Below are 104,008 nucleotides of genomic sequence, written 5' to 3'. Positions count from 1 at the left end.
TAAGCCAGGATGTTCGCCTTTGATTTTTGGGCGGTACTCAGAACAGAACAAGAAGAAGGCCGAAGGAGGCCTCTTGGGTGCATTGGGGTCCTTGAACTTCTTTTTGGTCTGTTCTGAGTACCGCCCAAAAATCAAAGGCGAACATCCTGGCTTATCCATTGGTGATGTTGCAAAGAAGCTAGGAGAGATGTGGAACAACACTGCAGCGGATGACAAGCAGCCCTACGAGAAGAAGGCTGCCAAGCTGAAGGAGAAGTATGAGAAGGATATTGCTGCCTACAGAGCTAAAGGAAAACCTGATGCAGCAAAAAAGGGGGTAGTCAAGGCTGAAAAGAGCAAGAAAAAGAAGGAAGAGGAAGATGATGAGGAAGATGAAGAAGATGAGGAAGAGGAGGAAGAAGAGGAAGATGAAGATGAAGATGATGATGATGAATAAGTTGGTTCTAGCGCAGTTTTTTTCTTGTCTATAAAGCATTTAACCCCCCTGTACACAACTCACTCCTTTTAAAGAAAAAAATTGAAATGTAAGGCTGTGTAAGATTTGTTTTTAAACTGTACAGTGTCTTTTTTTGTATAGTTAACACACTACCGAATGTGTCTTTAGATAGCCCTGTCCTGGTGGTATTTTCAATAGCCACTAACCTTGCCTGGTACAGTCTGGGGGTTGTAAATTGGCATGGAAATTTAAAGCAGGTTCTTGTTGGTGCACAGCACAAATTAGTTATATATGGGGACAGTAGTTTGGTTTTTGTTTTTCTTTTCTTTTGGTTTTATTTTTGGGTTTTTTTTTTCCATCTTCAGTTGTCTCTGATGCAGCTTATACGAAGATAATTGTTGTTCTGTTAACTGAATACCACTCTGTAATTGCAAAAAAAAAATTGCGGCTGTTTTGTTGACATTCTGAATGCTTCTAAGTAAATACAATTTTTTTTATTAGAAAAAAAAAAGATGATGGAAATTGCATATAAGGGACATTGAATGTGGTTGCAATTTTAAAGACATTCCTGCCAGGCATGGTGGTGCACACATTTAATCCTAGCGTTCAGGAGACAGAGAAGCATGTGGATCTCTGAGTTCCAGGGTAGTCAGGGTACGTAATCAGATGCTGTATCTAAATAGACAGAGTAAATTTTAAAAAGACTTTCACCAAAGTAGGAGGTTGATATAGTTGTGCCTGGCTATGCTTGTCATATCTTCAGGAGAGCTAAATACGTACCATAAAAGCTCATTTCTGAAAATTATTTAACATATGTGGATATTTTAGCTGTTCTTATAATATGTATTTAGAAGTAAGTCAAGCAATTATTGTCTCTTTTATTCTCACTTCATAGAGGCAGTACGGCCCAAAACACCACCTGTCGTAATCAAATCTCAGCTTAAAAATCAAGAGGTAATACAGTTTTACATTATACCTAGTAGATGATGTCTGAAAATGAAGTTACTGGGTTAACTATCATTTAAAACTGCTTAAGGGTGTCGGTCTTATGTCTGCAAGATAAGAAGTCCAGTACTTGATTGAATAATAGCTGAGAGCCGAGCTGATTTCCTGGCATAAATAATTCTAGATGTGCTCATCAGAAATCAGAGAGAATGGTTGAGTGATCTAAACAGTGAGGGAGAATAATAGCCTCAGGTGGTAACTCACTCTGTTACCAAGCAACTGCCAGTTAGAAGGTTGAAGAGCAGTGAGCATTGTATTACAGCTAGCAGAGAAGAACAAAAAATGAGAATATGTTAAATTGTGAGACAACTATTAACCATAATTCTAGTACACAGGTGTCACTTTAGAAGCCATTCCAAGAGCTATTTGGCTGCATTTCAGGATGAAGAGGAAATCTCTACTAGCCCAGGAGTTTCTGAGTTTGTCAGTGATGCCTTCGATGCCTGCAACTTAAATCAAGAGGATTTAAGAAAGGAAATGGAACAACTTGTTCTTCATAAGAAGCAAGAGGAAGCAACTGCACTAGAAGGTAACACAAACACACACACACGTTGACTTTGTTCTTTTTCTTTCAGTTCCAAAGTTAGTTGAATAAAAATCTCATTTTAAAACCAGTGGAGCTAGAGACAAAAAGATCAGAAGTTTGAGGCCAGTCTTGGCCACGTAAGACCTTGAAAAATAATAAAGCCAATCAACAAACAATGTTTGGTAGTGTACACTCCTCTAATCCCAGGGCAAGGCAGAAAAACTAACATGAATTTGAAGCCATCTCAAGTTACATAATGAGTTCCAGGCCAGCCAGAGCTACACAGCAATATCCAGTCTTCAAAAACAAACATCAAACTAAAAATGAATTTCAGCTTTATTTTTTAAACAGTACTAGGGATTGAACCCATGATTTTGCAGGTTTGCTACACCTCACTCATACCTCCAGCCCTGTTTTTGTGTTGTTTGAGACAGGTTGTCATGTAGCTCAGATTTGTTTCAATCTTACTGTGTAGTCTGATGGCCTTGACCTCCTTCATCTCCATCTCCTGTGTGCTGAGATTTCAGATATTCCACCATGCTGCCTAACCTTCCTTTTTAAATAGCAGTGTTTTGTTTTCTCTTCTTTTTTAAACACCGCAGTTTCTACCTTATCTTTCACTTACTGGGTTTAAGGTGCTGGGTTCTATATCAGGCATGTGATATAGCTGGCTATGGTGGCCACAACTGTAGTAGAGGAACGTGGTGGTAGAAGCAGGAGGATCAGAAGTTCAGGGTTATCCACCAATAGTGAGTTGGAGGCCAGCCTGGAATATGTGAGACCCTGTCTCAAAGACAAGGGCTCAAGAGATGGCTCAGCAGGTAACTGTGCTCACTGTCAAGCTTGATGACCTGGGTTCAATTCCTAGGACCCACATGATAGAAAGAAAAGACCACATCCTGGAAATTATCCTCTGACCTTGACTAGCTATGTCTGAGGCTCTGGTTTCCATGCCTGGTACTACAAAAATGGCTAGGCCTTTTGTTAGGTATTACAAATTGAATGAGTTATAGTTCAATGAGCACCTTTTTCTTTTTGTCTCTCCCTTTGTTTCCTATAGAAGATTCTACTGATTGGGAAAAGGAGCTACAACAGGAGCTTCAGGAATATGAAGTGGTAGCAGAGTCTGAGAGACGAGATGAAAACTGGGATAAAGAAATTGAAAAGATGCTTCAGGAGAATTAATTGTCTCCGCAAACCAGTTCTTAACATTGTGCTGACATTAAATTCTGATGATCACTGAGTCAGAAGGCACAAAAGTGTGTAACTTTATGCAATTTGAAATTATTCTTTTTCTAGCTAAAATTTGCCTCTTAAATGAACAGCTATTGTAATAATCAAAAACAACAGGATATTGTACGTAACATTTCATATAAATAAAATTAGTGTTCTTATAGGCAGCAGAGCTATCTATGCCACAGAAACACAGGTAAAATACTAGAGTTTGTTTTCTACAAGGTTAGCAACATAATTTATTCTTTAGTTATGGTTTTCTATATATGCCTTTTTGTTGATACATGGTTAAAGTACTTACTTAATAACTTACTATCAGAATGACCAAATTATACCAAAGAACTCAAAAGAAAGCACTTTCAAAATATTTTCTTGCCAGATGTTTTCTAAAATTCTATCTGAAAGACAAAAGCTGAGATACTTATGTTCACTTAAATGACATAAATATCACCCAGTTTGACATTCCAAAACACTTTCTGTGCGGGGCTAGGGATGTGGTAGACACTTAACTGTTCACAGTACCCCAGGTTCCATCTCCCCTATCTCAGCTAAAAATGAAAGCTAGTAGTAAAAGAAAGTTTTACTACTCCCTAGAGCCTTCTCATTTTGGTTTGTTAAGTATACCACAAATTCAACATTGTGCTTTTTGTAGGAACTGAGGCCTTCAGTCCTTTTTGTATTAATAACTGTCAAGAAGCCTGTTTACTTTAAGGTTTGTTCTCTTGGTAATAGTCACTATGGATAAATGTCTTAAGTAATTAGCCTTTATAGAATGATCTTCCTTGATCTAGAACTAATTAATACTTCTTGTATTCTGCTATGCCATCAGGCATCTGTTCATAGAATGTGATCATTTATTTTAAAAGAGCAAGGTGATTTAATGTTAGAAAACTACCATTCACCTTTCATATTTTCACAGCGCCTTTATTTCATAAGGGGAAATAAAATCAAGACATTTCTTTATAAGAGAATGTACATGTTTATATTCTTGTACTCATAAAATGTAGTCTCTGGGTCCTCTGGCATAGGTGGTCAGTGAGGGAACTGGGCATGGATATAAACATTACTTTCATGTCCATTGTTTAAGATATGTACTGAGAAACTGAACCGGACTGCCTCACCTCATGTCAGTTCTTTTTAGCAGTATTCTCTGAGGCTGTTATGTGAAAGGACTCCTACTTACAGCATCAGAAGCCACCCTACTAAAGTAAAAAGTGCTAGTTTGGGTTTGGTTTGGAGACAGGGTCTCCTGTAGTCCTGGCTGGCCTCGTGGCCTCAAACTTAATCCTCCTACCTCTGTTTCTGCCTTGAGTGATATTTTGTTAATTTGATAAAGAAAGCTGCATATGTTAAAAATAATTTTAAGCAGGTAAGAATTCTTTTTTTGCCGGGCGGTGGTGGCGCACGCCTTTAATCCCAGCACTTGGGAGGCAGAGGCAGGTGGATTTCTGAGTTCAAGGCCAGCCTGGTCTACAGAGTGAGTTCCAGGACAGCCAGGGCTACACAGAGAAACCCTGTCTCAAAACAAACAAACAAACAGTTCTTTTTTTTTTTTTTGGATTTTTGAGAATTCTAAATGTAACCAGGCATAATGCCTGGTTCTTAATACATGTTTATACACATGCATGCACACACACACATTTTGAGACAGGGTCTCACTATGTAACTCTAGCTGGCCTTGAGACTGATGTGTAAAACAAGCTAGCATCAAACTCAAGAAATAGCTTGCCTTTGCCTCCTGAGTGTTGGGAGGAAAAGTACACCACTATACCCAGCTTACACTAATGCTCTTACTGATGAGCAAACACAAAAAGCCAAAGATTTCAGAAAGGAAAGAAAAATGAGCCTGGGCATGTATGTCCATGCACCACTTGGATGTGATGCACCACTTGGATGCAGTGCCTGAGGAAGCAGGAAGAAGGTGTTGGATCACCTAGAACTGGAGTTACAGACATTGTGAATTGCCGTGTGGTTGATTTTAATGGAACCTGGGTCCTCTGGAAGAGCAGCCAGTGCTCCTTAAGCACTGAGCCATCACTTCAGCCCCATATCCTCCCTTTCACTCCCATGGCATGGTTGTACTTGCCTATAATCTCAGTACTTAGAAGGTAGAAGCAGAGAAATTAGGTTCAGGATAACCATAACTTCATAGCGATTCAAGGCCAGCTTGGGCTACATGAAATTCTAACTCAGGAAATTCAAAACCATAACAAATGGAAATTCCCTTGTGAAGTAGAAAATCTCAGTTAAACTTTCAAGAAGTTGAACTTAAGCAGGTGAGTTGGCTCATTGGATAAAAAGCACTTGGCACACAAGCCCAAGGTCATCACCAAATCCCATGGTGGAAAGAGAGAACCAGTTCCCGAAAGTTGTTCTTTGACCTCCACCTTCTCACCATGGTGCATATGTCCATACACATACCGGCACACACACAATAATTGAAGTATATATATATATGCATATGTGTGTGGGTAACCACGGAGGGCACAAGAGGACATTGGATTGCTTGGAGCTAGAGTTATAAAAGGTGGTAAGTTGCCTGGCATGGGTGCTAGAAGTTCAACTTGAGTTCTCTGAAAAATCAGTATACATATTTCTCCTGCCCCAGTTTAAAAAAAGTTAAACTCGGAAAGCTCACCTTAAGAGTCAAAGCAACCAGCCGGGCGTCGGTGGCGCACGCCTTTAATCCCAGCACTTGGGAGGCAGAGGCAGGTGGATTTCTGAGTTCGAGGCCAGCCTGGTCTACAGAGTGAGTTCCAGGACAGCCAGAGCTACACAGAGAAACCCTGTCTCGAAAAACCAAAAAAAAAAAAAAAAAACAAAAAAAAGAGTCAAAGCAACCATTAAGTTTGTATGCACGATGTTTTAAGTAGATTAAGGTGATTTTCTGTGGTTAAAATATTGGACTGGAGGTATACCATGGTGGTAGAGTTCTTGCCTAGTATGTATGAGGCCCTGAGGGTTTTTCAGATTTTTACTGTTCCTGTACATATGTGAGCACCATGCTACAAGCACGGGGATCAAAGAATAACTTTCAGGACTTGGTTCTCTCCGTCTACCTCTATGTGGGTTCCAGGGAGCAATCTGTACAACAGGCACTTATCTAGTGAGCCATCTCACCAGACCCTGAGGGTTGGGTTTTCTTTTTTTTTTTTTTTTTTTTTTTTTTTGGTTTTTCGAGACAGGGTTTCTCTGTGTAGCCGTGGATGTCCTGGAACTCACTCTGTAGACCAGGCTAGCCTTGAACTCTCTGGGATTAAAGGCGTGCGCCACCACCGCCCAGCTGGGTTTTCTTTTAAACAAATTTTTTAAACAAGTTTTTAAAGACTTGGGTCTGGACATGATAGGGCACATCTTTAATTCTAGTAATTAGAAGCAGAGGCAGCAAAGTCTGAGGACAGCCTGCTCTACATAGTAACTTTCAGGCCAGCCAGGACAATGTAGTAAGACTTAAATGTAAGGCTAACCAGTTAAGAAGCACTGGCTGCTCCTCCAGAGGTCCCGAGTTCAATTCCCAGCAGCCACATGGTGGCTCACAACCATCTGTAATATGATCTGATGCTCTCTTCTGGCATGCGGGTGTATATGCAGATAGAGCATTCGTATACATAAATAAAAATAAAATAAATCAGAAATAAAAATAATAAACATAGGCCAGGTGTGGTGGTGCATACCTTTAATATCCCAGCACTTGGGAAGCAGAGGAAGGTAGATTTTTAGTCCAAGGCAAGCCTGGTCTACAGACCAAGTTCCGAGACAGTCGGGCTGTATAGAGAGACCATGTCTCAGGAAACATAAAAAGCAGTCAGTGAATCTAGATGCACAATAGAAACCACCCAGGCAGTCAAGCGTTATTAGCTTGCAGGGCCCTCTGCTGAAGTACCAAAGAAACTGCCCCCATGTGTAGTCATGGATGTCTACATTGTTAAAAGCTTCATAAGTCATTCTTGTGGGCAACCAGGATGGACCATGGACTAAAAAGAGACTTAAGTGATAAGTCAAGAGACCCCCTTGAACAGGATACCAATGTCCCCTATATCAATCAAATGAATTGGTTGAGTTACATGGTTTCTAAGATCCATTCGGCACATAAAAGGGCTTTTTTAAGAGGCCTCTGCAGACTAAGGATTTAAGCCAATAGTAGGGTACTTGCCTAGCAAGTACAAGGTGCTGGGTTCAATCCCCCACAGCCACCAAAACATTTCATACAGTAGATGGCATATCTATTTTCTTTTTTGTTTTAGAATATTTTCTCCTTTAATAATTTCATATGTATATACAATGTTTCTTTAAATCCATCCCCAGGCCTCCTCTCCCACACATACTTGGTTCCGTTTTTAAAGGAGTTTGATAGGGCTAAAGACATGATTCAGTGGGAAAGCAATGAAAAGAGCCAGGCAGTAGTACCACACACCTTTAATCCCAGCACTCCAGACACAGAGAGAAGGTGACTGTCTCTGAGTTCAAGGCCAGCCTGGTCTACAGAGCAAGTTCCAGGGCAGCCAGAGCTACACAAAGAAACCCTCTGTCTTGACAAAACAAAAAGCAGTTAAAGGACCTGAGTTCAAAATCTCAGAAACCATGTTTAAAGGGGGGAGGGGCTGGAGAGATGGCTCAGCCATTTAAGGCTAGCCTCATAACCCAAAGGGGTAGGGAGACTAGAGAGAAGGCTCAGCAGTTGAGAACATTTGCTGTTCTTCCAGAGAACGCAAGTTTGGTTCCTAGCACCCAAGTTGAGCAGCTCACAACCACCTGGAAGTCTAGTTCCAGGCAATCGAACACCCTCTTCTGGCTTCTTCAGTCACCCACACAGGAATGACTAATAGACATACACATATTCCATTTTATAAAGGAGAGGTTGATTTTGCAACACCATTATTAGGAAACCATACCCAGGGCCTTGTACATGCCAGGCAAGCTCTCTACTCCAAAACAAAAAGCTAAGTATGCATTTATCTCCACTTACAAACCCCCAATATATGGCAGTAAAGGGAGAAGAGAAGGTGTAAAACCCAATGATTAAAAACAGAAGTGGGGCTGGAGAGATGGCTCAGTGGTTAAGAGCACTGACTGCTCTTCCAAAGATACTGAGTTCAATTCCCAGCAACCACATGGTGGCTCACAACCATCTGTAAATTCTGTCTTCTGGTGTGTGAAGACAGCAACAGTGTATTCACATACATAAAATAAATAAATCTTAAAAAAAAAAAAAACAAGTGGAGGGATGGGGTCACCAACCAAAAAAAGAAAAATAAAGGGTTGTTTTTTTGTTTTTATTTAAAAAACAAACAAAAAATAGAAAAGAAAGAAAAAATAAAACAAACAAAAACAAAAAACCAGAGCCAGCTACAGCAGGCAAGATTTTCTATGTTTCTGAAGCCTACCTAGAAAGGCTCAGGAATTCTGGAGGCACACTGCTTCTGTCCCTGTACTTTTAGAGCTACATGATATTGGAGTAGGCTACTTGCTGACTCTGCTGCAATACAAAGAGGGTGCCAAGACACTAAGAGTTGAAATGGCTCCAGGGGACTGGGAATTCCAGAGAAGACAATGTTACAGGATCTCTGTTTTAAAAGCTTTATGTGATTTGACTTCTAAAACTAACTACGTGTATCATTTTAAATTTTTTTAAGAAATCAATTTTTTCCCTTTTAGACAGGATTTAACTCTTTAGCCCAGGCTACCCTAAAAAGGCAGTTTTATGTGTTTTGCCTGTATGTATATCTGTACCACATGTGTGCCTCGTATCTAAGAAAGCCAGAAGAGGGCATTGAGTTCTCTGGAACTGGAGTTACAGATAGTTATGAACTACCATGTGGGTACTGGGAACCAAACCTCTGTCCTCTAAAAGTCTTAACTACTGAGCTATCTCTACTTTTAACAAAGGTAGGAGGGGAGGGAAAAAAAGAGGTCCTGGTGAGGTAGCAAATGCTTACAAATAACCTCACACTTAGTATAGTAATTTGAATAAAAATGGCCCACGTAGGCTAATAGGGAGTGGCATTACTAGGAAATGTGGCCTTGTTAGAGGAAGTGTGTCACTAGGGGGTAAGCTTTGAAGTTTCAAATGCTTAATCCAGGCCTAGGGTCACTATTCCTGCTGCCTGCAGATCCAGAAGTAGAATTCTCAGCCACTTCTCCAGCACCATTTCTGCCTGCACACTGCCATGCTTCCCACCAGGATGATAATGGACTGAACCTCTGAACTGTAAGCCAACCTCAATTAAGTTATTTTCCTTCATAAGAGGTGCTGTGTTCATGGTGCCTCTTTATAGCAATAGAAACTTTAACTAAGGTAGCTCAGGTAGAAGGAAAGCCAGTTCCAAGGAAACTTGCCTTACACAGTGAAACACTTTAAAAAAAAAAAAAGGCTGGGGGAGAGGAGGCTGGAGATGTAGCTTAGTTGGTAGAGTGCTTGCCTAGCAAGTGTGAAGTCTAGGTTTGACACCCAGCATCACATAAACAGGGTGTTGTAGCATATGCCTGTAATCTCAGCAGGAAGATCAGAAGTTCAAGGTGAGTTTTGACTACATAGCAAATTCTATTCCAGTCTGGGCCACAGGAGAGCCTGTTCAAATGTATTTTTTTCAAATTAAATATACCCCAGCACTCAGAAGGCATAAGCAGGCAGATCTCTGTGAGTTCCAGGCCAGCGTGGTATACATAGTGAGTTTAAGGACAGCCACAGAAACTCTTACTCAAAACCATAGAAAAAAAGAAATCCAAATTAAAAACAAAACTATCCATTAAACAAATAAAAGAAGATCACGTCCAGGGAGATATAGTTCAGTTACAAATATGAGGACCTGGACTTAATCCCCAGAACCCACATAAAAAAAAAAACTGATCATGAACCAGGTATGGTGGAGCACACCTTTAATCCTAGCACTCAGAAGGCAGAGGCAAGTGGAGCTCTATGAGTTTGAGATTATCCTGGACTATTTAGTGAGTTCCTTACTAACCAGGGCTACATAATAAGGCCTGATCTCAAAAAAGCAGGCCCTCCCCCCAACAACAACCAAAACTAAAAAAGCTGGGCATAATGGCACACTCTTTAATGTTACTGCTGTGGAAACGGAGACAAGAGGATCCTTGGGGCCCACTAGCCAGCAGCCTAGCCTCCTTGCCAGCCAGCTTCAAGTCCATGAGAGAACCTGTCTCAGATAACAAAGTGAATGTTGCCTGGGGAGTGACACCTAAGGCTGAATTCCAGACTCAACATGAATGTGCACTTCCCCCTCCCTACATACAACACACACACACACACACAAATTAAAAAATACTTGGGAAAGTAAAACTATTCAATGTCTCCAAATGGCAGGAAGGTAATATAGATAGAAAAGTAAAATGTACAGAACATTTAATGCAGCACTTCCACTCTTAGAACACGCACCACTTCACTTATAAACTAAACTGGAAAGTAGCCATGAGTCCTATCCTAGAATGGTGATTTGAACAAGTGCTGGCTCAGCCATACCATTGTCTGCAAATATTTTAAGTAATGGTTTCTATAATCACCATGGTCAAAAATATAAGTGTAAAATTAGCAAAAGTTTCTAACTGGCCCAATAGAATGGCTCAGAAGATAAAGGCACCTGCCACCAAGCCTGACAGTTCAACTCTCAGGACCCACGTGGGAGAAGGAGAGAACCTCTGCCCTCCACAAGAACATCATAACACAATACACACAGGATGAATGCAATTTTTTTTTAAAAAAAAAAGTTAACTCAGTATGTGAAATGACAAGAATGTTCGATATTCTGCTGATGATAAGAGGGATTGGAGGATTTCTCTTTGGGAAATGTCAATACTGGATGACATGTGTAACCGTGCTTACAGTAGTGGTGTTCAAATGACCTCAGTCTGCACCCAAACCCAAAGTCTATCACCAGTAGAATGCAGTCTTAATTACACTATGATTCTACAGCGGAATGCCAAGAGCATGAGCAAACAGCTGCAAACAGTGAGAGGAACAAGCTCAAGTCTCACAAACATCATAATTTAGGTAGAACCAGGCATTGTGGAGCATGCCTGTAATCCTACGACCCAGTAGGCTGAGGTAGGCTGAGATAGGATTGCCTCAAATTGGAAGCCACCCTAGGATATATAATTCCTGGCCAACTTGAACTCCAAAAGACTGTCTAACCATACACACACACTATATTGTTTGGTTTGATTTTTTTAAAGATAAAATCTCATATAGCCCATTCTGACCTCAATAATTTTATGTAGCCCAGGCTGTCTTTGAACTTATGGTCCTCCTGCCTATGCCTCTAAGTGCTAGGATTACAGGCATATACCACCAAAGCGCTATTTTGAAAAGAAAAAAAAAAAAAAACCACTGGGCAGTAGTGGCGCATGCCTTTAATCCCAGCACTTGGGAGGCAGAGGGAGGCAGATTTCTGAGTTTGAGGCCAGCCTGGTCTACAGAGTGAGTTCCAGGACAGCCAGGGCTATACAGGGAAACCCTGTCAGGGGGTTGGGGGGGAAATCAAAATATGGTACCAGGAATTGTGTGGTACATTTCTGTGAGTTCAAGACCAACCTGCTCTGCAAGACAGTCAGAGCTACATGATGAGACCTTGCCTCAAAAACATACATACCAAAAAATGTTAAGCAGGACTTGAAAAGGCAGAGTGACATCCCATACACAAACTTCAAATGCAGGCAAAACCGAGCTGTGTGGTTAGTTTTAAACTGATATAGCTACTGTAAAAAAGTATCCCTTACACTGCCAAGAATACACACCTGCAATCCCAGAAATTTGGAGGGCATAGACTAGAAGATCACAAATTCAAAGGCAGTCTGGGCTACATAGGGAGTTCAAAACCAGCCAGGACAACTCAGCCAGACTATCTAAAACCAAAACTTAAGAGTGCTTGTTTAGCAGTACAAAAACTAAAGACTGAAACAGTACAGAGAACATGAGCATAGCTCCTGCACAAGAATACCACACAGTTCCTGAAGCAGTCCATATTTTGTAAGTAAGATTTTTATTTGTATGTGTGTCTATGTCAGTTTGTGCATGTGAGTGCAGTGCCCACAGAGAATAGAACTGAACTCCAATCCTCTGCAAGAGCAAAAAGTGTTCTTAACCACTGTACTATCTCTCCAGCCCCTAAAGATGAGGGGGTTTGGGGTTTTTTTTTTGGGGGGGGGGGTTCAAGACAGGGTTTCTCTGTATAGCCCTGGCTGTCCTGGAACTCACTCTGTAGACCAGGCTGGCCTCGAACTCAGAAATCCGCCTGCCTCTGCCTCCCAAGTGTTGGGATTAAAGGCGTGTGCCACCACCGCCTGGCAGATGAGGGTTTTTTTTTAAAGAATTATTTATTTTATGTATATGAATACATCGCCACCATCTTTACACACACCAGAAGAAGAAATTGGATCCCATTACAGATGGTTGTGAGCCATCATGTGGTTGCTGGGAATTGAACTCAGGACCTCTGGAAGAGCAGTCAGTGCTCTTAACCACTGAGCCATCTCTCCAGCCCAAAAGGGTACTTTTTATACTTTTTAAATATACATATTGTGTGTGCATGTGTGTGTGTGTGTGTGTGTGTGTGTGTGTGTGTTATGTGTGTGTATAGTCCATGTTTAGAAAAAAGGGAAGAGCTGTATCATATAGAATTAGGAAATTGAGATGAGAAGTTAATAGTTACCCAAAACAAGGAAAAAAATGCCTGTCACACTATTCATAACAGTTCCAGCTCAAACTTGTCTCCTGCCCCAGAAACCTTTGGCCAAACACAAATGATCTGTAGGACCCAAGGGGTTAGTAATACTCAAAGAACTCTGGAAACACAATTGCCAGGTAGAGCTGTTTCTCCAGGTCCTCTGAGGGTGAAGGGAAACGGACTGATGCTTGCAGCACACTTCCCAGCCAAATGTCTAAAGCTTCATCCTTCCAAAGCATACACTGAAAGAAGCCTACAGCTTTTAATGTAAAACTCAATTGCTTGCACTGTGTCATGATTATGTAAGCAGAGAGCTGAGTCATTGCCTTTCTCATTAAAGCTACTGCTCCATGTATGACTGAGGCCAGCCTACCAGAGGAAGGCCAAAGACAGAATCTTTCTGGAAGATAATTAAAGTTGGATTTAAAAAAAAAAAAAAAAAGACAAGGTCTCCATGTAGCCCTGGCTTTCCTGGAACTCACTAGAGCAAACTCACAGAGTCCTGCCTTGCCTCTGCCTCTTAAGTGCCATGATTAAAGGCCTGTGTCCCCCTGGCAGTGATTTGAGATAAACAAATATATTGAGTGCTTAAAATGGCAGGGCTGTAGATGTAGCTCAATGGCCTAGTTGGTGCTAAACCTGTAGAAAGCACTGGGTTTCATCTCCAGCATCAAAACAAACTCTAGGCCTTTAATCCTAGCACTCAGGAGGCTAAAGCAGGAGGCTTGCTTCACATGTGCATTTATTAATACCCATGGAACTGGTTAAGAGCACCCTCTGCTCTTGCAGAGGGACCCAGATTCTGTTCCCAGCGGATTCAGAAACCCTGACAATTCTCATATAACTGTTCATCACCAGAGGTGGTGGCACAGCCCTTTAGTCCTAGCACTCATGAATGAGGCAGAGGCAGGCGGATTTCTGAGTTCGAGGCCAGCCTGGTCTACAGAGTGAGTTCCAGGACAGCCAGGGCTACACAGAGAAACCCTGTCTCGAAAAACCAAAAAAAAAAAAAAATGGTTTCATTATGTGGCTTTGACTGTTCTGGAACTCTGTAGACCAGGCTGGGTTTGAACCCTGCCTCTGCTTCCCAAGTGCTAGAACTAAAGGTGTGTGCCACTACTGCCTGGCCAAAACATAAAGAACTTTAAAAGTCCCACAGTCGTTACAAAGTTACATTAAAAGTTCGGTCTCTTTAAAACATTCAATTTCTTTAAAAATCCAAATCTTTTTGAAAAGTTCAAGGTCTTTCAACCTTGAGCTCCTGTAGAAATGAAAGTTAAATACTTTCTTCAACAGGGAGGGATCTTCCAGGACAGCCAGGACTATACAGAGAAATCCTGTCTGGAAAAAACAAAACAAAACAAAACAAAACAAAAAAAAAAACAGGGAGAGATCAGGGAACAGTCACAATCTGAACAAAACCAAACCAAGCTCCAACAATATAAATAACTTAGTGTCCAATTGCCTGGGATTTACTCACAATCTTCTGGTCTCCTTTAAGGGGCTTGGGTCACTTCTCTACCTCTGCCTTTGGCTGCACACATAACTTTTCTTCTAGTTTCTAGCTGGCTGTACTTCACTGTTGCTGCTGTTCTTGGTGGTCATCCTATAGCACTAGCATTTCCCAAACTGTTGGAGTCTCCCTTGCTGCAACTGGCCTGTACTTTCTTTCTTTTTTTTTAAGATTTATTTATTTATTTATTATATGTAAGTACACTGTCGGCTGTCTGTATGAGGGCATCAGATCTCATTGCAGATGGTTGTGAGCCACCATGTGGTTGCTGGGATTTGAACTCATGACCTCCATCTCACCAGCCCCCTGGGCTGCACTTTCACTAATAGTTTCTCCTAGGTTCACTTCGTGGTGCCCAGCCTCAGCTGCTCTCCTCAACCTTCACACCTTCTAAGCCAGCACCACCTAGGTAACTCTTACATTACCAAGTTCAGCTGACAGCACAAGACACAACCTTGGCCATGTATGGAACACAGCCTCTGTGTGCTGACTCTTAGGAAACACTTTCCAGAAGATTTCACCTCAATGACACTGGTCTCTTCTCAAACACCATTAATACCTCAATCCAGCAAAGCAAAAGTTTCACTTTAGAAGTTCTGATATCTTGTCAGCCACAGCTGGTTCTTCAGCCCCAGTTAACCAGAGCCACAGATTTCTTCACACAAAAAGCCCAGTGGAGTCTTTGCATCCCTCTGAAATGTCACAAGCCAGGCCACCAACAGTCTGCACTTCTCTCAATATTCTCATCTTCTAAGCTCCCACAGAACAGCTTGCCGAGCTTTTAACACTCAATGACTTTTCTAGCCCAAAGTTCTAAAGTCCTTCCACAATACTCTCAAAAACACAGTCATGTTTTATCACAGCAATACCCCACTCTCCTGGTACCACTTGACATAAAGCTAGCTAGTGCAGTATTTACTACTGGCTTGCTTAGCTACATTTCTGATACAGCCCTGGCCTATCTGTCCAGGGATGACACCATCCACAAAGGGCTAGGTCCTCCTACATCAATTACCAGCACTTGGGAGGCAGAGGCAGGCAGATTTCTGAGTTCGAGGCCAGCCTGATCTACAGAGTAAGTTCCAGGTCACCCAGGGCTACACAGAGAAACCCTATCTTGAAAAAACCAAAAAAAGAAAAAAAAAAAAGAAAAAAAAGAAAAAGAAAAAAAGAAAAATGAAAGAAAATGCCTTACCAACATGCCCAGAGGCCAATCTAATGGAGGCTATTCTTGAATTGAGAGTTCTTCCTATTAGGTGTGTCAAGTTAACAACTAAAACTAAATACAATAGTGCCTTTAAAAAAATAAAAGGAGGGGCTGGGGAGATGATTCAGTGGTTAAGAGCATTGACAGTGTACTCACATGCATAAAATAAATAAATAAATCTTTAAAAAAAAAACTAAAATAAATCTCTGCAGAGCCCTGGCTGTACCAGAACCCAGTGACTACGAAGTCCCTACTCTGTCTTTGCTGCATTAAAGCATGTAAATAAAATAAAAGACACAAACACCGTGTCTACATCCTGCTCCACCCCAAACTTCAGATCCTGGATGTCCTCTTTTCACACAGCAGGGAGGTCCACAGCAACTCCAGGCAGGTTCTCCCCCTTTTTGCTGCCCAAGGAGCCACCATTCTCCACCTCTGTCACCAGGTAGTCAGCACCTTTCCACTTCACCTGCAGCGAAATGAGCCTGTCATCCGCCACCATGCAGATGTTCTTATCGTCCAGCTGAAGGATGCTCTCCTCACACTCTTCCATGTGGGCATTGTTGTCCAGGGTGATCTTCAGAGTGGCTCCCGTTATCAGCTCCACTTCTGCAGTGGCACTGCCCTTGAAGAGTCCAGTCTGGATCTCGAGTCCCTTTGTGTCCAGAGCCACTGCAACGGGATGGTAGAGAATAGGATCAGATGCAAAGCTTTCCGTGGCTGCATGGATTTTCTTCATGGTCTCTGCATGGTACTCATGGGTTCCATGAAAGAAAATCAGCCGAGCCACATTCATTCCAGACTTAATCATCTCCTTCAGCATCTCCACAGACCAGAAAGCAGGGCCAATGGCACAAATGATGCCAGTATTGCTGGCCATGTCCCAGGAAGGTGTCAGCCATGGCTGCATGCTCTGAACTTGGCCGTGAATGTTGGCAAGGCCCGAGGCTTCTACAAGAAGAAAGATGTGGTCATTGCGCTGACCAGGTGGCACCTTGGCTCTGGCTTCACAAACACCATGCATATAATGCCTGTGCCTTGCCAGCCCTCTGGCCTTCTAGCCCCAGTTCCATCCCCTCCCCTATCCTATCCATTAGGCCAGCAATGCTTGTAGTGCTCACTCTGGGTTCTAGTGTGGCACTGATGGGCTGGGACACCAGGGAAAATTGATGAGTCTGAAACATGCAATAGAGCCCAGCTATTTTTCATGGCCCTACCTGAGCCAGGGGTGGAGGAGGAATGCAGGATTAAAAACCCTCTGACTTTATCACAGAAGGGCAACAGCATCTCTGTGTACTTTCCTCCTATAGAAAGTTGCCCAAAGAATTCCCAGCCCTGGCCTGGAGTCAGGAGACAGCAAGAGTAGGGGCTGAGGGCGTGGGGCCCAGGGTCCCAGTGTAGATGACTTTTGGCCCTGGCTCTGACTCCACTGCTGTCACTATACTGCAAACAGTCACTCTCCACATTATCTTCTGCAGAGTCTCCAGGCCTGTTGCTATAGTGCCCACCTGAATGTCAGTAAATAGCAGCTGAAACATACATACATACATACATACATACATACATACATACATTCATTCATTCATACATACATACATACATACATTCATTCATACATACATACATACATACATACATACATGGAAAGAGGGTTGGGGAAATGCTTCAGTGGATAAGAAGAGCCTTTGCTGTTTGCTGTTAAAGCAAGTGGACCTGAGTTCAAATCACCAGCCAGGTATAGCCATAGCCACATACACATACATATATACATACATACACACACACACACACACACGTAACTAAGTTTTTCAAAGTCTACTTTTAATCATCATTAAACACTAAATTCTTAAACACTTTAACCTCCCTTATAGCCCACCACCCACCGAGGTAGTGGGAAAGCAAGGATACTGGAGTGGGGGTGGGGGACCTGTTTAGAAAGGTTCTTTGGAGCAACTCCCATCTGTGTTGTCTGGAAATCAGCAGTTCAGTTGACAGGTCAACAGCAGCACCTCAGTCTACTCACTTTACAGATACACAGTAATCCACAAATCAACAGCAGTAGCATGACCTAGCAGAGACAGCCAGGCCTCAGCCTCTGCACAAGTCAGCAGGAGGGATCAGGAGGGATGCCAGAAGTTCTCTGCTGTGTCTCTCTCAGGGAAGTGAAGATCGGCAAAGACCAACAAGTGTTGTACAGGCAGCCATATAAGCAAGCCAAGCTCAGTCTCCATCACTGTCCTTCAAATCCTTTTTATAGTCCCTCTAAACATCACAAGTCCTCCATGGGCCTTGTCTCAGCAGGTATCTTGCCTTAGCAAGTGAGTCTGTCTTAGCTGACATCACTCTGCCCATCAGCCAAGTCCATGGAAGCAGCAAGAAACTGCAGCACATCACCAGAAATTTTTTGGCCTGTTTCTCTCTATGGAGTCCTGACAATGGAGCTCAACTATGCAATGTAAGGTGAATCAATACATGTGTGTCCTTAGCAAAGAATCCTCCATCATGTGTCCTTTCACGTGTTTCCTTTAGCAGAACATCCTTTCTCCTGTGTCTGCTTCACTGAAACATTCCTTCATGTCTTTGCCCCAGCCAAACCCCATCAAACACAACTGACTTTCCAAAGAACCCTTAAGTCTTCACACACACATTTACACACACATATATATACATTTACACACACACACACATGTATATATATGAATGATTGATGGGACTGGCAAGATGGTAAACACACTTGCTAAACAAGCCTGATGACTTGAATCCAATCACTGAAACCCATGGTGCAGGGAGAACTAATTCCCATAAGCTGTCCTTTGACCTCCACGTATTTGCTGTGACACACACATGGCCACACATACACAACACATCATATAGACACATACTAATGTAAGGGTCCATGATCCTCTGAAGAATGACACCCTGGACTCAAATAGTATGTAAACGCAAAGAGTATTTTACTCTACAGAAGTCCAGCATGCTGGGGTGTCTCCATTATCAAGAATCAAGTGAGCTTGCAGGCCTTATTTAAAGCACATTAGGGAACCCCAGGGTAGGTGACCTCTATTTTAACCTGTTGGGTCCATCTTATGGACACTACCAGGACACCTATACCCATAAAAAATATTTTTTTAAAAAACAGGGCTGGGGCCGGGCGGTGGTGGCGCACGCCTTTAATCCCAGCACTTGGGAGGCAGAGACAGGCGGATTTCTGAGTTCGAGGCCAGCCTGGTCTACAGAGTGAGTTCCAGGACAGCCAGGACTATGCAGAGAAACCCTGTCTCGAAAAACCAAAAAAAAAAAAAAAAAAAAAAAAACAAAAAAACAGGGCTGGGTATTTCATTGGTTTACATAACATGATCTGGGTAGTCCAACACTAGTGGTTTTCACACTGAAGAGACAATCTACTGCTTTAGCGGTTCCAGACTGGTGCTAAGGAAAAGTTCATATTGCAAAGCCAAACAAACTGAGTTCCAATGACAAGAGAGAGTGGTAGCAACAGAGACAGAAGCAGGAACATGTACAGGGTAGTAAAAATGCCAACAGGAGCCAGGCAGTGGTGGCGCATGCCTTTAATCCCAGCACTTGGGAGGCAGAGGCAGGCGGATTTCTGAGTTCGAGAGTTCGAGGCTAGCCTGGTCTACAGAGTGAGTTCCAGGACAGCCAGGGCTACACAGAGAAACCCTGTCTCGAAAAAAACAAACAAACAAACAAAAAAATGCCAACAGGACAGATGAACTGGGAAGCAAGATGAAAAGGCAAGTAGGCAAAAAACAAAAAACAAAACAAACAAACAAACAAAACCCAAACATCCTCTGCCTCAGACCATATTCCGTGTGGGCTGCTGACAGAAAGCACTCTCCACAATTAGGATAGGTCTTCACATGTCAATTAAATCCCTTTCAGGTGTGCCTAGAAGCTCCCTCACGGATGATTCTAGATCTTGTCATATTGACAATCAATATTAACTGTCACAGCTACATTGTGAGCTTGAGGACAACCTGGGCTACATGATGCCTGGGATATAGGATTACCCTGTCTAAATAACAAGTCAAGATAACAACTGGGCTACATGAGACCCAGTCTCAACTTAAAAAAAAAATGAAAGAATTGTTTAGGAGAAAGGAGACTTATATATGGAAGAGATTAAAAATTGCAGCTTTCATGTAGATATTACTAGGTGTATATTCAAAATGCAGCTCAGTGAATAATTTTGCCCATACCATTTCCTGGAAACTGACAGAGTCCAAGGCTTGCTCCAGCTCAAAAATGTTGCCTTTAGGTTTTCCTTTATTTTTCTATTGGTATGTATTCATTATACATATATTCATTATACATACAGGTTTCATAAACACACACACACACACACACACACACACACACACACACACACACACATATATATATATATATATATATATATATATATATATATATATATATGCATAGCGGTTCATGACTGTAATCTGGGCACTTAGGAGGCTGAGGCAGAATGAGTGCCATAATTTTGAGGCTGGCCTGGGCTACATATCATTTCAAGTTTTTAAAGTTATGGTTTACAAAAAGAAAAGGAAAACAAGCTGGCCAAGATGGCCCAGCTAGTAAAGATGCTTGTGGCCAAGCCTGATGACCTGAGGCTAGTCCCTGGCACCCACATGGTGAGGGAGAGAAACAACTCCTGAAAGTTTTCTTCTGACTTCCACACGTGTGTTTCTCACCCACAAATAAACAGATAAATAAATAAATAAATAAATAAATGTAATTATAAAACTATGAATGATACATTTTCATAAATGTGTTCTGCATTTTGTTCATGTTCATCCCTCTTTTTCTTTCCTCTCCCATTACTTCTCTTCCCAGAGACTCTGCCTTTACTTTCCTGTAACAAATATATAAATGCACATAATGCATACAAGTATATATATATATACTTGTATACTGTATATATATATACAGTGTGTGTATATATGTGTAATATGCTGACTATGATGGCTCAAACCTGTAATCTAAGTGTTCAGGAGGCCAACCTAAACTACATAGTGAATTAAATACATAAGAAAGCCAGGCAGTGGTGGCTCACACCTTTAATCCCAGCACTTGGGAGGCAGAGGCAGGCAGATTTCTGAGTTCGAGGCCAGCCTGATCTACAGAGTGAGTTCCAGGACAGCCTGGACTACACAGAGAAACCTTGTCTCGAACTCCCCTCCCAAAAAAAATACATAAATAAAATATAGGATCAGCATATAAAAGAAAGCACAAGAGATCTGTTTAGGTCTAGTTTATTTCCATTAAGATGAGAATTTCCAGTTCAATACATTTTCCTGCAGACAACACATATTCATTCTTCTTTAAACGGCTGAGTGATTCTCCATTGTGTGCACATGATCGCTGGGACCTAAACACAGGTGGTGGCTGTTTCTCATCAGGACACAGAAAAAGCTTGGAAGTTTCCTCCCCACAGGAACTAGGGGGCTTTTGATGCTCATATGTATTCATTTATGGGAGGGAAGGGGGTGCATTGTGAGGTCCTTTTTCTAAATGGTTAGAATAGTAAATTCTGCAATAAAAAAGACATATTCATGCATGTGTGCTATTTGCTGGTGTGTATAAAGGACAAAGTAATGATGCAAAGTGTTAATAATGGCTATGTCTTTTGATAAGCTTATAGACGATCGCATCTTACTGTATCTGCAATTCTTTTACTTATTATAGTTTCATTATAGGGATGAGCAATAAATCAGTTTCATGATGGAGCAAAAAAAAGTAGAAAAGAGAAAATTAAAAAGATAATAGAAGCCGGGCGGTGGTGGCGCACGCCTTTAATCCCAGCACTCGGGAGGCAGAGGCAGGCAGATTTCTGAGTTCGAGGCCAGCCTGGTCTACAGAGTGAGTTCCAGGACAGCCCGGGCTATACAGAGAAACCCTGTCTCGAAAAAAAACCAAAAAAAAAAAAAAAAAAAAAAGATAATAGAAATGCATTAATAAAAATAAGCCAAAATTAGCCTCAATGGGTGAAGGACGGAAAGCTTTATCAGGAAAGCAAAGAGAGATGGCGCGAGCTGGGTTTAATAATATTAGAGATTAGAAAATGTCACTGTTGCTGCTGGCTGCTTTTCCAGTATCAGCAATGTTATATCTGTATATCTGAAAAACATTATGCTAAGTGAAAGAAACCAGACACAAAAGGTCACATATTGCATGATTCTATTTCTATGAAATATTCAGACTCTGTAAATCCATAGAGACAGAATGCAGATTGGTGGTTGCCAAGGACTGGGGGAGGGGGCAGAAATTGCTTAATGGATTTTTATTTTAGAATGATGGAAATGTTTTGGGACTAGTCAGAGGTGGTAGTGACATAAATTCTGGATATACTAGAGGCACTGAATTGTTCCCTAAAATGGCTAATTTTGTATTATGTAAATTTCCATCTCAATAAATTAAAAAAACAGTTATGAGTCTCCATATGTAAGTACATAAATATATATATTATATATAAAGTATATGCTTAATATATAAAGTGTGTATAGATATACTTTTTCTCTCTGTATATAAAACACTCTAGATATTCTAGAGACAACAGGTTTGAAAATGGACTGGTTAGTCAGTATTACCAAGGAATTATTATAGCAGTATTGATGATGACACTGTAACTATGTCCTTCTGTCATTTTGGCCACTCAGACCGCTTCTCTGAGATGCCTGCCCAGGCTACCACAAGATCCAATCATTAAGCTTTGATGGCTGGATGAGGGCCTGCCTCTAGGACACCTTGGTAAATAACCATGAATGGTGGCTGCTCCTGGTCCTTAATTAATTTTTTTTTTAATCCAAGACAGAGTTTTACTTTGCAGATGAGTCTGGCCTGGTCTGGAACTCACTCCACACAGTGCAAGCTGCCCTGGAACTTTTAATCCTCTTGCCTTAGCCTCTCAAGAACTGGAGTTATGGGAATTTGTCACCTTATCAGGATCCCAACAGCTTCCAAAGCTGCTGCGTCCCTGTGCTACTCTGTAAAGCCAGGCTGGGCTTCAGATCTAACTCTGTCTTACTTGCTGGCTTTTTCCCAGGGAAACTGTAACATCAGGAGACCCTAGAGAGAAATGAGAAGGCAGAAAGAGGGCAAGGAGTTCCTTTCTGGGTTTTTTGTGAGCATATGGGCAATGGTCTTCACCTGGCTTTTGTGGGGGTTAATTGCTATTTGCAGCTTTCCCCAGGACAAAGGTTCTGGTGCCTGTAGAGAGTCAGTATTAACAGCACTTCCTTCAGAGAGGTCTGAGTCTCCACTCCTCCTCCCTACCCAGTGCTAGAGTGAAGCAAAGATTCTCAGTATGCTAAGCAAAAACACTACCACAGAGCTACACTTCATTCCCTAAACTTAGCAGTTTTAATTAGTCCACCCTCTTCTTTCCTCCTACAGTTCCATTGATAACACTTGTTTCTAGAAATTCCTGCACAGGAGCTAATTATTCTTTTTGTTTCTTTGCTTTGAGTTTTGAGACAGAGTTATTACTATGTAGATCAGGTTGGCCTAAAGCTTGTGGCATTCTAGCTGGCTTTGCTTCCTGAGTGCTGGGATTAGAGGTGTGTGGTAACACACACTCAAAGCTGTATAATACTGATTTTCATTCAAACCTAAGTCCATTAGCAGTTCGTGGGGATATTTTCCCATTGTCTTTTTTTAATGCAGCCCAGGCTGGCCTTGGACTTCTTTTCTGATTCTCCTGACCCCACCTTCCAATTGCTGGGGTTACAGTATACTAGCCTTTTCCACTCTTTTCATTTCTTGCCTCTCCCCCATCTCTCTTTCAGGACAGGATCTCTTTATAGAACCCAGGCTCACGTTGAACTCAAGACAATCCTGCCTAAATCTCCCCAGTACTGGAATTACAGGCTTAGTGAGAGATTATTACATTTAGTGTGTGTGTGTGTGTGTGTGTGTGTGTGTAAGTACAGGTGGGCATGTGCCACTATGCAAATATGGAGGTTAGAGGGCAACGTTTAGAAGTCAGTTCAGTTATTCCATCCTGAGTTCCAGGAATAGATTTTAGGTCACCAAGCTGGCATGGCAGGACCTTTTACCAGCTGGGCTATCTCACTGTTCTTTTTTTTTTTTTTTTAAGGTGGAGCCCCACAAAGGTCGAGTGGGTCTTGAATTTGAGATACAGAAGAGTATAAACTTGAACTCCTGATCCTGCTCTCTCTTTCTTTCCCCAACCTCCAGTGCTGGGATTACAGGTAGGCCCCTTCACGCCTGGTTTGAGGACTCCTTATTCTAAAGAAGGCCTTACCCAGTGCCTACTCAGTCACTCAGATGTGAGAGGTGCTCAGTGGGTGTTCAGTTGATGAATGTAAACACAATGCTACTGAAGGAAAGGGGACCAATGGTGGAAGGGGATGTCTCAGCGGGCCATGCTGAGGCATCTCTTCCCCCTGAGCATAGAATAGAGTTTATTCAGAGCATGTGGAGGGGAGCCAGGAGGGTAGTAGAGGCAGGGGGGGGAGAGCAGAGAGGTAGAGGCAGCCATTACCACGTGAAGAGAGGGGGAAGGGAAGGAGGGAGGGGCAAGGAGGTGAGGGAGTAAGGGAGTAAGAGTGAGAGGAGGGGGGCAGGCATCCCTTTTTATAGTGGGCCAGGCCTACCCAGCTGTTGCCAGGTAACTGTGGAGGTGGAGTTTAGACAGAACACTAACAGCTACTACCAGCATCATCCTATGGTGAGCTTGGAACTCTGGCTGCCTGAGGTCTTCCTGGTGATACAGAGGAACATCACTGCCCAAAACAATCCAAGAAGTCCAGGGAAAGGAACTTGAGGAACTGATGTTCTGGCCCTCATCTGAACAGACTTAGAAAATATATTACCATTGAATCTTACTGATTTAGGGGATCTATCTCTCTTTCCCATATGTCTGAGAGGTGTGTACATGTGTACCAGAGGACACGAGTTGTAGACCAGAGGACAATTTTGGGGTGCCATTCCTCCTTAGGCACCCTCATCTTGTTGTTTGAGTCAGGATCTCTCACCAGAACCTGGGAGTCACTGATAAGGTTAGGCTGGCTGCTTAGCCAGCAAGCTCCAGGATTCACCAGTCTCTTCTTCTATCACGGTTTTACTGACATGTGTTGTAAAGCCTGGTTTGCTTTATTTAGATTTAGTTTATATATTCACGAGTGTTTTGCCTGTGTGTATGTATGTGTACCACATAAGTGGCTGGTGCCCTTGAAGGTCAGGAGAGAGCATCAGGTCCTCTGGAACTGGAGTTATGGATGACTGTGAGCTGGCAGCCCAACACAATTCCTCTATAACAACAGCAAATGTTTTTTAAAGATTTATTTATTTATTTATTTATTTATTTAATGTATATGAGTACACTGTAGCTGACTTCAGACACACCAGAAGAGGGCATCAGATCACATTGCAGATGGTTGTGAGCCACCATATGGTTGCTGGGAATTGAACTCAGGACCTTTGGAAGAACAGTCAGTGCTCTTAACCACTGAGTCATCTCTCCAGCCCCCCGCAAATGTTTTTAGTAGGTAAATCATCTCTCCAGCCCAAGCCTGGTTCTTCATGTGGATGCCGGGGATCAAACTCGGGTCCTTGTGTTTGTGTGTTTACATAGCAAGCACTTTATCAACTGAGCCATCTCCTCAGTTCCTCCTTCCCACCTGTTCCTCCTCCTCTTCTTTGTCTTTTTTGCTTTTTTCCATTCTTCCCCATCCACCTCTTATTCTTATTCTTCAAGACAGAGTCTTACTCTTCAAGACCAGACTGCCCTTGGGCAATGCTCTTGCTTCTGCCTCCAGAGTACAAGTAGTAAAGACATGAATCACCAAGCCTGAGTACCGGGGATCGTCTCCACTTCCTTTTTCTCAGCAAGCATATATTGAGAGCTTTCTCTATGCCTGACATTTTGTAGATATCGAGGATACATACATCCCATGCCCCATCGTTGCTCTCACTATCACAGAAGTCCAGAATTTGTAACACAAGCACCTAGGACACTCTGCCTAGGATTTGAGCTTCCTGGAGGGGGAAATCCAAGTTGCCCATTTTCTTTGGGCAGGTATCAACTACCCAAGCCCTCAGATCTGACATATAAAGTAAACAAAAAAAAATGGTTCCTTGTTACCAACGTGTCTCACAGAATAGAAACCCCCCCCCCCCCCGGTCAAACCCACTGAGCTAGCCTGATGCAAGTTTAAAACTAGCTGCATATAGAGGTGCATGCCTTTAAAACCAGTGCTTGGGAGGCAGAGGCAAGTTGATCTCTATGAGTCTGAGGCCAACCTGATTTGGATGTTGAGTTCCAGGCTAGCCAGCCAGGACTGTATAGGAAGATCCTGTGAAAGAAAGAAAGAAAGAAAGAAAGAAAGAAAGAAAGAAAGAAAGAAAGAAAGAAAGAAAGAAAGAAAGAGAGAGAGAAAGGGAGAGAGAAAGAGAGAGAGAGAGAGAGAAAGAAAGGGAGGGAGAGAGGGAGGGAGGGAGGGAGGGAGGGAGAGAGAGAGAGAGAGAGAGAGAGAGAGAGAGAGAGAGAACCAAAACAAATGGTAGGTGTGGAGGTGTGGTGTGGCTGACGGCTATAAACATAGCACTTGGGAGGGGGAGTTAAGAATATTGTTGCCAGTTCAAACTACCCTGGACTATAGAGCGAGATGCTATATATTCAAAAATATCCTCAAAAGCTAACAATTTAAACAAAATCAACCGAAGAAGAATATCATAGGCTAAATCTCTTAATAGTCTAGCCTCCAGCTATGAGTTCTGAGGGTTTCTACTTCCTAGATATTTGCTGCAATTTCCCTCTGCAGTAGTCGGGAATCTGTCTAGAACACTTCATGATTCACAAAAAAATGGTGGCTGGAACATCTGCAAGCTCAGAACTGGGCTTCTAGTCGCAGGAACAGTTTTGTGCTACATGGTCAAGACTGTAATGAATTTCTGAATGGGCCTGGAACTTGGCTCAGTGGTAAGAGCCCTTGCTGGCATGCAGAAGTCCTTTTGGGTTCCATCCTCACTGCTGGGGGAAAAAAAAGAATAAAGAAAAATTCCAGATTTATTTTTTTTATCATGATTAAGACTTTTTTTATGTGTACTTAAGTATGTTTGTATATATGCCTGCTATCATGTGCACATGCATGCAGATGCCCTTGGAGGCCAAAAGAGGATATGTGATGCCCTAGAAGTTTAGTTACAGGTAGTTGGGAGCGGAGTGAGGTAGGTGTGGGAACCTCCAGTCCTGTACAAGAGCCTCAAGCACTCTCAACTGTGGAGCCACATCTTCAGCTCCCTCCCCCAAAGAAAAACAATACAAATAATTAAGGTCCTTGGAATAAATGGACCACTTACCAAGGTCAGAGCTCAGCCCTCAGTGAGCCCTAAGTGAATTCCGGTAAGCTGGGGAGCTGAGGTTTGCACGGCCTTTACCCTATTGTCAAGCAAATTTACAGGCCCAGAGCTTTAAACAGATACTTCCTGGAACAAAGGTGAAAACAATCAACGAAGACAGTATGGAGCACCCCTTAAAGACTCAGAAACAAAGACCGGAATACGTTAGGCCTGGAATCTGAGCTCTCAATAGAATACATTAACATCTACTGCCAGCCTCTGCTATTTGAGTGGGGGGAAAAAACCTCAAGAATTTGAAGGAGAGCAACATGGGGTATATGGGACGGTTTGAAGGAAGGAAAGGGAAGGGAGACATTTTGTAATCAAATTATAATTTCAAAAAATAAAAAAGAGTCAAGAGGCAAATGCCTTCAATCTCAGCACTTAGGTGGCAGAGGAAGGCAGATCTTTGTGAGGTCTATGTCCCCCTGGTCTAGGGAGTTCTGAGATAGCCAGAGCTGCATAGAGAAACCCCTGTCTCAAACAAACAAACAAAAAACTCAAAACAAGTTGGTTGGATTCAGAAAAAGGTGTGTGTGTGTGTGTACACGTGTACCTGGCAAAAGCTATCTTTCTGTATTGTTTTATAAGTTACACTATCATTTCTTTCTGCTACAGTGTTCTTTTTTTTTTTTTTTTTGAGCCCAGGTCTCAAGAAGTTACTTTTTCATTTCTGCTACAGTGCATCCTCTCTCTTTTGAAGTCAGGACTCAAGTTACTTTATCATTTCTGCAACAGTGCATTCTTTTTTAGTGTGTGTGTGTGTCTCAGACAGGGTCTCACTGTTATAGCTCTGGAACTTGGTAGGTAGATATTAGACATAGCTAGTCTTGAACGCACTACCCTGCCTGACTTTGTTGTAACTTTGTATCAAGGATGAGCCTGAATCTCTGATTCCCCTTTCTAGTTGTAGGTTTCAATTCCCAAAAGCTGGGATTACAGGCATGCCTAGTTGGCATACTCAACAATCAGAAGTAACCGTACTCTCAAATCTTTTCCTGACTGGTGACTCAGGAAAAGAATTAACACACTGAGGAGTAATTTTCTTTTCTTTTTTTCCTTTTGTTTTTTGAAATAGGGTTTCTCTATGTAGTCCAGCTGTCCTGTTGCACACCAATGCCAGGCTTATTTTTTTTCTCTCTTTTTCTGTCTGTCTGTCTGTCTGTCTGTCTGTCTGTCTTTCTTTTTTAAGACAGGGTCTTACTATGCAATACTGGCTGGGCCTGGAACTCACTAAGTAGGCCAGACTAGCTTGAAACTCATAGAGATGCACCTGCCTCCTCAGTCTACTGAGTACTGGTCTTTAAAGCTTACACCACCACACCAGGTTAAGGAGTAATTTTCTGACATCTGTTATAAATATATAAACATGCTGTTCTATGTAAATGAGATCTTTTTCCTAAATAAAAAAAAAAGTTTGGGCTGGAGATGTGGCTCAGTGGTTAAGAGAACTGACTGCTCTTCCAGGGGTCCTGAGTTCAATTCCCAGCAACTACATGGTGGCTCCTGACCATCTGTAATGGGATCTGATGCCGTCTTCTAGTGTGTCTGAAGACAGCTACAGTGTACTTATATATATATGAAATAAATAAAATAAGTCTTTTAAAAATGCTTGTAAGTTTGGTAGCTACTTGTTATTTTATTTTTATTGCACTATAATTTAAGTGTGGTGCATTTTATCACTCAAAGCCATGGAGAATTGCACTACTAATGTATTTATTTTAAGTCTTACTGGGATAGTCTTCCTTTTAGAAGATGAGAGATGATTGTATACATAGTCTGGCTGTAGGTTCTTTGTCATGTACCATCTGTGTCTCGAACAATGCTTTTGTTTTGAAATCTCAAACCTGGACTGAGGTGTCTGAATAATGGTACTCTACCCAAATTAAAAGAAATAATAATAGTTAAAATTAAGAGTTTCTTTCTTTTTTTTTTTTGAGACAGGGTTTCTCTGTGTAGTTCTGGCTGTCCTGGACAACTGGCTGTCAGTGTTCAACTGTAGGAAAAGTATATTTGCACAGATTTTCATAGTGAATTATTTCAGTGTCTGGATTTTGTGATGATCTGTGACTTCCAGACAATAGGCTACTGAGGATCTGGTTTCATTAACTAGAAAACAGGATATTTCTATGAGTGATATTCTCCAACATAACAAGAAAAAATAACTGTTTTAGTAAACAGAGTTCATGATATTTTTAACTAGCAAAACATATGGTGGAAAAAGCAAGAAATTTTCAACATGAATTAATCTTGAACTAAGCGTGGAGAACTGTGTTTGAAGCCAGAGCAGTTGAGCAAAGGTGATTAGGCCTCCAGCCCAAAGGAACTCTGGACAGAAAAACCTTGGTGAGAACTCTGATAGAGAGGCTATACTCTGGGCAAGTGTCCAACGTCTCAAATTCTGAGATTGCATCTCCCACCTCGAAAACAGCAAAGTTAGAGTCTCTTATTCCCAAATCATACTTTCATAATTATGAAGAACAACAACAAAAGCAAAACCACAAAAAAGTGTCTCCGGTTCTATTCCTTCTCAAACTCTGGAGGATTTTAAAACTTTTCTTGTAGGTTAATAAAGACTACTTTCCGGTACCGCGACATTGCCCCTCAGAGACTACAAGCCCCAGAAGGCTGCACATTCAGCACAGCGGGTACTATTCCCCCCCCCCCCCCCCGCACAACCCCGCCCCCCGGACTCTCCTATACGGATCCATCACTGGAAGCCGTGGCCGCACATTCTGCTGGGACTTGTAGTCTACTCCTTTTCCCTCTCCGCGCAGACTCCAGCGGCCTCGGTCTGCCCTTCGGCCCTAACAGAAGCCCAGCCCAAAATTCTACGCTCCCCACCCCCATCAAACTGCCTTCCCTCAGGAGCCAACCTCCTCCGGTCACGTGGGAAGACACTCACGCTACGGTTGGTTGGGGTGTAAAGGGGGCGGGGCCGATGCCCCTGAGAGGTTCCGTGCCCCTGGTCCAGCCGCTTGTTTGGCTGCTGCCGTCACCTCATGGCGACTCCGCTTGAGGAGGCAACGCGGGGAAGAGGCGGCGGTACTGAGGAGGCTATTGAGGGCGGACGGGGCGGACGGCGACGCAGTCCCCGGCAGAAGGTCAGTGGAGGGGACGCCTTCGTTGTGGTTGGGTCGCAGGAATGATTGGGTTACCCTTTTTGGGGTTCACCTCTTCACTTATCCCCTTTACCTTTAGCTACCGGACGAACATCCGGCCCTTTCCCCCTTTTCCTTCAGAAGAGTGACGATAGTTGGGAGCAGGTGGGGGGTTTAAGTCTGAAATGGATCGGGTGAGAAGGGACGATGATTGAGACTTGGGAACGCTAGGCTGTAGGGGGCTGAGGAAGGACAGGGTGGACCCCAGGCTGAGAGGGTGAAGGGGTGCTAGGCAGGGGCGCTCCAGGTGTGACAGACACGTGCGGCAGGCGCTGCCCTGGGTCGTCAGGTGTTGTGTCTCAGCCTGCGTGGTCACTGTGCACTGGGACTCCGCTGCCCAAGGAGGTGGCAGTGTGGGGGTGGGGGCTTACCGGGGTACAGGATCGCCCTCTTGGCGTTGGGCAGGTGCGTAGGGCGCGCTCTGCGGGGTGCTCCCCGGCCTCTGAGCAGAGGCTGTTGCGCAGTAAGATAACAGCGCACAAGCCCGGACTGCCTTTCGCCCCTTCCCCCCTTCCCTTTGCCCCACCCCCCGCGGCCCCTCGCGACACTGTGCGGGTGACTACGCGGGGGACGCCGCAGGGCTTCCGACACCCACACCAGGGCTTGGTCTCGGGGCATCACCGACCTGCTTTGAGTGTGAGGCTGAGGATGAGGTGGTGATGCTGAGGATCTAGCATCCTCGGCTGATAGCTGTCTCTCCATTCCTGCAACCACCCTCTGTTTCTTTTCTTTCTTTTTTAATTTGGTAAGTGGAAACTTGAGTGCCTCCTGGGCTTTGGTTTTGGTCTTTCTTAACCTAGGAGAGGAGCTGGACCATTTGTTCCCCCTTGCCTTACTTGACTCATGTCAAGGAGTTTTCAGTGTCTCCCTGGATACAAGAAAATCGAGATCTCTTTCAGAATGGGAGAAATCCACTTGTTCTGGAGCTCAGTGGGTGGAGTTTTGACAACGATTGCACAACGAGTAGGGTACAGGGCTTTCAGGCCCAGGAACCAAGAACTGGGGTGTATGGTATTGAAAAGGTGTAAATTCCGTCCCTTTGCCTTGCAGGAGAACATACTGAAACAGCTTGACTTGTTGGACACCCTGCTTGACCACTGAGAGCTATTTAGTATTATTTAATTATGTATTTGACTAATCTTAAAAGCCACTCCTGTATGAAGTTACGAAATAATATTTTTCTAATGCGATTCATGAACTTCAAAAGGGAGAACAAAGGTCTGGTTTACATTTGAGCACTGTCAAGAATTGGTTTTTTTGGGGCCTGTTCCTTTTCTCCCTCACTTTTTTTTTTTTTTTTTTGAAATGGGTTATCCTGTAGCAGGCTGGCCTCATTTGACTGTGTACCCCAGGCTTGTCTTGAATTTATCATTTTCCTCTTGCCTTCGTTTCCTGAGTGCCGAGATTACAGCAATGAGCCACCACTCTGGCCTCTGATGCTTTTTTTCTAAGGTCAGGTATTTTCATGTTATATTCTGTTTCTCATAAAAGAAGGACCTACTGCTTAGAAGACTGGAAAAGAAGCGGTGGCCCAACAGTTCTTTAGGGATTCAACACTGTCACTTTGGACATTTATTCCCTGAGGGTGGGGAGCCAAACTCAGTGTTTGATTTCATAGGTTCCCCAGGGGAGGACTCTGATAAAAAGCCACTGCAATTGAGGACATAAGTTCCCTTTTATGCCACTGGAATAAGGACAAAAAGTCATTGAATTGGGAAGTAAGGTTTAATCAACTAGTATTTTAAACTACCGAGGGTAAGAGGTAATAGCACTTGGAGTTCAGGGCTTTGGTTAATGGCTGGATATGAATAGTCTTATATATCTGTTGTTTTATTTTTACTACCTTTGTATTTCTTTGCTCATGCTCTGCTCTTTTGGAAATCTTTTGGTTTCTATCTGACTGTAAAATGAAGTAGAAATTAACATTACTTTTTGAATCACCAGTTCAAAATTGGGTGAACATCTTGTATCTGTAAACATTAATTTTTAGTTGCTCATTCATGATCTTCAGTTTATTGATTCTAGGTGAGGAACCTAGGAAAATATTCCTTTTTCTAACTTAACCTCTATATTTTTGTTTTTCAGGAAGCAGAAATGATGTTAAACCATTTCAGTTGTTTTTAAAGTATTGGAGGAGTTAAGAAACATGATTTCTTGTTATTATTTATATCATAGGACTTGAAGAAAAGTGGAGATGGGCTCTGTTGGTTCCTGGTTCAAATCATCTGCCTAGTCATTTTTATTTTTCTGAAGCAGTGTCTGGTCTGGTCTCCCAAGTGCTGTGCAAGTGAGATTACTACACCCACTTTTTAAAAAATTGACAGAATCTTGCCTTGTTCATCTGGCTGGCCTTGAACTCCTGGCTTAAGTGCCTAGTTACTCTTGACCTGCTCAGTTAATTATAGCATGGTTTCATAACTATATTCACTTGAACAGGCTCTTGAGGTGACTTTTCTCTTCTAAAGGTAATATTGCAGTATATTTTTAGGTGTCATTTGAGAAATTGCCTTAAAACTGCTGGTATTATAGGCACTAACCACATGTAGTGATCTAATTTGCATATTTTTTTAATACTAGGGATTGGGTGGTGGGGATTACAGGTTTGTACCATTGGGCCCAGCTTCAATTTGTTAAAGTTAAAGTTTTAAACTTTCTTTTTCAATTTTACTATCCTAACTTCAAGAAGGCAGGCAGCTCTCTGTGAGTTCAAGGCCTGCCTAGTCTACAAAGTGAGTTCTAGGACAGCCAGGGCTCTTACACAAGAAAAACCCTGTCTTGAAAAACAAAACAAACAAAAAACTAGTTATAAGCATAAAGTACAGAGTTCTCATGTTCCTGCTCACAAATACCCCTTCCCTAAATGTTGTAGTAATGTGTTACAGTTTGTTACAGTTGTTCAGAAACCACAGATACATTATTACTGACTAACCCCATCGTTTACAGGGTTCAGTGATGTTATATAATGTATGAATTTTGGCAAGTATATAATAACATGTGCCTAGGGTAGCCTATGCTCCAACTAGTCATCCCTCCCAACTGCTGGCACCAACTAATTTTTTTTTTTTTACTTTGTTGATAATTATTTGTGTGTTTGTATGTCAGTGTCAGTCATGATACCTGTATGGTGGTCAGAAGACAACATTTACCATATGTGTCCCCATAGATCAAGCTCAGGTTGGCAGCAAGTGCCTTTACCCTCAGCCATTTTTGCCAGCCTGTGCTGTGTTGTTTTTTGAGATAGTATTTCACCATGTAGCCCAGGCTGGCCTCAATTTAGGCCAATTTCTGATCCTCCAATTTTAGCGTTCTGAATGTGGGGATTACAGGCATGTGACATCATATCATGTCAAGTTGCCACTGTATTTATGTGTTTATTAGCAGTCTCACTATGGTAGTCCAGAGTGTCTTCTAAACTGGTCATGTAATTGTCTTCATAGTTTAGTCTTTTCTAAAATGTCTCAGTGTTTTTGTATTTAACTAAAGTTCTGCTTGGGAATGTTAAAAGATGATTTATCATCATTGAATAAAATTCTTTGGACAGACCTTAGAGAGATGTCTCAGCCATTAAGAGGCTGATAACTGCTCTTATAGAGGACTAGAGTTCAATTCCTAGCACCCGTATCAGGTGGCCTACAACTCCAGCTTCAGGGAACTCTTAATGCCTCTGGCCTCCATGGGCACCTATACATACCCTTATACATACAGATAGTTAAAAATAAAAACCTTGACATACCCTTATACATACAGATAGTTAAAAATAAAAACCTTGACATATATTTAACTATTACTAAATTTGCTTTTAGGTCTACAAACCATTTTGAAGTCTAAAATATAATGCTTGGATTCACCTTAACAAAACTTTACATTTATATAGTGTCCTATCATTTTTATAGCATACTTGCAAATGCATTAATTCTTTTAGCATCACTCAGATGCTGTAGAGAAGGTTGGGCAGCTGACATTGTCCTCATTTACTGATGACACACTGCTAGGTAAGTGAGGTCAGGTGATTTGCCCAAGGGATGAAGCTAAGTCTGGAACCCAGTGCCCTTTCATCTATACTATGGTAATAAGTAGTGTAGCAGTGGGTAAATAGTATGGGTTTTAGAGTCAAGACTCTTGGCTCTCTGCCACTTAATAGCTCTGTAACCTTGGGCATATTTCTCAGGGTACAAGCTTCAATTGGATTGTCGGGAACGTGGGGTTGCTGCTCTCTACACCATATTAGCATTATTGTAAGGAATGAGTTGATGTGACATTTGGCATAGTGTGGAGTATATAAAATTTTATATACTTTGGAAGGGATAACATATGGTGGATCAGATTCTCTTGCTCTTATGGGTGCTATTAATTTTGTAATCTGTCTCCAGGCTTTGTATTTTTTCCCATTCCTAGAATCTCTGTAATAAAGCAGTCAGGATTAGGCAAGAGAATCATTTTTGTTCATTTTTTTCTCTTATTTGCCAAGTTGGTGAATTTCTGCTTTTCTGGCATAGATAGTAATAAGTAAAGTAATCTAGTTACATTATTTTAACTATTGCCAAGGTTTCATTTAAAATTTTTTTAAATTATGTATATGTGTAGGGGTATGTGAGTGTAGGTGCTTGTGGAGGCCAGAGAGGGCACTGAATTCCCTGGAGCTGGATATCACCACACCTGGCTTCCTGTAAATTCCTTAACTTAATTGTTATTTAGAGCTGGATAGCATTCCATTTTAAAAAATATAACCAAGATTTCATTATCCATTCATCTGTTAACTGACAACTAAGTTGATTCCAAGTCTTTACTATAGTGAATAAAGCAGCAATAAACATATACAAATAATCTTTAAACTGATTTCCACAATGGCTGTATTAATTTTTACCCCACAAAATTTAACATTTACTCATAGTTGATCTGGGTGTGATGGCAGAGACAGGCAGATCTCTGAATTGGAGGCCAGCCTGGTCTACATAGTGAGACATAGGACAGCCAGAGCTTCATAGTGAGACACTGTCTCAAAACAAAACAAACCTACTCATACTTGGACCATTTTTTTATGATTCCTAGTTGAAGTTCTGTTTCCACTTGCAACTAATTAAATTTTATTAGTTGTGAAAAAAGGTACATAAAATGATCAGTGTATCCTATGTTGTCAAAACACTTCTTATTAGAATTTATTGTTTTGAGTGCTGATTTCTATGTTGTATTTCTAAAGTGTCCACAGAATGGCCTTTATTAACCCTTCTATGAATAATAACGACTTGTAACACTCACACATTTTTTATCTATCTTCTTTATTCATAGAAAAGTCAAAGGAGAAAGGAGAGCAAGATAAAGTAGTAGTTTAGAAACACCTTTTCTTTTTCTGTCCCATACCATGCCAACCTCTCCATAGGGTCCCACACTAGTCTAGGCTATCTGAAAACTCAGGATGTATGTAACCTTCATTGGCCTTAATCTGCTGGCAGTCCTGCTTCAGCTTCCCAAGTCCTGGGATTATAGGGTTGAGTGACTATGTTCCATTACCAAGCACATTTCTCTAAGGATTGTTTGGACATAAGTGTAGGCCTTGTTAAAAGTGCTACAAAAACTTATTGTGTGTGCATGTGTACAAGTAATTTTTGTCATGACACAAGCATGGATGTCATAAGACAGCTGGTAGAATTGGTTCTTTCCATTTTTATTAGATTCCAGGGATCAAACTCACATTGCTAGGCTTTGAGGCAAGTGCCTATATCTCTTGGACCATCTCACAAAGCCACAGATAATGCTTTTTGTAAACTATCCTTTATTTAAATATTATATTTTTAAAGTTATTTATATTGTTTTGATGAGGGTTCAGACAAGGGCTCACTATGTAATCTGGCCTCTAACTTAAAGAGATTCATCTGCCTTTGCTCCTCAAGTGCTAGGATCAAAGCATGCACCACTATAACCCAGCTTCATTCATCTGTTTATTTTATGTGTTAGTGTTTTGCCTTTATTTGTGTATTCATATATGTGTGGGACAGAAGAGGGCATCAGGCCCCAAGAACTGGAGTTAATGTTATGAGCTGCCATGTGGCTCAACAGCCATTGTCTATATTCCGTGTATCTTGGTGTCTTCCTTATTGTTTTTTTTTTTTTTTGAGATAGTCTTATGGAGCCTAGGTATAGCAGAAGATAACCTCCTCCTACATTCATCTTCCAGCTGCTGAGATTTCAAATGTTGCCATGCCTGGCACTTGTGCTCTCTTAACAAATTTCTTTTTTTTTTTTTTTTGTTTTGTTTTGTTTGGTTTTTCGAGACAGGGTTTCTCTGTGTAGCTCTGGCTGTCCTGGAACTCACTCTGTAGACCAGGCTGGCCTCGAACTCAGAAATCCACCTGCCTCTGCCTCCCAAGTGCTGGGATTAAAGGCGTGCGCCACCACCGCTCGGCAACAAATTTCTTGAGGATAGTAAAGGTTAAAAATAAAAAAAAGTAATGAAATGACAAGAGAAAGAAGGAAGAGAGAGAAAGATTATGTCTCTTTTTTAGTTTGGAAAAGCAGCTGCTTTTTATTTTAAAGGAGAATCATTTGAGCTCAGCAATTTAGCAAATTGAGACCAACCTTTATAACACTGCAAGACTCTGTGAAGAGAGGGCAGAGTGGGAAACTGAAGGAGTGTAACTTCTAGATTACAAGACTGCCTTCTCACTCACATTGGCACTCCTTGGCTCATGCTAAAGAAGCTGGCTATCATGTTTTTAAAAGGCTGATGGAAAGACCTATATGGCAAACAACCAAGGAAGGTCTTGGGCCAACTGCTTATGAGGAACTGAGGCCTCAATCCAACAGCCCATATGGAATTGAACCCTGGCAACAACCATAAGAGTAAGCTAGAAAACGAATCCTTCCCAATCAAGGCTTCAGATAGTTTCAGCCTATGGGACCCTGTCAAAGACCCAGTCAAGCCACACCCAGGTTGCCAAACTATGGAAATTGAGATCATAAATAATTAAAGCTACCAAAGTTTTGTGGTAGTTAACACAAAATCAGTTTTCTTTTTGAATAAATTAGCTTTAATTTAAATTTTCTGGCATAATTAATATTATGGTAAATATTATTAGGTATAGCCCATGACAACAAAAGTTTCTTGGAATTCTCAATCATCTACTCCCTCTGTTCCCCCAATGCTGGGATTAAAGGTATGCTATAGAATGACTCTTTGTTTTTAATTTACACTGATATATACATCCTGTACTGGATGTTTGGTTTATTTATGTATTTATTTTCATATTTGGTTAACCTTGGAGAGCTGGCATGGAATCTATCTAATTCTTTTGGCAAGTGTATTAAAATTATTTCAAAGACTTTTTGTTGGTGGTGATTTTTCAAGACAGGGTTTCTCCATGTAGCCTTGGCTGTCCTGGAACTCCTAGAGATCTGCCTGCGTCTGCCTCCCAAGTGCTGGGCTAAAGGTGTGTACTACCATTGCCTGTCTTCCTTCCTTCCTTCCTTCCTTCCTTCCTTCCTTCCTTCCTTCCTTCCTTCCTTCTTTCTTTCTTTCTTTCTTTCTTTCTTTCTTTCTTTCTTTCTTTCTTGAGCTGAGGACTTGCACTCTACCACTGAGCCAAATCCCCAACCCCTTCTTTCTTTTTTTTTTTTAAAGAGAATTTAAAATAATTTGTATGTTAGTGGTGTGTGTGTTTGTTTATTTGTATGAATGATATGGAAGTCAAAGGACAACTTAGAAGAATTGGTTTTCTTCCACTATGTGTGATCCAGGGATCATCAAAATCAAGTTGTTAGGCTTGGCAACAATGCCTTTACCCACAGAGCTATCTCATTGGCCCTCAAATATTATTTAGAATAGTGATATTCTTTTTGCCATATATGGATTGTCATTATTTAATTAGCTAGTTTTTAGATTGTTTCCAGTTTTGGATAATACAAACAAAATAGTGGTTTAGTGAATAACATTTTGAAAGCAAATATGTATTCAGCTGTTGATAGAGATTTGTTTACCTCTGCAAACCTCAGAAATACTAATTTAGATATTTTGATATTTTACTGATTGGCCTATTTGGGCCCTTTGGCGTTTGTTGTGTTGTTGTTTTTTTAATCTTTAAAATTTGGTGGATATTGCTGGGTGTAGTATATATAGCACACCTTTAATCCCAGAGGCAGGCAGATCTTTGAATTTGAGGCAATCCTGGTCTATAGAGTGAGTTCCAGGATAGCCAGGACTATACAGAGAGACCCTGTCTCAACAAACAAACAAATATTGGTAGGTAAAAAAGTGACATCTTACTTTAATTAGGATTTAAATTTAAAAATCAATATTATTGTTCACACATGTATGAATGTGCATGTGTGGGAATCAGAATTCCTGGGAGTTGGCTGTCTCCTACCATGGATTCAAAGGATTGAACTCAGGTTGTTAGGCTTATGTAGCAAGTTCTTTTCTCCACAGATCTTTCAGGGCCATTCATTGGCATTTAAATATATATTTATTATTTTTATATGTATGTGTATATGTGCACCTATGTGAGTTTGTGTGCCTTCTACTTGTAGGAACAATTGGAGGCCAGTAGAAGACATTAGTTCTGGAATTACAGGCAGTCGTGAGCTGCCATGTGGGTGTTGGCAACTTCAACTGGGTCTTCTGCAAGAACAGCAAGTGCTCCTAACCACTGAGACATCTATCCAGGCCAATTGACATTTTTATTCATATTTATTTTATTATGAGCAAGGTTGAAATATTTATTGGGCATTTTTAGTTCTTTACTTGTGATAATACCTATTCACACCCTTGAAAACTAGGGCTTCCTATGGCTTTTGGGTTAGTCCGAATTTTTCAGTTACCATTTAGTGACTTGATTGTACACCCCTCCTCCCCAGGGTTGTTTGTGGTTTTCACTTTTCATGGTTCTGTTTTGCTTTACCTGCAGGTGTGCCAACAGCACTTTGTCTGTCTCCCTCCCTCCCTCTCTATCTCCCTCCCAATGTGGTTTAGGATATGTCCTAAATCATTTGTTTTCTTAACCAATTTAAAGTGATACCATTTTTAATGTTTGTGTGGTTTATACTTGAATATTGTACAATATAATTAGGAACTCTCAGATAAGTATTTCATGAGTGAAATATAAATTAAATATCACCTGTCATTTTATATTTTGAGACATGAATATTTTTTTAAAATTTTGTGTCCAGATGTTTAAACTCACTCTCTCCCTCCCTCCCTCCTTCCCTCCCTCTCTCCCTTCCTCCCTTCCTTCCTCCTCCTCTTCCTCTTCCCCCTCCTCCCTCTCTTTCTCTCTCTTTCTCTCTCTTTCTCTCTCTTTCTCTCTCTTTCTCTTTCTCTCTTTCTCTCTTTCTCTTTCTCTCTCTCTCTCTCTCTCTCCCTCTCTCTCTCCCTCTCCCTCTCCCTCTCCCTCTCCCTCTCTCTCTCTCTCTCTCTCTCTCTCTCTCTCTCTCTCTCTCTCTCTCTCTCTGTTCTCTTTATGTAACCCTGCCTGTCCTAGAACTCACTGTGTAGACCAGGCTGGACTCAAACCCCCAAGTGTGGGATTAAACGTATTTGATATTATGCCTGACCCAAACTTTAATTTTTGAGACAGGTCTCTCATTGAATCTGGAGCTCATCAGTTCAACTAAGCCATCTGGCCAGTGAGGTCTTAGAGATCTGCTTTTTTCTATCCCCCTACTCTCAACTTCTAGTATCCACCCCACTTTCTGTTGTATGTGGATGCTAGGGATCTGAACACAGGTCCTCTTATTCATGCAGCACATAATTTACTGACTGAACCACCTCCCTAGTTCCTAATGTGTTGCCTTTTGAATATAGGTATAAGTTGGGTGCCATGGTGCATTATTATAATTTCAACGCTTTGAAACCTGAGGCAAAGAGGATTATAACAAATTTAAGGACACCTGGTATATATAGTGTAACCTTGTCTCAAAAGACAAATACTGACAAATAAATAATTGGCATAAAAATTATAGAGCTATATAGACCAAAATCTAATATATACCAGTACTTAGCAATTACCATTTTGATGTGTTAAAAGTAAAAGCCTTTTCATTTCATTTTATTCTTCTGTTCTAACAGAAAGGCCTGCTATTGTTTAAGGAAGCATCGATGCTGGATGTGGTAGTGTACCCCTATAATCCCAGTATTTAAGAAGCAGAGACACATTGATCTCTGTGAGCTCAAGGCCAGGGAGGACCACATAATGAGACCCTGCCACACAAAAAGAGACACTTAGTTGAATTATACACTTTTTAAAATATTTGAGTGGGGTTTTTTTCTGGGAGGGGTAATAGTATGTGTTTTGTTTGGTCTCTGTGGAAACCAGGTATGCATGTAGAGGGTGTTTGAGTCCCTAGAACTGGAATTAGACAGCTGTGAGCCTCCATACGGGTTCTGAGAATGGGACCTGGGTACTATGGAAGAGTAGCCAGTACTTTTAACTGCTATGCCTTCTCTCCAGATCCCTATTTTTTTTTTAAAGACAAGTATCCTGGTATACAGGTCTGAGTAGGCTAGAATTAATTAACTGTGTAGTCCAGTCTAGGCTACTCAGATTCAAAGTGATCTTACTTTCCTCAGCTTCCTGAGTGCTGGGATTATAGGCATAAACTACCATGCCTAGGTGCTTTGTTTGTTTTTAACCTTTCTTTCTTTCTTTATCTTTCTTTCTTTCTTTCTTTCTTTCTTTCTTTCTTTCTTTCTTTCTTTCTTTCTTATGTGTGTGGATATGCATATGCCACGACACACAAGTGGGGGTCAGAGAACAACTTGGGAGAATTGGTTCTTTCTTTTACCACGTAGATTCTGGAGATTGAACTCAGGTTGTCACTTGGTAACAAGCACCTTTACTTGATCTTAGCCTAGTATCTTGTGATAGGATCTTGTTATATAGTACATAGCCCTGATTAGCCTTAAACTTGTTAAAATTGATCTGCCTAAGCCTCCCAAGTGGTTCATTACAGATGTTCACTATAATACTGTACAGAAATAAACATTTTAAAAATATATTTCCTTTCAACATTTTATTGTGCTTATATATATGAACACCCATATATAATATGTATAAAGTATAAGACATACATATACGGTTTTGTGTTTTTGTTTTACAAGATTTATTTATTTCATGTATATGAGCACACTGTAGCTGTCTTCAGAAACACTAGAAGAGTGCACTGGATTCCATTACAGATGGTTGTGAACCACCATGTGGTTGCTGGGAATTGAACTCAAGACCTCTGGGAGAAAAATTAGTGCTCTTAACCACTGAGCCATCTCTTCTGCCCCTTGTGATTTTTTTTTTTAAATCTTGGTATTAGGATTTGAACCCAGGGCCTTGCACATGGTAAACCAATTGCTCTACCACCAAGCTGTACCATGTCCATCATTTGTCTTTTAAGTATTATTTTCAGATAATCTCTTTCACTTATTTTTGATTTTTGTTGTTTGCTTTGAGTCAAGGTCTCTTTGTATGCTTCTAAGTGCTGAGATTACAGATATGTGTCACCATGTTCAGTTTCTCCTTATTACTGAGTAGACTGCTAAGACAGCTAGGACACAGTACAAGGATGTTCGTATAGAAGTAGATAGAAGGTAATTACAAAGCAGTCAGTTGTTGAGGTTACCAGCATGGACTGAGAAATTGTTATCAAATCTTTGACCTGCAATATACAGTGACCTTTGACCATACATTCACCTAGCCAGGCCACAGTTTATCTGTTCAAGAAAGTGATAAAACTTTCCTCATGACCTTGTGTAGATGAAGTTAGTCAATAACAAGAGGTGCTTACCATGGTCCCTGGTTGTACTATTCACTGTGTTAGCTGCTACAGCTATTGTTCATAGAAAAGACTGTGTGAAAGAAAATACACCTAGAATGTCTAGAAAACGGTAAGAAAGCAAGTTTCTTTTTTGTTTTATTTTAAAGATGAGGTCTTAGGTATCCAAGTTGACCTTGAACTTTTGACCATCCTGCCTTCAACTCCCAAGTGATTGTGTTTTTTTTTTTTTTTTTTTTTGGTTTTTCCAGACAGGGTTTCTTTGTATAGTCCTGGCTGTCCTGGAACTCACTTTGTAGACCTGGCTGGCCTGGAACTCAAATCCGCCTGCCTCTGCCTCCCAAGTGCTGGGATTAAAGGCGTGCACCACCACCGCCCAGCCAACTCCTAAGTGTTAAGTGGCAGGCGTGCATCATACCTTCATGCCAGATTTAAAACTGCCCTGGAACCTCTACCCCAGGAAGGACTTCCTACAAATTTAGCTCCAACCCCAGCCTCCGGAGTAAGAAAATTCATTGACTGCATGATATAGAATACTCCTGAAAAACAAGAAGGACTAGAAAATCATATGTTGGCATAAAAATTTGTTTCCTATTTAATGGTCCCGTATAGAAATTGAAGGACATTGGTAAGTAGAAAATGCACTTGCTAGTTTCTGCTGAATGCCACAGGCTGTTTTGAGTTAGGTGATTGTTTTTAGGATTTTAAATTTTTCTTTATTTTTATTATTGTGTTTGTGTACGTATGTATGTAGATGTGTCATGTGCATGTAGAGGTGAGAAGACAATGTTGTGGAATTGCTTCTCTCCTTGTGCTTTTATGACATTAAACTCAGATTGTGAGGCTTATGCAACAAGTACTTTTTACCTTCTGAGCTATCCTCATTGGGTCTGTTTGCCCCCCACCTCCCCGAGACAGGGTTTCTCTGTGTAGTCCTGGCTGTCCTGGAACTCACTCTGTAGACCAGGCTGGCCTCAAACTCAGAAATCCGCCTACCTCTGCCTCCCAAGTGCTGGGATTATGTTTGGCCCTTCTTGAGGCTATTTATTTTTAAAAGATTTACTCATTTTATGTGAGTACACTGTTACTATCTTCAGACACACCACAAGAGGGCGTCAGATCCCATTACAGATGGTTGTGAGCTACCATGTGGTTGCTGGGAATTGAACTTAGGACCTCTGAAAGAACAGTCAGTGCTCTTAACCGCTGAGCCATCTCTCCAGCCTGAGGCTTTTTATTTTTTGAGATAGGTCTCACCATGTAGCCTTGGCTGGCCTTAAATTCATAGAAATCTGTCTGTCTCTTGTCTCCTGAGTACTGAGATTACTGGTGTGTGACACCATACACCGCTTTTCTTAAGTATTATTTTTTTAGGTTTTTCAAGACAGGGTTTCTCAGTGTAGCCTTGGCTGGCCTGGACTGCCTTTGTAGACCAGGCTGGCTTCGAACTCACAGAGATCCACCTGCTTCTGCCTCCTGAGTTGCTAGGATCATAGGCATGTGACACCACACCCTGCTAAATCTTTAAATTGCCTTTTCTATATATGGTAAGAGTATCTATACTATAAATCTGAAAAAAAATAGCTGTATGCGGGTATATATGTGTACATGTTTATGTTTATGCATGTGCTGAGGTGAGGGGCCAGTGTTGGATATCTTCCTCAATCACTCAACATCCTGAGATTCTATCTCTGCCTTTCCAATGCTGAAATTACAGGCAAGCTATGGCCAGTCCTATTTTGTATATTTTTAGGTGTGCATGCGTGCGTATGTGTGTGTAGAGGTCAGAGAATGTGGGATGCTCTGTTCTATCATCTTCCACCTTATTCCTCTGAGATAGGGTCTCTCATTCAACCTGGAGTTAAACCCCAGTGATTCTTGTCTCTACTCTCCCAGCTCTGAGATTACTGGTGTGTGTCCATGCCTGGCTTTTTTACATGGCTGCTGGATTCCTAGTTCAGATCCTCATGCTTTCAGCAAGGACTTATGTATTCAGTTCGTTTTCAGGTTTATTTTTTCTTGTTTGGTTTTCTGAAACAGAGTTTCTTTATAGCCCTAGCTGTCCTGGAACTCATTCTGTCTACTGACCAGGCTGGAACTCCCAGGGATCCACCTGCCCCTGTCTCCCACTGGGATTAAAGGCATGTATCACCATCACCTGGCTTAGTTTTCAAGTTTTTGAGACAACGCCTTGCTATGTAGACCAGACTAACCTGGACCTTGCTTTGTAGACCAAGTTGGTCTAGAATTTGTAGCAATCCTGCCTCTGCCTTCTAAGTGCTTGTATTACAGATATTACAGACAAAAGCAAAAAAAAATTAGATATATTTATTTAGTATTTCTCTGTGTGGGCATAGAATGATCATATGTGGGGGGTCAGAGGACAACGTTCAGGACTGAGTCCTTTCCTTCCATGCAGGACCTGGAGATTGAACTTGTGTCACCAGGCTTGTGACTGAAACCCTTTACTTGCTGAGGCATCTTACTGGCTCACAGAACATGAATACCTTTTTTTTTTTTTTTCGAGATAGTGTTTCTCTCTCTCTCTCTCTCTCTCTCTCTCTCTCTCTCTCTCTCTCTCTTTTTTTTGTTTTTTGTTTTTTTTTGTTTTTTGTGACAGGGTTTCTCTGTGTAGCCCTGGCTGTCCTAGAACTCACTCGGTAGACCAGGCTGGCCTCAAACTCAGAAATCCACCTGCCTCTGCCTCCCAAGTGCTGGGATTAAAGGCGTTCACCACCACCGCCCAGTGGCTCAATGTTTCTTAAAGTGACAAAAGTCCATCTCACCTACTTGCTATAGATTGAAAAAGAATAACAACACCGAAACATGCTTATAAAGACATTTTGAATTGTGCTTATATTTCCCTAAGTGCTGTTCCCAAAGGTGCTCAAGCCTTCACACAGTTGGAGTTGCTGGGAGGAGATAGAACATGGCAAAAAGAAAGGGGCTTCTCAGAGCAAGCCTCTGACTCAAGGCCAGCTTTGGAGCTAGCCTCAGGTGAAGTCTGGATCAGAGGGAGGAGTACAGTAATGGAAAGGCAAGGCATCTCATTAGAGTCAAGCGGAGTCAAAGACAGCATTAAGAGACTCTGCTGTTGTTGCAGAGGACTAGGTTTGGTTCCCAGTAATCACAACCATCTGGTCTGATATTCTCATCCAACTTGTCAGTGAGACTCTGCCAGCTCAGCTTGTTCCACTCTTCATTCTACATCTTCAATAGTCAGCAGCATACAAGCAACCTCTCCATACTTCATATTTGGCTTTCCTGCAGTGGGCTTACTTTCTTGGGCCAGATTTCCTGAAGTATCATTGTGTTAGTTAGGGTATCATTGCTGTGAAGAGACACCATGACCAAGGCAACTCTTATAAAGGAAGCCATTTAATTAGGGCCGGCTTACAGTTTCAGAGGTTTAGTCCATTATCATGGAGGGAAGCATGACAGCGTGCAGGCAGACATGGTGTTGGAGGAGCTGAGAGTTCTACAGCTTGATCTGCAGGCAGAAGGAGACCACCACACTGGGTATAGCTTGAGAATAGGAGACCTCAAAGCCTGCCCCAACAGTGACACATATTCTTCAATAAGGTCACACTTCCTAATAGTGCCACTCCCTATGGCCAAGCATTCAAACACATGAGTGTATGGGAGGGGGCATACCTATTCAAACCACCATACCATGGAACCTGGATCTAGTGCTATATCTCAGCCATGGTGCCCACCAGCTGCTTCTTACACTCAGGTACCTGCTTCATTCAGCATTATAGCTGCTTTTCATAGGAACTGATTTTTAATTTCCTTAGGGAAAAAAGATTTGTTTTGATCCTTATAACTCTTAAAGTAAGCTGGTCATGGTGACACATGCCTTTAATCCCAGTACTCAGGTGGCAGAGGCAGGTGACTCTCTTGAGTTTAAGGTCAGCCTGGTGTACGTATTGAGTTCCAGGACAGCCAGGCTATGTATTGACCCTGACTCAATGAAAAAAAAAGTATTATGTAAATTGTAACTCTGTGTGTGTGTGAGCCGGGGGGGGGGAGGGGAGGGGGGGAGAGAGAGAAAGAGAGCTTTCGAGCAAGAGCGCACATACCCACAGAAGGCAGAAGAGGGTAACAGACCTCTTGTAGGTGGAGTAGCAGATAGTTGTGAACTATCTGACATGGGCTCTAGAGGCAGAACTCGGGGCATTTGAAAGAGCTGTACATACTCACTGCTGAGCCATATCTCTATCTCCCCATTGTGGAACTCCCCTCATTCCCAAGCAGGATCTCATCTCATTACATAGTCCTCGGAATGCTGGGATTAAAGGGAAGTACTACCACACCCAGTGACCTTGTACAACTTTTAACAAACTTTGAAGTTCAGAAAAGTACACAAATTATGAACCTTTGGACTTAATAAATTTTTAGGATGTGAACATCTGTGTTATCCCATCTATATCAAGAAATATTGCTAACATTCTAGGAAGCCCATCCAGTGACTCATTTCTAGTACCATCTATTCACCTAGCTTCTTTTTATATATAAATTGCTCCCTTCTGTAAATATTGTTTAAAGCCTTCCTCTTGATGTTAGGTCTGTGAAAGCCGTGCTGCTGTGTTTGCATTGTGTTCATTTTCATGGCTCAGTGCTCTGAACATACTGCAATTGATAATTCTTCTGTTGAGTTGATTTAGTTTCAGGACCGTTCCAAGTAGTGCTGCTTTAAACATTTTTTGGCCTTTCAGTGCACCTATGTACACACTTGGGTAAAATCCTAGGAGTGTAATTAAGTGAGTTAGAAGCTATCCATATTGCCAAAGAATTGCAGTGCCAATTTGTTCTCCAGAAAGCAGTGTCACTGGCCTGTAATTCCAACACTTGGGACATGGTATCTGGAATACTGGGAGTTCAAGGCCTTTTTGGAGATACAGTCAATTCTAGGCTAGCTTGGGTTACACATGACCCTGTCTTAAAAAAGAGGAAAACACCCCCCTAAAAGCACAGTAATTGATTTATGTCAACCTTAGATCGTACAAGATAAGGAGTAGTGGCCTTAGTATCTCCATTCCCTTCTGCACTGATCCGTCAATTATTTTTAGCTCTTCAGTTTGGATATGCTACAGTTCGAAATACCTTTTATTTTAGTTTGTGTGTGTGAGTATGTGTGTGTGTGTGTGTGTGTGTGTGTGTAGGTGTACACATATAAGGGCCTCTGTGTCATTTGTCATTTCCTCTGAATCTAGAGTTCTAGCCAGGTGTGAGCTGCCTAACTGCCTAAAATGGCTGTTAGGAAGCAAACTTGGGTCCTTTAGAGCAGAAGTATACACTCTCAACCGCTCAGCCATCTCCAGCCCTGGGATGCTACAATTGCAAATAACAGGTGGCTCAGGGGGCTAAGGCAGGCCACCAAGCCTGTAAACCCAAGTTCAATCCCTGGGACTCACAAGGTAAAAGGAGAGAACCAACTCCTACAAGTTGTCTTTTAATAGCTTGTCACATGGATTGTGGCATGCTTATGCAGACACACGCACACATGTGCATTCATGCTTGCACAAATGCACATACTCACAAAAAATAAATCAGTGTAATGAAGACTTAGGAAGCAGCTCTGTTAATTGTTCTTGTCTTTCTTTGCCCAGGCTGCCCTCAGACTCATCTACCTTAGTTTTCTAAGTGTCTGACTCCCACTAATTTTGTTTGAGTTATGCTTTTACTCTGTAGCTCAGGCTGGCTGGAATTCAGTATATAGTCTGGTCTTGAATTTGCTTCAGTCTTCTGCTTTAATGTTGTATTTATTTTAACTTTTTCTGAAAGGAAAACAATTTTTCTATATAATATATTTTGACTCTGTTTTTTCCTCTCCTCAGATTCCCCCCAGATCTGCTATATCACTTTAAGTGCTAGGATTATAGGTGTGAACCACCATGCTGAGCAACTGTAATTTTTTTTAAAAGTATTGGTTTTTTTTCCTTTTTTAGTGCCTTGCACATGTTAGGCATCATCCTTCCACAGAGCTACAGCCCTAAGCCATTAATTTTCAAAGTATCTTTTGTCTAACTATGTAAGAGAACTATACTACCTCAGTTGTATTCAGAAAGGAAGAAACCTTTGTGTTTTTTGGGGGGAGGATGGAGTGGGGTCTGAGACAGGGTTTCTCTTTGTAGTACTGCCTGTCCTGCAACTCATTATGCAGATCAGGCTGGCCTCAAACTCATAGAGATTTGCCTGCCTCTGCTTTCCTAGTGCTTGGATTAAAGGTGTGCACCACCACCATCCAGCTAGAAATCCCTCCCCCCCTTTTTTTTGAGACAGGGTTTAGAAATCCCCTTTTTTAACCAGAAAGGGAAGGTAGAGTTTACAGTTGTGACATGTCATGTGACCAAATGACATTAATAATTAGGACACAGAAGGCAAATAGATCTAGGTAGTTGTGGTGATGCTCACCTGTAATCTCAAAATCCAGGAGGCCCAGGCAGAAGGGTAGGTTTTAGGCCAACCCGAGCTATGCATAGCAAGACCCTGCCTTGAACAAAGATACGACAAAAGAGAAGAAGGTAAAAACAATGATTCAAGGGAGAAGAAAACCAGAGTAAATGCTTTTTTGGTTTGCTTTTGTATGAGTATCTTCCATATTGGTGATAGAACTGTTTAACATACCAGTCTCAGTTCCTATGGTATAATATGATAGAAGTTTATTATTCACTTAATGTTCCAGTATGTGTTTTCTTTGCAGGTAGAGGGTCTTTCCTGTGTGTACATGGAATTTGGGCCAGGCTACTTTTGTCCTCTGACCCTGTCATCTTAGAGCACCCTGATGACTTCTGTATTTAACCAGAGTGAGGAAGAGATGCAGGACAAAGACCATGTCCTTCTAAGAATAAAAATCTGGTTGATAAAGTGATACTCATAGCCTGGACTAACATGGGGGTCAACAGACTGGAAAATATAGTGTACTACTGGATGCTGCCGCTTGTCCCTCAGTTCCTACTGCACTAGATACTTTGGGAGATAGTTTTTGGTAGATAGCCACCTAGCTAGCTGCACTGTCATATCGTCCTTAAGATAACAGGATCATTAACGTTTATCAACTCGGGACAGTTTACTGTTTAAAAGATAGTAATTATTTTTAAATCATGAATTTTTATAGGGATATAAGTTTAGACTTATTGCTAACCGGCATTCTTGCCTCCTTTGGTAGCATATAATTAGGTTTTGTTTTAACTTTATCTTTTGGCAGTGCTATGAATGGGACCCAAGGGCCCTTGAAGCAAAGCACTGCTACCTCAGAGCTATACTCCAGCTGTTTTACTTTAATAGACTTATGTTTAGCCGTTTAGATCATGTCTCAGTGAAACCTAAAAGCTACCTTTGTTTACATCGAACACACAAACCACTAAGTAAAAGTACTGTTAAACTATGACATGCCGTTGGTTATAAATATTTATTCCATTCAATTTAACTCTTTCTTTTTAATTTCTCTCCTTGTAGTTTGAAAGTGGCACAATGGAAGAAGCTAGAATCTGTGGGTTAGGAGTAAAAGCAGACATGGTATGTAATTCTCAAGCAAATGATATTCTTCAACATCAAGACTCCAGTTGTGGTGGCACAACTAAGAAGCATTCACTGGAAGGGGATGAAGGCACTGACTTTATAACCAACAGAAATTTGGTGAGCTCAGTATTCTGTACACAGGAGACAAGAGAAGAAATTCCTGGACGAGAAGCTCGAACAGGTCCTCCTGATGGCCAGCAAGATTCAGAGTGCAGCAGGAACAAAGAGAAGACCTTAGGTAATTAATAAGCTCTGTACATTAGTTGCATGTTTTCATCTATTGCTCATTTTATTCACATTGTGTCCAACACAGGTGACCATGAACACTGCTAGGTCGGATATGCTTAACTAAAACCCCTGTACGGGCCAGTGAGGTGGCTCCATGGATACTTGGCAGTAAGCTGAGTCTGATACCTGGGACCCACAATTGTCAAACTTGTAGCACAACTGGTACAAGTTTTCTTCTAACATCCACACATGTACTGTGGCATACACACACACACACACACACACACATACACACACACACACAATCAGTATAAAATAAATACTTGTTACCTCAGGTTAGTCAGCTTGTTTGCAGTTATGTGCAAGAGGTGGAAAAAATAGAAGGAAGCTTAGGTATTTCTCTCTATATAATCAAGAATTAATTCTTGATAAAATTTGAGGATAGAGTGGCAGTTGACTTGCATTATTTGCATCTTTACTAGGCTGATCAAAAAGTATGTGAAAACTATATATTTAATTAGTTTAAGACTGGACATTCTAGCACTCAGGAGACAGAGGCAGGTAGGTCTCTCTGAGTTTGAGGACAGCCTGATCTACAGAGTTCCAGGACAGCTAGGGTTACACTGAGAAACAACAAGAAAAGACTGGACATAAAATTCTATAAACAGTAAGTTAATTGTACTTCAGAAAGTGAATTAACCAGGTTTCAAAGGTATTTTTTGCTTTCTACATAGCTTGCAATTTAGATAAAAAATGTGATATGCTTAATCTTTTTTTTTTGAGACAAGGTCTCCTATAGTTTATATAGTTTATATAGTTTATAGTTTATAGCTGACTTTAAACTTCTTGTATCACTAAGGTTGGCCTTTAACTCTTGATTCTCTTGACTTCCCAAGTGCATCAAGGCGTGCATGCCTGGCCAAACCATTAAACTGTGTGTTGTGTATTGTGTCATTGTCCTCCATGCCAAGGATTGAACCTGTGGCCTCATGCATGCTAGGCAATATCTTGTGATATGCTGAATCTCATGAAGAAGATTCAAATCTCCTTTGAGTCTCACTGGTTGCCCCTTAATTTTTTTTTTTTTTTGAAGGTCTCACTATGTAGACCTGCCTGGTCTGTAATTTGCTATATAGACTAGGCTGCCTCAAATTTATAGATAACCACCTATCTCTGCCTCCTAAGTGCTACAGATAAATTTTCCACCACATAATTTACATCTATGATTGATAAGGGGTGTTTTTTTTTCTTTGTTTTTGTTTTGAGGCAGCCTCAGTATGCAGCCCTGGGTAAAAATTAGGCTGGCCTTGTTCTTACCTAGGATTAAAGGTGTTTGCCACCACACCCAGCTCTATAGGTGTTGTATATATGTTTACAGTTACTTTTCTTTTGGGAAAGGGTTTTCTTTTTTGTTTTGTTCTTTTGAGACAAAGTCTTGTATGTAGCCCAGGCTGACTTTGAACTCGGTTTATAACCAAAGATGACTCTGACCTGAACCTTTTGTCTTCACCTCCCAAGTCAAATTAGGGCTATAAGTGCATACCACCATGGCTTGTCTGAGTTGCCTTTCTTGTTAACATAATCTCCTCTTTAAAATGTAAAAGTTAAGGAATATGAAAAGTAACTTTTAAAAAAGATTTATTTATTTTACTTCTATGAGTACACTGTAGCTGTCTCCAGACACACCAGAAGAGGGCGTCAGATCCCATTACAGATGGTTGTGAGCCACCATGTGGTTGCTGGGAATTGAACTCAGGATCTCTGGAAAAGCAATCAGTGTTCTTAACTGCTGAACCATCTCTCCAGCCCCCAAAAGTAATTTTATTTCCTTAGAAATGACACCTTTCCTAAATCAGTACTTTACTATATGTACAAGCAATTCAGCAATTCTATTTCTAGGCATATATACCCAAGAAGATTAAAAACTTGTATACACAGAAGTTTGTAGAAAATGTTCATAGCATTATTATCCTTAATAGCTCAAAAGTAGAAAAAGCATGAATATTCATTAGGTGATGACAAGTAAGAGTAAACAAAGTGTAGTCGATCCATAGGATACAATACTACTTAGCATAGGAGGGAAGGGAGCATTGTTACAATCTTTCACAAAGGAAGCTAGCAAACTATTTTGCAATGTAAAAGAAGCCAGACACAAAAGGCTCTGCATTGTATACCTTTGTATGAAATATCCAGAATTGTAAAATTTGTGGAGATAGAAAATAGATTAGCGGGGCTGGAGAGCTGGCTCAGTTGTTAAGAGCACTGATTATTCTTCCAGAGGTCATGAGTTCAATTCCCAGCAGACTGAAGCTTTTAATAATATTCTTTGCCTTTTTTTTTTTTTTGGTTTTTCAAGACAGGGTTTCTCTGTGTAGCCCTGGCTGTCCTGGAACTCACTCTGTAGACCAGGCCGGCCTCAAACTCAGAAATCCGCCTGCCTCTGCCTCCCAAGTGCTGGGATTAAAGGCGTGCACCACCACCGCCCTGCTTTCTTTGCCATTTTTAATTTGCCATTTGTGTTAACATAGATACCTAATGGTTAGACAAGGGAATATTTACCTCTCCATAAGAATTCTTAGTTAGCAGTGTTATTGAGTGTAGAAATCTAAGATGGGGGACGGGGAGTGGCTGGAGAGGTGGCTCAGTGGTTAGGAGCTCTGGCTGCTCTTCCAGAGGTCCTGGGTTCAATTCCCAGAACCCACATGATAGCCCACAACTGTGTGGAACTCCAGTTCCAGGGGATCCAGTATCCTCACATAGACACACATGCGGGGAATACACAGAAAATAAACAAACAAGCAAATGTTTCAAAAAATAAGAAAGAAAGAAATCTAAGATGAGAATGGGTGAGGAACAGAGGAGGGTCTGTTAATCCAGAATGTAAAAATAGCTCCTCACCTTCCTGAGAATCAAGCCCAGGACATGCTAACCAATTGTTCTTCCACTTAGCTGTATCACTAAATAGTTTGATTTGGCTTTCGTTTTCTGATACAGGGTCTTACTCTGGCCCAGGATGGTCTTGAACTTGAGGATCCTTTTGCATGTCACAACTAGTTGTTTGAGACAATATACCCAGCTCAAAATACTTATAAAATTGAACTGGCAAATACCATATTTCTTGTTGTAGGTAGAAATTATTTTGTTCTGAGATTAGAACATGGGAAGTATTGGTACACTTCACAGGTCATATTTGATCTTATTATTCAGGACTTATTTCTCACCTTGTTAATCATTAGGAAAAGAAGTTTTATTACTGATGCAAGCGCTAAACACCCTTTCAACCCCAGAGGAGAAGCTGGCAGCTCTCTGTAAGAAATATGCTGATCTCGTGAGTATTCAATCACAACCATGAGGGCCATAAAATATAACAATATATTGTGTGTGCTTGATAAGCTTTTTAAAATATAATTTTGATGTAGCTTAAAATGTAAAATGTTTTATTCAAAAATTGGAAGGGAGAATATGATCTCATGGTCTTTTGTGGTTTTTATTATTTTCCTTTATTGATTGAGTGAATGTTTGATTGGTTTTTAGAGGTAAATTCTTGCTATGTATTCTTGGCAAGCCTAGAAATTGCTATGTAGATCAGGTTAGGATTAAATAACTCCTAGAAGTTAGCCTGTTTCTGCCTCTGCCTTTCCAGTGCTGGGATTAAAGGTATATGCTAGCACACCCAGCTGATTTTTCTAGCATATAGAGAACACCATAGTGCTAAACTGTGGTTTAGATTGTTTTCTTTCCTTTGTATTTGAAACGGGGTCTGGTTTTATTGTGGATGTAGTCTTCCACAATATTGTGGATGTCAGCTTCTGGGCTCAAGTGATCCTTCTGCCTGAGTCTTTTTTTTGTTTAAAAGTTTGTTTTGTTTTGTTTTTCGAGACAGGGTTTCTCTGTGTAGCCCTGGCTGTCCTGGAACTCACTCAGTAGACCAGGTTGGCCTCAAACTCAGAAATCCACCTGCCTCTGCCTCCCAAGTGCTGGGATCAAAGGCGTGCGCCACCACCGCCCGGCTGCCTGAGTCTTTATAGTTAAAATTATAAGCGTGTACCATCATACCCAGCTCAAATAGATTTTCTAAAATTCGGTGTTAGGTGTTATTTCATTTATCTTTTGGGGCGATGTGTATATTTGTGTATGCATGCGTGTGTGTACAGGTGTGTGCCATATGCCTACAGTACACCTGTATGCATGAAGCCCTGGGTTTCATTCCCAACACTTGCAGCTAGGGATCTGATGCCCTCTCTGGCCTTTGTACCAGGAAAGTAACATAAATGTATACATGTAGGCGAAATGCCCACACACATAACATTTTTAAAAGATACCCCTGGAAGAACATCTAGGACTAGGGGTGTATACGTATAGCTCAGTCATAGAGCATTTATCTTATACGTACAAGGTCTTGGATTCAATTCAATAAAATAACAATATGGAAAAATAAAAAAAATACCTACAAATATGAAACAAAAAAAAAACAGTGGAAAGCAGGGCAGAAGATAAGAAAGACATTTCATAGAAGTAGAAAACCAAAGATAACGTAGCGTAATGGTATATATATATAGGTATATAGAGGTATTATTAACTTCATGTAGTGGTCAGAGAGGAAAATCACAATGAGATGCCATTTTCCCTCCCTCTCTTTTAAAGATGGTCTCACTATGTAACCCTGGCTGGCCTGGAATTCAGCAAAGATCACCAGTGTTTGCCACTGCCTCCTGAGTGTTTTGTTGTTGTTGTCGTTGTTGTTGCTTTGTTTTGTTTCTGTGTAGCCCTGGCTTTCCTGGGTTTCACTGTGTAGACCAAGCTGGCTGTGAACTCAGAGTTTCACCTACCTCTGCCTCCTGAGTGCTGTGATTGAAGGCTCACGCCACCATCACCAGGCTGGCTCATAAGGTAGCACTTTTACAACTGCAAAACCTTTTTGAAAAATTATTTATTTAAATATAAGAATACCCTGTCTGTATATACATCTACATGCCAGAAGAGGGCATCAGATCCCTTTATGAGCCACTGTCTAGTTGCTGGGAATTGAACTCGACCTCTAGAAGAGTAGCCAGTGTTCTTAACCGCGGAGTCACCTGACCACCCCACATGCCTAGTCCAGTCTTCAGATACTTAAAGAGGATAGATTTGCATGGTCTCTTGTCTTTGTTTCCCACTTTTAAGAAATTACTGTTAATTACATATGTATGTGTGAGTCTTTGCACATTCATGTTCAAAAGCCTGAACAGTTTCAGATCCCCTGGAGCTGGGGTTATAGGCAGTTTTAAGCTTCCCTACATGGGTGTTGAGAACAGAACTTGGGTCTTCTGCAAGAGCAGTATGCACTCTTAACCACTGAGCTACCTCAACAGCCCCTGCATGATCTTTAGTATAGTGCTATGGGATATACAGATTTGCCAGAAACTTTGGAAGACATTTAGTAATGTCATATGAATTGAACATCTAGGAGCCAGCACCCCGGAGAATTTCATTTATGTTTATACCAGGAAAATATGTGTATTATGTAGCCTGTGGGCTAAATCCAACTAACACCTGTTTTTTTCTGAACTGTCCACAAGTGAGAGTGGGTTTCTTTCTCTATTTTTTTTCTTTTTCTTCTCGGGGAGTCACTGGGGGGCGGGTTTCAAGACAACATTTGCTTTCTCTGTGTAGCCATGGCTATCCTGGAACTCATTTTATAGGCCAGGCTGGCCTCAAACTCAGTGCTTTGTCTCCATCTGCCTCCTGAGTGCTGGGACTAAAGGCTTATACCACCACACCTGCTAAGAGTGGATTTTTTTTAATGCATTTAAAAAGTATACGATGGCTGGTGTGGCGGCATATGCCTTTAAGGCCATCACTTGGTAGGCAGGTGGGTCTCTATGAGTTTGAGGTCAGCCTGGGCTACATATCAAGACCCTGCTCAAAAAAAAATAATAATACATGTCAAGCTTTGAAAATGGGAAGTGGCTTGTCATTGGAACTCAGCAATTCTGATACTCTCCAAAACCTGTACATATTTGACCAGACATGTAGCATGTCTCTTATGGTGAGTGCAAGAAGCAATCAAGGATCTCCACAGAGGAGGAATACAAGCTGATGTATGGGATGCACTTTTGATTCATTTGTCAGTGTCTCTGCTAGACATAGCATGGCTTTCTGGCTTTCCAAACTAGCAGTTACAATCTCCATTACTATGACATTGTCATGAATACTGCCGACTTGGATATGAGTTCTTCTGAGATGTGCTGTATCACATCTACAGTGTGCTTGCTGTATGTGGAGCTGTTCTGAAGAATCCTCTCTGCCTGCTGGGACTAACTGCAAAGTGAGCTCTTTTGTTCCTGGCTAGCTTCTTTTGTCTGCTCTTTGCCCTTCTCAGTTGGAGCCAGTTGAAACAACTACATCACTCCCAGAAGAATCTCTTGTCTGCCTGGGCCCTTCTTGGCTTGTGGCATTATGATACTTACCTGCCTCCCCAAATTTTCAACCTGAAGGTCCCCACTTCTTACCTGCAAGTCATCAGAATGAAGCCCATTGGAGCCCTTTCCAGTTTTATTCCCGTCTAACTCTGAGAGAAACATAGAATAACCTTTTTTATATAACAGAGCCTGTGGCCCACAGTGACCCCCCCCCCCCAATAATCCCTGATTAGTAGGTATATACCAACAATTTTGTTGAGTTGTAGCAATATAATCCAGAGTTTGACATTCTGGAGTCACCATGTAGCTGCTTAATTAATGTAGTGTAAATTAATGGAAATTATTAAAGCAAACATACCAGTTCTTTGGTTGTACTAGTACATCCTAAAATCACAACAATGAAAAACAAAGAGTGTTTGCTTTTTTAAAATGTATTTAAGACTATCCAGATGAAATAACATAAAAGGGGCAGCAAAGGATTGGTGAGCACAGGGTTGTAGGAACCCTGGAGCATGGCTAGTTGCAGTAGTTCAGTCTGACTCTTAAGCCGCTCAAGTTATATTGCCATGCCTAGTCCATACATGGGCAACTTCATATATGGAAGATAGGAATTTCTAGAGAAGTATCTGTAAATAGATAGTTCGGAAAGTTTTTGGTTGGTTGGTTTGGTCTTTTACAGACAGCCTTATTTGTCCCAGGTCAGTCTGCAACTCATGTTGTCAAGTATGATCATGAACTCCTGATCTTGCCTTCAGTATCTTCTCAAGTATTGGGGTTGCAAACATGACCTGCCATATCCTACAATGATGCTTTTGGTGTGTTTTAATGGGCCACAAGGTGGCACTCTTGCTCTGTGACTCAGCATCAATTTCTTCAGAAAAAGCTGTTCAGAAAGGTTGGTAAGGTGCCAGCCATCTTATCTGTTAGTATAGATGTTACCTTGAAAGGGATTCATTTGCTTCTAACCTAAAATTGCAGAATCCTTGAGTCCTAGTTAGTTAAAAAAAAAACTTATAAATTTAGTTCAGTAGTCTGTGAGTCTGTGGGTATTTTAAAAAGATAAAGTTCAATATTAATTTCTAAATAACACACACATTAATTCCAGCTTTTATATGTATGTGTGTGTTTGTGTGTGAGAAAGGGTGCTGACACTTGAGCCCCACAGTGTGCATGTGGATGTCAGAGGACAGAGGGCAACTTTTCCTAGTGAGGTCTGAGGATTGAACTCAGGCCATAAGGTTTACGTGGCAAGCCTCCCACTAAGCCATCTTGTCAGCACAGCAATCCCGGTTTTAATTAAAGTTTTTTAAAAATTTTATGTATGTGGGTATTTTTGTCTACATGTATGCCTGTGTACCATGTGTGTGCTGGTGCTGTCTGACACCAGAAGAAGGTCCCCTGGGACTGGATAGGGTTACAGACTGTTGTAAGCTGCTTCTATATGCTTGAAATTGAACCAGGGAGTTATAGATGGTTACGAGAATCATGTGGGTGCTAGGAATTGCACCCAGGTCCCCAAGAAGAGTAGCCAGTGATCTTAACCACTGAGCCATCTCTTCAGTCCCAATAATTCTGTATTTTATGTTTAGATTTCAGCAAATCTTAATAGCTAGGAAATAATCTATAGACAGCTAACCAACAAACAGAAATTCAAGAGATGCTGGCCTTACCAGCTGAATTAGTTCGGGCCACAATAGGGGTTAGCTCATTTTACAAAGGGTTAAGCCCAAAAGAGGAAACTCTGGGAGAAGAAATATCAAGTATATCATCAGTTCAAAACACAGGATTACAGCTGGAAAATGAGGAGCCTAAATTGCCCGTGAATCACTGACTTAAAACCAGGAAGAGCTATAATTAGTCTCCGAAGTCAGGCAGAGGTGACAAATCAAGGTCCCCAGGTCAATTGGGAAGGTTTCAAGATTCCAGTCTCCATCTTGGTCTGTACTCTTGGGCAACTCTTGACCTGATAATAGTTGTACAAAATTTGGATAATAAAGTGGAACTTAAAAGTTGTTCTGAAGATGTATATCTAAGGGGCTGAAGAAAGATTGAGGTCATGTCTTCCAATCATACTAAATTGCTTACTTTCCTTACAACTAGAACAGGGAGGAGGTTGGTGGTTTCACATAGCATGAAACAGTTTGAATAAAATTATACACTGCAGTATTGGGCTCTCCCTGCCATGCTTTAGCCCTGCTAAGGATGGGATCCTCCCCTCAAGTGTTACTTGTGGAAGGCAAGTGCTCTACCACTGGGTTGGTGTTAGTGCGTGTATGAATGCATTACCTGAGGTCTAGAAGAGGGCATCAGATCTCCTGGAGCTGGAGTTACAGACTTGTGCTGGGACCTGATCTCTCTTTGGTCCTCTGCTTAAGTACTGCTTAAGCCTGCTCTCTAGCCTAAGGGTTGGCTTGTTTTGTTTTGTATTTAAAGACGGGCTCATATTATAAACCTGGCTGAGCTGGTACTCATATAGCTCTAGGTTGACCTTGAAATCATGACAATCCTCCTGCCTTAGCCTCTTGTGTACTGTGATTACAGGCTGAGCCTATGACATCTGAATATTCATCTTGATTGAATGAAATATTCCTGGTGCTCACATTTTTCCAGGTCCCTCTCTCGGTGATGAGCCTGTTTTTTTTTAAGACTTAAAAAATATTTGTGGGGGGGTTGTTGGGAGGGAGAGAGAGGAGGATATTGGATATTGGATCCTTTGAAACCGGAGTTACAGGCAGTTGTAAGCCACCTGATATGGGTGCTGGAACCCAAAATGGTCCCCTGGAAGATTAGTAAGTACTCCTGGCTGCCTAGCCATTCCTCCAGCCACAGCTCTTATCTGGCTTTGGCACATATGGCTGTAATTCCAGATCTCAGGTTGAGGTAGGATTGAGGGTTGTAGGCCAACCATGCTACATAGCAAGACTGTCTTAAAAAAAAAGAAAATCACATAGCTGGTAACTGATTGTTCTAGCCTTCACTGAGGGAATGGGGGCTTTTGCTATGCTTTCTGAATGTAAAGTGCTTGCTAATTTTAGCTGGAGGAAAGCAGGAATGTTCAGAAACAAATGAAGATTCTACAGAAGAAGCAAGCCCAGATCGTGAAAGAGAAAGTTCACCTTCAGAGTGAACACAGCAAGGCCATCTTGGCAAGAAGCAAACTGGAGTCTCTTTGCAGAGAACTTCAGCGTCATAATAAGACCTTAAAGGTTAGTTGATTTACTGTTTTGAAGTGATGTCACAAAAGGTCATCTTGTGTATATTTGAAATCTGTGCCTATCTAGAGACTAGATATGACCCTGTTTCTGGTTTGCTTGGACTGATGCTGTGAATGAGGCAATATAATGTGAGACTAATAGAACACTATCTTTTTTAAATTTGGGTTTCCTGTTCAAAAAAAGGAATTCCCTCATATTTGGTCACATGGAGTAAACATGGAACTCCTACCTAACTTTCTTTTTAAAAGATTTTCTTTGTGTGTATCATGGACATCTCTAGTGCTGGAGGAGGCCTGAAGAGGGTGTCAGATCTCCTAGAATTGAAGTTACTGATGGTTATGAGCCACCATCTGCTGAGTGCTGGGAACTGAACATGGGTTCTCTATAAGAGTAGCAGTGCTCTTAACTACTGACCTCCCTCCCTCCTTCCCTCCCTCCCTCCCTCCCCTCTCTTCCTCTCTCACTTCCCCACCTCTCAAAGTCATGGTTTTAAAAAGCTCAGAGTTGCCAGTTTTTGTCTTGTTTTGTTTGCTGAGTTCTAAAGTAGCTGCCATGAAATGAGAAACTAGTAAGTACATTTAGAGTCGGTGAGAAAGGAGTAGTGCTGAGCACTCGGCACTGCACTGCCCAAGTTTCCTGCCTCACTCCTAGCTCTTGGTTACTGAGTACTTTAAGCAGTAGCATTTAGATCTTGGCAGATTTATGTAGGAAAAGTAAGTAGGTATGAGTTGGTATCCATGGAGGAAGAACGGAAAAAAAGAGCCATGAAAAGAATCTGCCTCTTAACATTATAACTGACCTGTCCATCTGAGCTGGTACTCTGAGTAAATGCCCTCTCATCTGTATCCCAAAGACCTAGGTCCAACAGCATTTAACTTAGGACATGGATTTTTTGATAGATGGGAGTTATCATTTGCTTCCTTTAAAAAAGAAAAACAAAAAGAATTATTTATTTATTTATTTATTTATTTATTTATGTATTTTATGTAATGAGCACACTGTAGCTGTCTTCAGACACATCAGAAGAGGGCATCAGATCCCATTACAGATGGTTGTGAGCCACCATGTGGTTGCTGGGACTTGAACTTAGGACCTCTGGAAGAGCAGTCAGTACTCTTAACCTCTGAGCCATCTTTCCAGCCCCCTTGCTTCCTTTTTTTTTAAAAAAAAAAAAAAAAGATTTCATTTATGGTATGTGTGTGATTGCATGCTCTTGATGGGAACCTCAATCCCTTGGAGTTACAGGTGGTTCTGAACCAACTGATTTGGATGCTAGGGACTGAGCTTGGGTCCTATGGAAAAACATTAAATACTCTCATATTTATTAATTTATTTAAAAAGGTGTGTATTTCTGTGTATAAATATTTGCATGCATATATATCTGTGTACTAATACAAAGCTGCTGACTGTAGAGGTCAGAAGCATGCATCAGAAATTGGAATTAGCCTGAGCTGGCAGTTAATGAGTGGTTGTGAATGAGTGGATGCTGGGAGTCAAACCTAGGTCCTTTGCAAGAATAAGTATTAACCACTGAGGCATCTTTCCAGCCCTGATTATAATTAGATCTTAAAGTAGATGGTACCTAGGTTAAGGGCACAGGCCTATAAGCACAGCTAGTTGGAAAACTGAGGCAGGAGTATTGCAAGTTCAAGACCTGCCTACACTGTAGAGCAGCTTCACTGTCAGCCTGGACAACTTAATGAGATCTTGTCTCAAAATGAAAACTAAAAACTGGGCTGGGGATATAGCCTTTAGGGACAGCAGATGTCTAGTGTGTTCAAGGCCACTTCAATCCCACTTAACTTACTCCTATCCCACCCCCCAAATAAAAAGTTAGATGGTATCCCCCCCACAGCTAGTCATTTTGAATGGAGTAATAAAATATACTTGAAGGTAAGCTTTTTAAAATAAGGATGTTATGGTCTCTTGACCTAGAACATAAACTGAAAGAAAGGTTGTTTGCTCAGATAATCTGATTCTCTGTGTGGTTATCAAGAAGCCTGTTCTTTTGGACAGTCATATGTATTATCCTTGATTGATATAATTCAGTGTTCTGTATGGGAAAAGAGAAAAGTAGTATGCTTTTTAAGTATGCTTTCTAGTCCTAAGTATGGGGGACAAAGTGTACCTTAGACGTAATGTTTCAGGGCAGTGGTGTAGTAAACATATATCACAGCAGCTTTTTTGTTTTCCCCACATGCTAGGCAAACACTTTTTTACTTGAGCTGCATCTCCAACCTTTTTTTTAAATTTGGCATGTCCATTTGTGTGTTGGGGGTGGTAGTGTATGTGTGCATGTGGAATCCCCCCAGAGCTAGGATTATAGGCATAGACTGCCATGCTCTAATTTTTATGTGGGTATTAATTTGAACTCAGGTCTGTAGGCTTGAGCAGCAAGCACTTTACCAGTTGAACCATTTCTCCTGCATTTTCTTTTTGCTTGAGACAGGGTCTCACTAAGTTGCTCAGATTGTTCTTTAACTCATTCTGTAAGCCCAGGCAGGCCTTGAACTTGGGATCTTCTTCTCAGCCTCCTGAGTAGCCTGGCCACAGCATCTTTTTTTGAGCATTTGTCCATAGGTCTCCTATTAACAGAAATTCTTTTGACTACTAAGGAGGAAAATATGCAGCAGGCGCGAGAGGAGGAAGAACGACGTAAAGAAGCAACAGCACATTTCCAGTTAACTCTAAATGAAATCCAAGCTCAGTTGGAACAACATGACATACATAATGCCAAACTGCGACAGGAGAACATTGAACTGGGAGAGAAGCTAAAGAAGCTTATTGAGCAGTATGCGCTAAGGGAAGAGGTAATAGCACTAGATTGTTTTATACTGCTTCTCACTGTTAGTAGCAACTTCTCTGTTTACTACTATAGTAAAAGTATTGCTGCAGGATGTTTTAGAACTTCTGTCCATGTATAGCAGAAGTGGATTTATTGACTAGGAAAAGAATCAAAACATTATAGCATTATGAACCAGAAGGATTGAGAATCTGTCTGCACAAATAGGTAAGATAATTTCCAGGAGTCTTATTAAATACTAGTTTCATGTAATACTAGAAGATGACAATTCTCACAACACAGATTGTTTTCTTATTTTGACTAATAACGACTAAATATTTGGTCCCAGAATACCCTGCATCTCAAACATTTGTGATTATACAGTACTGTAGCCATTTCATTATATCTGTTTCAGGGTTTGGTTTAGTTTGTTCATGTTTTTGGGTTTTTTCTTTTTTTTTTTTTGTCATTCAGATTGGGTTTTGCTTATCACCCTAGGTGGCTTAAATAGATCATGTTTGACCCTCCCAGGTAGCTTACCACAGGCATGTATAAAGTATGACCAGCTTTACATTTAAAAACCTAATTTATTTTTTACATAGGTTTTTAGTTAATTGTGCTATTGGTTAAATCCAGGGCCTTGGCTATACTCTGAGGGCTTTCTGCTACTGAGCTAGCTACCTTGAACAATATTTTTTTTTCCGCGAGGAAGCGTTTATTCAGGGCATGGAGAGACAGAGCAGAGAGGTAGAGGAGTAGAGGCCAGCCATGACCATGTAGAGAGAGGGGGAAGGGAGAGGGGGCAGAGAACCTGCAGGTGGGGATCCATGGAGCAAGAGCAACAATATTTTTTAATTTACCTTTTAGTGAAAACAACCCCAGGGACCTTGTGTATGCTAAGTTATGTTTTATCATTTAACTTATACTTCAGGCCTTATACAGAGGTCTTTTGTGAGGTTTTTTTGTTTTTGTTTTTGTTTTTGTGAGGGTAGGGGGTGTTTTGAGACAGGGTTTCTGTGTGTAGCCTTGTTGTCCTGGAACTCAGACTGTAGACCAGGCTGACCTCAAACTCAGATCTGCTTGCCTCTGCCCGGGATAAAAGGCATGTACCACCATGCCTGGCCTTTTGTGATTTTTCTGTTGTTTTATCTGTGACCTAGGCTGACTTGAAACTCACTGTATTCTTGGCTGGCTTGGAACTCATGGCAGATGTAGTGTTTGCTACTTGAGTGCTAAGATGTCAAGTTTGATTTTTTTTTCCCAGTGTCTCACTATGGCCTTGAATATTTTTTAAGTTTTTCAAATCTATTTTAAATTATATATATATGTGTTTGTCTTGTCTGGGTATGGATTTGCACACAAGTGCAGTGGCTACAGTGGCCCAAAGAGGATATTAGATCCCTTGCAACTGAAATTACAGGTAAGTGAGAGATGCCCAAGGTGGTTGATGGGAACCAAGCTCAGAACAGTACTTGCATTTAATTGCTAAGCCATGTCCATAGCTCCTGTCTTGGACTCATTGAAAAAAATTTAAATTATTTCATGTGTATGGATATTCTGTTCGAATGTGTCTGGTGTCCAAGGAGGCTAGAAGGGTGTCAGATCCCCTGAAACTGGAGTCAACACATGGTTGCAAGCCATCATGTGAGTGCTGGAATCCAACCCAGATTCTCTGGAAGAGCAGCCATCTCTCTAGCCCCATTTGTAGATAGTGTATAAATCAGAAAGTTCTTTTTGACCATATCATTTTCACATCTAAAAAGTGGTTATTCACTGCTAGAATGTATCTGCTTTTCTTTTAAAATTTTATGTGTGTGGGTACTCCAAGAGGTCAGAAGAGGATATTGGAGTCCCCGGAGCTGGAATTACATGCAGTTGTGAGCTGCCCATTGTTGGGTCCTCTGCAAGAGCAACAACACGAAGAGCAGCAAGAGCTCTTAACCATTCCTATTTTTCTGCTACTAAAAACAAAAGTCTGAATTAAGAACCAAATAAAGTATCTGTTTTACTAGTTTATGTCTCACCTTCAAAATATAAGATTTCTTTGTCCTGTTTTATTATTGAAGACCTTATTAGTTTTGTGGTTTTGTCATACAGGCTAAAATTTATTAAAATTATTAAAGCCCTGATTTTCTTTCTTTTTGGTTTTCTCTGTAATCCTGGCTGTCCTAGAGCTCACCATGTAGACTAGGCTGTCCTTGAGTTTATAAAGATCCTTCTGCTGGCATTAAAGGCATGGGCCTAGCCCTAAATCTTTTTTTTCCCCCATTTCATGTGCATTGGTGTTTGCCTGCATGTGTCTCTGTGTCAGGGTGTCAGAACCTCTGGAACTGAAGTTACAGTTGTGAGCTGCCATGTGGGTACTGGGAATTGAATTGCTCTTCCTCTGGAAGAGCAGCCATGTGCTCTTAACTGCTGAGCCATCTGTCTAGCCCTTCCCCCATTTTCTTATGATTCTTTTAGTTTTATTAATGGGCTGTCTGCTTTCTCATAGATGCAGCAAATTAGAAAACCCTGTTTGAATCCTGTTATTTATGATTATTACCATGGCATGTTCATATTCACAAGTGAAGAAATCATCTGCCATGTTCTTAACACCTAGGCTACCTCATCATTGCCCATTAGTATTCTCCCTGTCACATATTCTGTGAAGAATCTTAATTCTCCAGCTCCAAGAAGGCATGCATGTTTTGATGGCTTCAGTTATATAGCTAGCCACTTACCAGTTCTTGGAAATTCAGGCTTTTGCCAAATGTCTGCATGGCACCAAACACCTTACATGGTTCAACTACTCACAGCTCAGCAAATCTGGGTATGATTATATCAGATACTGGCATTGAGATTTAGCAGGACAGAAATTTGCTTAGTGTCACAGATTAGCTTAGCTTTGATTCATATCATTCAAGTTGTCAGATGCTGCCTTCAGCTGACAAATTTAGCAAAATTTAATGGGTAGGGAAAAAAAGGAATGGGAAGAAAAAGCACTGTGTGTGTACAGATCTATTAGTTTGATCTCTTCTTTGTCTTGTGATGATGCCTAGCTCCAAAGGGCAGTACTCTTGCAGGTGATGTCAAACACTACTTTAGGTGTAGAGACAGAAAGACCTAGTATTCTTAGCTATGTGGTATTAATAGGAAAGCAGAATAAGCAGAGTGTTGTAACATCTTATATTTCCTCACCATTGTGTTCCTGTCTTCATGAAGTGATGGAAGGAATTCTTTTTCCATAGCATATTGATAAAGTATTCAAACACAAGGAATTGCAACAACAGCTTGTGGATGCCAAACTTCAGCAAACAACACAGCTGATAAAAGAAGCTGATGAAAAACATCAGAGAGAGAGAGAGTTTGTAAGTTTTGTTCCTTAAAAAAAAAAAAAAAGGAAAAGGTATTGCCAGTACTTTAACTTAAACATTCAATGTCACTCTTGGGGTATGATTAAAACCACTACAAGGCTTTTCCTACTTATTTCTGTTAATAGATCCACATCTCTGTCTTTTGAATGCTAGGATTAATAAGAGATGCATTACTATTCCTTGCCCTTGTCTTGTTTTTGAACAAGTTGACACTAGGGAAATGATTTATTTTTGTTGGTGTAATTTTTATTTTATTGCGTCAGGGTCTCCAATAAGGACATACCCCTTTTATTTTATTTTTGTTGAGTCGGGGTCTCACATTGTAGCCCTGGCTGGAGGATGACCTTGAACTCCTTGAACCACCGTACTGAATTTAGGAAGTTTGAGGATTGAATCCAAGGCTTTCTGTCTATAAAGCAAGCGCATCTCCAGTCTTCCACCCATTGTATTTTGTTTGTTCTCTAAACTTTTATTGTTCTCCATACCCTTTCACTCCATCTTATCTTGCTCCTCGGGTAGCAGAGAAGCTTGCTCAGTCATGTTTGAGGAGGTACTTAGCTATGTTTTCTGGTAATATCAGACATGTGATTATTTTCACCCAAAACACCATCCTTAAAACCTCAAGTTCATGAACTGTTTATACCTTTTTATGCTTAAGCAGTACAAGTAAGGTATTCAACCATGTCTGCTTCCTAATGATGGCAGGTGTGTGTAAATGGTAACTGGTGGAAAGAAGGTATTCTATTTGTAGGGTAGTCATTCTTGCTAAAATAGTGAGCTGAAGGATGTGGAGTAACTATGCTATTTGACATTATATTCATATTTTTAATTGCTATTAGTACTTTTGCAAGGATGTTTCTGTTTTTTAGTTATTAAAAGAAGCAACAGAATCCAGGCACAAATATGAACAAATGAAACAGCAAGAAGTACAACTAAAACAGCAGGTAACTTGATAGTTGGGGATAGCAGAATTTGTAAGAAAAATGACTCATTTAATACATACCTGGAAACTCCTCTAGTGTGGTTTTGCTTGTTCCCAGCAAGAGCTGATACAATGCTGAGGAAGCAGTCTTGAATATCTCTTACATGTGTCTTTTCATTTAGGGTAGCCATCCAAATTTGAATGTCCCTGGTTTTAGTACTAAAAGACCTATGACTTAGTAGTAATAGCTCCCACTCTCAAATCTCAACTGAATTGGGATGGTTAGTTATCCATCTTTAATGGTTCTCATTTTCAAGGTCCCAGACCCTTTCTGTCTCCATACCCTTTCACTCCATCTTATCTTGCTCCTCAGGTAGCAGAGAAGCTTGCTCAGTCATGTTTGAGGAGGTACTAGCTATGTTTTCTGCTAATATCAGACATGTGATTATTTTCACCCAAAACACCATCCTTAAAACCTCAAGTTCGTAAACTGTTTTAGGCCCCCACTATACCTTTTTATGCTTAAGCAGTACAAATAAGGTATTCAACCATGTCTGCTTCCTAATGATGGCAGGTGTGTGTAAATGGTAACTGGGACTGACAAGTATATTCTGTTTCAGTATATTCTGAAGTGTCTTACCTCATATCCCACATTAAGGAAAAACGACAAGCTTCCAGGTTTAAAGAATGTTAGACAGTTTCACATACCTTATCCTAGTTGTACTTTTGTGCTAATTTGTCACCGAAGCTGTTTTAATACTGCTTGTAATCACAGTTCCACTTAAAAGGTAGTTTTGTGAAATACTTTTAGCCACTGCTTTCCCTCCCTTTTCATTCCATCCTGTGTAGGTGTTCTGGTACAATCTGTTTAGAATACGTGTAGTGTGTACCACCCATATCTTTACTTGAGGAGAAGGTACAAGAAAGATTCCCTGTAGTAAGTGAAATGAAGTGCTTTTTAATTCGCTAGGTTCTATAGTACCACTTCTGGATACTATTTTGGGGGGATATGGTGGGACATTTTACTGTATTGGTGATACTAACTTCCTACAAAGTTAGCCTTACTTAAGAGTACAAATTTTAACAGGTGTTTATCAAAAGTCTCTGGAACTTTCACTGTAGGTTATGATCATTGGCAGAAGGGCTAGTAGGAAATTCAAATCCATTACTTATCAGTCCTATACATTCCAAGTTAATGGAGACGAAACTCAATGTGGATAAGATATATAGTCTGTATTTAAGTGGCTTTCTGCAGGTGCTATCTGGGACCTGTGCCATCTTACTGTTTCCTTTGCTGTCATTTCTTTTTCTGTTACCTGAACATTGCCATCCTTTCCAAGAGTTGACTTCATTTGCTGCTCTCTGATATTTCATAGTAGTTGCCAGTACACTTGTCTTATTGGTGTGCCTTGGTCCAAGTGGGTAGTTAGCATCTATTCACTACTGTGGACTACCATTGATCTCTAATGATAGGGGCTTTACATGGATGTCTGATGTTCAGTTAGAGCAGACCTCACTGAAACTACTGGAGTATCTTATGAGTGCAAAAGTACTCTAATTGAGTATCACCATTGCCCAACTTCAGGCCATCAGCCTCGCTTTTGCTCAGTTCCATCTGTTCTTTTGCTACACTTTTCTGCAGGCACTGCTTGTTGCCTATCTCCCAGTGATTACTTCTAGCCTGATCAACTGTCTGCTGCTGCTCCCCCCACAGTAGCACCTGCCATGTGACACCTACCTAGGAACTGCGTGTGGGTGGGCCATCTTCCATTATATCCTACCCCAGCCTTACACATTTTGTTCGATGTTGTATCCTATAATATTCCTATCATATCACTAATTAAATTTTTTTTTTTGGGTATCTGAGGAGTTGTATTCCTCTCACCTTATTTGGTTCATTACTGGAGATTGAACTTTATGGCCCTGCTCACGCACTAAGCATCCTGCTCACCCATTAAGCAAGCATTCTTCTGCTAAGCTGTAGCCCTAGACAACCCCTCTACTTCCTAAGATTAAAGTGTTTATGTGTATGAGTGTTTTGCCTGCCTCTATGTGCCTGTTGCAGAGATCAGGAGGAGGAGTTACAGATAGTTAGTTGTGAGCTTCCATTCATGCTCTGGGAATCAAAACCCAGGTTGTCTGCAAGAACATCAAGCACTCTTTCTAGCCTGCCCCTTTATTTATATTTTGGGAGAAAAAAAATCCTTTGAACTTGTTTCCTTGTAATGAATAACATTAGACCATTTCTGAAGGGTTCCCTCCTAGAACTTTTCTCACAGTCTTCTCTTTGTATTGTTATTTTAAAATTCATCTTGAATACAAATTCCTTTAAGTTAAAAGAAAGACTGCCATTTCCTAGTTTTGTTTTGTTTTTGTTTTTTCTTTCTTTCCTGGTTTTTTGAGACAGGGTTTCTCTGTACAGCTCTGGCTCAGTCCTGGAACTCACTCTGTAGACCAGGCTGGCCTTGAATTCAGAAATCCGCCTGCCTCTGCCTCCCATGTGCTGGGATTAAAGGCACGTGCCACCACTGCTCAGCAGTTTAGTTCTTTCTTTGAGCATCTCAGTGTCCCATCTACCTCCAGGCCTTTACTCAGAAGATATCTTCAATAGTAAGCTAAGAGCTGGTCTTTTACAGTTTTCATATGTAAGTAGGGGTGAGATTAAAAACATTAGCAGGTGTGTAAAATTTCTAGCTAGCATATGCATTGGATTTTAATTAATGAGGTTATAATTAATACTGTTTCTGCATTATATTAACAGCAATAAGCTTCCCAAGTAGTAGATCTCTTTGAGTTATTAGAATATTTTGCCCTCATCATGTAGAGTTTGAATTGTTTACCTAGAACTCAGAATAACTGACTTTCTATTTTGTTCTGTAGCTTTCTCTTTATATGGATAAATTTGAAGAATTCCAGACTACTATGGCAAAAAGCAATGAACTTTTTACAACCTTCAGGCAGGAAATGGAAAAGGTATTTATATATTTTAGTAGACTGAAATATAAAAGGGATCTTACGAGTTCTTTATTACTACTTGGGTGAGTTTATATTGTTAATGAGACTGTCTTTCCAAATATAGGGCTCTATTTGGTCACTTTATTCCTTAATATGTCCCCAAGTAGCTAATCTTAATACTTTTAGGATTCTGCCTTGGTTACTGTAAATTCTTATTTTTAGAAATATGCTTTTTAAATTACTTTACAGGCTTACTTCCATTCCTTTCACAAAATCCTTTTCTTGCCTCCATTTGAAAAAAAAAAAAAACAGATCTTGGGGGCTGGAGAAATGAGTCAGCAGGTAAGAGCACTGACTGCTCTTCCAGGACCTCTGGAGTTCAATTTCCAACAACCACATGGTGGCTCACAACCATCTGTAACGGGATCTGATGCCCTCTTCTGGTGTGTCTGAAAACAGTGACAGTATACTCACATATATAAAATAAACAGACTGGTGTAGCTTGACATGACCTTGAACATCTGATGCTCTACAAGCTTGCAGTACCACATGCACTTTTTTTTTCTCCCACCATGATGTCTTGTATTCTAGGACTCAAACAGCTTTCTTGCCTCAATCCTTTGCCTTTACAGCTCAGGTAACTGGGCTACAGATACATATCAGTCAGACTACAATGGAGAATTTTTAAAAGTGGTATTGAAAAGTACCATAATATATGGTGTAAGCCATGACCATTATTCCATCTTAGGAGCCAAGAATGCATGCTCTTGGTCATCTCCATTCCATCAGCTTATTGGTTGCTGTTGCAGAGGCACTCAGGTGGGTCACAACCATCTGTAACTCTAGGTGATCTGATGCCCTATTCTGGTGTCTGTGGGCATTATGTTCCTGTGCACATATGCCCTCCACATGAATATACACTAATAAATCTATATGGTAAGGAGATGGCTCAGTGGTTAAGAGTGCTTGCTACTATTCTAAAAGGTTCAGTTCAGTTCCATCACCCATGTCAGTTTCCTCATAAATACCTGTTAATTCCAGCTCCAGGAAATCTGTTGCCCTCTTCTGGTCTGCATGAACACCCATGGCCACGTGCACACAGACATACACATAAATAAAATATAAATCTTTTTTAAAAAGTGTGACTGTAGTCAAGTTGCTGACTTTGTGCTTTCCCCACCCCTATTGTGTTGTATACGTATGTGTAGGACTACTTCTGTGAACAGGTTCTCTCCTTACAACATGCAGATTCTAGCGATCAAACTAAGGTCTATCAAGCTTGGTGACAAACAGCGTCTCACTGGCCCTCTGTCCCTTTAAAACAGTGAAGAAGACCCACCAATTTCTGGCAGTGTTTGGCACGTTAAACATGTACTCCATTACTATGAGTGCTCATAGTACCACTTTGAGGGATTTTTGTTTTGCCTACCAGTTCTTTGAGTTGATAATCTGATTGAAGGGTAATTGTTAGGCACAGTAAGTATTAGCTGAATTCCAGCACATGCTCACTGTTGAAGTGGAACACAAGACAGGGGCTCCCCAAATTTGTTATCCTTCTGGAGGATCCTGTAGGATGGAAAAATACAGATCACTGTAGGTCAGTATTCAACTCAGTTCTTCTATGAGTTCTTTCCACAGCCTTTGTCCTAGTTTGTGTTAGCCACACAGCAGGTAGTATCTGGTCTGTCTTGTTCTGTTTCACTTAACAGTATCTGGCTCAGTGTCCTGACTTCAATCATAGCTGGTGTGAACTCAGTAGACAAAGGAATACTGAGAATGTCTAATTGATAGGCATAGATCAATTCATACTCAACTTCTAAAAATTGAGTTCTTGTAACAAAGGGTAAGAATGTTCCTTTGCCCAGGCATGATGTTACATACCAACACTTGGGACACATAGGCAGGCAGATCTTTGAATTCTAAGCCAGCCTGGTCATAACAAGTTCCAAAACATAGCTTTAATTTTTCCCAAAGTGCTAACTAAATTCTACTACCTCTAGTTCTCAAATGATTGGATGTTGTGGTGGGACATTAATATTTAGTCTTGAAAGGCAGAGACAAATGCAGTGATAGAGCAACATTAATCCTTTTTGGTGATTAGCTCACAGAAATAGGGATGGAATTCATCGGGGGCTGGAGAGATGGTTCAGTGGAGGACTGGAGTTCAGTTCCCAACACCTACTCAATGGGCCAGCCATCTGTAATCTGATGGCCTCAGCTCCTGAAGGCACCAGACACACATATATACAGCCAAAACATTCATTCACACGTATAATGAAAATTTTAACTGTTAACTTAGAATTTTAAAGTTGTAATTATGTTCATTCACAGATGACAAAGAAAATTAAAAAACTGGAAAAAGAAACAATAGTATGGCGTACCAAATGGGAAAACAATAATAAAGCACTTCTACAGATGGCCGAAGAGGTAAGATTAGGGTCTGTCGTTAGTTATGCTTACAGTATGGAAGTTACTGAATAGACAGCCTTTTCTTGTAGCTGGATAGAGGTAGAAGGCCTTGAATCAGGGTCAGGCATTTTTCTTACCCAGTTAATTTAAACATCTTCTGATGTCTGCTCAAACTCGAATCTATAACAGATTCTCTCCTATAAGATGCCAGCCAGAGATGTTGAGTCACTAGGCCTAAGTTAGGTCAAGTGCCTGCATCAAAGATGTGGCTGTTCTTGGGCTTGGTGGTGCGTGTCTTAACAGCACCCTCAAGAGGCAGAAATAGGACTTCTAGTTCGAGACTGGTCTGAGCACAGTTCCAGTCCAGCTAAGGCTACATGGTAAGGCTTTGCCTTTAAACAACCAACCAAAAAATGCTAGAGTTGAGTTCGGGCCTAGGAATGTATGTACATTCATTAGGCTACCTAATATGACTACCAGCAAATAACCCCAATAATTTTTTTACATGAAAAAAGGTAACAAAATACATCTTGGCCACGTTACAAAGGAAAAATGTATTGCTTGCAGTCACTACACATCTTAACTAATTTGACATGTTGGAACACACGTGTATAAAAATCTTGTTTTACCCAGTACTGGGAGTGTACACCCCCAAACCCCAGTACTTGGGAGGCAGAGGCAGGTAGATTTGTGAATTTCAGGGCAGCCAGAGCTACACAGAGAAACCCTGTCTCAAAAAAAGCCAAAAGAAAAAGTGTTTGTTTGGTTTTTTGTTTTTGTTTCGAGACAGGGTTTCTCTGTATAGCCCTGGCTGTCCTGGAACTCACTCTGTAGACCAGGTTAGCCTCGAACTCAGAAATCCACCTGCCTCTACCTTCCAAGTGCTGGGATTAAAGGCATGCACTACCACTGCCCGGCCTTTAATTTCTTTAACATGAATTTTTTTCTCAATTTTAAGGGGATCTTATCTATTTTTAAGAAACGGGATTTAAAACATTATGTTAAATAGCAATCCTATACTTTAGATGCATATGCAGTCAAGGTAGACTAGATTGGGAGCTAGGTTTCTGAGGAAACTAAACATGTATAGTAGACAATAACAGGTTTCCAATGTGGTTCAGTTATTTTTTGTTTACAAACAATACCTAATTTGTATTTAATGAGGTTATGGAACTCTCGACTGGTTTTGTTTTTCATTTTAAAAAAAAACACACAACAGAAAACTGTCCGTGATAAAGAGTACAAGGCCTTTCAAATAAAACTGGAACGGTTAGAGAAGCTGTGCAGGGCTCTTCAGACAGAGAGAAATGAGCTCAACGAGAAGGTCGAAGTCCTGAAAGAGCAGGTCTCTATCAAAGCAGCAGATGGGGACTTGGTGTCACCTGCAACGCAGCCCAGTGCTGTCCCGGATTCCTTCAAAGAGATGAACACTTCAAGAGCCCTGGGAATGCACTTGGAGGCTAGGGCCAAGGCTAAGTCAGCGAGTGAGAGAAGTGCTGCACAAAAGCCCTCTTCAGGTTCTGCTACTCAAGGCATTGAGTCTGTTGACTAGGGTGAAGTATGACCACTGTATTGAGAGATATATTTTGTGTATAACTTCCTCTGTTAGTAGTAACTATTGGTTTTGTGGTGAAAATTTTCTTACTTTTTCTACCATATCTGTATTTTCTTAGAACTACTGGATTTATGTGGTACAGGAGGCTGCTTAGCAGTTGGAATAGTTTTACTCTATAAATTTCCCTCAGCTATGTTGCACATCTGCCTCATTTTCCCCCTTTGTTGGAGTGCACGCCTTCAATGCTTTGTTCTCTCTTCCTGCTCCCTGCACATAATTTTCCTAACTAAAATATCATTTAAAATAAGGCCATTAGAGAAATTATATTCTTCTGATGGTTCTTTGATGTGAAAACAATTTATATTAGTCAAAGGAAAAATCCCTTTAATAACCCATTTAAATACAGGAGAATGGGGGAACTGGTCAGAAACAAGCTTAGCATTTTTCATTCAAATCAGCTTTTCTTGATTCACTTGACAAACTGAAATGGCCGCATAACCTTGACATTCTAACAAAACATGCTACTTGTAAACTAGTCCTATTATGCTGATTTGAGGACAGAATTACAACATGTGAAATTTGGACTACTTGACAATGACTGTAGAAGATGCTGGTTAATTCTCCACTTCCCACAAAAAGATGATTTTTTTTTCCAGGGCAAAAATATAAGTCTCCCAACCATACATTTTGGCTATTTGAAAGTTGGGTGTTCATTTGCTTTAACTCACCAAGCAGGGTCTGTACATGTAGCTCAGTGGGAAGCACTTACCATATTTTGTTTCGTAATAGAGATTGGCACTAACATTTGGTTTCCAAAGTAAAAATACTGTTACCAGCAATTTTTTTTTTTTTTTACTCTTGGGAAAACTTGGCAGATTGTTTACATAGTCAAAAAGATGTCTAGCTTTCTGGTCTGTTTCTCCTCCTTTCTTTGATGCTATCACTTAAAACAACAAAAACCAGTATTATTAATGTTTCTATACTTTGAATTGGCATGTAAGAATTCTTCGTTATGGCTAAGCCATGCAAATTACTAAGTCTATTATCTCTGGTATAATTTATATAGAAACGCTTTAAGTAAATTTTTTAAAGATTCAAGTAATGCTGATGCACCATATTCTATTGAGCAAAACTATCAGCCTGACTGTAAATTCCTGGCACATTTTATGGTCAAAACTGGGTTCAAAGAATTGAAAAATGTTCAAAAGACAGAAAACTGTCCCTGAGGTAGAGAATTATATCTTTTATCATTGGTCATGTTAATCAAGGGGTCAGAAAGTGGAAGATAAATTCATAAAGTAGGTTGTAATCTATTACTGTCAAAGTGATGTCAGAAACAAAGAAATACCTTTCAATAGCCTCTATAAATACCCTCCCGCCTTCAACTACTAAATGAAATACTGGACTCATTTCCCATGAATGTGTATCAAAAATATAATCTACTTTGAAATTATTACTAATGATCACATTTCATAAGTCTGCTGGATACACAGCTCTTAACATTTTATTAAGCCATGTGTGTAGCCTGCCACATTTTTTTTGTGGTGCTTGTCCTGTGTGGAAGACTGTAAATCTTCAACCTGTTGCATATTTTCAAGGGCTTATAAAGCAATGTGATTAACTGTCCTGGCCTGCTGCTTTCAGCTTACATGCATTTTTAGCTAGATCTTTTAGAGGCTAGGGATTCTGTATGAGATACATGCAGAATCTCTCCTCCCATTACCCTGTGAATAAAAACAGATGGGACCTCAGAGAAGGATACCCTCACCAGCCCAGTGTTGTGGCTTTGTAGCACGCCCTGTATCTACCGTATTCTAGAATACTGTAATGCTACTATGCTGGCTCAGAAATGGTTTAAATGTTGAATTCACTTACTGCATATGGTGCACTACCATGCAATCTTGATGTATATTTTTAGTGGCAGTAGACCCCAAAATGTAGCGAAAATTTGGGTCTTGGATATCAGGCCATTTCATCCTCAGACTTGTAGAAGTACATTTTCTGGTCTTGAGACCTGTATTTTTTAGTTATGTATGCAACTGCCTTTATTACACACCTGGTTATTACAATTCAATTCTCAGGTGTTGCCGAAAAAAAATCTACCTCTTTCAGACTGTAGATGGAAATAACTGTGAAAAAATGATGCAGATATCTTCTAGTTTGTGCTAAACACACTGCTTTATTTTTACAGCCCACGTCTTTCATGAGGATATGAATTGTTAAGAGGCAGTCTTGTTTTGCTTTTCAGAGACATTTTGTAGAGATTTTTCACTAACGTGAATCTGATTTTATCTACTCAATTCTGTAGAAATTAAGTAAATATGTATGATGAATTTAACAGCTTCTGTGTATTCTTTGGTTGCCCATGTGGCTTTAATTGGGTGCAAATCCTGTCTTTTTCTACCTGGTAAAGGAGATAGGGGAGCATGCACACCCACCCACCCCCTCCCATCTTCTAAAAGAACAAAACAAAGTTTATTTTAAAACTTTATTTCTGCAAAGCCAATCAAGAAGTGTTGGAAGGAAAAAGTGTAAAAGTTATCCTCGCATATTTGGGAACTTGAGCAAGCACTTAAAAGTTTGAGAAAATGACAGTTGAATCAAAGGCAATACCCAGCAATGTGTTTTAAAACAATGATGTCCGTTCTTAAGCAACATTCCTTTTTTCCCCTAATAGCTACAATATGATACAGTACGCAACAGCTCACTTGAAAGTGCTAGAATCAGAGGGTAAAGAATGCCAGAAGCCATCCCACTTACATTTCCTACTATACAATGCCTTTTTGGCGCTTGACAAATCAAGCATTCATGTAGCAATACATTCAATAGAAACAACTCATACTTTGGGTTTAAGATCCTTGCCCCTCCAGTTCCGATGTCGTGACATCTGACTCTTCATCATTGTAAATATTTTCAGCCTGGAGATAACCAAATAAATTCACAGGTAAAAACAGAATTTACTATCAATGTCTTTCAGTGACCCTTTAAATTGTCAGCATGTAGTTGCCTAATCACTGTTCAGAAAAGCTTCTAGAAAGCACTTCAAGCAACAATGACAGCGAGCGATGGTTGATAAATATCAAGATCCCAGCTAACAGTGCAATGACAAATATCGACACAGTGCATGTGTTTATATGAGTGTGGATAGAATGGTACTGAGCTAAATCTTACATGGTGTATAATACATACATACGCATGTGCGGAGGTCAGAAGACAGCTTTGGTAAGTTGGTTCTCTCCTATCACTTTTACATGGGTTCTAGGCATTTGAACTTAGATCATATAATGGTTTATAAAACAAGTTCTTTACCTGCTGAGCCATCTTGCATGCTCAGAATAGGTTTCCTTAAACTGTTCCCACCCTACAAATTTTAATTTATGATTTTATTTTAATTTTGCCTAACCTAATTTGAGATATTTCTATTACATCCTATCAGCAGTGAGATGGTTTTACAGGAGTTATGAAAAAAAAATTCAACTTACCATCTGCCATATTTGCATGATGTTATCTTCAGACACAGAGCAAATGACCCAAGGTTCATTGGGGTTCCAACTGAAGTCAGAAATCTTGGCAGTGTGTCCTCCATGGATAAACTTAATAATAAAAAAAAAAAATCTTGATTTCATATCCTTTCCTATTCTAAGACTTTAAAATATTCTAAGATTTTAAAATAGTTTCTAGAACAGTCTTCTTAGCCTGCCCCAGAATTTAGAGGTAGAGTGACATGAGCTGTATATAATCTATTACCACTCCGATATTCTGAAATCCTTTCAGGAAAAAGACTAGCACATTATTCATATGTTAAGGTAGGATATTTCATCCCTAAGTTCGCTAGATAACTATACTACTACTTCCAAATTGAGTACAATGAATAATAACCAAGCATTTCCAACATGTCTGGTTGTATGCTCTTTCATGGACCTGACTGAGGAATCTTTTTGGTCCTTCTCTAGTGGCCTTTCACAGTAGCCTCCTCTCAATATTCCCAAGGCATAATATAGTGACAGGGTTGCTAAAAATAAAATACCAAGCCCTTTAAGGTCCAGAGTTGGAGCATAGACACCAATGAAATTTAAAAGGATGGGATCTTATTTTCAACAAGACACTGCCTAACAAACCTCTGCAGTACAACTTGGGTCAGGGCATTTTAACCAACAATTAAAAAAAAGAACAAAAATCACCGGGCAGTGGTGGTGCACGCCTTTAATCCCAGCACTTGGGAGCAGAGGCAGGTGGATTTCTGAGTTCGAGGCCAACCTGGTCTACAGTGAGTTCCAGGACAGCTAGGGCTATACAGAGAAACCCTGTCTTGAAAAACAAAAACAAACAAACAAACAAAAAACCCCGCATGAGATGAACAGACTAAGATGTGGGGTCACACATGTAATCTCAGCAGTTTAGAGCTAGGACTTGGCTACAGAGACCGTCTCCAAAAGGGAAAAAACTATTTCCACATAAGTGAAATGGTGAAAGCAGCTTTACAAATAATTTGCAGGCCAGGTTTAAACCTATGACTCCCACCTCTTAGCTTCTGTCAGTTGAACCACCTCTCCTCGCTGGTAATTTACTACTCTTACATGTCCTTTGATTTCAAGCTTTCTTATGAATACACCATAATAGATTTTTTAAAAGTTTCAATTATATGGGTATGTGTGACTATGTATGTGCCCTCTGAAGCCAGATATGTCTGATCTCTCTGGAGCTAGAGTTATAGACCATGTGTACCACCTGGCCTGAGTACTGGGAACTGAATTCTGGTCCTCTGCCAAGAACTGTAGGTATTTTCAACTGCTGAGCTACCTCACTAGCCCTGTAATGGTTTTCCTGAAGGAAACTATAAAACTATTGCAAATTCGTATTATATATACAGAGAAAACTAGCTGTAGACAAAGGCCTTTGTAAAAAATACTTTACCACCATGAAGGCTAAAAGTCACGCACAATAAAATACTTAGATGCTGCCATCTGGTTCTGGTAGTTTATTGAGGATAACATACATTCACTAACTCCCGCCCCCACCGTGGCCTTGTTGATATAAATGCCAAACATGCTGCTCTGTCTAAATCTCCTATCCTTCTCTTGCTCATTTCTGTCTGGAGCTACTGGGCACAGAAGCCAAAGGGGATAAGGAGCTGACACAAAGTTGGCATCGGTGAATACCTTCTGTGTCTTGGACTTTGTAACAAAAATTAACTCACCTAAGTGCTAAAACTTCTGTTTAGAGACAATGACCAAATGGTTGGAGGAGACAACTCAGAAAAAGGGCAAAGAACCACTACTAAGCCTGTCAGTATTTCATAGAAAAGTGGTAACTTCCATGTTAAGTGCTGGTAATCAAATAGCAGTGACACTACCCTCCCCCCACAGCAAAAACAAAACATACCTGACTGAAATTAGTAAGAGCTCAAGTTACCCTCACTGAAACATTTCCAAAAACTTCTGGGGCTCCATTTACTATTTGTGATAAATGTCAGAGCCTAATCACAAAACCTTCCTGGACTTCCTTTTTTGAACTCATTGGTAAGCTAACAGGCTAGTAAAAAAGTAAGCAAGTGTTTGTATGACATTTAATCTAATGCATACCAGGAGCTCTGGAGGCCCATCCTCTGCATCTTCTGCGGACTGTTCTTCTCCAATTTTACTATTAAGAAGGAAAATAAAGCTTTCATTACTCCAAAGTCATAAGTATTTCTCTATGAGAAGTACTTAAGACAGTGGTTCTCAACCTATGGGTTACAACCCTTTGTGAGGCTGCCTAAGACTATGTGAAAATGCATATTTAATTATGATTCATAACAGTAGCAAAATTACAGTTATGAAATAGCCACAAAAATAAGTTTATGGTTAGGGGTTACCGCAACACAAGGAACTATACTTTAAAGGGTTGCAGCATTAAGAATGTTGAGAACAGACTTCGTACTTTTTTTTTATTATTGTGAGAGATTTCCTGGAAATGGGTTGGAGTCCCTTATAATTAAAGCTGCAGAGTGAGAAGAAATATTCCCCATAACAAGCATTAGTTCAGTTTCTTTTTAACTGTGGTGTAAGCCAAGGGAAGATATGTTATGAATTTTGGGATGGGATGGGGAAGGGGGCTAGGTTTAAACCCAGGGTCCCACATATGGCAGGCAAAGTCTTATTGAGTTAGCCTCTCCTTGTCTGCCCCAAAGAAATTAAATTTTGTTGGTTTGAGATGATAGCTTTTTAAATTTATGTTTTTCTGCTGCAGCCCTTGGTTGGCATGGCAGTACAGTCCTGTGATCCTAGCACTTGGAAAAGGCAAGAATATCAGGATTTTGAGGCCAGTCTGATCTGAGCTATACGAGACACTGTGTCACAAAAAAATGAAAAGGAAAACACTCAAATCCAACAATTCTGTTATCTATGCTATATGCTACTCCAAGGAGACACCAACAGTATTTTAATGCTTGTGGTGCTAGAGACTGAACCCACAGCTTGTGTGTATGCTAGCTTTATCACTGAGCTACATCCCTAGTCAACTGTAACAAAAAGTTATTTTAATTTGCTAAGCACACATAAAGAATTTAAAACTTGAGTAACAACAAAACTCAGGCCTGGAGTGGTAGCTCAGTTGTTAAGACCACTTATTGCTGATACAGAACAGGGGTTTATGTCCCAGCCCCCAGATTGTACTATCCAAATACAACTACCAGTAGTCCCTGTTCTGAGGATCTGATATAAGCACCTGGCACACGTGTTGCATACACATACAGGCAAACACTCATACAAAATACATGTCCAATTTATGTTATTTGCTGATTTACTTTTATATTGCAGAATAGAAACTCTAGTTAAGAGTTTATTGAAGTTGACTCAGCAAATTGCTTTTGTGGTTTATGAGTTCTATTATGCAACCTGTTAGATTGGTGTATTTATGCAGTTCCTTGTCACCAGATCCCAAATTACCTTAAATCCCACACATTCAGACGGCGATCAGTACCACTTGAAGCCAGAATAGTTTCATTATGTGGAGACCAGTGGACCTAGCAATAGATATTTTGAAAACTTATTTAAGAGTCCTCTGTATCTTGGTTTATAAGTATCATTTTAATACGTATTTCCTTACCTCACACTCTGCATCCACTTAGCCTAGAGACTTCACTATCCAAGTCTTCCAAGTGACCCCTACCAATCCACCTTGATGGCACTAAACCCAACACTTTATGCTTGCTGTTCTACTGAGCTACATTTCAAGTCCTTAAGTATTCCCAGCTCCCTGAGCCTGCAGGCAGGAAGTCATGTTCTCTAGTACTGAAGAACCCAGGAACCCCAGAAAACTTTAGGCCCATAACCATCCATAAACCCTTTAAAATTAGCCTGTCCAAACCTATAATCTCTATTCTAAAACTAAGCATTAGGCCTTTTATTTTGCAGTGCACCCCCCCATATTGGCACTCTTAACTGAAAAATCCTTGAAAATAATTTCAAACTGATTCTGTTTTGGAAGAATTTTTCTTACTTCTGGATCAGAGGGGCCTCTCAAAAACAATGGGAGCAACAACAAAAATATCTAGCATCCTGATAGATTCTAAGAGGAGCTTGCTAAAAAAAATTAATGTTCAAATCCCACCAAATAAAATAACTTCAAATATTCTCCCCTCTCATGAAGTCCTTGACATAAAGATATCTGAAAACTGGGCCAGCATGACAGCTTAGTGAATAAAACTGCTTGCTGGGGCTGGAGAGATGGCTCAGTAATTAAGAGCATTGACTTCTCTTCCAGAGGTCCTGAGTTCAATTCCCAGCAACCACATGGTGGCTCACAACCATCTGCAATGGGGTCTGATGCCCTCTTCTGGTGTCTCTGAAGAGAGCAATGGTGAATACATAAAATAAATTAAAAAAAAAAAACTGCTTGCTGAAACAAAACCTGACAATTTGAGTTCAGCCACCGTTACCCCCAAGGTAGCAGGATAAAACTTATTCCCAGAAAGTGTCCTCCAATCTCCCACCACATGCCTGTTCCAGTATGCATATGCCCATACATATACACACAATTATAGATAAAACAGACACCCCCAAACTATCACTCACATACCTGGAAAATTTCATCCTTATGCGATTCAAAGGTGTGGAGTTTTAGTTTCAGATTACGCAGGTCCCATAAAGCTACAGTCTAGAGAAGAAAACAAATGAATGACTTCTATATTTTATGTATGATCTTTAAAATGCCTATTAAAGTACAAAATAGGATTTGGTAAACAATAAATACAAAAGGAAACAAAACTATGAAACCTTATCTGCAGAGCCGGTTGCCAGAATGAACTCGCTGTAGGGATTGAATGAGAGGCAGTTGACCTCAGCAGTGTGTGCATCCACCAAATGGCTTGGCTTAGAAGTGGTATTGGATCTGGTGTCCCATCTGAAACACAAAAAAGGACAAGGCATACAGTTACCTACAGCTCCCAAACATTTGGCTCAGTAGAGATTATTTCTTTCTGTATGAAGCTCTGATATGTTTACCCATTCACAAATATGCAAACCACATACAGCCAGCAATTTGGGCTTTTGTCTATTAAATGACTTTTTTTTTTTTTTTTTTTTTTTGGTTTTTCGAGACAGGGTTTCTCTGTGCAGTCCTGGCTGTCCTGGAACTCACTCTGTAGACCAGGCTGGCCTCAAACTCAGAAATCCGTCTGCCTCTACCTCCCAAGTGCTGGGATTAAAGGTGTGCGGCACTATCGCCCGGCTAAATGACATATTTTTAAACCTCCATAACTAGGATTATTATTCTAGTTCCTTTTTATTGGATTTCTATCTTAATTACATACATTCTTAAATGTACACAAAACACAGACTACAGGATACCTAACATTTTTTAACCTATAATCAGCCTTGCCAAATCAGTATATTGTTCTCCTAGTCTCAATATTACAATACTTATGAAATGAGTTATTTATTCACTGATTTTAATGCAGCTCCATGGCCACACCCAGATGGAAACACTTTCTTCCTCCCTGACCTCTAATCAGTTAACTCTGGATCATAAATTTAGAATTTATCATTATTCAAGCCTTTTTCTTCACATTTGTATAACAATTTTTCTTCATTTTTAATAAACTGTTTACTACACACATGTAGCTAATTATGTATCAATTATAACTCACAGAAAGCTATTTCTCATTTTAAAACTACAATGTAACTTTTAAGAAACAGAACTCAATCAGTCTACCAGTCACTGGTGGTCATCCAGATTACCCATCAAGGTTCCATTGAACCTTACATCATAAGTTTCTGATCATCAGCAACAGATCCAAACAAGGACTCGTGCAGCAGATGCCAGGCCACATCCTCTACAACAGCTGAGTGGCCAGTAAAGATTGCTTTAGCATCCACAATTTTGCCTTCCTTTGGTCCTGCATTTATATCCCACAGGCAGACAGTCTAAAGAACAAAAAAACAACAAAAGCTATGAAAATGCCAGATTTAAAAGGTAACATCTTACTTAGGAACATATTCATCTTCTTAAAAGCAAAATAGACAATTGCTACTGTGGTTGTCCATCAGAACTAGATCGTTAGGATCCTACTGGTGAAGACAATACATCCTATGGTTGCAGAACAGAAAAATCAAGCTAGAACTGAGTTACATGTTACTACTACTTGGTGGATAGCCCTCCTGGTGCCAGAAGGTGCAATGCTGGTAGAGACGTCATTAACAATTTATTCCGCTCTAAACTGTACATACCAAGGCAAGATGTGCACACTGGTGCAATAGTGGCAAGACTGTTACAGAAAAGACAGATCCCTTTCTTACTTGGATGTGAGAGGCACCCCCAAAGCAGAGAATCTGGTGGTGTAAACCTGTATAAGCCCAGTTTATGATGCCATAGGCCATAGTTAGCTACAGCTATTGTTAGCAGAAAGAAAGAGTAACTGCTTAACATCTATGGAATTTCATTTTCCATAGACACCTAATGAAAATAATCTACAATTAGTGTCAAGAGATGCACAACTTTGGAAAATAGAACCTGTTGAATTTTACACAAATAATAAATGAAAAGGTAAATCTGGCAGTCTTCTTTTAAATGATGGTAACCTTCCAATCTTCAAAAGAGTTTTTTGAAACCCTAGGGCTCTAACAGAGTAGTCTGAATGTAGGAAATGTTAACAATTTATGATGTTATCTTAGAAAAATGTCAATCTAGAGATCCTGTAGCTTAAATCTAGGACACTTTCACCCTCAATATAAGATACAGCAGATTAAGAAAAACAGAGCTCTTTACATGATCATCAGATGCACTCAGGAGATGTCCACTCAAATTAGAATTCCAGGAAAGACCATAGCCTTCCTTTTGGTGACCTCTTAATCTAAGATCAGGATTACATTCTCCACTTGGATCTAAAAGGAAAAAGAAACACATTAACCACTAAGTTATCTGTTTATCAGAATTGGCAAGAGCCAAGTGTCAGACTCCTTTCAATGAGTGAACCATACAAGAACACAGACTACATCTAACCCACAAGTGCTTTGACTAGTTTTGGAAAACTCAATGCTATCTATCACTAATACAGAAATGTTGACAACTACAGCTATTCCATAAATCTGTGTAGTAGCTACCCCATCATCTCATTCCAAGCAATTTTTAGAAATGTATCTAACATGTCCAGTCCTTCATTTAGTCCTTGCATATCGAGGTAGCCTGAAACCACGAATGACCCTTGGCAAACCTTTCAGACTGTGACATGCTCAGAGCAATGAAAGCATACTGCAGCAACTTGCTGTAGTACAGTAGATCAAGGATTCATCTAACTTCACTGTTGAAATTGTTGGTTTTCATTACCATGAGTACACACGGAGCCTGTGACCAGATTTCCATTAGAAACTTCAGACCTTGGGCCTCAAACAGGCTTCTCTGGACAGTCACTTAGCAAAAATTCCTAGAGTTTTCTGCTACAGAAAAAGTATCTCCTGCTTGACCCCAGAAAGGAAGTACTCAGAAGTCTGTATGCATCCCCTCTGGAGAACTACTGCCTATCTACCTGATTGATAGCTTTTTTTCCCTCTGCTTTTGCTCTGGATCTTTTTTTTAATTTTTTATTTTATTTTATTTCATTTTTTGTTTTTTTGAGACAGGGTTTTTCTGTGTAGCTCGGGCTGTCCTGGAACTCACTCTGTAGACCAGGCTGGCCTCCAACTCAGAAATCCGGCTGCCTCTGCCTCCCAAGTGCTGGGATTAAAGGCGTGCGCCACCACCGCCCAGCACTCTGGATCCTTTGTTGAAATAAACCACACCTGCAAGTATCATCTCCTATCAGGTTCTAGTGAATCACCAAACTTGCAGGTAGTTATGAGATCTCTCACTTTATAAAGTTTTAAAAGTTATACAGTATACTACTTTAGATTTTACAAATTTATTTTGAGTAAATGACTTCCATACTTTCTATATAAACACATACAAGTGTTTGACCTGCATGTGTGTCAGTTCACCACATACATACATGGTGCCCAGATGCCCAAAGAATTGGAACTACAGTTATAGAGGCCTGTGAGCTCCCATGTGAGTTCTGGGAATTGAACCCATATCCTCTGGAAGAGCAGCCAGAGTTTCTAATTGCTACTGAGCCATATCTCCAGCCCCTACAGTACAGTACTTTAAATTATTTTTAAAATATTATCATCTCAAATCAAGAAAGATGTGTAATGGCCTGGCTTTTTTACTACATACCTGGCTTTGCAGGGTGTTTTGTATAGTCAAAAACCAAAACATCAGAAGATGGTGTTTTTGTGGCAATGATGTGAGGATTCTGTGGCATATAACGAGCACGATTTACTTCTCCTTCATGGTTAATTTTAATTTCACATTCAATTTTTCCGGTTACAGAACCAAAGCCACCAAATTCTAATGTAAAGAGACATAAACAAAACATATACATTCAGGATTAAAACTCACAAGTCATTTAGTTCAATCAACCCAACCGATTTTACCCTGTCAGAATAGAACACAAATTGAGAAAAAGAAAATCTCCAAACTACAGGCTATCTGCTATATGAAATTTATTCTCAAAGCCCATTTGCATATGGATTGCTACTTCATGTTAAGTTAATTCAGTTAGTTCTACACCTTGTATATACAAAAATTTAAAAACTAGCCTTTTTAGTTAAGATTTGATTATTCACAAAAATCTCACCTTCCATAACAGTGCATATAGTTTTCCTTCTCTTAATTGCTGAGTAATATTTTAAACACATTATAATCTGCTTAACCAATTTCCTGTAACCTCCTATTTTGCTAGACTGATCCTAATTTGTTGGTACTATAAATGCTATTGTGAAAATCTCACACATGTTGTGTGACTAGTTCTTTAAATTATATTTCCAAGCCAAAAGCCAACTACAAATTTTTAATATACATGCTAAGATGAATACTCTTTGACATTAATATTGAAATATGTAGTATACTCACTCACCTCCCTTGTCACTGTCACAATGGGAAGCATCAAACTGTGCATCATCATTGGGAATATGAACTCGAGCAACCACCAGATGATTCTGCTCATCAGATGTATGAGTGCCCAGCACTAGCCAATGAAGGGCATAATCCTTTCCTTCTGGTCTGTTTAGGAGGGAAAAAAAAGTCAAACTAATCCTACAGGAATTTTCAGTTGCTAACAAATTCAGTCTGGTTCCCTCAAAATTAACATGAACACTTCTTTAGCAAATATATACTGAACACCATGTATAAACCTGCTTCCCATCTAATTACCAACTTTATTCTCATACTTTCAAATGTAAGAAAACATTCTATATGAAGAGTTTGGTTTTTCTTTCCTCCCTGAAGAGTCATCTTCTTTGCCCTCAATTAGCATTGCGAGTGCTACCTTTCCTAGAACAGCATTAGGGACAGTAGATCCAACTCACCAAACACACCAACATCTGTCTACACTGAAGTTCATCATACACTGAAGTTCATCACTGATCTTATACTCATATATCCAGACTTCTCACTCAAATTGTACCTTCAGCCTATAGCCTATGTTTATTGCTAGATGTTTTTGTTTTTCCAGTAAGAGGCAGTGAGGTAAAATGGAATGAGTGAAGTGTTAAGTAAGGGAAAAAAATGGGGGGTTATATTCTGGTTCAAACTAAAACTAGCTATATGCAACTATTTGCACAACCTCTCTCCAGTCTCATTTTCTTCACCTAAAAAAATAGGTTAAGTAAAATGACACGATATAAAATCATTTATTTTTGTTTATGATACCTATGCAATGAACATTCTCAATTTAAGTGTTTGTTACCTTGCTAAATTCACCTTGAAGCTGAAGAACTTACCAGTGCCTCTTGGCACCATGATCCAAACAGCAATTTTTACAAAAGATTTATTTATTTTATCCATTAGTACCACCATTGCTCTCTTCAGGTATCTCTTCAGACACACCAGAAGAGGGCATCAGACCCGACTGCAGATGGTTGTGAGCCACCATGTGGTTGTTGGGAATTGAACTCAGGACCTCTAGAAGAGCAGTTAGTGTTCTTAAACGCTGAGCCATCTCTCCAGCCCCCAAACAGCAATTTTTGCACTGCTAAGTATCAACAATGCTTTTCCATTGTCTTATCTAGAACAATTTTCAGCTGTGCTCTACTGTCCCACAGAAAAGTAGGACTCTAAGTCCCAACACCAGACAAGTTAGGTCATATATCTGCTTGTTCCTAAATTTCATCTGTACAAAGGAATTGGTGACTTTTTAAAATAACAACCAAAAGAGTTGTAGTTATGTCCATGCACATCATTTTGTAGTAATTTACAAAATTAAATTCTATCAAGTTAAAGTTTGGCTTATGGTAAAACAGAACATACACAACTCCTGAAAAGAACAGGTAGGAGTGGCTAAGCAATAGTAAGTTTGGGGGGTAGGAATTAATTGATGCATTCACAGTAAGCCAAAAGTATAATATGACTTGGGGTGAGGGCATGCATAAATATATATATATTTTGGTTTTTCAAAACAGGGTTTCTCTGTACAGCCCTGGCTGTCCTGGAACTCACTCTGTAGACTCAGAAATCCGCCTGCCTCTGCCTCCCAAGTGCTGGGATTAAAGGAGTATGCCACCACTGCCCAGCAGTATATTTATTTTTTACTCAGAAAAATTAACCTGAAAATTTTAGGCTTTGGCTGGGTGGCCTACATCTACAATTGCAACTATTCAGACTGCTAAAGCAGTAAGATCACAAACTAAGGCCTGTCAGAGCCATTCAGTGAGCTCAAGGGCAGTGTGCACGCACAACTAAGCAGATACCCTGACTCAAAAAAAAAAAAAAAAGAGCATTGGAAATATAGCTTGGTTGTATAGCATTCAACTCTCATGCATGAATTCTGGGTTCAATTTCTAGTGTAAAGAGAGGAGGAAAGGCCATGGACAAAGTAAAACCTTTACAGGGATCTTAAATATATCTCAAGAGACCTACTATGTGGGAGAAAACAACAAAAAGACTATTTTTAGTGGGGTTAAGTAGTAAGTAAAATAAAAGCAAATAGGTAGACAGTTCAGTTTATCATAGGACCTTTCTAAGAACTGTATCAGCTAAGCTGGGGGAATCTTAAAAATTCTGCAACTCAAATTCAAATATTTCAGTTTCACATTACTTGTTTCTTACATAAAGATTATTTTTACATTTTAATAAAAAGTCCTTTATCAATATCATTAAATCAAACCTACTTCAGACCATGGTGGAACACACCTTTAACCCGAGCATTTGGGAGGCAGAGGTAGGCGGATCTCTAAGTTTGAGGCCAGCCTGGTCTATAGCATGAGTTCTAAGATACCCAAGGCTACAGATAAACCCTATCTCAAAAAACAAAAAAACAAAACAAAACAAACAACCCCCCCTACTTTCCTAAACGCATATTATTTTCCTCAATATTGGACACACTCACATGCACCGATGACAAAGCAATCTAAGCTAGGCATGGTGGTACACACCTTTAATTCCAGTACTCTGAGATTAAGGCAGGTGGATCTCTAGGAATAGACCCCATCCCTGATCCCTAGTCTACACAATGAGGTTCAGGTCAGCCAGAGCTACTCAGTGAGATAGACTCCCATCTATCTTTATTACCAAAATGCTTTTATTACGTAACTGCAATGCTAAGAAACTGACCCAACAATCACAAAAATATGCTGTACTTATTACAAGACTATTTCCAGTAGCACTATTTGTTGCAGCAAAGGACCAAAAACAACCTAAATACCAAACAACAAGTTTAACAGTGACATAAACTTTATTCATAAAGTAGAATTGTGTGGCATCTTCATAAAAATGGATATGTGTCTGCATACTGATAATAGAGTCTCCATCATATTCTTTTTTGTTTGTTCTAGCTGTCCTAGAACTCTGTATGTAGACCAACCAGGTCCTGCCGTCTGTCTCCCAAGTACTGAGATTAAAGTTATATGCCATCACAATTGGTTTTCCAATACATTCTTAATAAAAGAAGTTAACTCAACAACTTACTATCATAAAAAATAAATCCCAGAACTGAAGGCAGAGGTCAAACAAACAAACAAACAAACAAAAAAACCTAAGGAACCCAGGTCTGGTGGTGCAGCCTTGTGATCTTTGCTACTCATAAGGCAGGAGGATTCATGTTCAAGGCCACTCCCAGCAACTGACACTTTATTTCAAATAAAGCGTTCATTTAAGTTTTGGGATAATGCTTGGTGGTAGAATGCTTGACTAGCAATCATGAGGCCCAGGATTCAATCTTCAGGACAAAAAAATAAATAAATAAACACGCTTCTACATTCTCTCAAGACGGGCCAAAAATGTAAAGCAACTGCCTTCACTAGGGCAGAGGGAATTAGGAGTACTGGCATGGAAGAAAACTTATTCTTTGTACCATATACTTCTGTACTGACTATCATTCCAATTATTTAATAAGGAACAGGAATATAATCCAGTGGTAGAGTGTATGTCTTGAATGCAGCTGGGTTCACTTTCCAGTTTATAAAAACTTTTCAAAATCAATTGTTCAGACAAGTCCAAGTCATCATTAGAAAGTATATTAAATATAGACAGGAGAACATGAGGACAAGTCACTCCATACCCTCAAAATGAAACCCAACAAAACACCACACAGCAGTCCTCAAGAGTCAATTATTTCATGTGCTTTCTTTTCTTATAATCTCCAAATCTCTGAACACCCCACAATTTTATCTCATAATTTTTCTGTATACAAGTTAACACTTGTAAGGTAGAGCACTTGGGAGACAAAGATCTCAAAGTAAGGCCAGCTTATTCTGTAGAGCAAGTTTTAGGCCAAGCAGAGCTATGTAACAATAAACTGTGTTTAAAAAAAAATCTAAACATGTAATTTATTTATCTTTGGTTAAGCTAAGTGTGTTAAACCTCACATCTTGAGTCTGAACCCCAGAACTCACATGGTAGAAGAACTGACTCCTCAAAGTTATCCTCTGACCTACAAAACATACCATGGTGCATCCATCCCCATATAAATAAATGTAAAGGTAAATGCTGAGGGTAACATATAAAATTACAGTTTGAGCATCCCTAATTCAAAATGTTCCAATTATCTGATATTTGTTGAATACAAGAATACTGATGGAAATTCCACACCTGACCTCATGTGACTATTTAATCAAAGCACAAGTACAATGGAAAATACAGTATAAAATTATTTTTAGGGTATATGTAAGACTTGGGACCCATCCCCAAGATAACACATTAAATAGATGCAAATAAAACACTCCAAAATGCATATTCTGCTCCCAAGCACGTCATAAGGGATACTCAAGTCTGGACTATCTTTTAAAAAAACCTTTAAGTAAAATGTATCAGAGGTAACATTAAAAATAGTTTTTACTGTGTATGTTAACATAAGCCTTTCAGAAGGCAGAGACAGGCAGATATCAGAGTTTTAGGTTAAAGAAAGATACATAATAGCCGGGCGGTGGTGGCACACGCCTTTAATCCCAGCACTTGGGAGGCAGAGGCAGGCGGATTTCGGAGTTCGAGGCCAGCCTGGTCTACAGAGTGAGTTCCAGGACAGCCCGGGCTATAGAGAAACCCTGTCTCGAAAAAAACAAAACAAAAAAAAAAAAAAAAGAAAGAAAAGAAAAAGAAAGAAAGATACATAGTGAGACCATATCTAAAGAAAAAAAGCTTTCATTGGTCTAAAAAACGCGGTATTTCTTAAAATTACTTCTGAACAGGCCTGGCATGATGGCACACACTTTTAATCCCAGTGCTTTAGAAGCTGAGGCAGCAGTGTAAAAGTTTTAGGCTAGCCTTATGTACACAGTGAGTTCCAGGCCAGCCAGAGCTACATAGTGAGACCATGTCTTTAAAATAAATAAGGGCTAGAAAGACAACTCAGAGGTTAAGAGCACTGGCTGGTCTTCAGAGGTCCTGAGTTCTATTCCCAACAACCACATGGTGGCTCACAACCATCTATAATGTGATCAGGTGCCCTCTTCTGGCCTAAAGGCATACATCCAGACAGAACACTGTATACATAATAAATAAGACCTTGTGTTTTAGACAGATAGATAGGTACATAGATTAAAATCAAGGTGAGGTAGGAAATCAGTATGTCATCACTTTGTTTTTACTCTACACAAGACACTTACCATGCAGGAGCTTATTTCCCCAAATGTATTTAAGACAGTACTATTAACATCTTCAGTTATCTGTAGATGAGACAACTAAGAAAGACAGAGTCTAAACAACCTGCCTTATCACACAAAGCTAATAAGCAAAGGCAAGACTCAAACCCAGGTCTCTTTGACAAAGAGACCTCTATTCTATTATGACCACTCTTCTATTATTATGCTTCAGTTAATTAAAAAAAAACCCATAAACTGTTAAGTCCTGATTAACAGAAAAACAAAAAGACAAATGCAGCAAAATTCAAAAGAACTTGAATACTCTTAATAGATAGGTTCATGTTTTTATTGTTATTCTTTAATTTTTTTTCAAGATTTATTTAAAGCATAACAGTATTTTCCCTGCATGTATGTCTTAACACACGGATGCCTCATGCCTGTGTAAGAAAAGAGCATCATATCCCTTAGGACCTAAATTACAGAAGGTTGTGAGACACCAAGATGAGTGCTGGGAACCAAAACCCCAAGTACTCAGCTGGGCAGTGGTGGTGCACGCCTTTAATCCCAGCACTTGGGAGGCAGAGGCAGGCAGATTTCTGAGTGCGAGGCCAGTCTGGTCTACAGAGTGAGTTCCAGGACAGCCAGGGCTATACAGAGAAACCCTGTCTCGAAAAAACAAAAACAAAACAAAAAACAAACCCCAAGTACTCTGTAAGAGCAGCCAGTGCTCTTAACACCTGAACTTTTTCTCTTGCCTTTTGGATTATTTGTTTGTTTTTCCCCGGGTCTTGCTAGGTGGTAGCAGGGCACGTCTTTAATACTAGCACTTGGGAAGCAGGTGAATCTTTGTGAGTTAGCGGACAACCTTGTCTATGCATCCAGTTCCAGGGTAGCCAGGGCTACAGAGAAACCCTGTCTCAAAAAAAAAAAAAAAAAAAAAAAAAAACCCCTCTCAAAAAAGAGGAAAAAAAAGAAACAAGGTCATAAGAGTATACCTCTGGCAGGCCTGTAATTTAAGAATTACAGCCATGTGCCACCACACCCAGCTCAATCTATTTTTTGTACTACTTACTTATTTATTTACTGTGTATGGATATGTATGTCTACAACAGTGTATATGTGTAGATAAGAAGACAACTTGCAGGAGTCAATTCTCCCTACCATGTGGGTTCTGGAGACTAAACTCAAGTTCTTAGGCTTGGAGGTAAGTGGCTTTACCATGCTGGGCCACCTTGCCAACCCTCAGTCTATTTTAGAATCTGTTCAAAAAACAGCTTAGCGCCGGGTGGTGGCGGTGGCGCATGCCTTTAATCCCAGCACTTGGGAGGCAGAGGCAGGCGGATTTCTGAATTCGAGGCCAGCCTGGTCTATAGAGTGAGTTCCAGGACAGCCAGGGCTACACAGAGAAACCCTGTCTCGAAAACAAAAAAAACAAAACAAAAAAAACAAACAAAAAACAAAAACAGCTTAGCCACAGAGCACATGCCTACCATGCTGAGGTCCTGGGTTTGAACCACCTCCAGTGCTGAAAAAATAAAATCAATGCCTAATAAGGCCCCATTATTTAGCCATTCAAGACTCTTTCTTCTCACTGGACATTTAGATTTTTTAAATGGAATTTTAATATAAAAAACCTGCAAATAAAAAACATCCGATTTATGAGACAAAAAGTACACATCTGGAAAGTCAAAGTTCATATATATAATCTATATATAATCTAGTCCTTACAAATTTTGCTTAAAATTGACTTTCTTTTACCACTAGTCACAAAATCTTCCTTGTATATTAGTTTTATTTAATCCTAATTATAGGCTCACAATACAAAAATTCAATATACTTTTAAGGTATGTGCCCCTATTCCTATAGAAAAGGTGCATGCCTAGATGATAAAGGTAGTGTAATGAAGGAGGTGCCTTGATTCTGGAGCCAACCGGTTTGGGTTGGTTGAGCCCTAGTTTGTAAGCTATGAGATCACCAGTAGTGTGCGCTTGAGCACAGTGCTTACAATTCTCAGCCCTTTTCATCACGGGTAAATCTCTGAACCACAACTGGAGTTGTTATGAGTCGTAAACTCTTCAGATGTGTCAGATCCTATTATTCTAAGTGCTCCTCTGCAAATATCAGCAATTATGCCAAATTTTACAAATATTCAAGAAAACCACTTAACAAGAATCTCAACCTGAATTCTATACTGAAACCAAACGACTCTTTTTCTTTGGTTAACTACTGCCAAATTATTTTTCCTTTTGCTAGTAATAGTAACTAAATGTATGCTTAAGTGTATTCACATTGTATTCGGCTACCAAAAATGCATCAAGCCAAAATAGCTTTTCATTTGTTATGTATATAATCTTTTCTATTACGTTTGAAAATAATGTATTGAGCTGGAGTCCAGAGATGCTGGTCTAATACAGTTCATAGAGTGGAAAATATTCAGTATTTGCTATACACATACCATTAGAATCACAATATTCTCTTCTGGACACCCCTTTAGGCTGGAAACCATCTTAAGTTTTGAAGATAACCACTTGCCGCCTCACCCTGATTACACATTTACGTTCTCACCATCGACAATACCTACAAATTTAAAACGGTACTTAAATCTACACAAAATAAAAGTTGCCAGAAACCCTTACTTAGTCACTTCAGGAAGCCACTGAACCGTAAGACTGGGCCACTGAAGAGCATGGGTCATAACCAGGTCATACAGAAACGGCGTATTCTTCTTCCAGATTTTATATTCTTCATTGATGACACGCTCCTCCACAGTATCTTCAAACACTGAAATTTGGAGAAAGCCCACAATTAAGTGGCTGAGAAGGATTGCAGTCAAAGCATGGATACGGATACTGGAGGTCACCTCGAAACGGCCACACCTTAGCTATTCTTTCCTTCTACCTATTATGCGCACACTATCTGCTCTCCCAAAAAGTGAGAAGACTAACATCAGGAAGCGTTTTCACCTCCACTTTCAAGATCAGGATCTCCTGCGCTTAGCGAATTGGGTCATTAATTGCACTAACATCGAGATTTTCAACCTTTTTATAGCTGTTCGCACCTGTTCTAAGATGACCTGTATTGTAAACGGGCGCCACGACCCACTCGAATAGACAAAATCCACGTGTAGCAGCAGCCCATAGGCCTGCTTCCTCCACCCCCACCTCAGAGAAGGCCCCAGCTCCCACCACGCCAACCAACATCGGCAGCCATAGTCCGGCGGGCTCCAGATCCTCCCCACCCCCCCCCCCCCAACACGGACAAGGGCCGCGACCCCGAGCCGGACGACGAACACGCGCACGGAAGAATCCGCTGCACTTACTTCACCGCGATCGCCTGCGCCCCCGAGCCAAGGGCGTCGGAGGGAGCTAGGCCGCGGGGAGGCGGGTGGGGGGAGCGGGTGGGGGAGGGGGCCTACCCCTCGGCCCCGCGCCCGGCTCCGGAAGTGCTCACGGCCCTCGGCAAGCAGGCCCCCGTCCCGCGGAGGCCCCCTCCAGGCGCGCGGCTAGCCTCGCGCCCAGCCCCGCCCCCTGCTCCTCAAGCCAATTCGCGCCTTTCGTCGGCGCGTGCCGAGGCCTCGCGCGCCCGCCGCCCCCCGTAGCCCTGGCGCGCGCCCGCCGCCCCCTGTAGCCCCGGCGCGCGCCGCCCCGCAGGGCCTCCTTACTCTCTTTACTCGCCATCTTGCGTCGGGTCGTTCGCCCCCTTTGCCGCCTCGGACTTCTCTCGTTAGTCAAGAGCAGCCCGATCGCAGGCGCTCCTGCCTTTCCCAGGCACGTCACGCACTCCAAGCTCGGAAAGCCTGAGCTCGGTCTGGCTGTCTGGGTGCTCCCCAGACGCCGCGATCGTCTCTTCTGCCTCCTCCCCGCTTGCGGGTAGCGAGGTCTGAGACGCTCTCCTCTCTCTCCCTCTCTCCAAACTTGGAACGAGACTTTTCAACCCGCGCCTCTCAGCCCGCCCAGGCAGCTGAGCGCAGGCGCATACGCCCTGGGAAATTGGAGAGGCGGAGGAGAGGCGGGCCTGGGAGCCAACGGCTCCGCTCCCTGGACCAATAGCGTGCAATGGGAGGGTCTTACGCGCTCTTCGGAGGCGGGCTTCTCGGGAGTGGGTGGGGCGTCCCGCGGCAGGAAGTTGGTGAGGCGCATGCGCAAGGCGTCACTCGGCTCTCCCCAGGCTGGCCGCGGGGGCGGATGGGCCCGCGCGGGGGTGGGGCGCATGAGAGCGCGGTGTGCAGGCTGCGCGGGGGCTGCGCGCCCCAGGGCCAAGAAGCCTGGGGCCCGCGGGGCGTGGTTGCTTAAAGCAGCAGAGGCGGCGGCAGGAGGGGGGTGCGAGGGGGGCAGGGAAGCTACAGCCGCCTTAGCAAAGCAAAATCTCAGAGCTAGCGAGGAAAATGGTTTCCTGTTCTCGAGAGATTACAGTGCCCTCAAAGTCTCCCAGATAATCACGGACACGCAGTTTTCTGCACCCCTCAAAGGTTCCCATCCCAACGTTTCGAGGGCCCAGTCGAGCCGTGGTGACATTTGTCATAAGCGAAAGGGACCTTTAGGAGAGACCTTGGGCCGTTTTTTTTTTCTGCCAGAAGCTGGGCAGGCCTTTATTTAAGGCCTGCGATGGCGCAGGCCTTCAGTCCGCCCATGGCCTAAAGTTGACTTAAATTACTTTTTGTTTGTTCACCTATTAGCGTCCTTAATGTACCGGTTTGTTAGCTTCCTGCTGCAGCAGGGGATTTTGTGCCTGCGAGTGCTTCCCTATCTCAGTTCCTGCCTAGGCCCCTGCTGAGTCATTCTTGTCACCTGAAGGGGTCCCATTTTGACCCAGCAGCTGGCTGCTGAACTGGAGAGAGCTGGGCTGGGCTAATCTAGGCCTGCATACCTGAGCTCTGCTTTTCTCTGGAAGCTTTTTCGCCTGGAGAGAGAGTGTGTGTGTGTTTGGGGTGGGGTTGAAGAGAAAGAGAGCCACATGATCTCAGGGAGAAAATGAGGGCCAGAGCAGAGGGGCCCAGGCGCCTACGCTTAAAGGGAACCACAGTCTACAGCTAAACTCAGAGGCTCTCCTTGCAAAAACACCCCCGGAACATTTGTTCCCTTGATAGCTTTCCAAGTGCCTTTATGCTTAAACGCAACCATGCAGAGGCCGCGATGATGCCCTCTTTTCTGATCGGGAAACAAACTCAGACATTACTCTAGTATGTGACAGAAACAGTCATATTCCCTTATATAGAAATTTACTGTCTTGGGTCTCTGTTTTCCCATGTGGTACAATTCATTATTATAACGCCCTCTCTCCATGTCAGCTCCAAGAATCTTGCTGGTGACGAACGCTGAAGGGGTGGCTGGAGGCGGGGGTGGGGGTGGGGGCGGTTAGAAGGGTGTTGTAGCATGGGTCCTCTGTGTTCCAGAAAACTCGTGGTCAAACATTTTCTTTGAAAGGGGCCAGACAGCCCTCCGTGTTGTAGCTCAACAGCGATAGAAAATATGGATAAACCTGGCCATCTTCCAGTAAAACTATAGACACTGAAATTTGAACCTCATGTACTTTTCACAGGTCACAAAATATTCTCTCTTTTTTTCCAATCACTTAGAAATGGAAAAATCATTCTCCACTTCAGGGCCATGCAAAAGCCGGTTGGTGAGTGAGATTTAAAGGACTGTAGCTTGTTCACCTTGTTCTAGAATAATTGTGTCCTACAGCTCTGCTTCGGTGGGAACTATGTGTGCTCGGAGAAGACTTTGAGAGGTGATTTCCTGTCTCTAATATAATTTGCTCATTTTGATGAGTAGTTATGATTTCCAAAATAAACGTTTAAAGGACTGAGCGATCCTGATGTGGTGGCACATGCCTGTAATCCCGGTTCGTGGAAGCTGGAGGAAGGAGGATCATTGTTCAAAAGCCAGCCTGGAGTGCCTAGGGACCTTGTCTCAAAAAACGAGTAAATCTTCCCAAACAATATGAATTTAGTTAGGCTGTGTACACACAGGGAGGGGGAGGGAGGGAGTGCGTGGGGGGGGGAGTGTATCCTGGATATCTAATCCAAGGCCTTGCACATGGCAGGCAAATGCACTTCTCAGCTAAGTACATTCTTTATACTGTTTATTTTACCTTCAAGACAATGAGAAGGAAGCTTGGAGCAGCAGAACTTTCAGGAATTTTGAGATTATTCACATGCTATTGTACACTTAATCTGAAAGGTTCATATAAACCATGGTTCATTAACTTTAAGGTTTTTTTTTTTTTTTGCCTGGTTTTTAGGACAGGTTGTCCGCAAACTTCCTTTGTAGGGAAAGCTAGCCTTGAACTCGTGAATCTGCTGTTTCTGTCCCCCAAACGCTGCAATTACAAGTGTGCATCACCACTTCCTGCTTGAACTTTTTTGTTACTGTTTTTGTTAAATTGAATTCATTGATGCTAATCTATTTTTTGTGTGCTTCCCCCCCCCCCCCCGCCATAAAATTCTAACAGCAGTCTTTTCTTTTGAGTTACTTAACTGTTCGCTTTTGTTTTGTGTGTCTTCCCAAGATCTTAGCTGTGCTCTCGGTCTTCCTTGGCACTTTTTCTGTGGTTATTTCCTGGTTTCTCCTGCATATGGTTAAGTCCTACTGGAAAGAAAGCACAACTAGTTTCGTGCATGAGGCATGAGTTATCTTAACCAAGAAAGGTCCTGTTTATGGAGCTTTGAAGATGCCTCAGTGGATAAGAGTGTTTGCTGTGCAAGAGGACTTTGAGTTTTAGTCCCCAGAACTCAGCGGGACATGTCTTCACTTGCCCTGTCACAACAATGCGGGGTGGGGGACTGCAGTGACAGATAAATCCTAGGAGCTCCCTAGCCAGCAAGCCAGCCTAGCTGAAACAGCAAGCTTCAGCTCGGGGTAAGAGTCCCTGCCTTAAAAAACAAAACAACAGTGGAGAGCAATAGAGAAAGACACCAACAGTCCTCTGGCCTCTCTGAGCACGTTTGTGCATGAGTGCATACGTGTGTTTAGGTATCCGTCCTCAGTACTCAAAGTTGCTATAGCATTCACCCCCATTTTCTTCAAGCTTGACTGACAGTAAATTTTGTGTATGTAAACCAAAACAAGCGACAGGAAACAAGTGCTGAGCTTTGATGTTGTGATGCACTATGGTATTTTATTTCTTTTTTTTTTTTTTACAAAAAAAAAGCAGCTCACTTTCTACATTGATTCTGCCACTGGGTTGAGTCATTGAGTCAGAACTTGAAGGTTGAAAGACATTCCTGTAGGTTTTGAACCTTTCACTGTCCCTGATTACCCTTTATAAAACAGCAACAAAGCCTAACGTGTCTCTGCAGGGAATTGTTTTCTATCCAGTTTAGCGGTTTGTTTTGTTTCTCACCACCTGAGAAATATTGGCTCATGTTTGTGCTCTATGCAGGACCATAAATTTGAGAACTTGGTTCTGTTAAAGCCCTAGCTCCTGGATGAGAGCTTACCAGATGAAGAAGGTGAAGCAGAGCGAGCATAAGTTTTGGAGTTTTTTTTTGGGGGGGGGGAGGAGGGGTGTTGGTTTGCTTTTGGTTTGCTACAGTTACAGTAATAGCTCTTGAGGGTAGGACTTGGGATTTGAATTGGGGATCAGTCTTCCATCAAAACAACGTGTATGCTAGGATGAAGTGCTTACTGGAAACATGAGGTGAGCAATAATAGCAGAGGATAGCTTCAGAGTGAGTTTATGTTAACAACACTGTCTCACTAGCTGAGGGCATAATTACTAGGCATGCAGAAATTACTTCGGAATCCCTACTGTGTGCCAAACTTGGCTGTAGGAATTGGAGACCAGAAGAAAGGGAAATCCTGAGATCTCACTCTTTGTTCTGCTGGTTAGTGTTTGTTTTTCTGGGACTGTAACCCTGCAGGGGAGCAATTACTTAGCAAGTGAAAGGCTCTGGGTTACATCCCCAGCACTGAGGAACAATAGCAACAACAAATAAGCAAAGTTCCTTTGCTGAAAAGTCTACAAAGCACAAAAACAAAAGAACAGCATTAAAGAGCACCTATTTTGATTCAAGGTAAATTGTTTTCATTGGGTTTCAATGGTTAAGCTGTTCTTCCAGAGGACACAGGTTTGATTCCCAGCAACAGTAGGCTGTGACTCACAACTGTCTGTAGCTCCAGGGAACCTGGCCTCCAAAAACATCCGGCCTGCTTGTGCTGCGCACACAAATACAAGCAGGCGAAACACCCATGCACATTGTAACTGCTCTTCCTGGGTGTCAACTTGACTATATCTAGAATGAACTACGATCCAGAATTGGAGGGCTCATCTGTGATCCAGATCCTGAGACTGGAAGACACAAGTTTCTGACCTGGATCTTGGCATGGAGTTCTTGAGACATAGTGGCCATGAAAAGCTTAGGCCCAGGCAAGGTAGTACATGCCTTTAATCCCAGGAGACTGAGGTAAGGAGATCTCTGAGTTCAAGGCTAGCCTGGGACAAAACAATCCCAGATCCAGGCATGGTGGTACACATCTTTCTTTAATCTGGCCACACTTTCTGCTGGAGATCTGCATAAGGACATTGGAAGAAGGAAGATTCGCTCTTCTTCGCCTGCTTGTATTTACTTACCAGCACATCTGTTGGAATCTACTTCTACAGAAGGCCAGCTGAAACAACTAGCCTCATGGGGCTGAGCAACTACTAGATCCTTGGACTTCCCATCCACTGCTGCCCATTGTTAGGTTAGCTGGACTACAGACTGTAAGTCATCAACAAATTCCCTTAGTATATAGAGACTATCCATAAGTTCTGTGACTCTAGAGAACCCTGACTAATACACACATAAAAAAATTTTAAACTTTAAGAGGTAAGAGAGATTTATTAAAAAAAAAAAAAACAGTTCTCAAGCTGGGCGTAGTGATGCACACCTTTAACTCCCAGCACTTGGGAAGGAGAGGTAGGCAGAGCTCTGTGAATTCCAGGCCAGCCTAGACTAACTACATAGTGATTTTCTGGACAGCCAGGGCTACATAGAGAAACCTTGCATTGGAACAAACAAGAAGAGCCCCCACCCCCAACTCAGCTTTCATCCAAATCCTTAGGATCAAATAAAGACTAAATAATATATGAAGTCTCTTCATTCATTCTCAGATGAAGGTTATTTTGTTTGTTTTGTTGTTGTTGCTTGTTGGTTTTGTTTTATTTTGCAGTACCAGGAATTGAACTCAGGGTCCCACACATGCTAGGCAAGGACTTTACCACTGAGCCACATTTGTAGCCCAGGATGATTATTATTTTATCCTTCATATAGATTGACCTGTTTTCAAATGTCCTCCAGTGGACACATTGTGCTTCTGAAAGCAGAAAAATAATGCCATGCTCTTTTGAAAAACTGTAGAAGGGAATGGTGGAAACGTAATACAAATGAGAAGAGTTTGTCTTTGTGTGACAGAATTCCAAGTAATTATCTTCAATATTGTTTAATGTAATTATGCAAGAGAGTTGAAGGAAAATGATTATGATTGAAAATACGTTGTGCTTGTTTGAACTTTATACTCTTTCATTTACTGTTATGATCTTAGTTAAAGTAATTGTTTTCTATGCATACATGCATTAATATTTAACTTGTGGGGCTTCCTTGTGGGTTCTAAAAGGCCAGCTTATCCCTTTGTACTAGCTGTTAATGTTAAGCAACCCAAAGCTTCACACTGGCTCATTGGTGACAGCAAATAAAGGAAATGACCTAGATGGCAATTATTGGGCCTTACACTTAGAATCATTGGGGCGTAGTAAATAAATATTTGTCAAACGAAAAATAATGAATAAGAAACTCCTTCTGGGTTTGTCCCATCCAGTAAGCAATGATAAGAAGGAATCACATGAGAAATGGTTTGGGTTTATTTTATTTTTGAGATATGGCTTGCTATGTGGCCCTGGCTAGCCTGCCACTCATATAGACCAGGCTAGCCTCAGACTTTTGGCACTCTTCCAGCCGTACCTCCCAGTGTGGAATGGAATCATAGCCATGAGCCACCATGTCCAGCCCCATCCTATTTATTTATTTATTTTATTCAGACAAGGTCTCGATATAGCCTAGGCTAGCCTTTGAGTCTGTGATACTCTTGCTTTAACCTTCTGAGTGTTGCTGGGATTACAGGCCTACACCACCAGTCCCAGATAAAACTTAATTTCCCTTTTTCTTTTAATTGACAGATGAAAATTGTGTATATTTATGGGATATAATGTGATGTTTTGATATATTTATGTTATGGAATGATTAAATCAAACCAATGAACAAAACTGTTGCAGCAGATAACATATTTTTTGTGATGAAAACATTACAAATCTATTCTTTTTGAAATTTTGAAATTCTCAATGAATTGTTGTTGTTTTTTTTTTAGTTTAGATTTTCTGTGTCATTTAGATTACTGCAGTTTATTTCTCCCATTCAACTATGGAATGTTTTAAAGCATGACTCTGAATTTTCTAGCATAAGCAGAGTGTATACAACACATTCTTTTTTTTTTTTCCAGCGCTGGAAATTGAACCCAGCCTTATACATAGCAGGCAAGTGTTTTATTACTGAGCTATGTCCTCAAGAAAAAAAGCATTCTTCTTTACAACTGAAGACCTCTTCTAAAGTTCACTGAAGGGAAAGCTTATTGTTGCCAGCCATCATTCAGTTCTTCCTACATGATATATTTCTTTTAGATGAACTACTTCTAGAAGCAGTTACAGTGTCTATCAGGATGTCCAGCTCTTCAGCAGCCAAGGTGTAGGCATCTGACCCCAGCAGGTCCCACCCTTCCTGGAATGTATATTCGATGGATGTGAAAAAGAAGAAGGCCCCCCAGGCTGTAGAGCCCTCTTTCTAGGTCTCTGGAATGGCTCTGTTTCCCACCCTTTCCAGATCAACACTTTCAATTATGTGAGCTGCCCACCTCCTTCCAGAGATTCTTTTCCTGAAGTTAGCCCGAGTCTCCATTTCTTGCTTATTGACAAAAAGAACTCCAGTATTTGCCCAGACTTGTCCCTTTCTGAATCCAAGCACATACCATCATACCATCCCGCAGAAGGATGGTGACCCTTCTAGTTAGAGATATAGATAAGATATGGAGGCAAAAGTTGCAGCTAGGCATGGTGGTTGTGCTGGCTTGTTTTATGTCAACTTGACAGAAGCTAGAGTCCTTGGAGAGGAAGGAGCCTCAAATGAGAAAATGTCTCCATAAGATCAGGCTGCAGACAAGTCTGTAGAGCATTTTCTTAATTGCTGATTGAAGAAGAACCCAGTCCACTGTGGGTGGGGCCATTCCTGGAAGGGTGGTCCTGGATTTTGTAAGAAAGTAAACTGGGCAAGCCATGGGGAGCAAGCCAGTAAACAGCATCCCTCCATGCCCTCTGCATCAACTCCAGCTTCCGGGTTCCTGTTCTATATGAGTTCGTGTCCTAACTTCCTTTAGTGATGGACTATGATGTGAACATATAACCCAAATAAACCCTGTCCTCTCCAACTTGATTTTGATCATGGTGTTTCATCACAGCAATAGTAATACTAAGACAGTGGTGGCAAACCTATTATCCCAGAACTTGGGAGATGGAGGAAGGAGGATCAGGAGTTTAAGCTGCATAGTGAGTTTAAGGCCAGCCTGGGCTACCTGTGTGAAAAAGTCATTTTAAGTGAGAAATTTGCAAATTTTGTTTGTAATTGTGTAAAACAGTTAACATTCTGGAAAAACAAAAGTCATGTTGAATATTTCAAATGGTGCCGATTCTGTACAGACAGTTGGGGGTACACAACCTTCTAGTAAAGGATCAAAGCAGGAACAGAAAGGCAACCCAGTTATTTACCACCATTTTCAATTCACCTAGGGCTGATATTAAGTTCAGGAAGTGCTACCTTGCCTGGCTGTCTGCTGCAATGCCTCATTGGAGACACTCCCACAGTCATACCTCAGATGTCTAGAGCAGCTAGTACTCAGCTCAGGTTCTAAGTGCAAAAGGCTATGGGTGCTGCTAGCTCGATGGTGCCATGGCATGAGGAAAACAACGGGAAGAAGTCAGAGTCTTGAGCCTTGGAGATTGGGAACCTGGCAAAGAGAAGTGCTTTTTCCTTCTCTCCAGTATCCCAACAAAACCTTGTGTTCCCGGGCAGGCAGTGGTGGCGCACGCCTTTAATCCCAGCACTTGGGAGGCAGAGGCAGGCAGATTTCCGAGTTCGAGGCCAGCCTGGTCTACAGAGTGAGTTCCAGGACAGCCAGGGCTGTACAGAGAAACCCTGTCTCGAAAAACAAACAAACAAACAAACACAAAACAAAACAAAAACCTTATGTTAATGGCACGTAATGAGTGGACAATCTGCATGGGAATTTGGAGAAAGCAATTCACAGTACCAACATCTCTGTGTGAAATAAATGGTTATCTGTGAGCTGACAGGAGAGAGTCAAAAAACTACCACAAAAGCTCACCTCATTTTTAGGAGGATCGGGAATAGATTTTGAAAGTACAGTCCTCCAGCTAATTGGAAAATTTCAATGGATCCCTGGCTGGATGTAAATTATGCTGTTATTGGACTATGCTTTAAGACTTAAGGGCACAAATTTGGAACCTGGACATTCTCTAGCATTTAGTAATGGCATATGGATAAATCAGTTGGGAAAATTGTCTCTCCATGTGTACATCTGAGGTGCAAGAGGTTCAGCAAGATGGTTCTGTTTATTTCAAAGAAGAAATTGGGATTGATATAAAGCTATCATAGTCATCAAAAGGTCTGTAATTGTAAAGTCATTTACAAATTCCTGTTGAAAATTGCTTTCCAACTATGTTAGAGAAGTTCTGGGGCTGTACCTTAGTAGTCTCGTAGTCACGACTGCCTGGTTTGAACCGGTTCTAGGTTTGATTCCCAGTCACAAAATGGAGCTGTTGGAAGGAAAACTAGAGAAATTTCTTATTATCATTGGAAAAAATATGTTGAAAGGGAACTTATGCATATATCAGATGTATAAATCTATCAAACAACAGATTATATATGGGTTCTGGTAATCCTAACACAGGTCCTCTGGAAGAGCAGCCAGTGCTTTCAACCACTGACCATTCTCTCCAGTCCTGAAAAGTAAATTTTTGTTTGTTTCTCCCTTACCCTTTCTTCCCTCCCCCATCCTTCTTTCCTTCCTTCCTTCCTTCCTTCCTTTCTTTCTTTCTTTCTTTCTTTCTTTCTTTCTTTCTTTCTTTCTT

General features: G+C 40.9%; 3 protein-coding genes and 1 non-coding gene across 6 annotated transcripts in view; 3 read left to right on the top strand and 1 right to left on the bottom strand.

Annotated features, from left to right (window-relative positions):
• Syap1 (synapse associated protein 1) overlaps positions 1-4,171 on the top strand; it is a 31,150-nt gene extending 26,979 nt beyond the window's left edge. Inside the window, exons 7-9 of the mRNA XM_028761829.1 lie at positions 1,332-1,390; positions 1,823-1,970; positions 3,028-4,171. Of these exons, the coding sequence (XP_028617662.1) occupies positions 1,332-1,390; positions 1,823-1,970; positions 3,028-3,152 (332 nt within the window). The 3' untranslated portion in view covers positions 3,153-4,171. The remainder of the gene's footprint in view (positions 1-1,331; positions 1,391-1,822; positions 1,971-3,027) is intronic.
• Positions 4,172-12,075: 7,904 nt separating this feature from the next.
• Positions 12,076-12,181, top strand: LOC114616743. The gene has a single exon (XR_003710681.1). It is a non-coding gene; the product is annotated as a U6 spliceosomal RNA (small nuclear RNA).
• A 17,793-nt stretch (positions 12,182-29,974) lies between these two features.
• On the top strand, positions 29,975-75,582 carry Txlng (taxilin gamma). Of its 3 annotated transcripts, XM_028762165.1 has the most exons (11): positions 29,975-30,086; positions 49,359-49,418; positions 49,563-49,659; positions 52,886-52,977; positions 59,086-59,256; positions 61,881-62,075; positions 65,278-65,397; positions 66,273-66,347; positions 69,206-69,298; positions 71,612-71,707; positions 72,909-75,582. In XM_028762165.1, exons 1-11 carry the CDS (start codon positions 29,985-29,987, stop codon positions 73,239-73,241), a joined length of 1,434 nt encoding a protein of 477 aa, XP_028617998.1. In that variant the 5' UTR covers positions 29,975-29,984; the 3' UTR covers positions 73,242-75,582. The 3 variants fall into 3 exon arrangements, with proteins under 3 accessions (XP_028617998.1, XP_028617997.1, XP_028617999.1); XM_028762164.1 differs by having other exon boundaries at positions 49,359-49,659; XM_028762166.1 differs by lacking the exons at positions 65,278-65,397; positions 66,273-66,347; positions 69,206-69,298 and having other exon boundaries at positions 49,359-49,659.
• A 136-nt stretch (positions 75,583-75,718) lies between these two features.
• On the bottom strand, positions 75,719-94,865 carry Rbbp7 (RB binding protein 7, chromatin remodeling factor). Its single transcript, XM_028762167.1, has 12 exons — positions 94,494-94,865; positions 93,469-93,613; positions 85,675-85,820; positions 84,933-85,106; positions 83,490-83,605; positions 82,488-82,648; positions 81,500-81,626; positions 81,303-81,380; positions 80,171-80,247; positions 78,827-78,884; positions 76,727-76,837; positions 75,719-76,162 (listed from the first exon to the last, which is right to left on the bottom strand). The coding sequence occupies exons 1-12, from the start codon at positions 94,507-94,509 to the stop codon at positions 76,094-76,096; spliced, it is 1,278 nt and encodes a 425-aa protein (XP_028618000.1). The 5' UTR covers positions 94,510-94,865; the 3' UTR covers positions 75,719-76,093.
• Between the last annotated feature and the right edge of the window lie 9,143 nt (positions 94,866-104,008).

Source organism: Grammomys surdaster, unplaced genomic scaffold (genome assembly GCF_004785775.1).
Source record: "Grammomys surdaster isolate TR1022 unplaced genomic scaffold, NIH_TR_1.0 131, whole genome shotgun sequence".
Classification (NCBI taxonomy): Eukaryota; Metazoa; Chordata; class Mammalia; order Rodentia; family Muridae; genus Grammomys; species Grammomys surdaster.
Note: the sequence above shows the minus strand (reverse complement) of the source record. Positions and strands in the feature narration are given on the sequence as shown.

Excerpts from the sequence above, each read along its gene's own strand:
- Txlng (XM_028762164.1), top strand. The coding sequence starts at position 29,985 with ATGGCGACTCCGCTTGAGGAGGCAACGCGGGGAAGAGGCGGCGGTACT. Across the intron at positions 49,660-52,885 it reads GAACAAAGAGAAGACCTTAG|GAAAAGAAGTTTTATTACTG; the intron begins GTAATTAATAAG and ends GTTAATCATTAG. Across the intron at positions 69,299-71,611 it reads TCAGGCAGGAAATGGAAAAG|ATGACAAAGAAAATTAAAAA; the intron begins GTATTTATATAT and ends GTTCATTCACAG.
- Rbbp7 (XM_028762167.1), bottom strand. Across the intron at positions 85,821-93,468 it reads TGGCTTCCTGAAGTGACTAA|ACCAGAAGGAAAGGATTATG; the intron begins GTAAGGGTTTCT and ends CCTCCTAAACAG. Across the intron at positions 80,248-81,302 it reads ATAAGGATGAAATTTTCCAG|GTCCACTGGTCTCCACATAA; the intron begins GTATGTGAGTGA and ends ATCTATTGCTAG.